The 120389-nt window shown below is 55.9% G+C and overlaps 30 protein-coding genes and 1 non-coding gene across 31 annotated transcripts; 18 read left to right on the top strand and 13 right to left on the bottom strand.

The window, feature by feature from the left end:
* Window positions 1-7631: 7631 nt before the first annotated feature.
* Window positions 7632-8177, top strand: DCS_03312 (uncharacterized protein; the record flags this gene model as incomplete). Its single annotated transcript, XM_040800633.1, has 1 exon — window positions 7632-8177. One exon carries the CDS (start codon window positions 7632-7634, stop codon window positions 8175-8177), a length of 546 nt encoding a protein of 181 aa, XP_040655666.1.
* A 4101-nt stretch (window positions 8178-12278) lies between these two features.
* On the top strand, window positions 12279-14534 carry DCS_03313 (uncharacterized protein; the record flags this gene model as incomplete). The annotated part of the gene is made up of 1 exon (XM_040800634.1): window positions 12279-14534. The coding sequence occupies one exon, from the start codon at window positions 12279-12281 to the stop codon at window positions 14532-14534; it is 2256 nt and encodes a 751-aa protein (XP_040655667.1).
* Window positions 14535-14606: 72 nt separating this feature from the next.
* Window positions 14607-15278, top strand: DCS_03314 (uncharacterized protein; the record flags this gene model as incomplete). The annotated part of the gene is made up of 1 exon (XM_040800635.1): window positions 14607-15278. One exon carries the CDS (start codon window positions 14607-14609, stop codon window positions 15276-15278), a length of 672 nt encoding a protein of 223 aa, XP_040655668.1.
* A 1675-nt stretch (window positions 15279-16953) lies between these two features.
* On the top strand, window positions 16954-17301 carry DCS_03315 (uncharacterized protein; the record flags this gene model as incomplete). The annotated part of the gene is made up of 1 exon (XM_040800636.1): window positions 16954-17301. One exon carries the CDS (start codon window positions 16954-16956, stop codon window positions 17299-17301), a length of 348 nt encoding a protein of 115 aa, XP_040655669.1.
* A 2622-nt stretch (window positions 17302-19923) lies between these two features.
* DCS_03316 (uncharacterized protein) lies at window positions 19924-20151 on the bottom strand (the record flags this gene model as incomplete). The annotated part of the gene is made up of 1 exon (XM_040800637.1): window positions 19924-20151. One exon carries the CDS (start codon window positions 20149-20151, stop codon window positions 19924-19926), a length of 228 nt encoding a protein of 75 aa, XP_040655670.1.
* A 929-nt stretch (window positions 20152-21080) lies between these two features.
* DCS_03317 (subtilisin-like serine protease PR1C) lies at window positions 21081-23852 on the top strand (the record flags this gene model as incomplete). Its single annotated transcript, XM_040800638.1, has 3 exons — window positions 21081-21197; window positions 21268-21633; window positions 21696-23852. The coding sequence occupies 3 exons, from the start codon at window positions 21081-21083 to the stop codon at window positions 23850-23852; spliced, it is 2640 nt and encodes an 879-aa protein (XP_040655671.1).
* A 167-nt stretch (window positions 23853-24019) lies between these two features.
* Window positions 24020-24511, bottom strand: DCS_03318 (uncharacterized protein; the record flags this gene model as incomplete). The annotated part of the gene is made up of 1 exon (XM_040800639.1): window positions 24020-24511. The coding sequence occupies one exon, from the start codon at window positions 24509-24511 to the stop codon at window positions 24020-24022; it is 492 nt and encodes a 163-aa protein (XP_040655672.1).
* A 3878-nt stretch (window positions 24512-28389) lies between these two features.
* On the top strand, window positions 28390-31815 carry DCS_03319 (uncharacterized protein; the record flags this gene model as incomplete). Its single annotated transcript, XM_040800640.1, has 1 exon — window positions 28390-31815. One exon carries the CDS (start codon window positions 28390-28392, stop codon window positions 31813-31815), a length of 3426 nt encoding a protein of 1141 aa, XP_040655673.1.
* A 934-nt stretch (window positions 31816-32749) lies between these two features.
* On the bottom strand, window positions 32750-33410 carry DCS_03320 (Coiled-coil domain-containing protein 25; the record flags this gene model as incomplete). The annotated part of the gene is made up of 4 exons (XM_040800641.1): window positions 32750-32896; window positions 32951-33100; window positions 33181-33272; window positions 33326-33410. The coding sequence occupies 4 exons, from the start codon at window positions 33408-33410 to the stop codon at window positions 32750-32752; spliced, it is 474 nt and encodes a 157-aa protein (XP_040655674.1).
* A 177-nt stretch (window positions 33411-33587) lies between these two features.
* Window positions 33588-34530, bottom strand: DCS_03321 (uncharacterized protein; the record flags this gene model as incomplete). The annotated part of the gene is made up of 3 exons (XM_040800642.1): window positions 33588-33599; window positions 33673-34356; window positions 34450-34530. 3 exons carry the CDS (start codon window positions 34528-34530, stop codon window positions 33588-33590), a joined length of 777 nt encoding a protein of 258 aa, XP_040655675.1.
* Window positions 34531-37700: 3170 nt separating this feature from the next.
* On the bottom strand, window positions 37701-38726 carry DCS_03322 (uncharacterized protein; the record flags this gene model as incomplete). Its single annotated transcript, XM_040800643.1, has 1 exon — window positions 37701-38726. One exon carries the CDS (start codon window positions 38724-38726, stop codon window positions 37701-37703), a length of 1026 nt encoding a protein of 341 aa, XP_040655676.1.
* A 3728-nt stretch (window positions 38727-42454) lies between these two features.
* Window positions 42455-44067, top strand: DCS_03323 (putative Xaa-Pro aminopeptidase pepP; the record flags this gene model as incomplete). The annotated part of the gene is made up of 3 exons (XM_040800644.1): window positions 42455-42627; window positions 42705-43344; window positions 43429-44067. 3 exons carry the CDS (start codon window positions 42455-42457, stop codon window positions 44065-44067), a joined length of 1452 nt encoding a protein of 483 aa, XP_040655677.1.
* A 1069-nt stretch (window positions 44068-45136) lies between these two features.
* On the top strand, window positions 45137-47196 carry DCS_03324 (uncharacterized protein; the record flags this gene model as incomplete). The annotated part of the gene is made up of 2 exons (XM_040800645.1): window positions 45137-45321; window positions 45396-47196. 2 exons carry the CDS (start codon window positions 45137-45139, stop codon window positions 47194-47196), a joined length of 1986 nt encoding a protein of 661 aa, XP_040655678.1.
* Window positions 47197-47576: 380 nt separating this feature from the next.
* Window positions 47577-47840, top strand: DCS_03325 (uncharacterized protein; the record flags this gene model as incomplete). Its single annotated transcript, XM_040800646.1, has 1 exon — window positions 47577-47840. One exon carries the CDS (start codon window positions 47577-47579, stop codon window positions 47838-47840), a length of 264 nt encoding a protein of 87 aa, XP_040655679.1.
* Window positions 47841-47907: 67 nt separating this feature from the next.
* Window positions 47908-50166, bottom strand: DCS_03326 (heterokaryon incompatibility protein; the record flags this gene model as incomplete). The annotated part of the gene is made up of 1 exon (XM_040800647.1): window positions 47908-50166. One exon carries the CDS (start codon window positions 50164-50166, stop codon window positions 47908-47910), a length of 2259 nt encoding a protein of 752 aa, XP_040655680.1.
* Window positions 50167-52963: 2797 nt separating this feature from the next.
* Window positions 52964-55302, bottom strand: DCS_03327 (protein phosphatase regulatory subunit Gac1; the record flags this gene model as incomplete). The annotated part of the gene is made up of 2 exons (XM_040800648.1): window positions 52964-53398; window positions 53539-55302. The coding sequence occupies 2 exons, from the start codon at window positions 55300-55302 to the stop codon at window positions 52964-52966; spliced, it is 2199 nt and encodes a 732-aa protein (XP_040655681.1).
* Window positions 55303-57608: 2306 nt separating this feature from the next.
* DCS_03328 (uncharacterized protein) lies at window positions 57609-58349 on the top strand (the record flags this gene model as incomplete). Its single annotated transcript, XM_040800649.1, has 1 exon — window positions 57609-58349. The coding sequence occupies one exon, from the start codon at window positions 57609-57611 to the stop codon at window positions 58347-58349; it is 741 nt and encodes a 246-aa protein (XP_040655682.1).
* A 2570-nt stretch (window positions 58350-60919) lies between these two features.
* Window positions 60920-61318, top strand: DCS_03329 (uncharacterized protein; the record flags this gene model as incomplete). Its single annotated transcript, XM_040800650.1, has 1 exon — window positions 60920-61318. The coding sequence occupies one exon, from the start codon at window positions 60920-60922 to the stop codon at window positions 61316-61318; it is 399 nt and encodes a 132-aa protein (XP_040655683.1).
* A 2955-nt stretch (window positions 61319-64273) lies between these two features.
* On the top strand, window positions 64274-64501 carry DCS_03330 (uncharacterized protein; the record flags this gene model as incomplete). Its single annotated transcript, XM_040800651.1, has 1 exon — window positions 64274-64501. The coding sequence occupies one exon, from the start codon at window positions 64274-64276 to the stop codon at window positions 64499-64501; it is 228 nt and encodes a 75-aa protein (XP_040655684.1).
* A 2521-nt stretch (window positions 64502-67022) lies between these two features.
* DCS_03331 (amino acid permease) lies at window positions 67023-68854 on the bottom strand (the record flags this gene model as incomplete). Its single annotated transcript, XM_040800652.1, has 4 exons — window positions 67023-67201; window positions 67284-68061; window positions 68118-68398; window positions 68503-68854. The coding sequence occupies 4 exons, from the start codon at window positions 68852-68854 to the stop codon at window positions 67023-67025; spliced, it is 1590 nt and encodes a 529-aa protein (XP_040655685.1).
* A 3842-nt stretch (window positions 68855-72696) lies between these two features.
* DCS_t41 lies at window positions 72697-72808 on the top strand. Its single transcript has one exon. It is a non-coding gene; the product is annotated as a tRNA-Leu (tRNA).
* Window positions 72809-74297: 1489 nt separating this feature from the next.
* On the bottom strand, window positions 74298-74732 carry DCS_03332 (uncharacterized protein; the record flags this gene model as incomplete). Its single annotated transcript, XM_040800653.1, has 1 exon — window positions 74298-74732. One exon carries the CDS (start codon window positions 74730-74732, stop codon window positions 74298-74300), a length of 435 nt encoding a protein of 144 aa, XP_040655686.1.
* Window positions 74733-75086: 354 nt separating this feature from the next.
* On the bottom strand, window positions 75087-75374 carry DCS_03333 (uncharacterized protein; the record flags this gene model as incomplete). The annotated part of the gene is made up of 1 exon (XM_040800654.1): window positions 75087-75374. One exon carries the CDS (start codon window positions 75372-75374, stop codon window positions 75087-75089), a length of 288 nt encoding a protein of 95 aa, XP_040655687.1.
* A 391-nt stretch (window positions 75375-75765) lies between these two features.
* DCS_03334 (uncharacterized protein) lies at window positions 75766-81646 on the bottom strand (the record flags this gene model as incomplete). Its single annotated transcript, XM_040800655.1, has 6 exons — window positions 75766-76244; window positions 76292-76516; window positions 76639-76863; window positions 76921-78682; window positions 78750-78961; window positions 79105-81646. The coding sequence occupies 6 exons, from the start codon at window positions 81644-81646 to the stop codon at window positions 75766-75768; spliced, it is 5445 nt and encodes a 1814-aa protein (XP_040655688.1).
* Window positions 81647-88352: 6706 nt separating this feature from the next.
* On the top strand, window positions 88353-90533 carry DCS_03335 (uncharacterized protein; the record flags this gene model as incomplete). Its single annotated transcript, XM_040800656.1, has 4 exons — window positions 88353-89193; window positions 89255-89642; window positions 89703-89842; window positions 89926-90533. 4 exons carry the CDS (start codon window positions 88353-88355, stop codon window positions 90531-90533), a joined length of 1977 nt encoding a protein of 658 aa, XP_040655689.1.
* Window positions 90534-91889: 1356 nt separating this feature from the next.
* DCS_03336 (uncharacterized protein) lies at window positions 91890-92355 on the top strand (the record flags this gene model as incomplete). The annotated part of the gene is made up of 2 exons (XM_040800657.1): window positions 91890-92141; window positions 92197-92355. The coding sequence occupies 2 exons, from the start codon at window positions 91890-91892 to the stop codon at window positions 92353-92355; spliced, it is 411 nt and encodes a 136-aa protein (XP_040655690.1).
* Window positions 92356-92425: 70 nt separating this feature from the next.
* DCS_03337 (uncharacterized protein) lies at window positions 92426-93305 on the top strand (the record flags this gene model as incomplete). The annotated part of the gene is made up of 2 exons (XM_040800658.1): window positions 92426-92739; window positions 92801-93305. 2 exons carry the CDS (start codon window positions 92426-92428, stop codon window positions 93303-93305), a joined length of 819 nt encoding a protein of 272 aa, XP_040655691.1.
* Window positions 93306-95157: 1852 nt separating this feature from the next.
* On the top strand, window positions 95158-96068 carry DCS_03338 (uncharacterized protein; the record flags this gene model as incomplete). The annotated part of the gene is made up of 2 exons (XM_040800659.1): window positions 95158-95292; window positions 95343-96068. The coding sequence occupies 2 exons, from the start codon at window positions 95158-95160 to the stop codon at window positions 96066-96068; spliced, it is 861 nt and encodes a 286-aa protein (XP_040655692.1).
* Window positions 96069-96489: 421 nt separating this feature from the next.
* Window positions 96490-98007, bottom strand: DCS_03339 (serine carboxypeptidase; the record flags this gene model as incomplete). The annotated part of the gene is made up of 1 exon (XM_040800660.1): window positions 96490-98007. The coding sequence occupies one exon, from the start codon at window positions 98005-98007 to the stop codon at window positions 96490-96492; it is 1518 nt and encodes a 505-aa protein (XP_040655693.1).
* A 1255-nt stretch (window positions 98008-99262) lies between these two features.
* DCS_03340 (uncharacterized protein) lies at window positions 99263-99883 on the bottom strand (the record flags this gene model as incomplete). The annotated part of the gene is made up of 1 exon (XM_040800661.1): window positions 99263-99883. One exon carries the CDS (start codon window positions 99881-99883, stop codon window positions 99263-99265), a length of 621 nt encoding a protein of 206 aa, XP_040655694.1.
* A 16778-nt stretch (window positions 99884-116661) lies between these two features.
* On the top strand, window positions 116662-119644 carry DCS_03341 (uncharacterized protein; the record flags this gene model as incomplete). The annotated part of the gene is made up of 3 exons (XM_040800662.1): window positions 116662-117251; window positions 117459-117913; window positions 117969-119644. 3 exons carry the CDS (start codon window positions 116662-116664, stop codon window positions 119642-119644), a joined length of 2721 nt encoding a protein of 906 aa, XP_040655695.1.
* Window positions 119645-120389: the final 745 nt, after the last annotated feature.

Consider the following 120389-nt stretch of genomic DNA (forward strand, 5'->3'; position numbering starts at 1 on the left):
GTTTTCTGTGCACCCAGGAGGCGGTAGGATTGTCGATGTTCCTGCTATCGGGCCAGTAGTTGTAATTGTTGTTCCTCCTGCAGTTGCTGTTATAACAATAGTTTTAATACAATTCGTTATGCAACCAAGCGGTGGAGGAATCGTTGATGTACCAGGCGACGGCCCTAATGTTGTTATTGTTGTCTCTCCTACTTCTATTGTAACGATAATTGTCGTAAAGCAGTTACTTGTGCATCCGGGAGGCGGCAGGATTGTAGATGTCCCTGCAGTTGGGCCTGTAGTTACTATTGTTGTACCTCCAATAGTGTTTGTAATAATAATTGTAGTAATACAGTCAGTTGTACATCCGGGGGGTGGGGGGATTGTTGATGTGCCTGCAGTGGGACCTGTTGTTACTATAGTTTTTCTACCTCCAGTAGCCGTAACTACTATAGTAGTTATGCAGTTCGATGTACATCCGAGCAATGGTAGGATTGTTGATGTTCCTGGGTTTGGGCCCAAGGTTATTACCGTAGTAATACCACTGCTCCAAGACATACTTGGAGTTTGGACTATAACTGTGCCCGGATTGGTACCGGATGGTGGAATCGTCGTTGTTCTTAGTAGAGTACCGGTTCCTAGAGTAGTTGTAGATATATATCCCGTAGGGGTTTCAATAATAATAGTACCCAAAATCGTACCACTTGGAGGTATAGTTATTGTTGTTAAAACTATACCAGTCCAACCACTCGTTGATGTTACATACCCTGTTGGTGTCTGAACGATTACTGTACCAGGAATAGTTCCAACAGGTGGTATGCTTTCCGTTGTTATAAAGGTTCCAGTCCACGGCCTTGTTAAGGTTATAATACCCAATGCGGTAGTAGTTGGTGTACGGATAATAATACTTCCCTGGCTTGTCCCGCTAATTGGAATAGTCGATACTGTAGTAAATGATCCAGTCCACGCTATGGTTGTTGTTATATAGCCGATTGGTGTCTGGACGAGAATAACACCTGGAATTGTACCACTTGGTTCACTTGTCCTCGTTATAGTAAACATCTCGGTCCACCCCTCGGTTCTCCTGCTATATTCAATAGGGGTTTGAACAATGAATTTACCAGGAGTGGTTCCGGTAGGGAGAATAGTTATTGTTGTTGTAAACGACCCGGTCCACCCCTCTGTTGTCGTAGGATATCCCGTAGGTGTTCGAATAATAAGAATGCCTGATTTTGTTCCAGTAGGAGAAATTTTTGCTGTTGTTGTAAATGTACCGGTCCACCCCTCTGTAGTTCTAGAGTAACTGTAGATTGTAGAGTCGATAGGTATCTGAATAATTATACTACCCTGGTTCGTTCCACTAGGTGCAACAGTCTTTGTCGATGTAACTTTACCGGTCCACTCCTCCGTAATTGTAACGTACTCGATAGGGGTTTGTATTATTACATTTCCTGAATTTGTTCCACTAGGAAGCACTGTCTTAGTTATTGTGTACGTTCCGGTCCATCCTTCAGTTGTTGTTTGGTACCCGATAGGAGTCTGTATTATTATACTACCCGGATTCGTTCCACTAGGAAGCACAGTCTTAGTTGTTGTATACGTTCCGGTCCATCCTTCAGTTATTGTTTGATACTCGATAGGAGTCTGTATTATTATACTACCCGGATTCGTTCCACTAGGAAGCACTGTCTTAGTTGTTGTGTACGTTCCGATCCATCCTTCAGTTGTTGTTTGGTACCCGATAGGAGTCTGTATCATTATACTACCCGGGTTCGTTCCACTAGGAAGTACAGTCTTGGTTGTTGTATACGTTCCGGTCCATCCTTCAGTTATTGTTTGATACCCGATAGGAGTCTGTATTATTATACTACCCGGATTCGTTCCACTAGGAAGTATGGTTTTGGTTGTTGTGTACGTTCCGGTCCAACCTTCCGTCTTTGTTTGATATCCAGTTGGTATTTGAATAACAATCTTCCCCGGGTTTGTTCCGCGAGGTGGAATAGTTCTTGTTGCCGTAACCGTACCGGTCCATTCAACAGTCGTTGTAAGATAATCGGTAAGAGGCTGCTCAGTGCAACCTGTATATGTCCTGAGGGCCCTTGTTAGTATCTCGATCTTATTGTGGAAATAGTTAAAGCTAACAATATCTTACCGGGTATGTGTACTGTACAACGTATTTCCTGAACATATATATTGAACTGGTAAGAACTCGACTAAAGCATTACAATGTTTGCTGTCAACATATAAACTAGAACCAATGCTACAGAGGTAGCATATCAAAGCTATGTATTGCATAATATAAAGCATTATTTTATATAAACAATATGGCCGAGCCGCTTCGTTTAGATAATTATTCTGCCATGAAAGTAGGGCTCGACCGAAGGACTATTAGGTTTCTATTATAGTTTTGTTGGTTCGGATCTAGGGGAAACTGGTAACAAGAGTTCTCGTTCGATGAATCAATTTGACACGAAGGGTGGAAAGGGAGGATCCGGTAACGCAAACTACTTATACCCTATTTAGACCTCGTGCGATTACGTAATCCTAATCTGGGTCACTTTGCCTACGCAGTGATATGCCTTGGTCACTATATACATACAGGTTTTGAGTATTCCCTTAAGTAAATAAGAAGATGAAAACGGCAACTTGGCATTAACCTTGTCGTATTGAAGGTTTGGGTCAGGGCATATTTATGTACTTGGCGTCATGGTTTACGAAGTTGTTTTGGGGCTATAATATTTAGTGTTTGACCAAGCGGCCAATATCTTGCTCGTTCCCCCACTCTGTCTAGGATTGCTTACCTTCCCGTAGGAGAAAGCTATGAAACTACTTCTTTCTCTCTAGATATACTAGAACATAAATTTTTCACGCCTTGCGAGCTGTAGGTTTGCTACACGACTTTACCGCACCATCAATTACTATTTTTACCGCCAGTATCTAGATGGCTCGCCGTTGAATCGGCAATATTCCAGGGCGCTCATTTTACAAGAGCTGGATTGAGCGCGCCGATTGCGACTACCCATCCACTCTGTTACGACGACAATACTTTCCCCTGGCGATAGTGCTTCCGGTCGGCTACTGCCCTGCCTACGTCGCAATGCCTTTTGCCTCCCGCTGCCTCGTCCAGGGGGTTCGTAAAGGACAACTCCCGACGGCAGCCTACGCATACCAGGGTCAAGCATAGTGGTCCATTACGGCGAGGCTACTGCTGTGGCTCGCCGGGATGCGCATCAGGCCGCGGACTTAGGTTCGATGCGACGGCCGCGGAATTTGGGGTTCGATGCGACGGCAGCAAGGGTCCAGGCGTCCGTGGCCCCCACACTGGTAGGCGTAAATATAAACACCATTTCCGACCGACTACCCGGTCTTGCATCGTATGTCTTCCTAAGGTGCAGGGCGAGGGACGAGTACCAGTAGTACGGCTCCTACCAAGGCCGGCTCTATCGGCATCCTCGGGATGCTCGCCCTTGGCGCCTGGGCCATTAAAGCAGCGTCGACGATGTAGGGTGGAGGGACCGAGTGAACGTCCAGGAGGGGCGAGTCGTAAGGCGAGGTCGGAACGGTAGCTTCCTTAACCGGGCGGCTTGGCGATGGAGAGTCTGCAGCCTTTGGAATAAGTCATACTCACCAAGGTAATGCTAGGAAGGGTGCACTCGCACTTGTCAGAAGCTTAGCCGTTCTATTGAGTGAATTCACTCTAGTTACGGAGTATACTTTGGTAGTATTGCACTAAAAGTAGTGTGGTGGATAATACATAACCAGTCACATCGATTAACCTACCTTGCCCCGACCTAACGTTAGGAGGAACAAGGAAAGTCAGAGGCAATAAACCAAGATTCAACGTTAGGAGGAACAAGGGAAGGCAGAGGCAATACCCCGTAGTAGGTGCACTAGTCGGCACGTACGGAGTAGTCCTAGTGCATTGTTATAGTGCATTGTACGGAGCTCATCTACAGAGTACTTGCACACCTACGGAGTACAGTACAAGTACTTAGGCGTGGGTGAAATGTACATGTACTTACATGTACATGGAAAGACGCGAACATACCGAGGACCTTCCCGGTCCAGGCAAGTAGCTACCAAGTACCTCCATTCCCATATTACATCATCGACGGGCCCAGTGCCGACTCAGAACGGTGGAAGCTGCCAGGTTTACCAAGATTCAACGTTAGGAGGAACAAAGGCAGAGGCAATAAACCAAGATTCAACCTATGCATTCTACTCCTTTTTATCTCCCATCTGTTCGACAGTCCCGGAAGAAGTATTGGTGTCATTTACACTAACTGCACCATACTATTACTATACTTCTGACATTTCCGGCTCCAATACAGAGTATTTGACCAAACGGCCAATACTTTGCACGCTCCCCCACCCTCTCAACTGCTAGTAATAGCTTGCAGGATCTCGATTAACGGTCCGATTAATGGACTCGTGTGGCCGACTGAGTACTACCTTGCGCAAGTCGTACGATAGCAGTATATTGGCTGACAGCAGTACTGCCGCCCGTCGTCCAAGCCATGGCACAAAGAAATTGCATTAGAAGTGCAATTTGTCCACTCGATATTATACCACTTGTACTAGCAGCACAGTAGTGGCATATTGGCCGGCAGTATTGTTGCGGCCAGATACTGTAGGTAGCAGCACACGTAGGATCATTTCCTATTTTGGGTAGTCTTACTACTAGGATAGATGCTAGTATTTCAATAGCATCCCCTATATATACTTCCAACTAGTTGCCGGAAGGTAGGCTATTTAACTTTGTTTTGTAGGTACGGTTGTATAAGGTGGATCAAATCCTCTCTTGATCGGTTGAACCTACATTGGTAGCTCGAGTATGGCTGCAACCTTATCCAAGTACTTGCCTTGCGTTACTTCCATCCAACACTAGAAATAGCGTACGGTGACGCACTCGTGCAGTACTGTGGTATTGATCTTGCTATTTTACTCGGTGAGTAATACCTACTAGCTGTAGTAGCGCCGTATTCGCCAAGAGCTGCGGCACATGCTTGCTGTTGCATTGTTGCTTGCGAGTTACCCCAGTACATTTTCTCCTCCTTTGTTTTTGGCGATGAATATTCATTATAGTATAAATTACAATGAGAGGAGCAGCCACAATACTACAAATTACAATGAGAAGAGCAGCGTTTTGGGAGAAATGAGCGATTGTGCAGAAAAAAGGCTTACAGACCAAATTAATAAATGATGTAAACTTGTACAGGGTACGGAGTAATTACGAACTAGGAATATTCTTAGTTTGTGCACTATTATTATGGCCAATCGTTAGCCTTGCACTACCCGTACTGCACAGCACGGTACCATTAAAGTTCATTGCCAAAATGTGGACAATACGCTAGATCTGTCTCTTGTAACGCCGGCAAGGTCTAATTTCCCCTACTCCGTACAAACGGCGGTATTATTCCCATTGCAGTTCGGCTTGTAGTACAGTATGTATATCCATACAGGCCAGCGAGACAAAGTTCAAGTTAGTGGCGTGCAGAATTGTAAAGAGTATATTGCATCTCGGATATTTGGGAATATACCTACTAATGCGGCTACCTCATCTCTTATTAACAGTGGATGCCCCTGCATTTAATATTCCACGACCTGCAATATGTAAACTGTACTAGCTTTCGCAGTACGAGAAACCGTAATGCATTCATTTACACATCATGCATTAACCGTCATGATCCCACCACGCCAGCGCGCCCGAGTTAAATTTTAGGTCGGGATTTTTGAGAACCTGCCATAAAGGGACCCGAAACATTGTCAAGCGTTAAACGTGATCGCCCCGGTGCTGTGATTGAGCTGCAGAGGCGTCGGCCCCGGCTTACGAGCGCATGCTGTGCCCTAATCGTCTCCCGATCGTTAGATTCATAGCCGCCGGATGCGCCACAAAAGCTGATGCCAATTGCTGATGCCAATTGCTGATGCCAATTGCTGATGCCAATTGCTAATGCCGATTGCTGTTGCTTAGCTACCTACGTACTTAAGTACCTACTTGTACTTTAGCCTTTTTTGTATTGCATTAAACCAAGGCAATTGAAGTAATCCAATTGACCCAAGTACGTATAGATTGATTGAGTACTACTGTACTTACTCTACAGTAGTCTACTCCGTACTATTGGTCTGGCCTAAGCTACCTTAATGGATATGTTGTTTTTGAGCCCCACCCCCAAACCTACCAATACATACAACAAACCTACCAATACATATACCGCTACCCCCCCGCACCCCCCCTACCCACCCAACCATTGTTGTACCAAAATTCCCGACAAGAAAAGTTTTACTGTTGGGGATTATTTACCCGCGCTCTAGGCACCTCTACGGCCAATGCAATGTCATATTCGTCAAACGATTTTTTCGCCCGTACGCTTGTATTTTTCCCAACCCGCCCGACCGCATATTGGTGGATCTTTTTCCCTGCACCTTTTGACTCGACGATCCCGACTACAAGTGCCTTTTCGCGCGCGCACCCCGCCAAATGGTACCCGCCCCGCTCCGCCCGCACTAACACGCCTAGAGTTTCCTTCTTGACTCAAAAAGCCGCGCTACATGAAATTGTGGCGCTCCTATTCCCCTAAAAGCGTACTATATTACCGATTTTGCCTAACGACTTGCTACTCCTTAACATTATATGGCCGTATTCCTTGGTAGTTAACTCCTTTTGTTAAAGGCCAATTGGCAGGATCTGCTAGTACGATATACCATGGGCAGGTGAAGCTGTAAGTTTGGACTAGTTATGTAGATCATTACGCTAAAAATTTTGTACCGGCAAAATTGCCCTTCGGACAAAATCCGAAGGCTTTTTTGGCCGCCCTAGTACTGCGGCTTCCTAGCAATCTGTCCTTCGTTGGCTACGGTGGCCAGCCGGATGCTTCGGAGCTTGTAGGCCGCTCTAGTCCATTTGTGTTTTGGCGACTGACGTAACTCGGGATGCCCGGGGCTTTTGCTCCGAAAGCTTGGATCAAGGACTAAAACTTAGTTGCGCGGGCCTGATGGATGCGGGGGGTTGGTTAGTAGGATTAGCGCTTTGATCTGCAAACTGTTACGGGGCGGCGCTGCTACAACAGGGGCCGCACGTATTTGTGATATTCAACGATCCATGTCTCCTCCATTAACATACAAATACCGACTGTGTTCTTATACTCTTGTGCGACCTGGCGCACGTGACTTAGCGGCATCGCACGTGACTTGGCGGCATCGCACGTGACTTGGCGATATCGCACGTGATGGTGCCTCCTTGCTCCCATAGGGGGTCGCCTGTATTATCGCTGCGAGCCGTTGCTTGGGCAGCGCCCAAGTGAGCATACGGGGTGTAACCCCTAACACAAACTACCCTAACAGATTATGGAAACCTATAAACTCCTTCTACTCGGTGGGATTTTGCAGGACAATTGAATAGGTGATTCCTTCCACCGGATTTGAATCCTTTAAAACCCGATTTTCCGACGGTGACTTGGGGCTTTTGCTCTGAAAGCTTGGATCAAGTACTAAAACTTAGTTGCGCGGGAAATGCGGACGGAAATGGATTTGGTCGTTGTGTTGGGCGAGAAATAAATGGAAGAGTACTCATAATTATACGAACGTTTCCTTTATTCATACGATTTTTTGCCTAGCGCCCCACAACGCTCCGCTATCAAATTTTAGTGCCCATGCAGTACAACAAGATACATACGAGTTACAGCACTAGCAGTCACAGCAGCGGCCCGGCTGGTCACAGCTCTGGCAGTCACAGCAGTCCCGGCAGTTACAGCAGTGGCCCGGCTGGTCACAACGGCCCCGGCAGTCACAGCGGTCCCGGCAGTCACAGCAGTGGCCCGGCTGGTCACAACGGTCCCAACAGTCACAGCGGTCCCGGCAGTCACAGCAGTCCTAGCAGTCACAACAGCGACCCGGCTAGTCACAGCGGTCCCGACAGTCACAGCGGCGGCCCGGCCGCACAACTGCCCCCGGCAGTCACAGCAGTCCCGGCAGTCACAGCAGCGGCTCGGCTAGTCACAACGGCCGCGGCAGTCACAGCGGTCCCGGCAGTCACAGCAGCGGCCCTGCCAGTCACAACGGTCCCGGCAGATAAAACAGCGGCCCGGCTAGTCACAACGGCCCCGGCAGTTACAGCAGCGGCCCGGCTAGGGGATCTTAATCTTACAGTATCATATATTAAAGATGTTTTTCTTTGCGGATGGATCATTTGCCAATAATAAAGACCTGACCTCCCAGATTGGCTATATTATTGTACTAGCTAACGAAACGGAACATACAGACGAGCAGTTCAAAATACAGGGTAACATTATTCATTGGTTATCTACTAAGTGTAAGCGAGTTACCAGAAGTGTACTTGCTTCCGAGATATACGGTATGTATCTGCATTGGATTAAGGCTATGTATTAACCCAAACAGTCAATACAATTGCCAGCCGACTACAGATAACCAATATCCCCCTTATTATGTGTACGGATTCGTATTCGCTATACGAATGCCTAGTTAAACTAGGATCAACAACCGAGAAGCGATTAATGATTGACATTATGGCGATACGATAGAGTTATGGGCGACGAGAAATATCTAAATCCGTTGGATAAAAGGAGGTAATAACCCAGCCGATGCAATGACAAAGGTCCAGCCCAATAAGGTACTGGAACGGCTAGTATCTACGAATTAGATTGATATACGCATCGAAGGTTGGGTTTACAGGGAGTAAAGGATTAAGTAGGATTTTTATCGGCAATTTAAAGAGCTGCCTGTGTGTGTTCTATGTATATAGTAACCAAGAGTAGACTAGGATAACGTAATCGTGCTCCATACGATTACGGAGAGGATAAAAGTAGCCGCTCAGGGGCAGCCTCTTTTCCCTCCTTTCGTACCAAATTGAATCCATTGAAAGAGATCTCTTGTTACCAGTTTCCCCACAACCGAACCAACAATACTATTGGAATATTTTGTGGATGCATGGGTACCCGTACAGACCTTGCATGCGCAGGTACCCGTGCGCCTATTGGATCCCATTGCGACTAACAGGGAGGGATAAGTGGGATGCATTAGCGCAACGTCTTTTCTCCTCCCTTCATACTAAATTTGAATCATTCAAGGAGATCTCTTATTACCAGTTTCCCCCAGATCCGAACCAACAATACCCTTCGCATACTGAATCAACTACAAAGGAGCGGATAAGCGCGGCCAGTAAAATCATCAGGCGTAGAGGCACTAGGTATAATGACAGGTTGGCCAGGTAGTGAAACGGTAAACCAGTTACCAAACGGTCCGCCCCACCCCACTAACCGTAAACAAAGTGGAAGGGGTAGGCAAATCCGGCCGCCAAGTAATACTTAGAAATACATTTATTCGGGTCGAAAGCGTAAGCTGATATAAGTGGTATCGAAGCCGAATTAACAACACCTGTATTACAACCGAACGCATTCCCATCGCCAAGGAAGAAGAAACCCCCGTTATCAGCCTGACTACAGAACGTATATATCCCGGTCGTCGGTGGTACATACTAGCCTTGATTAACTAATGAAAAGTTATTGGTATTTACTGCAGGATTAAATGATAGTGCTACCATATGAAACGATAACCTGTAAGTAAGCTGTTCTGCTATTGGAGTTTGATAAAGATAGTTATTAGGACCGCGTCCAGTAATCGAACCAAGACCAGAAGAATTAGGTTCATTTGGATAGTAGTATGACTTAAATCCAGATGGTAAGCTAGGTGCACAAGAAGGCTGTAAGGTAGCAAGTACACACGCCCCCGTAGGAAATTCCGTAACGATAACACTAGTGGTACAGGGGTGAGTGCAGCCTATTGGTGGTGTAACTGTTTGTATGCCGACTATGCTTCCAGGTACTGTTGTTGTAACTATCTTATTGGGAATACAGAGGAGCGGATAAGCACGGCCAGTAAAATCATCAGGGTTAGAGGCACTAGGTAAAATAACAGGTTGGCCTGGTAGTGAAACGGTAAACCAATTGGCAAACGGTCCTCCCCATTGGCCGTAAACGAAGCAAAACGGGTAGGCAAAACCGGCCTCCAAGTATTTGGAAACAAATTTATTCGGGTCGAAAGCGTAAGCTGCTATAAGTAGTATCGAAACCGAATCGATAAAACCTGTATTACAATCGAACGCGTTTCCATCGCCAAGGAAAAAGAATCCCCCGTTATCAGCCTGATTACAGAACGTATATGTTCCAGTTATTGGTGGTACATAATAGCCTTGATTAACTAATAAAAAGTTATTTGTATTTACTGCAGGATTAAATGATGGTGCCACTATATAAAACGACATCCTGTTAGTAAGCTGTTCTGCTATTAGAGTTTGATTAAGATAGCTATTAGGGCCGCGTCCAGTAATCGAACCGAGACCAGAAGAATTAGGTTCATTTGGATAGTTGTATGACTTAATTCCAGATAGTGAGCTAGGTGCACAAGAAGGCTGCAAGGTAGCAAGCACACAAGCCCCGGTAGGAACACTAAGAGTAAATGATGGAATAACGATAATAACAGTGCCGGTAGAGGCAGTTCCGCTAGGTGGTAGAGTCCTAATTGAAGTTTGGGTTCCTGTACCGATACTGGTCAATATAGTGTATGGTCCAGTAAATATGGATAATGGAATAACGATAATGATAGTACCAGTAGAGTTAGTAACGCTCGGTGATAGGGTGGTAATTGACGTCTGGGTTCCTGTACCGGTACTTGTAGTGGTAGTATATGGTCCAGTAAATGTGGATGATAGAACAACGATAATGACAGTACCAGTAGAGTCAGTACCACTCGGTGACAGTGTTGTGATTGACGTCTGTGTTCCTGTGCCAGTACTTGTAGTGGTAGTATATGGTCCAGTGAATGTAGAAGATAGAACAACGATAATGACAGTACCAGTAGAGTCAGTACCACTCGGTAACAGTATCGTGATTAACGCCTGGGTTCCTGTGCCGGTACTTGTAGTGGTAGTATATAGTCCAGTAAATGTAGATGATGGAATAACGATAATGACAGTACCAGTAGAGTCGGTACCACTCGGTAGTAGGGTCGTGATTGACGTTTGGGTTCCTGTACCGGTACTTGTAGTGGTAGTATACGGTCCAGTAAATGTGGATGATGGAACAACGATAATAACAGTACCAGTAGAGTCAGTGCTACTTGGTAGCAGGGTCGTAGTTAACGTCTGGGTACCTGTCCCGGTACTGGTCATTGTAATATACGGTCCAGGAAATGTGGATGTAGGGCCAACGGTAACAATAATTCTTGTAGGGCAGTTACCAATACATCCAGTGGATGGTAAAATAGTACTAATTCCCGATTTCGGTCCCGTAGTAGATTCTGTAATAACACCTGTTGTACTAATAGTTATAATAAGCCTCGTAGGACAGTTTCCAATACATCCAGCTGAGGGCGGTACCGTACTTGTGCCAGCTGTTGTCCGTAGGTAGTTTCAAGAATAAGACTACTAGTACCGACGGTTACAATCATTCTTGTAGGGCAGTTGCCGATACATCCAGAAGATGGCGGAATTGTACTACTCCCGGGCGTTAGTCCATAAGTAGATTCTGTAATCGCATCTGTAGTACTGACGGAAAATAGTACCCTAGTAGGACAATGTCCAATGCATCCTAGAGAAGGGAGTATTGTGTGTTGTATGTACATAGTGGCCAATAGTAGACTAGGATCACGTGATCGTGTGGGGCACGATTACAGAGAGGATAAAAGTGGCCGCTTAGGGGCAGCCTCTTTTCCCTCCTTTCGTACCAAATTGAATCCATTGAAAGAGATCTCTTGTTACCAGTTTCCCCCAGAACCGAACCAACAAGTATTGTACTAGTCCCAGCCGTCGGTCCATAGGTTGATTCGGAGAGGCTACCCCTAAGCGGCTACTTTTATCCTCTGCATAATCCGTATGGAGCACGATTACATAATCCTAGTCTACTCTTGGTCACTATATACATAGAACACACAGGTACAACCGGTGCAGGCACAACAGCTTTGGACACAACAACTGCAGACATAACGACTATAAATTTATCTGGCTCAAGCACGACAGGGATGAGCACGACAGAGTTCGGTACAACAGATTCAGGCACAAAAAGTTCAGACACAACAGCTGAAGTCACTACAGGTTCAAGTACATCGGTCCCAAGCACGACGGGGTTCAGCACAACGGGGTTCAGCACAACAGGCCTAAGCACATCAGTTTCAGATACAACAGGTACGGGAACAACTGCTACAGGAACAACAGGTACGGCAACAACAGCTATACATCTACTATAGGCACAACAGATACATACACAACAGCTACGGACACAACAGCCATGGACACAGCAGCCACGGACACAGCGGGTACGGGTACAACCGCTACAGGCACGACAGGTACAAACACACCAGGGCTAAGCACAACGGGTACAGGCACAACAGTTTCAGGTACGACAGCTATAAGTTCAACTACAGTAGGAACAACAAGTGCGGGCACAACAGATACAGGCACAACAATTTCAGGTACAACAGAAACAGGCCCAACTTCTATGGACACAACAGAAATGAGTACAACAGGTACAGCAACCGGTGCAGTGTCAACAGATACTGTCTCGACTACTGCAGGAACAACAGTAACAGCAACAACAGTTACCGGGACAGCTGTATCAGGGACAACGGCAACAGAAGCTACGGAAACAACAGCTACAGCTTCGGGAACAACGGGAACAGGCTCAACCTCCGCAAGCTCCACAGGTACAACCACAGCGGTAACCGCCACAGGGACTACAGCAACGGGCACTGCATCAACAAGCACACCAGGAGCGATTACCACAGCTTCTAGCACAACAGCTACAGGAACAACAGCAACAGGCTCAACAGGCACGGGCACTACAGCTACAGAGTCAACCACGGGAGCAGCAACGACAGGCTCAGAGACGACAGGTACAGTGCCAACAGGTTCAACAACAGCAGTGGCAACAGGCACAGGCACAGCAAGTTCAGGGACGACGGCCACAGACTCCACTGCTGCAGGCATAACAAGTACGGCCACGACAGGTACCAGCTCACCAGTTTCAGTCACAACAGACACAGGGACGACAGGTTCAAGCACGTCAGGTTCGGTAACTTCAGGCTCAGGGACAATGCCTACTGCAACAACAACTGCCTCCAGAAGCACGCAAAGCACGGGGACGACTGGTTCGGGTACATCAAGCTCGGCAACTACAGTTGCATCAGTTTCAGGGACAGTATCAACTACAACAACAGCTGCACCTACAGGCACACAAAGCATAGGGACGACAGGAACGGGCACGACTGGCTCAACAACTTCTTCAGCAGCAACAGCTACAGGCACAACAGGTACTAGCAGCGACATGACGAGCACGGGCGCCGGTGCAGGTACAAACACGGCGAGCACCACCACCATGGTCGCTACGGCTACAGATGTTACGACTATAGACTCTTCCTATACCACAGCAACTGCTACGAGAGCTACAACTGCGGGTGCCACGACCGTGGCCACGTCCACCGATACCACAGCTGTCACTTCTGTTGATACATCAGCGTCATTGTCGGTCCCTATAACCACAGCCACAACCGCAACAACAGTAGCCGTTACGAAGTCTACAAGTTTGCCAGCCACGGTTACAAGCATCAGCACCGCAGCCACAGGCACGACCGCTGCCGACACAACAAGTGCCGCTGGAACGACCAAAGACACAGCAACGACATCGATGGGCACCACAGCCACGGCCATCACCACGGTTGTAGACACGACAGCCACCACGGCCACGGGTAGTGGCGTCTTGACCACAGCTACTGTAGACACGTCCACGTCCATCCAGACATCTGGGGTTACGACAGGAACCGGTTCCACTACAGGCTCGACGGTTACCGGAACGACGTTGCCAACTACCTCTCTCACACACACGACGACTACAACCTCGGCGACAGATAGCGGAACGCTGCTTACAGACACCACCACGAGCGGCGCCGATGCATCTACCAATACGGCAGTCACAAGCACGACGGCCGTTGGCAGCACCACTTTGGACTCTACGACGAGCACGGATACTGCTCAATCGACGGCTGACGGTACAGGACAATCGCGTACCACCACCAGCACGGCAACGGCAGACTCGACTGTTGCCACGACGGCGGACGGCACAGGGAGCTCGCTCACCATAACCGGCACCACGACTGCAGAATCGACAGGTGCCACGACGGCAGACGGCGCAGGGAGCTCGCTCACCATAATCGGCACGACGACTGCAGAATCGACAGGTGCCACGACGGCAGACGGCACAGGGAGCTCGTGCACCACCACCAGCACGACGACCGCAGACTCGACAGGTGCCACGACGGCGGACGGTACAGGGAGATCACGCACCATCACCGGCACCACGGCTGCAACTTCGGGAACCAGCACAGGGGCATCACATACCGGAACAACTCTTCCATCGACGGCTACGGACACGGGGGCCACCGGCATCACAACTCAATCGACCGAAGCAAGTGTCGCCGCGTCGACTACAAGCACGGAATTGGATGCAACTACCACTTTCGCCACGACGGAAACGGGAACAGGAGACTGAACAGGAAGAAGCAGAACCTCGATTGGACGCACCACATCGACTGCAGGCACGGAAAGGGATACCACTACGACCATGGCAACGATCGAAACTGGAACGGGAGACGGAACAGGACGAAGCAGAACTTTCATCAGACGTACCACATCAACTGCAGGCATGTACAGGGATACCACTACGACTTTTGCAACGACCGAAACCGAAACAGGAGACGGAACAGGAAGAAGTCGAATGGTTACAAGCACGAGCAAGGCAATGACGAGCATTGTGGTCAGCACGTTCACAGCTACGACATGCCCAGAAGTCACTACGAGTGATGCTGCAGGCAACGTAACGACGACAATTACCACAACCTTTACCATAACGTGCCCCGTGGCCCCGACGGTTATCACGTCGTGTGGGCAAGAATTTACCATTGATTCTCCGGGCACAAAAGTCTTGGTGGCTACCTTGACGAAGATTGTCTGCAAGGACTGCGTCCGAGAAACGGCAGGGCAGAGGCCGCAGGGGAAGGGTACCGCCAGCAGACCACCATGCCCGACCTGCACCCCCCGGAGGGCACACGAGCCATATGGGCAAGAGGACGAGTCCGACGAGGTGGCGGCAGGTTTTGGGGCGGCGTCTACGTCGGGACGCGTGGGCCATCAGGGCGCCGACGAGGTGGTGACGGCTGCGGCGGTCACGACTCGGCGATGCCCGTGGGTCCTTGCCACCGTCGCGATGCTTCTGTTTTCCGTCCGCTTGTTCTAAAGTCGACCGAATGAGTGTTCAGCAGGTTGGAATGGGGACATGTGGAAGGGTGTTTTTCTCATGGATACATTTGCTACCAGCCTTCCTCGACGGGGAAATCTTCCATGGAGGGACACATGCACATAGCGGCACATAGAAGGCTCACAGTTGCAACGTACAAACCAGAAATGTAAACAATTCAAGCCACTTCACCTTGCACGAGGCTACGATTGCGACGATTAACCCTATCCCTAGGCTATGTCTCGAGAATACATCCGCCGTCTAATGCGCCTGTTTGCAGTCAAGAAGGGCACTCAAGGTAGGCGTTGGAAGACTGTGAGCGGACATATTGGACAAGAGATGCCTTGGAAGTTGTAGAATATGATTTTGGGGTATGATTCGACTGATAAGGCGCGGGCATCCCACAGTCTGCGGTCGGAGCAAATAAGCACAACGCGGACAGGGGCAGCCCCCCCCCCCCCCCGAACCCCCCCTCGCGACTCTCCAACGGGTTCATGCACGAATATTCTGTTAGTCCAAACTGGGAAAAAGCAGTCCATACGTAGCCGGGGTCGTGCCTGAATGACGGCTCGTGGAGGAGCGGTGGCGGAGGCTGGGAGACTTGAGGCGGCCGCCCGGCGCCAGCTCGTCAGGCACGACGGCTCACGATGTGTTATCGAACGAGGATGCGGGGAAAGACCCTTACCATCTAGACGCATTGCAGAGGAGGGGAGGAGGACAGGAAGGCGTCGGAGACTTATGTTGATGGATGCCCAGAGCGGACACGTGCCTGTTGCCGCGGCCGATGATGGGATGCAACGCCAGCACGTTGAGTGATGCTGCTGCGTTCACCGTCCCATTCACGGTCCACGTTGCTTCTTCTTCTTCTCAAGGTGTATCGAGGCGCAAAAGACGGCGTAGGCCTCTTGGACAACTCAATTACTCAGCAGCAAGATCCTAGCCGATGTGGACACGGACGACGGCCAGATGGAAGTCTTTGCCGCCGCGGCTGTGCTCCTGTCCGACATGGGCCACGATAGTTGGGCGTGTCGACAGAGCCTAGCATTATTTCATGCAGATACACTGATGGAAGCGGAGATGGATGGGATGGATTGCCATGCATGTCCATCTACGCATCCTGCCTGCCTGTAGATGTCGGTCAGTCGGTTGCTGGCCGGCGAGGTGGCACCGGTCTCGGTCTCGGTCTTTGATCTCGTCCACGACGACTCGTACGAGTGCAAAGCGCACCGAAAGCAATGACCGAGGTCATCGCTTGACGATACGAAGAAGCGGCGCAACTGTCGACACTTGGCAGCAGCGGCAGCACCGAGGACAAAAGGGGGCTGCTACCTGCTGCTTCTGGCGTCTGCCGCCAACGCCGCGGACGAATGGATGACTGTCTAGACTCGAGTCCGATCGGAGCAAGAGGCCATGCTCCTTGGGCGCACATGGGAATCGTTCATTCGGTCACAGCGCACGCACGATCCCTTGTCGTAGCTGGATACATGGTCGCCGGCCGCGGAGCCGCCCGGGACGCCACCACCTTCCCAATCGAGGCATGGAGCCGGCATCGGCATAAGTGGGTCCCTGGTCCGCACGGAGTGGGGCCACGGATTTGGTACGTACCGTGCCGTCGGCACCGCACTTACACCAACATTCACTCCTACTCCTACGCTTCCACGGCACCGGACCGAGGATGGACGGCGGCGCGTGCTGCGTTGCGTTGGCCCAGGCCAAGAGGCGGACGGACGAAGCGCCAGGGGTCGCGGCGCGGTCGCAGGCACGCGCAGCACGCACCAAGCACACGCGCCGACGCGGCCAAGGGACCGGGGCGCTGTCACATCTCGCCTACCACCGCCACACCGCCCTCACCGGACCACACGATCTCGTGTCGGACTCGGGCGAGTCTTTGTCTCTCTCCGATGCCGGAGCCCTCGCTCTGTGCTCGCGTGGGAAGCGCGACGACGTCAAGGGAGCTCGGCTGCCGGTTCCCAGATGCGACGGTCCCGCGGGCGGACGGGCGACGGAGCAAGCATGCGGATGAGGGAAAGGGGCGACGGCGAGAGCAAAAGGAGAGGCGTCGCATGCTGGGCGAGATTTCTGGGCGAGATGGGCCAGCCCGTCGATGACGTCCCTCACCGCCGGCGGCTCGTGGCGGACGACGGAAGACGCAGATTCCCCAAGGGACGGGCTCGTCGCCTCACGGCACCATTCCTCGCCTCGTACCGTCATGTCTAGCCGCCCCCCCTTCCCCCCTCGACGTTGCCGGCGACGAGGATGATGACGGACGAGACAGGCCAAGGCGGCGTGGCCGGGGTCCGGAACCGGCCGCGAATGCCCAAGGGGACGAATGGAGGCAGGGGAATCGAAGGGAATTTATGGAGACTTTCTCAATGGAGAAGCTGCTGGCCTCACGTAATCGCCGGGCTCCGTTTACGGGCGCATCTACATCAACATGTGGGAATAAGCAATACGCACCCACACTGTCATCGATCCGGGACGGATGCTACGTCGTACTCGGGCGAGCACATGTACAGGGCACCACCAGGCATGGACTTGGAGCACGGTGTCTGCATTTCTCGAGTGCAAATATTGGAGAACAGTTGCGAGGAGCGGCGTTGCTTGAAGTGCAGTCGTTTGGAGAATAGGGGCTTGGAGCGCTCCCATACAGGTACCAGTACTTGTTACTTGCATAGGGGGTGCAATTGCTTGTACCAGTACGGAGCACAAGGAGTAAAGTTACAAGCATGAACTTGTACTCCGTGTGTGTACTTTGTGCTTGTACTCCGTGTGTGTACTTTGTGCTTGTACTCCGTACTTGTTGTACCACGTGCTTGTAATCCATGCTTGTATTCCGTGCTTGTACTCTGTGCTCGTACTCTGTGCTCGTACTCCGTGCTTGTACTCCGTGCTTGTACTCCGTGCCTGTACTCTGTGCTCGCACTCCGTGCTTGTACTCCGTACTTGGAGTTCAGGAATAGCATCACCTAGGTACTTGGTGATTATAGTGGATTGGTGGAGCGCTGGACGCTGGAACCGCCGATGCCACAGCGCTCCCGTCGATCATCTGGTCCCTTTACCCCGCACGCGCTCCCCGGACGGTCACTGTAACGGATTCGTACAGGTACTTGCTTGCACCGTACACGGACACCTCCCAAGGGTAATGCTGTGGCCTGTCCTTGTGCGCTGTGCGCCATACATGTACATGTACTTGATTGTGAGGTATACTTACCTGCATGGCCAGGTACACCTACTTGCATGGACAGGTACACCTGTTGTACAGAATCCGCCGTCTGCATGTACATGTACTCGGAACTTGCACACCGACAGCAGCCACACCTACTTGCATGCGCATGAACACCTACGGTCTGGCATCAATAGTACAAGTGCACGTAAAAGTGCATGTAAAAGGACAACTATCGTATCAAAGTGCATGTACAAGGACACCTATCGTATCAAAGTGCATGTGCAGAGACCGCCTATCGTATCCAAACGCATGTTCCTGTACAGTGCCTTAGGCATCTACTTGGGGTGCACAGGTACCCAATACAAGTAAGCACAGTGCACCCGCAGAATCTACAGGTGCCTTTGCCGCCATAAAACGTGCATGTACTCAGTACGGCACAGTACATACCAGTACTTGTGCATGTCACCGTGGCCTATTTTGAGGTACAAGAAATACTCCTGCAAGATGTACATGTACAGTACACGGCACTAACCAGCATCTGCAGACACACATAGGGTACCTCCATGTACCAGGTACACCTCCGTGTCTACATGCGCCTGTACCTTCAATTGCCCCAGCTGCAGCACCGAGTACATCTACAGTACTTGCATCTACTTGCGCGCGAGCATTCGGTACATCTACCACGTCTATATGTACATGTGGCCGCGCGTACAGATGCACTCACGACGCATGTACATCTACCTGCATCTCCATGTACACGCGTATACTGCTTGGTACATCTACCACGGCTACATGTACATGCGCCCTCACGCACAGATGAACACGGCAATGTATAATCTACTTGCATCTACGGAGTACATGTACACCCGAAACTTGGTACTTACGTCCGCGTCTACAACTGAGTACAAGTGCCAGATGCCCTCACTGCACATGTACATCTACTTGCATCTACATGTACACGCGAATACATGGTACATCTACCACGTCTACATGTACACGCGCATACTTGGTACATCGACCACGTCTACATATACATGTGCCTTCACGCACAGATGCACTCACGGCGCAAGTACATCTACTTGCATCTACATGTACACGCGCATACTTGGTACCTCCACCTCGTCAACAACTACATGTGCCAGAGCACATGTACATCTACTTGCCTCTACATGTACACGCGCATACTTGGTACATCTACCACCTCCACAAGTACCTGTGCCAGATGCCCTCGTGGCGCATGTACATCTGCTTGCATCAACATGTACACCATACTTGGAACGTCCACCACATCAACAACTACCTGCGCCAGAGCACATGTACATCTACTTGCCTCTACATCTACCCTGGCCTATGGCGCATTGCGGGTCCTCCCCGGCCGACCCCACATGCCTACCCGGCGGCCGGGCGGGCCATGGCGGCCGGTTTCCCGAACGGGTAGGTGACCATGTCGACCTGCTATCGTGCGCTTGTCCGCCTGAATCATCTGCGAGCCCTTGCCGGTGATTCTGCATTGGCATTGCGACCGTCATCATGTGCAGCCCATGTGCCCGTCGTCGCATCGTCGTCCATGGCATCCGTACCGCGAGCTCCGAGGCATCGGCGCGAGCTGCCCCGGAGGAAAGATTCCGCGGCTCGCGACCCAAGTCCGGACCGCTCGTCCTCCGATTGCGTCCTTTTGTCTGTCGTGGGAGGGCCCGTGGCCGTCATGCGAGGAACCAGGAAAAGGCATCGAGCACCCGTGGTAATCTTCCGTCTTCGCCTGCTCGTGTAACCTGTCCGATGCCGGCAACGTGGGGCCCCGACATCCTATCTATCCTCACGACCTCGTGGGGACGGAGCAGAGGAAGGAATAGGCAACGGATAACATCGTTCCGTTCGCATCTGCCGCGGTGGCCCGGAGTGCGTGTCGAGCGTGATAACGGCCGCCCATCGGCGGTGGCCCCGGTGCCGTCGATGCCATCCACGCCGCGCCGGTGACTGCTCGCTTCCACCGTCGGCGGCGGTGGATTCTGAGAGGAGGCAGAGGCCAGGATAGGTAGCAGTCGTGCCCATTTCATCTGGTCCGGCCACCCAGTCGGGAAGCTGGCGAGCGATGAGCCAAGCCGGCCCCTGCAATCACGTCGACTCCTCCCCCTCCTCGTCCCGTCCGGACCATCAGCCGTAGCGGTAACCCGCAGATGGCGGTGCATGGATCCTTGTGGTACGAGTAGCTGCGAGTAGATGCGAGTTGGTGCGAGCGGGTGCAGTTCGGTGCTGGTCCTGTGCAGCGAGGGCGGCTCATCTGCAATCTTGGGGTCCGCTTCGTGCGATGTGACCCTCGCCCCTCGCCGTGGCTTCGACAGGGGTTGGCCCGGCCTCCTCGATCCCTCCCACGCACTCTCTCTCTCCACACACTCTCTCTCCCCACACACTCTCTCTCCGTACACACTCTCTCTCTCCATACACACACTCTCTCTCCACTCACTCTCCCTCTCCACACACTCTCTCTGCTTCCTTCAGCGGCAGAGGGCCGGTGCGGACAAGCCATGTCTTCGTCCGTCTCCTCCGCAACGGGTATATAGAGTCGTCAGCGCCGCCCGACGACTGCCTCTCCTCTCCGGTCCCCAGCCGTCGCCATCTTGCACTCGTCGACAGTCATGGTCCGCACATCGCTTCTCCTGTCGCTCGCCGCGGCCGCCTCGACGGCGCTCGCGAGCAAGGCCGCCGTCAACGTCGTGCCCGGCGCCTACATCTTCGAGCTCGAGGATGGCTATGTGAGTCGCCGCCGCCGCCGCCGCCGCCGACGACGACGGCCGATCACGCCCGCATGCTGACCGTCGCCAGGACCCCAGCGCCCTCGACAAGGCCGTCGGCAAGGAGGGCAAGACGCGCATGAAGCTCGACTACAGCCTCTTCAAGGGCGTCTCCGTCCAGCTCAACGACGTCAACAAGGCCGAGGAGAAGGCGGCCAAGATCGCCGCCGACCCTGCCGTCAAGGCCTTCTTCCCCGTTCGCCTCTACGACATGCCCAACCCCAAGGTTGAGTGGATCGGGACGAACCCCAAGGCGCACTTTGCCGACGTCAAGAAGCGCTCGCCCGCGAACCAGACCGAGGACACCTTTTCCCCCCACGTCATGACCCAGGTCGACAAGCTCCGCGCCGAGGGCTTCACCGGCAAGGGCATCAAGATTGCCGTCATCGACACCGGTGTAAGTCCCTGGTCCCCCCCCTCGAGCTGACCGACGGCCGAGTCTGACGAGCATCGCCGCAGATCGACTACAAGCACCCGGCCCTCGGCGGCTGCTTCGGCAAGGGCTGCCTCGTCTCCTTCGGCACCGACTTCGTCGGCGATGCCTACACCGGCAGCAACACGCCCGTCCCCGACGACGACCCCATGGACTGCGGCGGCCACGGCACCCACGTCGCCGGCACCGTCGCCGCCCAGCCGAACAAGTTTGGCTTCACCGGCGCCGTCCCTGACGCTTCCCTCGGCGCCTACCGCGTCTTCGGCTGCAAGGGCCAGGTCGGCAACGACATCCTCATCGCCGCCTACAACAGGGCCTACGAGGACGGCGCCAACATCATCACTGCCTCCATCGGCGGGCCCAGCGGCTGGTCCGAGGATCCTTGGGCCGTCGCCGTCCAGCGCATCGTCGAAAAGGGCGTCCCCTGCACCGTCTCCGCCGGCAACGAGGGAAATCAGGGCCTCTTCTACGCCAGCGGTGCCGCCGACGGCAAGGGCGTCACCTCCATCGCCTCCTTCGACAACACCCTGACGCCGACGCTCCTCTACCTCGTCAAGTACAGCATCGACGACGCCAACGACGTCGACTTCGGCTACGTCCCCGCCCAGCCCGGCGCCTGGGACGGCGTGACGCTCGAGGTCTACGCCACGAGCACCGACGTCACCATCAAGGACGACGCCTGCACCGCCCTGCCGGCCAACACGCCTGACCTCGGCAACAAGATCGTCCTCATCCGTCGCGGCAGCTGCAACTTCTCGACAAAGGCCGCCAACGCCGCCGCCAAGGGGGCCAAGTACATCATGATCTACAACAACGTCGCCGGCGCCATGTCCATCGACCTCTCGGCCGTCCCCGGCGTCCTCGCCGGCGGCATGACGACCAAGGAGGTCGGTGAGGGCTGGATCAAGGCCATCAAGGACGGCAAGAAGGTGACGCTCAAGATGGCGAGCCGCGAGAAGACGGACGTCTCCATGGTCGCGAGCCCCAACAACGCGACCGGCGGCGCCCTCAGCACCTTCACCTCGTGGGGACCTACCTGGGAGATGGACCTCAAGCCCCAGGTCGGAACGCCCGGCGGCAACATCCTCTCGACCTACCCGACGGCCCTCGGCGGCTACGCCGTCCTCTCCGGAACCTCCATGGCCTGCCCCATCGCCGCCGGCATCGTCGCCCTCATCGCCGAGGTCCGCGGCACCTTTGACCCTACCCTCATCGACAACCTGCTCTCGTCGACGGCCAACCCGCAGCTCCTCAACGACGGCACCAAGTTCTACCCTGCCTTTGCCCCGACGGCCCAGCAGGGAGGTGGTCTCGTCCAGGCCTACGACGCGGCCTACACGACGACGCTGCTCGAGCCGTCAGCGTTGTCCTTCAACGACACCGAGCACTTTGCCAAGTCGTTGAAGCTCACCATCAGCAACAAGGGCAGCAAGGAGATCACCTACAAGCTGTCCAACGTGCCCGCCATCACCATGTTCACCCTCGACGCCGGGACCATCAACCCGGGCACGTTCCCCAACGACGCCTCCCTCGCGGCCGCGACGCTCAAGTTCAGCCAGGATTCCGTCACCATCGGCGCCGGAAGTTCCGCGTCCGTCGAGGTGCAGCCGACGCCGCCCTCCGGCCTCGACGCGAAGCGCCTGCCTCTCTGGTCCGGCTGGGTCGCCATCAACGGCACCGACGGCTCTTCCCTGTCCATCCCCTACCAGGGTCTCGCCGGCTCGCTCCGCTCGGCGACCGTCATGGCCTCGGACAGCGCTTGGGTCGCCAGCTCGACCGACAAGGACCTCACCGCCGTCAAGGCCAACATCACCTTTACCGTGCCGTCGCCCGGCAGCAAGAACGGCACCAAGGCGACCCTGCCGGCCGTCGTCGCCAACCTCGCCCTCGGCTCGTCCCTCTTGACGGCTCACATCGTCCCCATGACGACCTGCCCTCCCAAGAACCTGACGACCGAGTACTTTGGCCACAACTCCATCGGCCAGCCGTACGGCTTCCCCAACAAGTACCTCACCCGCGGCGCCGGATCGTACCCGTGGGATGGTCGCCTCGACTCGGGCAAGTACGCGCCGCCGGGCAAGTACAAGTTCATCGTCCGCGCCCTGAGGATCTTTGGCGACGCGAGCAAGAAGTCGGACTGGGACGTCAGCGAGACGGGATCCTTCTACATCAAGTACGAGTGAGAAGGCTCGGGCATCGGGGACGCGGACCGAGGGGTGCCGGGAAACGAGACGAATGAATGACTGAAGAGCATGGATATCCCTTTTTTCTGCATGTATATATTGGTTGCAAAGGGCTGGGTCGGTGGACGACTGCCGGGTTGGTAGACGACTGCCAGCTTGAATTTGTCCTATTTTCGTTGCTCGCTGCTTCTTGATGTCCCATTGTGTCGTGCGTCGACTTCTTCTACAGAAAGAAGCCACTCCCAGATGCGCTTTTCTTTGGCCGAAGCCGGGACTTTGGCCGAAGCCAGGAGCATAGTCGAGGGAGGGAGAGTAGAACGATCGAGAGCATCGGCAAGGCAAAAGACGGCCGCCCAGATATCGCTGTCGGGTGATTTTGCGACGACAGCGTCCACAAGTGGCCGAAAACATTCTGGCTTGATTGCGCGTTGATGGACATGATTTTTGAGACGGAGCAGCTTTTCTGCAATATTATCGCTTGTATCCGGTACGGGTAGGTAGTAGGCAGCTGAAGACAGGATAAGTATTCCTAAAAGGCTTGCCACCACTGCAACTTGCAGCTTATCAGCGCAACCGCGCAGCTTGATGCGAATATCGTTCAATGACTCATCAAGCGGATGCTCTGCAATGATCTTGATTTGTTCCTTGCTTAGGGCCATGATCGAGAAGGTCGTGCTGTGCCGGTTTGGGGGAGTAAAGGTGGAAACGTGAAGAATAGAAGGGCCAGAATAGAAGTTGCACGAGGCAATCGCGGAATCACGTGATTGTAATGGTAATTCTTCTCACTCGTTACGCAGTAGAACAGGCAAGTCGGCTTCGCCACCAAGTCGAGTTGTTGGAATACGTGAATAATGTCTCGTGAAATGCTCGTAGGGGTAGACTTTTGTACGGCCAGAATACAAGTGCACTCATGAGATGGCAACGCGGCAGCCTTCAGCAGCATCACGATACATGGCGTGCCTACTGGTTCTAGATTAAGGCGTGCATCGGAGCACCGTCCTCTATTGGCTCTCAGCAATCGGTGCCTCTCGCCAGGCAGCAGTATGCATGAGGCTAAATGTACTCGTAAATTTCACCACCCATCATGTGGTCCGGGTAGGCTGCTGTCTGTATAAGAAAAGGCAAGGCAAGACAACTCTTTCCCGCTTCCCCATCGCCCTCGGCCCAAACAAAAATATCAACGTCGTTCCCCTCCCGTCTTCCCTTCCCTCCCTAGCCCTCGGCGCTGTCATGCTTCTTCTCGCCGGCTCAGTTGGTAGGCGTATCGTCGAGCAGCTCGCCCTCGTTATTCTCACACGCTCGCTTCGTTGCTCTCTGAAAGACGGAAGAGCATGAATATCCCATTTTTCTGCATTGTATACTTGGTTGGAAAGGACAGCGGCTGCCTGGTTGGTAGACGACTACTGGCATGAATTTGTCCTCTCTTTTCGTTGCTCGCTGCTTGATGTTCTATTTCGGTCCATCTGATGCATGAAGCCTACACAAAGTCGGTGCTAGTCTCATGGTATTCTCGCTGCTTGATGTTCTGCTCCGGTCCATCTGATGCATGAAGCCTACACAAAGTCAGTGCTAGTCTCATGGTATTCTCGCTGCTTGACGTTCTGTTCCGGTCCATCTGATATATGAAGCCTACACAAAGTCAGTGCTATTCTCATAATATTGGTCGGCAAAATGCAAAGTTTCGTGGGTGCATGAGACGTAGGCATTTGTCGCCCGGAGCCATGCCGACGCCAGACGTTGCTTTCACGCAGCTGCCGATGACGCAGGTTCAACGGGGAAGAACGCTTGTCTTTGACATCTCGGTGAGTTGCAACATCATGAGGCACGTGGGGCAGCACAGGCGGAGTTACCAGTCTGCAACGCACATGGTCCCCAATGACGGATGAGCCCTACCCCTGCAGTATCCTGGGGCCATCGCCGTCCAGCACCTCGTCGAGGAGGGCGTCCCCTGCACTGTCACCGCCGGCAATGAGGGTAACCAGGGTCTCCTCGGGGCATCACGCTCAGGAAGGAAGGAGACTTGCCAGCACCCGGGAGCCGGCCAATATATTTTTTCATTCAGTTTTCTGCTTCTCCTGGAGAAGAGCGGCCTTTATCAAGGGTCGGGCTGTAAACCGCGTAGGGCAAGTCTCATCGCACGGGCGATGTCCGAAGCTGACCAGGACTAAGGTTGTTGGAATCAACTTGGCGTGTAGTTCTGGCCCGAGGGATGAGAATCCTGCCAAAGTCACTGAATTTCTTGGAAACGTCGTAGAGGCTTACGCGACAACCTCTCATGGGGCAAGCCTTTGCTTCCGGCTGCAACGCCAGCACAATGTGACTCCACCTCGGCGTGAATGTCATTGATGGCGGACAAGATGCTGCCGACAAGATGCTGCCGACGACAGTCCTGGTGCCATCTTTCGTTGGGGGGGGCAGCGAGCGTGCGAGGGCGACGAGGGGCGAGCTGCTCGACGGCGTACAGCCGCCAACTCAGCCGGCGAGAAGAAGCATGGACAAGAAGAGGGCCAAGGACTGATGAGAAGACGGAATGATGTTGAGGCCTTTGGTTGGGGTGATGGGGGCCTGGAAGCGGGAAAGACTTGGCTTTGCATGTACGGAGTACCAGCTGGAGGCTGACGAGCTTGTCCGCGTCTCGAATCGCCAAATAATTCCGGTATTGATGGTACGCCGTAGTTACCAGTACAGCACGCCTTCGAGTACGATCTGACTGTGCAAGTACAAGCAGGCACCTCTTATCAGGCCACGTGATGGACGATATACCGCACTCGGAGTACCTGTACTTGCCGCGACGAGCATCATTCACCGCCGCTTCCTTGTACTGTAGCGGCACTTGCGGTACATGTACATGGATGGATTGGACTCGAGCCACGTGCAGCTGAATGCTGGCCTGAGGCTCCAGCTCTGGCAGGCAAGGCCTCTTGATTGCCACGGCAGTATGGAATCAATAGCAAGCCGCACTGTACAAGTTCTTTCACTTGCCAACGTGTCCTCAGGCACTTGCTACACTGTATTTCTTCGTACGGCACTCTGCACAGCACGACGACAACAACCAGTAGCACTTCCATCGGATAAGCGAAAGCCAACAGGTATATCATCGAAAGCTACGAGGAAAGGGGCGTCAAAGGGATGGCTCGAATGGTGGCGTCTCGTCGGATCGCTGCCGTTGCAGAGACGCGGGAGGGACAGCAATTTCCAAAGACTCATCGATTCCGGTAAAATATATTATGTATTATCTGCCATCGGCCACGACAACCACCAGCTCGTACGCCTACAAATGCCAGTCGTTGTCGGATGGATCGAATGGTGGCGCCTTGTCGGATCACTGCCGTTGCAGAGACGCGGGAGGGACAGCAATTTCCAAAGACTCGTCGATTCCGGTAAAATATATTATATATCATCGGCCATCGGCCACGACAACCACCAGCTCGCATGCCTACAAATGCCAGTCGTTGTCGGATGGATCGAATGGTGGCGCCTTGTCGGATCACTGCCGTCGCAGAGACGCGGGAGGGACAGCAATTTCCAAAGACTCATCGATTCCGGTAAAATATGATATATATAATTCTGCCATCGGCTACGACAACCACCAGCTTGCACGCCTACAAATGCCAATCGTTGTCCGACATGACTTCCGACAACGGGCAGCCGCCATCCCAGACGGATGTCGAAGCAGTTTCATATCTGAATCAACGAACCATCGATTGCTGGCGAGTCCAAGCCGAGCCTGTATGCGCCTGCGCCTCTGGAGCCTGTGGGATATTCACCAAGACACTGTAGGGTTACGGCAGCCCTCCGTACGCAAGAGAGCAAGTGCCCGTACTGTGCAGCTTTGCAAGTGCCTTCTACATGTGCATGCACCACGTCCAAGTGCGTCCCGCAAGTACAAGTACATGTACACCACACCTACAGGACGTTGGCCTTGGGGGAGCCGGCCCCGCAATGGCCGCTGTGGCATCCGTCCTTCATTGGCTCTTCCGCAGCTCCCAACGCCTCCACCATTCGCCAGAGCGTCAGCCTCAGGCCAGGCAGCAGCATTCGGCTGAATGTGGCTCGAGGCCATTTCATGCAAGTACTGCTACATGGAAGCGGCGGCGGATGATGCTCATCGCTCCGTACTGCTACGTACTCGCACGAGAGGCTCGCAATCCATCATCCATCACGTGGCCTGGGTAGCCTGCTGCCTGCACTTCAAGGCAACTCTTTCCCGCTTCCACATCGCCCCAACCAAACCTCCATCAACATCGTTCCGTCGTCCCTTTCCTCCCTCAACGTCGTTTCGTCGTCCCTTTCCTCCCTCAACGTCGTTCCGTCGTCCCTTTCCTTCCTGGCCCTCGGCGCTGCCATGCTTCTTCTCGCCGGCTGAGTAGGTGGGCCTACGCCGTCGAGCAGCTCGCCCTCGTCACATCCACACGCTCGCTGCCTTTTCCGCCGAAAGAGGGCATCATTGGCTTGCATCATTGGCTTGCATCATAGGCTTGCCTCGTCGTCAACCGAGCGGTCCATTTCCCCCCTCTCAGGCCTGCACTTTTTCGCCATGGCGTCCTTTGCACCCCTTGCCGGCTTTCAGCTGCCGTTGCGGCCCCGTCTGAGTGCCCTCTACGACGTCACCAAGAAATCCGCCGACTTTGTCGGCATTCCCCTCCTGGGCCAGGACCACAACCCCGACGTAAAAGACTTGCAACGCAAGCTGCGCATCCAGAGGGACCGCTTCTCCAGCTGGGGCCTCGAGTGGTCCGATTCGAACCAGGCGTCGGAGATGGAGGAATCCCTCTCCAGGGCCGGCCTGAGCGAGGTCGTCGGCAGCATCCTGTCCACCATCAAGGACATCCACGCCGAGGTGGAGCCCATGTGGCTGAGGCTCAAGGCCGCGAGCGAAGGCTCGCCCCGCGAGAAGTCGTCGCTCGTGAGCTGGGATAAGGCTCGCTTCGAGGATCTCGTTCGTGACCTCACCTCGTGCATCGACACCCTCTTCGACCTCTCGCGCGCCCGGTCCGGCGTCGTGCCGCGACGCACGTGCAAGACGGCCTACGTGACGCCCGAGCATGAGCTTCGTCCCTTCGAGTCGACCCGCATGCAGGCGCCCCAGCAGATTGACCCCAAAACCCTCACTCACCTGCCGCCTGCGATGGAGGGGACCCCGCCTGCGATGGAGAGGACCGTCGCCTTCATGAGCAGGACGGCCTACGCGGAGCTCAACCCAGAGGCCACCAACGGACCCATCGCCCCGCTTCTCCTCGAGTATGCCGCCTTTGACCCCATCTTCGCGACGACGGGCATCATGCCTCCCATGGCCCTCTTCGAGAAGCTCTTCGCCGGCCTCCTTCAGGACTCGCAGCGTCCCCCGGCCGCTTGGACCGGCCTGCCCCGTCTGCTCGGTTACTTTGAGGATCTGGAAAACGCAAGGCTCGGCCTCGTCTATCGATTCCCCACGTCGTTTGATCCCGTCTCGGTCGACGAAGCGACGCAGAAGCCCGCGTTCAACCTGCCGACGCTGCGTCAACTCCTCTCCGCCGGCGGCCCCGAGCCTCCGTTGGAAGCCAAGTTTCGCCTTGCCCACAACCTGGCCAACACGGTATTCGACATGCACGCCAGATGCATCACCCACGGCAACTTGACGGATGCGAGCATATGCTTCGCCAAGGCCACGCGTGGCTTCGCTTCTTCGCCGCGCGCCGTCGACATCAGACGGCCTCTGGTGTCCTCCTTTGACCTCTTCACCCCACCCGTCGTGCCGCTCGACTTGTCCTCTTGGCATCATCCGTTGGATCCGCAAGAGGCAAAGCCATTCCCCGTACCGGCTTTGACGGATCGGCGCGTCCTGGAGTTGCATGCCTTGGCCGTGCTCCTGTTGTCCATTGGTCTGTGGACGAAGCACGATGTCATCGCCGCCCAGATGGCATCGGCACCACCCTCAGAGTCGCTGCTGGACGAGCTTGCCGTCCGATGCGGCAGCTTGTACAGGAAGGCCGTGGAAGTCTGCTGGCGGGGAGCGGACGAAGAAGCGTCCGGGAACATCACCGGCGTTTCACTTCTTTCCTCGGTCCAAGATCGCGTAACCCGCTACCTCGAGACGTGCTGCATTCTCGACGGCGTCATCGGGCAGGAGGAGCGGCTCGCCCCCAAGCTCCAGCCCCATGACAGCCAGCAGCTTGGCTCGAAGGTGCCAGAGGGAGGCTTGAGCGATGCGAAGACGTCGACGCCGGAGCGCGACGCGAGCGATGCAAAGGCGTCGACGCCCGAGTCGCGCCGCAAAAAAGAGGCCACGAGGGAGGCGGAGGCCATGGGTAAGGCGGCCGCCGCCGTGGGTACGATCGACCCGCTCGCCCCCGTCGTGTGCACGATGCGCGCTAACGCACTGGCAGACACGACGACGGCGGCGGTGCCCAAGATGAGACTCTATCCTCACGTTCCGCTCGCACCCGACGACGTCGAAAAGTGGAACAAGATCCTGATGCCCCAGATTAACCAGGCACTTCGCCACTTCTATCGCAAGCACGCCGAATCCGTCGAGATTTCCCTCGAGTCCGTGGGCACGAGCCCAAGCAGGACGCGGCCGACGGTCCTGGTCGTCTGCGCCTCGGTCGGCAAGGTCCGTGCCATTTTGAAGAAGCAGCTCGGCTGCCTGTTCGACGGCACCACCGGATTCGCGCTCAAGGTGTGCAGGGGGTGCGTTGTTCGATCGCGCAAGCAGTCGGCCACGGCAACGGCGGACGCCGAGGGCGACGACAACGCGGTGGAAGCCGCCAACACGGACAGGCAGCGGCGCGTGCACAACGGAGCGAGCATCGGCGCCTGGACCGGCAAGCGTCATCTTCCTCCCGTCAGCTACGGCGGTCTGATACTCGTCGACGGAGTCCAGTTCGGCATGACGGTGCACCATATGCTCGACGACCCAGAGCTCGACGACGACGAGCAACAGGCCATCCGCAGCATGAAGGCCGACGCGCACGCACAGGGCAAGGGGGCCGAGGACGATGAATATTGCCTGTCCGACACCGAGTCGGAGGCTAGCTTCGCGGAATCCGACGACGTGGCAAGCGACGACGGCGACGAGGACGACGCGAGATACTTTGCCGCCGGCGACATTCCGGGGCTCGATCCCGGTCTGCTTGACGAGCCCTACGTCGTCACGCAGCCTGCCCTGGACGACGTGAGGGAGAACTTTTACCCCGTCGAGGAGGATAAGGATGACGAGCACCTCTGCTCCATGGGTCTCGGGGAGGTGTACGCCTCGAGCGGCATCCGCCGCCGGTTGGCCCACGGCCTCGTCCACGAGGTGGATTGGGCCTTATTTGAATTCACGGATTCGCGGCCGCCGGGCGACAACGAGATGCCCCGAGCGTGCGGAAGCGGCGACGGACGTTTGAAGCCGGCCGACGGCAAGGCGGACGCGCCCGTTCTACGACCGACCAGCGTCGTCCCTTCGTCCTCCCTTCCCGGCATGGCCGTGCAGTGCATGGCGCGGACGAGCGGGCTTCGGACGGGCCAGATCCTGCCGGCGTTGACGAGCGTCAAGATTTACGGGCGCCAGACGCCGAGCCACACGTACCAAGTCACGAGCCAAGCGTCGGGAACGGAGCGGAGCGACGGCGAGGGTGGCGCGCCCATCGGCACGCCCGGCGACAGCGGCGCATGGATCGTCAATCGCCACGACGGACGGCTGTGCGGCCACGTGCTGGCATGGAGCCAGAGGAAGCGAGTGGCCTACATCTGCCCCATGGACGTCCTCCTGCTCGACGTTGCCGAGACGGTCAAGGCAAAGGAGATTCGGCTGCCGGGCGGCGCTCCGGTCCCCTGCTGCGGCGACGAGCCGGTGGGCCGGACGGCGGCGGCGGACGATGAGGCGGCACCGTCGACGAACGTGGACGAGGCAGCGTGGTACGGAGAGGTTTCGCCCTTTGTCTTTGGTCGGCTCGAGGACTCTAGCTTTGGCAGGAGCTGTAGGATCGGCCTCCACTGAGCGAAGGAAGGACGACAAGGAAGCATGCATTGCCGGCCAGTGTAGCTGGCGTCGGTGGAATTGGATCTGGCGGCATTGGCCAAGAGCGCCGTCTGACGTTGTCACGGCCATGTTGGGTCGTCCCTCGGGCCGAGGATGCGTCCCTCGGGACAGGCTGATGCGTCTCTCGGGCCAGGGAGGTTGAGACACGGCATGTGTATTGTTTTGATAGCAGCAATCACATAAAAGTCATCTTCCCAATTTTCGTCACGCTCCTGGCGGCTATATTGGCTCATTCCTCGGGCCAAGGAGGATGCGTCCCTCGGACGAGGGAGGTTGAGATACGGCGTGTGTATTGTTTTGATAGCAGCAATCACATAAAGTCATCTTTCCAATTTTCGACGCGCTCCTGGTTGCATATGGCGGCCATGTTGGCTCGTCCCGAGGGATGCATCCCGAGGGCCAGGCGGATGCGTCCCGAGGGCCAAGGAGGATGCGTCCCGAGGGCCAAGGAGGATGCGTCCCAAGGGCCAGGCAGATGCGTCCCTGTGGCCAAGGAGAATGTGTCCCTCGGGCCAGGCGGATGCGTCCCTCGAACCAAAGCGGATGCGTCCCTCGGACCAAGGCGGATGCGTCCCTCGGACCAAGGAGGTTGGCACACGGCGAGTGTATTGTTTTGATAGCAGCAATCACATAAAGTCGTCTTCCCAATTTTCGTCGCGCTCCTGGCGGCTATACTGGCTCGTTCCTCGGGCCAAGGAGGATGCGACCCTCGGGCCAGGCGGATGCGTCCCTCGGGCCAGGCGGATGCGTCCCTCGGGCCAGGCAGATGCATTCCTGTGGCCAAGGAGAATGCGTCCCTCGGGCCAAGGCGGATGCGTCCCTCGAACCAAAGCGGATGCGTCCCTCGGACCAAGGAGGTTGGCACAAGGCGAGTGTATTGTTTTGATAGCAATCACATAAAGTCGTCTTCCCAATTTTCGTCGCGCTCCTGGTTGCTCATGGCGGCCATGTTTTCTTCGGTAAAGAGTTTGTCGTAGGCGTGATCCTTTTGCCACTTCTTTTCCTTCCACTCCTGCGCCTGCTTGGCCTCTTCCTTCCTCTGCGTCAAGCACGTTAGGGGGCGGTTCACGGCGGCGACGGCGACGGCACTGACCCGTTGCTGCTGGGCGTCCTGCTCCCGCCGGCGGAGCATCTTGAGGCGTTCGTCGCGCTCGAGCTTCAGGTCCGGCTTCTTCTCGACCTTGGTCTTGTTGAGCCGGTTGACGATGGGGTTCTCGCGCTGGGCGACGAGGACACGCTTGACCTGCCGGTCGTCAGCCGGGGCGGTCGGGGCCGGGAGAGGGGTTCGTTCGGCATCACCTTGCGGGGGTCCTTGAAGCTCACTTGGCCGACATCCATGGAGCCATCCTTTTTGAGGTTCGACCAGGGCGTGTAGATGACGGTGATGTTGTCCTTTTTGTTGCCTTGGAGGACGGCTTCAGCACGAGACGCGACGGGTTCGGGCGTTTGGATCACGGGGGCACGGAACCTTCGATGGAGTTGGCCTTTGTGAGCTGAGCGAGGTCGGCGACGAGATCGGCCGGGAGGGCATCCCAGGATTGGCCCTCTTGCATGCGGAGGTAGATGTGGGCGCTCGAGAGCTTATCCACGTGGAACTGGCACGGCGTGTGAGCTGGCGAGAGGAGGCGAGGCGAGACGGGTGCATTCGTACCCTGCGACGATGAGCACGACGGACGGCACGACGGACGGAGGGAAGGCTTGCCAGATGTCCTCCTCCCACCCGTACTCTATCAAGTCCTCATCTGGCATGCCGAGTAAGACGTGCTGGTTCGGCAAAGGGCACGAGGGGGACGAATGCTGCTCGGGAGCACTGACTCTCAAACTTGTCCTTGCCGACGTAGATGAAGGCCGAGGGCTCGACGACGGTGGAGGTGTAGTAGTAGACCATTTCCGGTCTCGAGCAGATGGCAAGCGACAATGGGGGGGGGGGGGGGGGGGGCAGCGACTCGCGTGCCGTCTGTCGCCACTTGTCCTGCTGATGCTGCTGATGATGATGCTGATGATGATGATGATGATGCTGCTGTTGTTGCTGCTGGTCGTTTGGCTTCTTTGCCACCGAGGCGGAGAGGAGGAGAGGTTGTGCAGGCAAGCACGATCCGAGGTGGTGGAGAAAGTGTACATGGCCGCTAACGGACGATAGGGGCGCAGGCGCGGGGCACGCAGGTCGAAGGTGTCGACGGCGATGGCCTCCAAGTACCGAGCACGCACGTGATTATCAGGCGGTGATTGATTTTCACGGCCAGGACCGACGGATGTTCCGGCGTCGACGAGCAACAAGGCCCAGCTCGACAACGGATAACAATGCACGACGGCATCGCCGATGATGAGATGCTTTTGGCGCATGGGATGCTTTTTTTCCGATGGTGCGAAACGACGCATCAAAACGACGCATACTCGCCGTTCCATGCCAGCAACCTGTGCCAATGGTGAGCGTCGGCCCAGGCTCCCGGGTAGGCAGGCCATGGGCCTGTAGGTGGCCTGGACTTGGGGGAGCAAGCGCTGTAGGGATCATTAAGTGCACATGTACGGAGTACGGAGCTATTATAGGTACTTGATGCAAGTATGTGCTGTAGGACTGTATTCAGTCACTACCTGGTACTTGAGCACTGTAGATGCCACTATAAGTACAGTAGCTGTACGGTGTACATGTGCTTGCATGTATTTCTCGTCCATGTTGGTGCACTTGTACCCCGTAATGCTCCGTACCGACGTGCATGTAGACGCAAGTACTCGCATGTACATTCGTATCAACAAGGTCAAGGCCATCTTGGGCACAGCACGGAATACAGGGCGGTGGAAACGGAGACGGGCGCCGGGTGATGACAAGTACCTGGAACTACATGGCATCCGCCGTAGAGTACTCGGCAACGATGCGCAGGTACAAGCAGCTACAGCAATGCACGCTCATGCAACGAAGCACATCCTCACCAGGTGAAGGGTCTCCGTGAAGGGCCTCCATGGGATGCGGTGTAGCGCGACGGGAACGGAGACAACGGCGCACGAGGTGCAATGAACTGCTCGGCACAGGCGTGCATGTACGTGCAAGCAATCAATCTACCCTCATCGACCAGGCAAAGGGCATCCTCGGGGTACAGCGCCGTGCGACGGGAACGAGACGAGCGTGGTGCAGACAAGTAGTTGTACAGGCCCTCGGAACTGCGTGCACGAGTGACGGTCCGTACGGGCAAGTATTACTTGTACATATTTGCAGCATTCATGTACTGTAATACTGGGAACTGCGTGCGCGAGTGATGGCCCGAACTGTCCCGGTACTTGTACTTGTACTTGTTTCTCGCAGTATTCATGGAAGTAAGCACAGTACTTGTACTTGCTTGCAGTATTCATGTACTGTAATACTGGGAACTGCGTGCGCGAGTGATGGCCCGTACTCGCCCCGTACTCGTACTTGTCCTTGCTTGCAGTATTTACTTAATATTACAGTACTTGGAATTGCGTGCACCAGTGATAGTCCGTACTCGCCCCGTACTCGTACTCGAACTTGCTTGCAGTATTCAGGTAATACTGTACGGAGTAATATTACTCGGAACTGCGTGCACCAGTGATGGCCCGTACTCGCCCCGCACTTGTACTTGTACTTGCTTGTGTTGGTATTCAGAGATGGTCCGCACAGTACTCGCCTCGTACTTACAAGTCCTTGTATTCGCTTGCGCGCGAGTGATGGCCCGTACTCGCCCCGTACAAGTACTTTTACTTGCAGTATTCATGTGCTGCAATACTGGGAACTGCGTGCGCGAGTGATGGCCCGTACAAGTCCTTGTACTTGCAGCATTACTTATCCCAAGCACAGATGAGCTTGTCCAAGTACGGAGCACCGAGGCGCTTGACAAAAGTAACGATTCAGCTTTGGTGGCGCTACTCCTATAAATTGCATCGACATTTTTGCCACCCCACCATAGCACCTGGTACGGGGCACCAAGTACACTGTCATGCTCGGTGGAGGCAAATACAGGCACATGTACTGTACATGCACCGCACATGCACCGTAGTGGTACGGAGCGCATCGACTGCCACTGGTACAATGTCCCATGCCGTGCAGGCAAGCAAGCAAGGAATAAGTGGTTGTACAAGTACATCCACTCGTACAGTGGGGTGGCAGAAATGTCGATTCAATTCGTAGCAGTAGCGCTGCCAAAGCTGCATCGTCACTTTTGTCAAGTGACTGTACGCCCGCATGAGCAGCCGTGAACGCGCATGCACGAGGACTGCATAATTCGTGCTGCAAGGGTATGGCGCCGGCCTCGCCGTGGACCCGAGTCTCGACGTCGCGCCGATTGTTCGGCGGATGGAGATGGTCGTTGGAGGGTCCAGGTCGATCTCGAGGCTAGATCTAGAACGCAGGCATACGTAAGAGCACCTCGCCGCGGCCGCTTCTCGGGCTCTGCAGGCACTGGTCGCCGGGAGGTTTGGCGGCCGAGAGGCGCTGAAGGGAAAAAAGGTTGGCGGCCGCGGCGGTCGCCAAGGCGAAGGCATCGGACCCTGGCCGACGGCGCCTGGTCTGGAGCTGAAGGCCAGCGCTAGGCTCGGGGGCCCCCCCCAGCTGTCGTGGGTGCGCTAGGCCGCTGGGACTCGGGAGTCGGGACGGCTGCTAGGGAGGCACCAAGGCGAGGTGCAAGTACCCGCATGTACAGGCGCGCCGCAGGGTACGCCGACGAGAGGCTGTCGGTGGCGCGGGCGTTTGTGGCCCTCGTACCGGCACGGCCACGGCGCACCCACGAGGAACCTGGACGCTAACAGCTGCGCCGGCTCGCCCCCAACAGTCGCGGTGCGGGCGATGCTTGCGGTACATGGCGGTACATGGCGGTACACGACGCTACCTCCTAGTCCCCGTCGTCGACCACGACGGCGCAGTGCGCTCGCTCGCCGCAGACGTCCCGGAGGACTCTCCCGCCGCGCCCGCTCCGACCTCGGCGGCGGCGACGGACTCGATTCGGAGGGAGTCATCTGCCCTCGCATCGGTTGCGCGGCCGAAGAATCATGCCCCTGGCCGGCACGACACCGTCCGGTACGCACGCATGGGGGGGGGGCCGCGCATGGGTCGCGCATGGGGTGCCAGGGTCGTCCCTGTGAAACGGCGAGGGAGACGGCGGGCCCAAGCCACTGCACGGAGTATTCCGCGCGGTTCCACCAGATCGAGGGACCCCCAACCCGCGCGTCCGGATCGGGGACCAAACTGGAACCGTAGGCGCTCCGAAATCCATCGGCGAGGCCATCGTCGCCACGTCGACGCCGCCGGACGCCTCCTCCAGGAGAGGCGAAGGATGCCGAGAGGGCTGGACGAGGCGGCGTGGGCTGCTGAGCATGGCGTGCGGAGGGGCAAACAGTACTGTAGGTGCGCAGGCATGGAGCAGGTGGATGCACACCAGCGACGGCACCCAAGTATCGTTACTTGCAAACACGTGCATGTGCCGTGCGGCATGCGGTACAGGTACAAGCACCTGCCGTGCTGTACAGTACGTGCACGGCACTGGACGGTGTAAGTACAGCACTGGAAGGTACGAGTACAGCACTGGAAGGTGTGCAGCACTGGAGGGTGTACTTGCATCACTGGAAGGTGCAAGTACAGCACTGGAAGGTGTTTGGATCAGGTGTATGTACAGTACGTGCACAGCACTGGAAGGTGTACATCACTGGAAGATGCAAGTACAGCACTGGAAGGTGTTTGGAGCAGGTGTACTCCGTACATGTACACGCACGAGCACAAGCATTACGGTCCGGTTCGTGTATCCACCGTGTATCTGTACTCCGTACACGTACAGCGGGGTGTCAAAATTGTCGATGCAATTTGTAGGAGTAGCGCTACCAAGACTACATGGTCACTTTTGTCAAGTGACTGTACGCAAGTATCGCTGTGCTTTGTTGCAGGTGCCGTGACCAATGCTTTGCTGCGGCGGCGAAAACGTCTTGTACATGTACGCCGTGCCGTACCCCGTGCTGCGCTGCACACGCGTACAAGTACTTGTGTGCTTCAAGCGTCGGCGGGTCAAGTGACTCGATTCAGCTTCGTCGGCCTCGCCATCGCCCCTTCTCTGCCCATCGACGGAACACCTGTCCTCACCTCTCGCCTCTCGATGGCCAGCTCGCCATGGATCCGGCCGACGGCCGACGCTCCCGTCCTGCCGACCCCCCGGATGCCTCCTGTCGAGCGGATGCTCTTCGTCGAGCGGATGCTCTTCGTCGAGCGGATGCCTCCCGTCGAGCGGACGCCCTAGGCGGCGAGGGCCCGACGCCGTCACGGGCCAGGCGGCGGGGGAAATCCTGCTCGACCAAGGCTCCTCATGAGGGCCTGCTCGTCCGACGCTGAGCGGGCGGCCTGTCAGTCCGACGTTCACGAGAAGGGACGAGGTGTGCGACGACCTACATGGACTCTCGGCTGCCGTCTCGGCCGCCGACGCGCGGATCGGTCGCGTCTGGACCTGGCCGACGAGCACGGCGCCGGCGGCGCCGGCGGGGGCGACGTGGTAGACGTCGACGCGGATGACAAAGGTGCCCTCGCGGGCGATGCGCAGGTCGGCAAAGGCAAAGACGAGCGTCGAGGGGCCCGCCTCGCCGCTGCCGCCCAGCTCGAGTCGGCTCGCGGCCTTGGTGCCGTCGAGGTCGGCGTCGACGACGGCGCCCTCCTCGTCGACGAGGACGACGGTGGCGAAGTGGTGGCCGGCGTCGGCGTCCGAGACCGAGTGCCGCACGACGACGGGCGGGTACAGCCGTCGGCCGGTCTGCACCCGGCTCGGCGGTTGGACGCTGACGTCGAGGTCTGCCATGAGGGCGAATCCGAATCCGGGCTGTCTTGGTTGCTGCCGATGCCGTCGCTGGCGAATCTTGGTGGCCGGCAGCAGGATGGCTATCGGCATCGTCCCCCTTTATAGCGCACGTCGACAGGCAGGGCCGGATGGTCGTGCCCGCCGCCGATGGTCGTGGATGCCGTCGACGTGGCTCGCAATCGCAGACGGCAGGGTCAGGCGGACATGTTCGTCACGTCGTGTCGTGATGCGGAAGCAGCCGTCGAGCGCGCGTGTCCAGAAGGCCGATATTCGTCGCCGCGGGACGACCACGGTCGACGGGTCGACGGACAGGGTGGGCTGCCTCGCGCGTCCGGGCGAATGGGGATCCGAAGGTGAGGCTGCCTGCGGTGAAACTTTGCACCTCGTTCGAGGCAAGAGTCGTTCTCTCGCCGCGTCGATCGAGGGGAGACGGGAGCCGGTTGGACGATCGAGGATGGATGGGCTGTGCGACGAGCATCTCGCCTCGACCGGCGGCGAGGCGAACTCGGCCTTTTTACGTGCACCCGATCGACGGGCGTGCCGCCGACCCTGGCGATCTAGTCCCCTTTGCTCGCACCGTGGGAGCGCGAGGAGGCATCCGCCACCGGCGAGCTGGGCGAGGCTACGAGGCGACGCCAGGGGGGGGGCCGGGGCGGTCCAATGGCGAGCCGTACCCGGCGAGGAGGCTGCCGCTGCTGCGAGGTACCCTGTACGGCACGCCGTCGCCTGCGGGGGGGCGGCGACGAAGGTATACTGTACTTGCTTGCATGGGGACGGTGGGCGGAACGGGGAGAGCGAGATAATAGATCCCAACCCAGCGCAGCGGATCGGGAGATCCCGAGCGCCGCGGTGAATGGGGGGGGGGGGGAGCGAGCAATCAAACAGGACCCCGCCGGCCGAAAATTTAGCCGGCGCCTTCTCTGCACGCTGTTGCCGCTCGCCGACGCCGCCAATGCGGTACCGGTACGTACCGCGCAGCACGGAGTGCCAGCCTCGCGGGCGTACCTGTACATGCCGGTACTTGGGTTGTGCCATATGATGGACATGTGCGAATGGCACTTGGCGTTTGACACAGAGTACAGTAAGTATGTGCTGCAAGTACGTACTGTACTCGGTCGAGTACTCGGGTGGACAGTGCGTGCAAGACCCCTACAGCAATCCTGTACTTGCCAGTACAAGCAGACCACACCCAAGTACAGGTGCTCCTTGCCATGTGCGAGTGTTGCAGCGTGCAAGTGCCGTACATGTACTGTACGGAGCACAGTACTCCGTACAAGTATACGCAAGTACTCCGTACTGGTAGTTGCAATTATCACAGTACCAGTAAGTACTTACAGTGCAATGCACAGGTGCATGCGCCGCAGAAAGTACAAGTTGGTAATTATTACGTACTGTACGCAACAAGTGCCGAACCAGGCAACCGTCACTGTTGCAGTACTTGCATCATGTACAGTACTGCACTTGCTCTGCACAAAAGGTGTACTTGTCATGAGTACTGCACTTGTAGTAATGAATAACCACTCCGTATTCCGTACTCTACAACTGCTGCACATGCAATAAGCACTTCAATAGTTGGACTTGCCGGTGGGTGTCCTGGCATGTGATGGAGTCTCTGCTCTGCTTGTACCGGTACCTGTCGTGGCTTCTTTGCCGCACTCAGCACTCAGCACCCAGCACTATTCTGCACACCTACAGGCTACCACTGCATGTACCGTACATGTACTTGCTCGCATCAGTGCACGGTGGCTCGACAAAATTGACGATTCAGCTTTGGCGGTGCTGCTCGTACAAATTGCATCGACATTTTTGCCACCCCGCTGTCGGTGCTGCTCGCATCTACGCTTGTACCGTACATGCAGGATGATGCGTACGAGGTACCAATGCCGCTCGTCGTACTGGATGACAAGTACTTTTACATTATTCCTGCGTCACGGAGCTTCCGCATGGATGTCTTGGAATGTACAGTAAATGCAAGTATTGCAACTAATAGAGCCTAATAGGGCCTCTGGCCTGCTTGTACCGTGGCGGTTTCTCAGCACCAAGTGCCCTGCTCACCTGTACATGCACTTGCTCGCATCAGTGTACCGTACAGTGCATGTATGTACTAAGGCGCTTGCTCGCATCCACTGTACTTGGGCTCGTGCTGCACGTGTAGGTGCTTCGGGTGCTTCAGGTGCTTCAGGCGTACAGGTACATGCAAATGCTTGTGCAAACGGTGCATCCTCCGCACGAACCGTGGCACCAGACGGCGATGCTGCCACGGCCGTGCCCATCGCCAGCCCCCCGACGGCTCGCAGCTGGGCAGCTGAATATTTCTTGGCGAGGCGATCGCGTACTCCGTGCCGGTGATCTGGACTTGACCGGCGGCAGGGAATGAGTGGCCTGCGCCTGAGCATGTGACGTCTTGGTGCGGGGGTGCCAGGGTCGCCGTGACGGGAGCAATCTGGCCGCCGAGCGTCGGATGCGCCGTCGGCTGCGCATCAAGATGGCCCAACGAGGGCATTTCGGAGCATCGGAACGGAGTGCTGGACGAGCAAGTAAGCACTGTACATGTACATGTACTTGCTGTACAGTCGTTTGACAAAAGTGACAATTCATTTGGTTGTGCTATAGAACCTAGTGGCGGGATGGCAAAAGTGTCGATTTTGCAGTGCAAGCAACACTCTGTAGCGCTGCCAAAATCGAGTCGTCACTTTTGCCTACAGGCAGTGACAGTACCAGTACGGAGCAAGTATGGAGTACAGCGCAGGGGAATCGACACTTTGCCACCCCACTATACGTACAAGCAAGTACATGCACAGCGAACGGACGAATACTGACATGTAGTGTAGGTGTATACTGACATGTAGTGTAGGTGTATACTGACATGTGGTGTAGGTGTATACTGACATGTAGTGTAGGTGTATGGTACTGACATGTATGTGTGTATGCATGCTTGTACCGTCACTGGTCCGCCAGTACAGCACTTGTACAGTGTGCTGGCAGCATGCTGCCTGTCGCCTACGGAGTACTTGTACAGCGTGCTCCGATCACATACTTACGGCCTACTTGTACCGTGCGCTGAGAACTAGTGTCGTGGGGATACACTGTACGTCGCCTGCTCCGTACACCTACCTGTACAGCAACTCGGTGCTGGCAGTATGCTGTGTGTCACCTACGGAGTACTTGTACAGTGTGCTCTGAGAACTAGTGTCGTTGGGCACTGTACCTCACCTACTCCGTACACCCACAGGCACTGCCAGCACTCCTAGCTCGGCACTCCGTACAGTACGGTGCCCAGTACTAGTACTGTACGCTCCGACGAACCTACAACGACGGTGCTCCGTACTCCTCTGCGCACCCGCTCCGTACACATGCGTGTAGGCATCATGACCTTTGCTTGCAGTGCCTGCTTGCCACGACGGATGGCAGAGAGCCGCATGGCCCGCAGCTTCGTCACCCTCCACGAGCACCTGCGCCTGTGCCGTCGTGCCCTTAGCCCTCGGCTGACGTCACGTGGTCTGCTCGTCGCCCGCCCCTCGACATCGACATCGACCCCGCCTCGGCCTCGTCTGCCTCGTCGCCCCCTCTCGACAGCACATCGCCTCCCTCTCCCGACGGCACATCGTCTCCCTCTCTCGACGGCACATCGTCTCCCTCTCTCGACGGCACATCGCCTCCCTCTCCCGACGGCACATCGTCTCCCTCTCTCGACGGCACATCGCCTCCCTCTCCCGACGGCACATCGCCTCCCTCTCCCGACGGCACATCGCCTCCCTCTCCCGACGGCACATCGCCTCCCTCTCTCGACGGCACATCGGCCGCACGCACCCGCCGCCATGGTCGCCCAAGATTTCGAGGCCGTCCTGCGGGCCAAGTATCCGGCCAAGGCCCATGCGAGACGCGTCGTCGACATCCTCCGACGCACCGTCCCCGACCTCGCTGGCGTCATCTACCTCGAGGGACGCCAGACGAAGCTGCAGGAGGACAACGACTCGCCCGAGCACTTCCGGTACGCCACGCCGCGCCGGAAGCCGACCGCCTTGGCGAGCCGTGGCCTCGAGCCGCCGACGCTGACGACCTGCGTAGCCAGCGGCGCCACTTCTACTACATGACCGGCTGCAACCTCGCCGACTGCCGCTACGCCTACGACATCCGCTCCGACCGGTCGACGCTCTTCATCCCCCCCGTCGACGCCGACGACGTCATCTGGTCTGGCCTGCCGCTGAGCGTCGACGAGGCCCTGGCACGCTACGACGTCGACGAGGTCAAGCACACCACCGACGTCGGCCCGACCCTCGCCCACCTCGCGGGCCGCGCGACCGACGCGACCGTCTTCGCCATGGCGGGCCACGTCTCCGACGCCGACGCCCTTTCCCCCTTTGGCCGCAGCGACCTCGACGCGCTCCGGCGCGCCGTCGAGACGGCCCGCGTCGTCAAGGACGAGTTCGAGGTCGCCCTGATCCGCAAGGCCAACCACGTATCCGCACTCGCTCACGAGGCCGTCCTCCGCCGAGCCGCGACGGCCAGCAACGAACGCGAGCTCGACGCCGTCTTCCTCGAGCGCTGCGTCGCCCACGGCGCCAAGGAGATGGCCTACCACCCCATCCTCGCCGCCGGCAAGGCCGCCGCGACGCTCCACTACGTCGCCAACGACGCGCCGCTCGACGGCAAGCAGAACCTCCTCATCGACGCCGGCGCCGAGTGGAAAAACTACGCATCCGACATTGTCAGTCCGCCGGCCCCCGGGCCGTCCTCCTCCCCCCTCCACCTCCACCCCCTCCCGGCCCTCCGGGTCTGATCGTTCCCCTAGACCCGCACCTTTCCCTTGTGCGGCAAGTTCAGCAAGGAATCGCGTGACATCTACGACGTCGTCCACAAGATGCAGCGGGACTGCATTGAGCTCATCAAGGCCGACGTGCGCTGGGACGACATCCACCTGCACGCCCACAGGGTGGCCATTGCCGGCCTGCTGGCCCTCGGCGTTCTCAGGGGCGACGCCGACGAGATCCTCGCCGCCCGCACGAGCGCCGCCTTCTTCCCGCACGGCCTCGGCCACTACCTCGGCCTCGACACCCACGACGTCGGCGGGAACCCGAACCCCAAGGACGAGAACGTCCTGTTTCGCTACCTGCGCCTGCGCGGCACCATCCCCGCCGGCAGCGTCGTCACCGTCGAGCCGGGCATTTACTTTTGCCGCTTCATCATCGAGCCCTACCTCGAGGATCCCGTCCACGCCAAGTTCATCGACGCCGCCGTCCTCGATCGCTACTGGGACGTCGGCGGCGTGCGGTACGTTTGCCCCCTCCGCCCGCCGTCCTCACCCGCCGCTGACCTCGACAGCATCGAGGACAACATCCTCGTCACCGAGACGGGCTACGAAAATCTGACGACGGCCGTCAAGGAGCCCGCCGAGATGGAAGCCGTCGCCTCCGCGGCGAGGTCGGCGTGACGAAGCGGCCTCCGCGACGCCCCGAGACCATTGACGGTCGTCTTCACCGACGAAACGGCGACGGCTCGTTTCCCGCTCGATGGCACGGCACGGGCCGCCGCCGCCTGACGGTTGCCGCTCCGGCAAAGGAGAGAAACGGCGGTGGACGCGTCGACGGTGACGAGAGCGACAGGCCATCCTGGGCGGGCACTGGCCGCGTGAAGGGGCCCTCCGAGTTCACTGCAAGTACAGCATAGTGCTGTGAGTTTACCGCAAGCACAACGCAGTGATATTGTGAGTTACCGCGAGTACAGCACAGTGCTGTGACAAGTGCCGAGAGTTTACCGCAGATACAGCGCAGTACTGTTCGTTTGCCGCAAGTACAGCATAGCCTGTGACAAGTACTGAGAGTTTGCCGCAAGTACAGCACTGTGGCAAGTACTGAGAGTTTACCGCAAGTACACGCAGTACCGTGAGTTTGCCGCAAGTACAGCGCAGTACCGTAGTTTGCCGCAAGTACAGCATAGCACTGTGGCAAACACTGAGAGGTTCCCGCAAGTACAGCGCAGTACTGTGAGTTTGCCGCAAATGCAAGTACAGCACAGCTGTTCGTTCAAGTGCAGCACAGTACTGAGTTTGCCGCAAGTACAGCATAGCACTGTTCGTCTGCCGCAAGTACGAGTGCAGCACGGTACTGTTCGTTCAAGTACAGCGCAGTACTGAGAGTTTGCCGCAAGTGCAGCGCAGTACTGTGAGGTTGCCGCAAGTACAGCCCAGTACTGTTCGTTCGCCGCAAGTACAGCACAAGCACAGCACAGCACTGTGCGTTCATCACCAGGCACAAGTACAGCAAAGTATTGCGAGTTTGCCGCAAGTACAACGTAGCACTGTGAGTGTACTAAAGTACATCACAGTACGTGCACCGCTCTCAATGCTACCTGGCACGGCGCTGTACCCTGTACATGTCGTTGCGTGCAAGTGGCATGCGGTGCGCATGTACCGGTACATGCAACCGCCACCCCTTTTGGCAGCTACAGGCTACGGTGCTTGCCCTGGCTGGCAGGGGAGGAGGCACCAGAACGTTCCTGCCATGAAGACGCCATGTCTCGATCACGTCTTGCTCATTCCCAGCCCGTCACTGGTGCGGCGGTGGTGCCGGAGAAAAGTCCATTTGTCCTTTTCCAACCTCACCTCGCCACGGCCACTCGCCTCGGATGCAGCAACATCCATCCGCTCCAGAATGCAGAATGACCATGGACGTGGATTCAAGGTAGCGTACGAAGCCGGAGCACCCGTGTGCTGGCCCTCGCCCGACCTCGCTCGTCCGCTGACCGCCCGCTCACCGCCAGGCCCGAGGCGAGGTCCAGGGCAAACGTGGCCCTTGCCGTTCCTCACCCTCCGCTTCGACCGACCAGGTCGGCGACCCAGCTGCGGCCCGTGTCGCGAGACGAACCGATGTTTCAGCGGCCCCTCCGGATGCCCGAAGGCTGCTCGACCGTGAGGCGGAAACCGCACCCCGTCGACGTGGCCGTCGATGAGCTCCCTCCTCCCCCTCCCGCCGACCCGCTCCCAACCTCTCCAAGCCGGGACATTCGACGCGTCAAGAGCTCCTCGGCCCTGACCCTCTCCGCCGCCGACGCGTCGTCGGCCGTCAGCTCCAAGGCAAGGGAGACGTCGAGGTGGAAGGCGGCCCTCGGCGAGGCCCAGTACTTCGCCGGCGGCCTCGTCAGCCGGCCCGCCGAGTCGACCAAGCACCACAGCATCATCCGCCACTCCAACGCCCTCGTCTGGTACAAGGGGCCGACGACGTCCGTCTCCATCTCCATCCTCTCGGACGAACCGCTACCCGAGGCGAGGAAGCTCTGGCTGCAGGAAAAGGGCTTCACCGGTGGCGTCGGCATGTCCCTCAAGGCCTGCGTCGGCTCGACGGCTGGCTGGCTCGACGTCACGCCCGCGAGGCAGGCCCAGGTGGAGCATCTCGACGAGGGGGATGAGCGGGCCATCCAGCGAGACCTCAAGCGCTTCGCCAAGAAGGCGTCGGCACGCCTCGCCAAGCACGTCGCGCGGGAGACGCACGTCGTCCGCATCCCCGCCGTCGCCGCCGACGGCTACTTCCGACTCGTCCTCGGCGCCGGCAAGGACGGCAAAAAGGTTCTCTGCGGCAGCCCCGTCTTCCGCATCGCGAGCACCTCGACCGACGTCGCCGTCGTCCGCGGCGCGAGCCTGAGCACCATGCCGCTCGAGGTCGGCGTCAAGTTCGCGAGCACCATCGGCCAGCAGATGGCCAAGAAGTACGCCGGCCTCGCCGGCGCCGTCGTGCAGAACAGGGCGACCAAGGTGGCCCGCTACGCCACGGCCAAGAAGGTCGGGCACACGGCCTACCAGGGGTACCAAAAGGTTGGCCTGGCCGACACCGTCTCGAGCAGCTGGGAGCAGAGCAGGCAGAAGACCTACGATCCGCTCGTCCGCGGGCAGCCGTCGGAGCCTCTCATCGCCACCGTTGGCCCGGAGGCGGGCCCGGAAACGCCGTTTCCTCTCAAGTTCCAGGGCCGCGTCGCGAGGGCCAGCGGCCGCTCCTCCGACGAGCTCGGCTTTCCCACGGCGAATCTCGCCGAGGTGCCGGAGCCCATCCGGGTGCGCCTGGGCGGCGTCTTTGCCGCCTGGGCCATGGTGCTGCCGGGAAAGGGCTTGGAGGATGTGTGCCACGACTGGCTGGAAGCCGTCGTCACCGTCGCTCCTCCTCGCGGCGCGCCGCCGAGCGTCGCCATGCACAACGGCGTCACTGTTCACATCGCCTACGACTTTGACGGAGCCACGTTCTTTGATGCCAAGGTCAAGATACTTCTCATGGGCTACCTGCACCCGGCCTCCGCCACGGATGACCCTGCCGAGCTGGCTGGCGAGCATGCCCAGGACGTCATGACGACCCTGGCCAGCCTCGGACGCGACGCCTGGAGGCCCGACGAGACCGTCGCGCAGATGAAGACGGTCAAGAGCGAGAGAAGCTTCGGTGACAGGGTGAACGATGCGACGGGCAAGATGGTACAGCACGTCGACAGGATTCCGCTGCACAAGGCTGGCGTGAGATCCAAATCAGCCACGAGGAGGGACCAATTGCTCGGCATAGGAGGACTCTGGATTGCGAGGTGAGTCGGCCACGAAGAGGGACCACTTGTTCGGCATAGGAGGACTCTGGATGGCGAGGAGGACTCTGGATTCCGAGGTGAATCGGCCACGAGGAGGGACCACTTGCTCGGCATAGGAGGACTCTGGATGGCGAGGAGAATCAGCCACGAGGAGGGGCCAATTGCTCGGCATAGGAAGACTCTGGAGGGCGAGGCGACGAGCACCATGCGGAGTGCGTGCCGCCACCCATCCGATACAATACACCGTGGTGGAAAACCCCGACACGCTGGATTTGCGTCACAAACCCTCTTGACGAATATCAAATCAAGGTACGAGACCCGAGGGCCTCCAGCCAGCAGTTCACCCCGGGGGAATACCGAGGGGAATACCGAGCCGCGCAGGGCATGCCAAGGGCCAACAAAGGTATGAGGCCCGAGAGCCTCGAGCCAGAAGCTCACCCCAGCGGAATACCGAGCCGCGCAGGACATGTCGAGGGCCAACAAAGGTATGAGGCCCGAGAGCCTCGAGCCAGAAGCTCAGGGGAATACCGAGCCGCGCAGGACATGTCAAGTGCCATCCAAAATTTTGAGGCCCGAGAGCCGAGAGCCAGAAGCTCACCCAAGGGGAATGCTGAGCCGCGCAGGACAATTCAAGGGATCTTGCTCTAGTTTCAAACGACTTCTTTTCCAGTGGGCAACGTGCGTCTTCTATTCTCAGCACCGCTGTCGTCTATTCTCAGCACCGCAATGCAGCTGTCCTTGTTAAACCAGCGTATAGCTCGTCTCGATGCCGTTTTCCCATCGCCTCACCGTCCATGATTCCGTCGCAATACGCCTCGCCGACGTACTGCCATAGACCGCCCACATCCCGAAGCACATGAGGCATTGTGCCGCCGTGGAAGACCACGACCAAATCTCCCCGCCGCATGTGCGCCGGCCCCATGCCCAAGAGGCCCCTTCGGGTCCGATACAGTCTCCGTCCGGCATTCTTCAACAGGTTCGTCGTGAACACGCTCATGTCCTGGCCCATGGCCACGTGCGGGTCGAGCCCTACTCTTGCCAAGACGTCATGATCCGGCTTCAACGTCACCTTTCCGTAGCGGCGACGCAGCTTCACGTACCACGACGCCCACGCGATTCTCGTCGAGGCGACGCACATGCCGACCATGTCCTCGACAAAGTCCTCGAGAGCCTCCCATGCGACCTTGGAAGCGGAGATGGGCCCCTGCGCGCAGATGCGGAGGGTGTCCATCTCGGGCGGAGGAATCCAGTACCAGGGGGTGATGCCCAAGGTTCGGTATATGCGCGTGATGCGATGCGCCGCGACGGTGGCATCCGAGCGGAGGAGCCGTCGCCCCAGAAGTGAGATGGCATCATGCAATGCCCCGAGCCTTTCGCACCCGGCGGATGCCCCGAGCTTGTCCGAGAAGTGGCGGTACGACAAACCCGAGTCGCAGAGACGAAGCGAGATGGTACGCGCCGTTCGCCCTCCGTCGTCGTCCGATGCGGCGGCTTCCTCGACAAAGTCCGACACCTCGTCAAAGACCATGCTCGCCCGGCCGTAGTCGATTTGCTGCATGATCTGCACATCGGGCTGCGCGCGACATGTCCGCTCCCCGACGGCCGTGATCTCGTCGACCGTGCAAGCGCGGATCGTTAGCCGGCGCGACGCCTCGTCGAACCGGATGCGGGTCTCCGTCGAGGGCCCTCCCGCAGAGTACACTGGCGTTTTGCGCTCCGAGTAGCCCACGGGCACCGCGAGGTTCATGGCCCAGTCCGGGGCCCAGGAAGGCAGGCCCGGCGTCGTCTTCGGGAACTGGTTGTACAGCAGCGCGTCCACATATCTCTCCAGAAGCAGCGCCGCCACCTCGGAGTATATCTGCACGGCATCCTCGCCGTATCGGACCCGAACCCGCCGTCGAAGTTGATCGTCTTCGGCCGCGAGCCCCAGCAGGCCAAAGATTCGGTCTTCCGGTAGGCTTGAGCCAATCTTTTTCTGATCGCCGTTGACGCTGTACTTGAGCACGAGATCGTACAGCTCCTGGCGCGTGCCGCTCTGGTGGATCGTCTTGCGCTCCTGGAAGATGCGACCGAGGCTGGCCTTCTTTTCGAACAGGGCATTGCGACGAGTCAGCTCATGCTTGGACGTTGCCCCTGTCCGTTGTCGGATCCATTTGGTGTTGTGAAGATTGTAGAACAACGCACCGGCGCGGAAGCAGTCGAAGCACAGTGCTTGCGATCCGCAGACGAAGACGACCGAGGGTGCCAGGCAGGCCTCCTGGATGATCCACAGACGACCAAACCAATCTCGGTCAAGCACGTCGGCGAAGCCATCGAGCGGGAATCGGTCGCCGAATCGTTGCAGCATGCCCAGTATATCGTCCCTGTCCTCGCGCTCCGCATCGTTGATGTCCAGTGAGGAGTCCATGACGGCGTCGAAGACGTGCATGAACTGGGCGACGTTTGGGTTCATGACGCGACTCAGAACTCCCTCGGCCGTAATCTCCTGGACGTAGGAAAAGTACTCTGCCGAGTTCGTCGTCGACGGGCCCAGCCACACGACGGTGCGAACGCAGTTGCTGTAAATATCTCGCATGCACCGCACCTGATGACTCTTTTCCGGCCCGTTGTTTTGGTCGATGCAGATCTGGTCGATGAAGATCGGCCGACTCGTCGTGTCGTTGGCACCGAGATGGAGCAGCGCGAGCTCCAGGGGGCGGTATATGCGAAGAGTCCAAGATCCATCCTCTGTCTCTACAATTATGCGTCGATTTGGCTCGCGCAGGCGAGGGGGAACGTTCCACGCGTAGGAGAGGGCATCGTACGGCACTCTGGAGTCGGCATGATGCTCGATGAGTTCCACTCGCACCGTGCCCCAGGTGGCAGGAATCAGCGATGGCCTCGGAGGAAGAAGCTTGACGAGACGAAAGACTCTTGTTTCGGCGTCGAGGGGCGCATATCTATACTCGCGAAGGCTCGCACCGAAGGGCGACATGGCTCCGGCATCGCACGGCGTGGTGGTGTGACTATGACGGCCTTGAACACGCACACGAGGTAGAGATGCGAGCGTGCGCGAGCCCTTTTTCTATCCACGAATGAATCAAAGGACGGGAGAGCATGGCTTATAGGTCAGATGCTGGCACGTCTGGTGCGCGTCAGCCGCAATATTGACTTGTGTAACTTGCTATGCTGACCAGCGGGCGACAACAGATGGATTCATGGCTGATTTCATGAACGGGGTATAATTTTTCGATGCGCTGCTTTTTCTGGCGACTGAAAACTCAAAACCAGCAACTTTTGGTGATGCTCACGTATCCGGTCATCATGAAGGCATTCCAGCTCCGTTGGATAGTCCTCGTAGCTGACTGCGTGAACCGTGTATAATTTTTTTCGATGCGTTGCTTTCTCTGGCGACCGAAAACTCAAAACCAGCAACTTTTGGTGATGCTCATGTATCCGGTCATCAGGAATTCTTGCTCTGTTGGAAAGGCCCCCCAACTGACTGCATGAACGGGTATAAACTTCGATGCGTTCCTTTCTCCGGCGAACCAACAACTCGAAAAACATTTGGTGATGCTCGTGTATTTGGTCATCGGGAAGCCATTCCTGCTCCGTCCTCCTACCTTTCTATTCTACCACGAAACAGCTGGAGCATTGTGCGGCCAACGACAAGTTGCGTCCGACGGGACAATTATCTTTCAATTAAATCCAGCACGCCTGCTTCAACCGTGATGCCCATGTCCAACTCTGGGCAGCGGTGGCTTGTCAGGATACAGCAGTCGCAATTTGCTTGGTGCCGTCCTCCAGTTTGAAAGATTCCGCGTAGGACGACGGCAACGCGTGCAGTGCCCCCCATCACTACTGCACTTCACAGCGGAGGGCGAATTGCGTCTGGCGTCGAGGGCAGAGGGCACCGAGGCATCATGAGTAGGCGGCCTAGATGAATGCCGTGCTGTTATTTGGTACCCCTTTTCGCTAGACCGTTCCATTGGAATGGAGAAATCGCAACCTCGGCAACCGATTCGTATCGCCGCGGCTCGGTCGCCGTGCCAGGGATGATCCCGGCCCTCGTCCGGGCCCCACTTCGGCGTCAAGACCGGGCCGGGGCGTCGAGCGGCCGGTTTTCGGCCGAGCCCACGGTGCAACCCTTGCCGTCGGCTTCGGGCCTCGGACGGAGGGTTTTCCAGAAAACGATGCTCGCATGCTTTCGTACGCTCACGGCGATGCCACGCCGCTGCTCGACCCCGAAGCCGAGGTCCACGGCCGTCGGGAAGGGGATGGCAAAGATACGAGTAGGCGCGGTTGCGTCGCAGATTGACTCTCGAGCAAGACGCCTCGCCTCCGCCACCAAAGTGTCCTGTCCCGGCGGGTGGCCCACCCGAGAGCGGCGTGGAGGGTCTCCGGTCGAGGGCATTGTCTCACATCCCTGCTCGACGCCACTGCGTTCTCGGCTGCGTCACCGCCTCGTGTCGACACCGTGTCGTCTCTCCCGGCAACGAGCTCGTCGGTTTGCAGCGACCACAGCTCACCGCCGTCGAAAGCGAACGAAGACAGGCATCCACGGCACCCTGGCCCTCTACGACGCGTCGGAACGGCGTTCGGCGTGATCCGGAAGGGCCTCGAGTCTCCATCATGCCACTCGACGACGCCTGGATCAGCACACACGCCCGCCCCGCTCTGATCGAGACAATGTACCGTATTACCTGTAGTTGCCCTCGGCCTCGTCCCCTCCCCGTGATCGGACGCCGATGCGGGTCGAGAGACGAACAAAGGAGGGGGGGGGGGGGGCGTCAAGGGTTACTGGTGCGATGCGGGGAAGAAGATTGTGTGGATGGAGACGTAAAAAGGCGTTGGCGTCTTCGAGGCCGTTGCTATTTGCAAGCCACCAGATCGTGTTTCAGACCGTCGTCGGGTGAGACAGCATGCTGCATGCGCCTACATGAACTGACACATCGTCGTCGTCCGCACCGAGGGCATGGCGCCGATTCCGGCCTACCGAGCCGTGGGTGAGACAGCAGCTCGACAGCTCGACAAGTACTCGTACGCATGCGCACATGACACCGCTCGCAGGCCTTGGAGACCTCGAGGGATTCGGAGAAAAAGTAGATTCATCTTTCTTGTCTCATCCTATGTCGTGTAATCCTCATACCATGAATTATTGAACGCTCAAGTGAACATGTGCGGGGAACGCATCCATCGTCCCGGATCGGGCGCACGCCGACGGCAGCCCCTTTCCAACAAAACAGGTCCCCAGCTTTCCTCCCCTCGAGCATTCGACGTCGTCATCGCTGCGGCCGTTATGAACAGGAGAAGAAAAAAAAAGACAATGTACAAAGAGGTACGGCAAGCCAAATCGACACCGGCTTTTACACACCTATATCCCATGCCGTGTTCCAATCCCAAGTCCCAAAAAGGCCATCCAAAACTCCAAACAAAAAATGGCAGATCCAAGCAGGAACGACGCTGTTGTCCGATAAAACGTCATCTCCATTCTCTCAAGGTGGTGCAGCGTAGTGTAGAGCACTCTGTGTGGTGTAGACTAGGGTGGTGTAGAGTAATGTGGTGTAGCGTAATGTGGTGTAGCGTAGTGTTGTAGCATAGTGGTGTTGCGTAGCTGTGCAGTGTAGTGTAGTTGGTGATGCAGCGTAGTGCAGCTTCTGATGGTGTGGTGTGGTGTGGTCGGCCCACTGAACTGTAGTGTAGCATACCGCGGTGTAGAGTACTGCAGTGCAGCGTACCGCAATGCAGCGTAGACAGTGTAGCGTCCTGCTGCAGCCGTCGTCGTTTGACGTCTACCCTCGAATCGCCGTGGCAGGCTGCGAGTCTGCTGTCCAGGGGAACCTGTCCGACATGGGACCGAGGAACGGCACCTCGCCCGGAGCCGACCCGGCACCAGACGCCAGGGCGGGCGGCGTCGACCTCGGGCGGCTCGAGGGGGCTTCGGTGCCCGACGCGAGCGCGGGCGACGTCGATCGAGGGCGCCTCGGGATCGTCAGTTGGTCCCGCTCGTTGCCGGGGGTGCTCTGCGCCGTCGACGCCGGCGAGGCCGCCAACGTGTAGCCGCTGGGCTCGTGGATGCGGATCGAATGATGGACCGCCGTGGTGCGCGTCTCGCTCGACAGCTTCTCCTCGTCGTCCTCGGCGGCGGCGGCGGCCTTGGCCTTGTCGCCGGCGACGCCGTTCAACGACGCCTCCTTGACCGTGGGGCTCGATTGCTTCGATCCAAACTGCAGCAGGCAAAGACGGTTAGTCAAGCTCAGGCGGCGTCGCTGGCCCGCCTCCGTCGCGCCCGCCAACGTGCTCACGGACCGGACGAAGCCGTGGCGGGGGGCTTGCGGATGTGGAACGCGGACCCGGGGGTACGTACAAAGCAATACTTGTCGACGAGCTCCTCGTACGAGGCGCTCGGGAGCCCCAGGCTCGAGGGTGAGCAGGAGTCGGTCGAGGACGAGTGGGCGGGCGAGGCGGGCGAGTCGGCCGGGCGGGTGCCGAGGCCGCGCACGTTCCTCTTCATGTAGAGGGCGTCCTTGTCCTTGGCCATCGAGTCCTTGGCCACCTGCATGGCGGCGCTCAGCGAGGCGCCAAAGTCGTAGCGGTTCGAGAAGGCGACGCCGCTCGGCAGCTTGAGCGTCTGCGAGACCAAGTCGCTCGCGAGGTTCCTCGACGACTTGGTCTTGAGGCGCAGCATGGGCCCCTCGAGGCCCAGCTTGTCGGGCTCGCCGCAGAGCGCGTCGAGCGAGGCCGGCACCGACGTCGGACGCAAGGCGCTCCGGCCGGGCGACGGCCTGCGGCTGCTCCGGGGCAGGCTGAGGGGCGGTTGCGAGGCGGCGCCCTGGAAGTGGTTCCGGCCATTCTGGGGCAGGTGCTTCTTCCTGAAGTCGACCTGGAAGTTGATGGATCCGTTGTTGTCCCAAAACTCGCGGCCGCCGACGCAGTACCGGACGCAGAAGAAGAGCGTCTTGGACTCGAGGTTGGCCATGTCGGAGAGCTTGATGGCAAAGGTGAAGCGGTCGCTCGACGAGTCGGCGGCGCGGGCACGTATGTCGTGGCTGAACTCGGCCGCCACCTCGGAGACGGTCTTCCAGTAGTCGAGCGTGAAGCGGCAGGCGACGTGCTTCTGGAAGGCGAGGTTGGCGACGGCGACGGAGCCGAGCAGCTGCTTCTGGTCGGGCGAGAGCCAGACGCGCTCGAGGCGGACGGGCATGCCCTCGCGGGCGCGCGCGTCGTGGGGGAAGTTGGACGTCACGAGCTCCCACTCAAAGGGCGGCGAGCGGACCTCGAGCTTGCCGTCGGCGGGGAAGGGGTACTCGCCGTCGCTGTCGTGGCTCTCGACGGGCGACGAGCCGGCGCTGACGGCGAGGGGCCGGTCGACCTGGAGGAAGTGGCGGACGTGCTCGAGGTGGGAGTCGAAGTGGACGGCCTTGGAGAAGACGGGGGTGCCGGGCATGCTCGCGGGCCGTCGACGCGAGGCGCGGAGGGCGGGGCGGACGAGCTCGCCCGACTTCTTGCGCACCATCTGGGGCTCGTACTTGAGGTCGTCGTCCATGTCGTCGTCGGAGCACGAGACCGAGTTGCCGGCCGACTTGGGCGCCGTGATGGCCGAGTCGGTGGCCGACCGGACGTGGCCCTGCTTCCGCCGCCTCGACGAGATGAGGGGCAAGGAATCGGGGGCGAAGCGCGGGCGGAGGCCCGGAGGCCGCACGGCTGACGGGCTCCGCAAGCCGTCGACGGACTCGTCCGTGAGCGGCAGGGGCATCAGCGTCACGACGGCGCGCAGGTCCTTGACCTTGACGGCCTCGGGGCCCTCGACGGCGGGTGGCGCCTCGTCATCGCTGCCGGACGTGGCCGACTCGGGCGGCGAGACGATGGCGCCCTTGGGGATGAGCTGCCCGTTGTCCAGGGGCAGCGGCGGTGACTGCCTCACGCTGCGGCCGAGGGCGACGTGGGCGTGCGTGACGGCCGCCTCGTCGACGGGCGTCACCGACGGCGTGCGGCGGTGCTTGCTGAGGTACGAGGCCGACCGGGGGAGCGACGGGCGCTCGGCCGTCTGGAAGGAGGAGCGGCGGCTCGCATCGGGCGAGGTAGGGGCTGAGGAGGCGGGCGATCGGTGCGAAGGCGGCGTGTAAGGCATTCCCAACGACACGTCCCGGGGACGAATCGTCGATGGGGCGGGGGCTTCGAGAAAAAGCTGGGCGAGGAGGGGGGATTGGCAGGGGGGGCCGTGATCCAGGGCCCTTTTCGACCGTGTAGAGATTAAATCATGTGTCGTCGGATCGTGGTCGAGGTCTGTTGGCGAAGACCGGATGGCAAAGACCAGATGGCGGAGACCGGTGGCTGTTACGACGCGAGAGGGTCGACGGGGTCAGCCGGTGATTGCTGTCTGAGGCGAGGATGAGATGTCAGCGACGGCAAGGGCAGACATTGTCGAGAGAAAAAGAGCAGAAGAGGCAAAGGGGGATGAGGAGGAAGGGGATGGCAAAATATAGGAAACAGGATCATGGTGTTGTTCCGAACGCAGAGCAGGAAGGAACAAAAAAAAAACTCGAGTCGCGATTGCCAAAATCAAAATTGTAGTGCATGCAGCAATCGGCACCTACAGGGGCGGCAGGAGGCGGACGGAAATGTCCGGATGCGGCGACGAAAGGGGGTGCCTGCCAACGGCGCAAGCGGGCAGGAGCGGCCGACGGGATGCGGACCGAAAAAATTAAGATAAAAAAAAAGGACCAACTCGGCGCGCTCAAGGCGAGGACGGCCAAATGCAAGAATAAAATGCCAGTCGGCCGATGGGTCGTCGGTCCGTGGGAGGGAATATTACGAGGCGATGCGGCGAGGCAACGGGCTCGAAAAAATTCGGGCGCCGACCGTGGGCGTGGGCGTCGCTGGCGCTGGAATGGCCGTCGACGTCACGGGCGAGACAGGGGGTCGCTCGCCGCTCGAGAGGCTCTGCGGTCTCGGCAGGGGTCGAATCGGTCGTCGGCACCTCGAGAGCGGTCTCGCGATGACTGCTCGGCCTGAGGGAGGATGAAGCGGGAGAGGAGAGGTCGTCGACCGACGGATGGGGCGGGGACGTCGTGGTTTTGCACTCGGCACGACGGGCTTTCAGGCGAGGCGACGGGCCCGGCGTCGAGCGCGACGGCGAAAAAACCAAGGCACCACCGCTCCGTACGGTGCACTAGATTGACCGCTAACGCCAGCGGACGGGGGGGCCATGGTCGATGGTACCGGCACTGGTGGCTGCGCGGGTGTCATGGATGGATGATGGATGGATGCATGGTTGGCCGGAAGGGTGGATGCGGTTAGCGCGTGGGTCGAGGATGGGATGGGTGGGATGGGTGGATGGACGGATTATGGTTTTGGACCGGAGATGCATCACGATCATGGGGGGTCCGGGCCCGGGTCCACGGCCGGCTGCGCCCTCGGACGGTCAGTGGGCAGGCTGCCAGCGTCGAGGCACCGTCGAGCATGCTTGGCCACGCACCGTCGTGGGCGCAGGCACGAGCACGTCGAGCAACGAGTGCGCCGTCGTGTATTTTTCGTTTTCGTTTTGTTGCATTTTTGCTCCTCATGCTCTCTTGGCGTTCGTCTGGTGGTTTGCGTTGATGCTCGCACCGCACGGATGCCACGCACGCACCGAGCATCGACAGGGACCACGCTGCCACGGCGGCGCTGCACCGACGCGGCACGGTGCCTTTCCAAACGAGCGGGCGCCCGAGCTGCTCCCAGGCGTCGGCGGATTCGGCGCGTCGAGGGAGGGACCGATGGGCGGCGACGAAGACGCGCCTCGACGAAGACCCGACGACGACCCGACGACGGCCGACGGGCAGGGAAACGACGGCATCGAGGGGCATCAAACGAGGGCGACGGAGAGCGACGGCGAGAATCCATCACACCACCGGGCCCGACGAATCCGTCATCGTCGTCGGCGTCGCTCTGCCGCGCCGCCACGCACGCCGAGGCGCTGGGGGAAGCTCGTCCTAGGGGGTCTTGGCCCCTGGGGAAGGGGGGGGGTGGCTCGCAATGGCGGTGGGGGAGCAGGCTAGCGCTTGCAGCGCGAGGCTTGGCGCTAACAGGCAATCCGTCGATCGGAGAGAAGCGGGGGGGGGGGGGGGGAGAGGAGGCGAGGGGGAAAAAGGTAAGGGTTGCCCTGCGACGGGGGTTCACAGTCGACGGCTTATCAAGGGAGGATACGGCTCGGTGGCCTGTTGGGACGTGGCGGGTGGCTCGATGGCGTCGGCGGTGCATGCGTGCTCGTCGAGTACCTCTACGGACAGGCCCTCCGTTTCCGCGTACCCGCCCGCCCGCGTCGGGCTGCGCAGTACGGCGCACGGCGTACCGGTACATGGGGCTCGGCGCGCTCATGGAGAGAAGCATCCAGCACCTACGAGAAGGTTCCATCAGCGGCGGCCACGAAACGGCGGCAGCAGCTGCACGCGCGAAATGGTGGCAGCAGCCGTACGCACGAAGTTTTGGCAGCAACCGCACGTACGAAATGGTGGCAGCAGCAGCACGTACGAAATGGTTCCGGCAGCAGCAGCAGCAGCTACCAAATGGTTCCAGCAGCGGTCGCTACGAAACAGATGCAGCAGCTGCTCCTACGAAACGGCTCCGGCAGCGGCACGTACGGGATGGTCCCAGCAGCGGCACCTACGACACGGCCAGCAGCTCGTACGAAATGGCTTCGGCAATGGCACCTACGGAATGGTTCCAGCGGTAGCAGCTACGGAATGGGTCCAGCAGCACCTCCCACGAAATGGCTCCAGCAGCGTCAGCTACGAAATGGCCACCAGCGTCAGCTACGAAATGGCCAGCAGCTCCAACGAAATGGCTCTTGCAGCGGCAGCTTCGAAATGGCTCCGGCAATGGCACCTACGGAATGGTTCCAGCGGTAGCAGCTACGGAATGGGTCCAGCAGCACCTCCCACGAAATGGCTCCAGCAGCAGCTCCCACGAAACGGGGTCGGCAGCGGCACCTACGACATGGCCAGCAGCTCCTACGAAATGGCTCCGGCAGCGGCACCTACGAAATGGCCAGCAGCTCCTACGAAATGGCTCTGGCAGCGGCAGCTACGGAATAATTCCCGTTCAGCAGCTACGAAAAAAAATGGCACCGGCAGCGGCACCTACGAAATGGCCAGCAGCTCCTACGAAATGGCTCTGGCAGCTGCAGCTACGGAATAATTCCCGTTCAGCAGCTACGAAAAAAAATGGCTCCAGCAGCGGCACCTACAAAATGGCACCGGTCCCGCTGCTGCTGCTACGTAATGGCTCCAGCTGCGACACCTACGAAATGGCTCCAGCAGCAACCGCTACTAGACGGCTCCAACGGCGGCACCTAATTTCGGCTCCGGCATCGGCACCTACGAAATGGTTCCAGCAGCGGCACCGCCGGCACGCCCAGCACGGTTGCCACATAGGGACCTGCAAACGACGACGACGGGCAAGGCCTTCCTCGCCGGTCGACGTGGCCATTCATGCTGCTCCTGGTGCCGGTGCTTTGCTGCACCTGGTTTGGTACGTTCGTGCTCGTACCATGCCCCGCGAATGCCACTGTCATCATAGGCGTGCACCTGAGGTACGTACACGTATCCGCACCTACAGTACAGTGCTGGCTGTCTACTGCACGGCGCGAAGTCAACTAATCACAACTACTGTAGCTGTACGTGACGGAGCGAGGTGCCGTGCCGTGCCATTCGACGCGATGCAACGCGACGCAATGCGATGCAACATGACGCATCGTGGGAGGCGCCGATGATACCGGCCGATGGACGGACATTGCCGTGGCCGTCCTTGGCCATGATCGCCTGGCACATCAAGTGCCCTCGACGTTTGCTCCCCTGGCCGTCCTTGGCCATGATCGCCTGGCACATCATGCGCCCTCGACGTTTGCTCCCCCGGGTGCAGTGCCGGTCCACCATGGCGACGGTCGAATTCCGCGCACAGAGGCACCTCCGCGGCGCTCGCGTGGCAGCTCATGCTCGGCATGCCCATGTCGAAGCACGCAAACGACGGAGCACCTCGTCTCGTCCACCCGAGGCGCCCGACACCGCCGTCACGGTATCGGTCTGGCCACGGACGCCGTTCCGAAGCCGAGCACGCACCGTACGCGAGCAACCCACCACGGCTGCGCGGGACCCCGTGGCACACGCCTACCGGCGACGACGGTGGCCGCGAATCGTGCTGCGTGCTGCGTGCTGCGCGCGTACGCCTTGGGAGCTGGACCGGCCGTGACGCCCTTGCTCGGTCGACACATTCGCTTCCGGGTGGAGGGACGAAAAATTGCGGCCGGCGGTGTGTCGACGATGTCTTGGTCGCATGCATGCATCTCGCAGCGCAATCCCTGCAATGCAATATACTTGCATGCACTTGTACGGCGTGCCGCGCGGTAGGCATTGGCTGCTTGGGTAGGTACCTACAAGCATTATTTCTCATTATTACTGTCCAGTCGTCTGCGGAGCGGCAGTTCAAGTGATCACGACTTGCACGATACGCATGTGCTGACATAGCACAGGGCGTTGACGATGAAGCATTTGCACTCCGCTCACCTACGCAGCGCGGGCTTGCACGGCCATGCACAGCACAGCTGCTTGACAAAAGTGACGATTCAGTTTTGGCAGCGCTTCTCCTACAAATTGAATCGACCTTTTTGCCACCCACCATACAACTACTTGCACTTGCACTTGTGCAAGCACACCTACTCCCGCACATGTCGAGCGCAGTGGTTGGTATATATTCGCATCGTCGACGACCTTGCCGACAACGCGTCTCCCTGCACTGCCGTTTAAGCCGGCGCCCATGTCCACGCCGGTGGCATGCTTTTCACGGACGAACTACCATGCGGAGCATATTCCAGGTAGTATTCCTGCTCATGAACGGCGTGCCACGCACCTGTAAGTACAGTGCTGCGCCTAACGTACCCTCCACAGCACTGCACCCACGTTACCTACTAGGTATGCAGTACAAATACCACACCTACAGTACCTCTGCGGCAGTACGTTCATACGGTACTGTGATCTCGCGTCAACCAAATTATTCACACAGCAAGACCGCAATCACTAGACAAAAGTGACGATTCAATTCCGGTCGCGCTACTACTACAAATTGAATCGACATTTTTGCCAACCCAATGTACTTGCTGTACGTGGGTATATTGTTTGCAAGTGTGCCAATTAGTGTTCACTGTACGGAGTACACTTAAGCACCGACACCTAAGCACCGACACCTAAGCACTGACACCTAAGCACTGACAATTAAGCACTGACACCGAAGCACAGTACACCTAAGCACTGTACACCTAAGCACCTACACCAAAGCACCCACACATAAGCACCTACGCCTAAGCACCTACACCTAAGCACCCATACATAAGCACCTACGCCTAAGCACCTACACCACTTGTGCTCCGTACTTGGTCGCACACTGATGCCATTCGAGGTACGGAGTATTAACAGAGTAACTTTACTTGTGAATACAGTACCTGTACGGAGTACAATGTACGGTGTATTGGTGCGTATGCAGTCACTACACACCCATCACTCTACGCCCATCACTCTACGCCCATCACTCTATACGAACAGGGCATTCTGCACATTGCAGGTCCTTGTCAAGGTGCCTTCGCCGACAGAAGGCGCTCGTCGCAAGTACAGTGCACCTGCTGGGTACATGCCCGTTGCCCGCCGGCGTCCCCCCTCGGCGGCCATGTGGGTTTCGCGGCGCGGGCTCCGCCATGCCGACTCCGAGCTCCGGCCGTGATGCCGGATCCCGAACCCACGCCGTCCTCGCACACGGGCATCGACACCTGCCGTGCGCCCATCACTCGTGCCCGCTCGTCACGTCTGGTTCGCGATGCCTTTGTGCTCGCGCTCGTGGACCTGCGCGCGCGTGCCCTTTTTCGTCAACGTGCGCCGAAGCCCACGCCGGAGCCGTCGCGGCCGTTTCTCCCGCCCCCGCGCCTCGACCCTCGCACGATACGATGGGAGCAAACGGCAGACGCAACAGCGCACATGCTTGCTGAAAGTGTCCATGGACCGTACGGCGAGCATGGCGAGTGGCTGCCCTCGTATCTCCTCGTCGACGGATGCACTCGTATCAACTCGGAGGGTGAACACGTGCAACTACAACCACGCCTTTGTGCATCCTACGGCCGATGAGCATGACGAGACAAGGGCCGGCACTCGGCCCTGCCTGCTCGAGCATACGGCGCTGCGCGGGACGCTCTCTCGCCCGATGGCGCCGTCGTGACGTCGGCTCCGTGCCCCTATTCGCACGCCCGTGACGTGCCGTGCTTGCGCGCCTCTGTCCGCACCGATTGCCTCCCATTCTTGGCCTCGTCGCATCCAGCCGTTCACCGTACGGTATGGGCGCCTGCAAACTCGCCACGCCGGCGACGGCCCAACGGCTGAAAATCGTGGGGGAGGAGACGCCCGAGGCGGCCCCAGAAACTCGAGCGCCACTTGCACCATGGCTTCGACAACGACACCAACTCGCCGATGCGGAGTTTGATCCGCCGCGCAGCCGAACAAGCCAGAATCCACCGTCCGAGTCGTCGAGTCTGCCGCCGGCACGTCGTGTCCATCCATCGGCTGCTGTTCCGTCAAGTATGCCCCTGTCCTGCGTGCGCTCGCGTACCGTGCATCCATCGCTCCGTGCTTGCTTTGCTTCGTATCTGCACGGTACGGGTAGGTAGGCCTGCAGGCATACTTATGGAATTTACTCATCAGCAGCAGCAAGGCTTGCAGTTGTACGCGTGCTGCGTACAATAACTGTACCGTAATAGCTGTACACCTAAAAGTACGACTAGCAATGTTGCAACATGGAGCAGAAATTTTGCCATCTCGTCCCACTGCGGCTGGGCCACCACGACTCCGCACCGGACCGGGGTCTGTCCAGCAAAGTCAAAAAGATAAGGATTGGTCAGGCTTCTTCATGGCACACCCGGCGGGGGGCCACAAGCCTCCTGGCCCTCGCACAAGTGCCGGCCTGCCTTTTTTTTTTCCTCGTTGGCTGGACGAGCCATGAATCATCACGACCTCGACACGAGTCTCCTCCAGGGGGCCTCCGTGTGGACGACGGATGGATGCCGCGTGTTAAGGAGAACGAGTGCTTCCCGAGCAAGACGTGTGTCTTGATGCCCCGGCTTCACCGGTTCCACGTGTACGTGTAGGTGCAGGTAAGTGGCATCGAATCGTCGCATCGTCCTCCCGGCCTTCGGTCCGTCTATCGACGGGTGGCGGAACGCCCGTGTTGGACCGACACAAATTCTTCATCCTAACACGAGTACTTGCTGTGGTTGTTCACAAGTCCGTACTTGGCACACCACAAATACTTACACACACACCCAACTATTACTTGTACTGTGGGAGAGCACGCACTTTACACCCATTCATCTGCTGGTCCTTGTCCTTGCGCCGCCCCCCTTTTCCTCCTCGTCGTTGGTCGACGGACGGAAGCAGGGGTCGGTTCTGTTGGGGCAACAATCGCCGCACTCTCACCCCCATGCAACCTCGTGGTATTACGCCCATCGTTCCTCGGGCATGTAGGTGCCATGGCGAACTGTACTTTTTCTTCTACATAAATTTGCGCGTGCAGCAATACCTGTGCTTGCATGGGCATGGACAGAGTACCCCTATGCCCGGCGTACTTACATCAAGCAGGTCTGCGGCACCTACGTCGACTTGTACGCTGGGTGTGTTTACGCGTTTCTCGTTCGTGCCGAGGCCGGATCCCAAACCCAACGCTACTCTTCACCCTTGTCCAGCCTCGTGCATGTTGGCTACCTGCTCGTAGCCAGCCGTACGCGTGGTTTGGCATCATGCACCACCATGGTCCTACCATGTGCCGCCATGATGTTCATGCACAACCCGGCTTCGCTCTGGACGCTCTGGACGGTCGGCAGTCCACTGTCACGAGCCCCTCGACCCTGTTGCTCGGGAGGACGCAAACGAATGTAGCTGTACGGTTGTGGTTACACCCTTCACCCTGCTCCCGTGTCGCATGCCTCCGCCTGCACGTCATCGAGTCATTTTTGCCATCGCCCTCTTATCCTCCGAACCACGCGGTGGGGGAAGCTCTGGTGGAGCGGCGGCACATTTCGACCCTGGTCGCCCGTGGGAAGCGCCAGGGGGTTCTCGGATGGACCAGGGTTGCTCGCGCCGTGCGGAAACGTTGCTGGGGCGGCATGACTCCGTACGCCTACATGTGCAGGCAGGCGTATCGGTGCGGTGCTCGATGGTTGCTTGTCCATCTGCTTCCGTCTCGCCGACGCGCGGGTGATGCGGCAACTCGTGCTTGTCGATGCACCTACGACGTGATTCGGCTTCGACGGCACCATATCGTGCGGAAGCCTCCCTCGACGTTTCATCCCCTTGCCATCTTCTCCACAAGTACGAGCTCTCGCAAGCGTGCCCATGCACCGTTACATGTCCATTCACCGCAATTACAGCGCGATTGCGCCGATGCTGCTGCTCGCGTTGCAGTGACGGCGAGAATTCGACCCAACACCGTGGCCAAGGTCGCATCGTCGTGATAACAGCCGTCGCCGCCGGCGATTCGTCTGCCCACCCACTCACGATCAAGCTCCCCGTCGCCCACTGTACCGCTAGCAGGGTCGCGGTGGCAAGGACCAGCATGGGAACAGGCAAGCGGGCCGGCCGACATGGATGTTGCGCTCCTACAGCACAGCACTGCACGCGCAGCAGAGATACTTACATGTGCAGATAAGAGCATGAGCGCAAGCAGGTAAGAGACTTCGTATCGGTCCATGCCAATGTTAATACGCATGGTTCACGCATTCTTGTACCGTTTGCCAAAGGCACGCCGTCACAAAGTCGGATGATCTCGACCTCCTGAAGGAGCGTACCTCGGAGATGTTGGAAGGAATTAATTTCGTGGAGCAAGTATACGGTTACGCCAAGTTGAGTTTTACTCATACGAGATGGTACTTGCACGTACAACTAAACCACAACTACGGTACTGTCGTTAACGGCCAACGGTGATGTAAAGAGAAGAGGTGCTGCATAACCAACCCCGTCGTCATTATGCTGCGCTCCCATGTCGACTGCACGTCGCCTCTCGTGTGCTGGCACCCTTAGGTTGGCTAACGGAAGATGGCGAAGCTTTCAACGTCTGCCTCTCACGGAGACGCCAGCGTCGGTTTCGCGCATGGCAACACCATTCGCCGTCGCCGTCGTATATCAACTGTTGTAGTCTTCCGCCACAGTCTGCGGCAAAGAGTCATGGTCGTCTTCGAACCCTTGCCGGCGCAAGACGGTCCCGCGTCCGGACTCGTGCATGCCGATCATCGAGCGCCGTCTCCCCAACATGGCGCGACGTAGACGCGATGCAACCACATGGCCACCTCGCCACAAATACCTGGTTTTTTTTAATACAATGTGCTGCCTGCTTCTACGACGTAGGTCCTAGCTTGCCGGGAACCTTTGTGCTTCGAGCCCCGGCGGGACACCACCACGAACCCCGGAATGCGAGGAGGCCGATAGTGGCAAACTAGCTCAAGCAGCGCTGAACTGGCCTCGGGGAAGTTGGTGTGCTCTAAAACTGACGGTGCCGTCGGTCTAGCCCGAGTGAGAAAGGATGTGTTGGCAAAATATGACATGACACTAGTTTCCATTCTTCCCCAACGTTTGCCCGTGGAAAGCGTGGGACCGGCCGTCGCCATCTTCGGTTGCCGGCTTCGATAACCTGTCGATGGCGTCGAGGCTGCAATGTGGCCGAGATGATGTGCATGGCGGTAGCACTGGTGTGTGTTGCGGATGTAACAAACGAGGGAAACCTTTGCCAAGCCTGCGGCAGTCCCAACGAAGCGGTCTGTCGGTGTGATGCTGCCATCCCAAACGACCTTGATCGTAGCGCGGCAGGGATGGCATCCAGTTGTGTCTGCTCAACGTTTACTGCAACTCGACGTCAGTTCATATCAGAGTTGTCCGTTGCTAGTCCACGACGACGGAACCATGAGACGGAGAGAACAGGAGACGAAGAAAACAGGAGACGGAGAAAACAAGAGACGAAGAAAACAGGAGATGGGGAAAAGGGACAGATCAGGTGGAGGGTACTGGGCACAACCATCATCGACCGGCATCATGCTAGTGTCATGATCCCCCTCAGCCTCCTGCAGCCAGGGCAGTACTAGGCTCGACGTCGGCCGTGCTTCCCCTGGATTTGTTTGCATTATCCTGTCCAGTCGGTGAGTTCTTGTACCAAGAGCTTGGCACGAGCAGCGCTCTGTCGACCGGAGAATGCTTTCCGCCAACGTACCGGAAGGGGAGGTGATGAGTCGTTCATTCGTTTGGTGCCATGGAAGCATACTGTGAAAGCACGACCTGGGACGTCGAATACCCCCATCACCTCGCACAGAGTTACCACGCACAAGTTCATCAAGACGCATGCCGCGCAACGTCCCAGGCCTTGGATCGGCAGTCAGCCACGGTTGGGCGCATGCGGTCCTCCCCCATCCTGATGCTCGAGTGTGATTTTGTGTCACATGCGACCTCCTCAATCCTGATGCTCGAGTGAGATTTCATGTTAACGGGCACCAGGGATGACGCCCCTATCCGGTTCGACAAGGCTCGCCATCAAGGGACGCTGCTCTGGTGGACGTGTCAAGTCATCCCATCCCCGCAGGACCGCCCCTCTGCCGATAGTACCATGCACACCAAAACCCTTGAGTGCATGCCCTGCCTTTCTGCACATGCCTCTTGATTCGAGCAGGTCGTCCGACGAGATAGACTAGTGCTGACGCGGCGTTTCGTCCCGAGCCTCAACGTCTTGCTGCATGTCAGTCGATTGTCGCCCGTGATGCCGGTACTCTGATTGTGCGTCGTCTCTCCTCTCTCGTTGCCTCGTTCAGACATGCACGCCAAGGCGGTCGTGCTCCTCGAGGCATGCGAGAGGAGGAAACACGGCGCGGCTGTGCTCCCTTTGTGGCCTCCATTTGCGATGCTAAACAACCCCCTATGCTCGTACTTTTTGGCTCACGTTGGCGATGCTATTGGAAATTGATTTACAAATGAATAGATAATTATATTCACCATATCCAAATACATCTAGCGCAGAAACGGGTAGGCCATGACCAACGAGACGGCCGTTTCTGGAGCATCATCACGCAAAATCCTGACAACGACGTAGCACTGACAGCACCGAGCGTGTGGTCGTGACCAAAACACCATACGGATTACGGGAGAATGGTTCACGACGCCCAACAGTTGACATTTTCCGCGTTGTAGCGCGGTGATGGATTCAATGTGTGAAATAAATTTCGGCTGGGCCAGATTCCATGCGGCGCATGTACGAGGTATAGGGTAGGCGGACAGGAAAGACGTATAGGGTAGGTGTATAGGGTAGGTGTATAGGGTAGGTGTATAGGGTAAGTGTATAGGGTAGGTGTATAGGGTAGGTGTATTGGGCAAGTGTATAGGGTAGGTGTATTGGGTAAGTGTATAGGGTAGGTATGCAGGGTAGGTATACAGGGTAGGACTATAGGGTAGGCGTATAGAGTTGGCAAACATAAAGCCGTATAGGGTAGGCTCCACAAGCCAGTCCGGGATGCGACGTCACAAACGCAATGGATCCGGCACGGCGCCAACGAGCATCTGAGCATCAAGCACATCATGGGTCATTTGCAAGAATTGCTGCCATATAGATACATGTACACGACTGCTTGCGCCAAGTGCATGGCCACCCTGTCCAGACGGTAGCGGGCCGGTATCGAACCAAGATTTACAAACAAAAGACACCTAGCATGCTCGCCTCGACGCCGAGGATACGGCATGCGAGCGTGGGACAACCACAAACGGCGCACTGGGATATCCAAAAACGGCGCAACTGCGCATCGGTGCGCGCTCAATGGTGCTCGCCCTGCACCGGCGGGCCGGCGTAGTTCTTGTGTCCCCAGGCCCAGTACCACAGGCCCGAGATGAGCATGGCGGCGACGAAGACGGCGGGCGCGTAGTTGACGGTCGCGGGCGTCACGGTCGGGCTCGTGGGCATGCAAAAGAGCGGCAGCGCCAGCAGAGACCAGCCTGCTCCGGTCAGCATCGCCACCAGGAACCCGTCAAGAACGGGTGACACGACGGGGCATCGGGGGGGGAAGGGGGCGCGTACCGATGGCGACAATGTTGCAAAAGACGCCGATGGGGCCGAGGTAAAACTGGCCGGTCCGGACCTGCTTGCGACCGCTCACGAGGCTGATGGCGATGGGGACGGCGTAGGCGGCGGTGAGGCAGATGACGCCGACGCCGGAAAAGGCGTTGAAGGCGGCCGTCGAGCCAAAGTAGATGAGGCCGAGGATGACCTCGACGACGGCGCAGAGGAGCATCGCGTTGAGCGGCACGTCGAGCTTGTGGTTGACCTTCATCCACCACTTGGAGCCGGGGATGGCGCCGTCGCGGGCAAAGGCCCAGGTGCAGCGCGACGAGGCCGTCGTGCAGCCGATGCCGCAGAGGAGGGCGAGGACCATGAGGGGCACGAGCAGGCCAAAGGCGCCACCGGCGCTGCCGACGGCGTCGACGATGATGGCGGGCACGGGCTGGCCCGAGGCGAGGCCGATGAGGTACTGGATGTTGGGCAGGACGAAGACGAGGGGGATGAGGAAGAGCAGGCCGGCAAAGGTGTTGATGACGACGGTGGCGACCATGGCCTTGGGCACCTGCGTCGACGGCTTCTGCACCTCCTCGCACATGCTGATGATCATGCCCGTCGACGAGGTCGCGTAGCCGGCGTGCAGGAGGCCGACGAAGAAGGACCAGCCGTCGGGCCAGCCGGAGCTGTTCTCAAAGGTCGTGAAGACGTACTTTGCGTCGTGGCGGCCGTTCTTGGCGATGGCGAGGACCGAGATGGTGATGGCGATGACGCCGGCAAAGGTCCAGAAGATGGCGGCCGTCTGGGAGGCGCGCGTTAGCGGGGCGGCGGGCGGGCTCGCGGCGAGGAATGACTCACGTCGAGGTAGGGCAGCCATCGGTTGCCGAGGGCCGAGACGGCGTTGCAGAGGATGGTGATGGCGAGGAAGATGAGGAAGACCTGGTAGGTGCTGCCCTCGAGGACGCCGACGCCGGGCTCCTTTTCGAAGACGTTGATGCAGGCGACGAAGAAGAGGGTGGTGCCAAAGTTGACGGCGAGGGTGATTGTGATGTTGCCGACGACGTAGAGCCAGCCGCAGATCCAGCTCGCGACGCGGCGCCACTTGGCGGGCGAGAGCATGAAGGCCTGGTAATAGACGCCTGCGCCGACGCACCGTCAGCGGCGGGAACTCGACACGAGGGGGGGGGGGGAGGGGGCGAGGAAGCCGACACGAGGGGGACGAGGAGAGGGGAGGGGCGCATACCTCCGGCCGTGGGATAGACGCTCGTAATCTCGCCGAGGGAGGCGGCGACGCAGATGATGATGGCCGAGACAAAGACCCAGCCCCAGATGATGTCGACGGGCCCGCCGTTGATGAGCGGGTAGTTGAGCGTCGTGGCGAGGCCGTAGGGGATCGAGGCGAGGACAAAGGACATAAAGGCCACCTGCCACGTCGAACGGGTGCGGGCGAGCTCGGGCTTGTAGCCGAGGTTCTCGAGGAGCTGGTCGGCCGTCTCGGCCTCGCCCGACGACAGGCGCGGCGGTTGCTGGTCAAACTTGTGGTCCATCTTGGACTCGCCGAGGCCGGCGTCGTGCTTGTAGTCTGCCGTCTCCATGACGGGTGGATCGACGAGGGACGAGGAGTGACGACGGGTGATGACGGCTGACGACCCGGAAAGATGACGGCGGGACGAAAGGGCGAAGAGATCCAGTCACCGGAGACGGATGGACGGAGGCGAGGTGAGACGAGAAGAGAGACGAGAGGATGGTGGAGGAACAGGTCAGACGAAAAGGCCGGTGAGACAGGGACGTCTCGGTGATGGCGTAGCACGGATGCCGTCGTCGACGGGACCAACAGGCGAAAGATGCGCCACCCTAGCGTCGAGGTCGAGCCGCGCCGACGAACTGCTGCTCACGGACGAGCCGGGTCACTGTCGGTTCGGTTGGCCGTCGCCTTTTCGTCTTGTCTCGTTGCTTGTCGTCGTCCGTCGTGCATGGGAGACTAGCGATGGTGAGCGATGGCGGGCAAACGGAGCGACGAATGACGGACGAGTCTGGGATTTGCCTGACACGAACCGATCGGGACCATGCAGAGGAGGGAGAGAGGAGGCCTCTGAGGAGGCTAGAGCATGGTGCTTATTACGGCCGAACCGAATCCGTGGCCATGGCTGCTCGAGATGGTAGGGGGTTAAAAGTCTGCCCCGGCTGACGACGGCCAGGAGGGGGGCGGCGACTCGCTCGAGAAGGCACGCCCACGCATGGCGGGAGGGGGTGGAGCGAGGACAGCCAATGCATTGACGGTGGGTCGGTCAGCCTCGGGCTGGTCACGAAGACGGGGGCGTTGGACCGATCGAGCGGCTTAGCCCGGCGCAGGTACCGGTACCTGGGCTCGAGGGGACGCGCCGCCAGAGGGGCAGTCGAGGGCCGGCGGGAACAAAGGTCCTCCGGGCTCCGTGGGTACCGGTACCTCGACGCACGGCGGACGATTCGCGCCGCCGTTGGTCGCCACGACGAGGCTGCGGGCATGGAGGGCCGTCATTGGTGGGGGCTCGACAAAGGGTCCCGACGCAGAGACGGGTTCGCGACGCTTCCAGGGTGCAGCGCCAGGCGTTTGCCCGAGAGTTGGGTGCAGCTGATGCAAAGGTGTGCACGTAGTTGTGTGCATGTAGTTGTGTGCATGTACTGTGTGCATGCAGTTGTGTGCATGTACTGTAGTTGTGGTTGCATGTACTTGTGGTTGAATGTGCCTGCTAGGTGGTTGTATTCGTTGTCGATGTTCCGCGAGCACGACATTGCATATACATGTACTTGTGCTTGCATGTACTTGTGCTTGCATGTACTTGTGTTTGCATGTACTTGCTGGGTGGTTGTATTCGCTCTGGTTGTAGATGTACCGCGAGCACGACGTTGCATGTACTTGCTTGGTGGTTGTATTCGTTCTAGTTGTAGATGTACCGCGTGCACCACTTTGCATGTACATGTACTTGGGCACTTTCTTTCAGGACACTGCAGGTACGGAGCACAAGCGAGCAAGTGCTGTACTTGTACTTAGATTGATTCCTTTGCCCTCGCCGTCATTCGCATATTGGCATGTACTGTACGGAGTACGGAGTGCTGGCATAACTACTAGGTGCTAGGTACCTAGTACGCAGCGCACTGCACACTGCCTGCAGCGTACTCGCCCATGTGCTCGTCATTCACATGTCGTTGCAGGGTCAGTCCCGCATACAGGTACCTGGATGTGCATGTAATACTCCGTACTCCGTACCTACTGTAGTATTCCGAACAAGTACATGCAGCATGCAGGTGTAATTGCTGCATGGAATCCATTCCTCCATTCCTTGCAGGGCATTATAGGTGCAGATACTGAAGTACGGAGCACCGCGGGTGTAACAGCACACCTACAAGTCAGTGGTTGTACATGTACCTGTACGCACGCATGCTGGTACTGTGCATGCTAGATCCCAGTACACGTCACTGGAGCGAGGACAAGCGCTCTCCGCAACACCTGTACTGTACTTCTAGCCACCAATAAGTACAGTGGACAAGGTGAGGATTCGATTTTCAAGTTGGCAGCGCTACACCGGAGTGCTGAGCACTGTCAAGCGAATCGACACCTTTGCCAGCCCGCCATACATGCTGTACGGGCCGGTACACTGTGCGGCACAGAGGGGTACGGGTACAGGTGTTACGCCTGCAGTAGTTTGGTTCCGTCAACATTGGCGAGCGTTTACATGTACTTGCATGTACTTCGACACTCCGTACAAGTGCGTACAAGTGCAAGTGGGAGTACGCATGCATACATGTACTGTCCATGTACTGTCCATGTACATGAAAGCTATTCCATGCCGTGGTACGAGGCATCCATGGTGTGGTACGAGGCACCCAAGGCACGTACATGCCGTGCAGCACCCCGAAACCGCTCGCCGGAGCGCGGCAAGTTGAAATGAATACAGGTCCTTGCTTCACGGGGTTCCCAGACCGCGTGCACATGTACCCAAACATGCATGACGCGGGTGCCGGCCAGGAGGAGCGTGTGCCCGTGAGCGCACAATGCATGGAACAAGCGTGGGTCGGCCGTTAATAATATGTACAGGTACATCTGGGCAGAATGTGAACCCGTCCCGTCCGCCCTCCGCGGCGGCGCTGCCAACGCCCGCACCAGTCACGTCGTGCCGTTGGTCAGCGTGCATGTACTGTACTTGACAGCCGCTGGACAAAGTGACGATTCAATTTTGGCAGCGCCAACACGACAACGTGAATCGACACGCTTGCCACCCCACCATACGGAGTGCCTGTACAGTAATTACCGTGTGGTTGCAATCAAGTAATTGCAGTACTTGCTTGTACATTGAGGTGCTCGTGGACGACGGTTCGGGCGCAGAGTTCTTGGTGCGATGGACCGAACCCTGTGAGTGGGTAGTACCGAACTGCCCATGCTCTGGTACGACAGTGCAGACACAACTACGGAGTACTTACCTAGTACTTACTCGCAGTGCTTGCACCCTACTCCGTACGGGACATGCATGTAGTACAGAATGGGGTACAACTACCTGTGAACGACCTTGGCGTGATGGATGACGCCACAAGTGGTACTTTCCGCTCCCTACACATGTGCAGCAATACTCTCGTACCCATCATGTGCGCCTCTATCCCTGCACATGTACCTGCGCGTATACGGTACGCCCAAGTTCCTGTCAGGTCCCTCGTGTGCTTGCATGGATGCGTAAGTGCTGTCCATGTCCACATGTAAGTACTCCGTACGGTGATTGCCTGTACGGGGTACTTCCATAAACTACCATCCTGGCTGGTAATACTCGCTGAAACCGCATTGTGCCCATCGTCAACACCACGCAAATAACCCACCCATGCATCCAACCAACGAGCCGGCCAACCATCTCTCCCATGTCAGCATCTGCTGTCCCGCCGTTCCCACCCTCCGTGCGCCGGGACGACTGACCGTATTCGTGCGAGCTGGTGCCACCTCCATGCCGCGCACGCATTGCAACGTGGGTCGGACATGGCGGGCAAACGTCGACCACGTACTGTATCATGTATCGTCGATGATCCATGCGGCAATGCGAGACAAGGCGGGCCCTGCGGCGAGGGAATGCGTTCCGAGACTTGCGGGGCGACACGAAGGCCGCAACGTCGGCCGTCCATGGGAAGGGGCACGTCAGGCGCAGAAAGGCGAGGTGCATGCGCTGTCGGAAGACGGGTTGTCGTGGCCAAAACACGACGTCGACGACGAGCGAGGCGGGCGACGATGATGGCAGACGATGGAGGCAGACGGACGAACTGGGCGGGACAATGTGGCAAGCGATGGTGGCACACGAACTGGGCGGGAGACAATGTGGCAGACGATGGTGGTAGGCGAGCTGGGCGGGAGACAATGTGTCAAACGAAATAGGCGATGCAAATATACATACCGATAGCGACTGGAATTATCGATAGCAAAGGCAGAATGGCCGAGTGGTCTATGGCGACGGTCTCAAGAGCAACGCTCCTAAACTGCGAAAAGCGGTTTTCCGTTCACGAAAGTGGCCGGGGTTCGAATCCCCGTTCTGTCAATTCTTTTTGTCCGCCATCGACGATTTCAGTGCTGCATGGCCATGGCAAGCAAGCGTTCCTTCCTTTTTGTACATTTCCATCAATTTTTGACGACACTACCTACCATCATGTTCCGTGCTGCTGATTTCGAGTACACACATTTGCAGCGTGGGACGGCAACGGAAAGCGTCATCATTGAGGTCCATGGTTTGCCGCCTGTAATCGTTTGCTGCATCTCCATGGCCTCTGCATGGCTTGCTGCATCATGGCTTGCTGCATAATGGCTTGCTGCAGCTTGGTTTGCTGCATCTTGGTTTGCTGCATCTTGGTTTGCTGCATCTTGGCTTGCTGCATATCCGCTATGTGGTGCAACTTATGGCTTGCTGCATTATTATGGTTTGTTGCATGTCCGTGCTTTGCTGCCTCTCCATGGCTACTGCCTCGCCATGCTTTTCTGCCTCTCTGCCTCTCCATGGCTGCTGCCTCGCCATGCTTTGCTGCCTTTCCATGCTTTTCTGCCTCTCCATGCTTTGCTGCCTCTCCATGCTTTGCTGTTTGCCGCCTCATCATTTGCACCATATTGCAACGACACGATTCACTGCATACATGGCAAATCATTCCCGTATAATGCGAGGACATTCAGCCGTCGCGCTCTTCCAGATGCCTGTGGACCTGGGTTGCCGGCTTGGCCGAGTGGCCTATTGCTCGGAAGATTCAACGGTGCTGCCATCGATGCTTTGCTTGATGCCTTCGAATCTCCCGTGCAAAAACTAGCTTGGCCGTGTTGCCTGTGCTCGAAAGACTCGTCGGTACTGCTATCGATGCGTTGCTGTTTTGACACTATCGAATCGCCCGTTCAAGGACCAGCTTGGCCGTGTTGCCTGTTGCTCAGAAGATTCGACGTACTGTTATCGACGGTGCTGTTATCGACGGTACTGCTATCGACGGTGCTGATTTGACACTATCGAACCGCTCGTGCAAGGACCAGCTTGGCCGTGTTGCCTGTTGCTCAGAAGATTCGAAGTACTGCTATCGACGGTGCTGCTATCGATGCGTTGCTGATTTGACACTATCCAACCGCTCGTGCAAGGACCAGCTTGGCCGTGTTGCCTGTTGCTCAGAAGATTCGACGTACTGCCATCGACAGTACTGCCATCGACGGTGCTGTTATCGAGGCTTTGCTGATTTGACACATCGAATCGCCCGTGCAAGGACCAGCTTGGCCGTGTTGCCCATTGCTCGAAAGACTCGACGACGGTATTGCTGTCGATGCTTTGCTGGTTTGACACTATCGAAGCGCCCGTGCAAGGACCAGCTTCCAAGAACCAGCTTGGCCGTGTTGCCTGTTGCTCGAAAGACTCGACGACGGTATTGCCATCGATGCTCAGCTGGTTTGATATTATCGAATCGCCCAAGCAAAGGACCAGCCTAGCCGTGTTGCCTGTTGCTCCGAAGATTCGACGGTACTGCTATCGACGGTGCCGTTATCGATGCTTTGCTGGTTTGATACTATCGAATCGCCCGTGCAAGGACTGGCTTGGCCATGTTACCTATTGCTCGGAAGACTCGACGGTATTGCCATCGATTGCGGGTTGGATACCTTCGAGTCGCCCATGCAAGGACCAGCTTCCAAGGACCAGCCTGGCCGTGTTGCCTATTGCTCGAAAGACTCGACGGTATTGCCATCAATGCATTGCGGGCCTGATGCCTTCGAATCGCCCGTGCAAGGATTAGCTTGGCCATGGTGCCTATGGCGGAAGATTTGAGCTGCCATCGATGCTGCGGGATTGATACCTTCGAATCGCCCATGCAAGGACCAGCTTCCAAGGACCAGCTTGGCTGTGTTGCCTCTTGCTCGGAAGATTCGACGGCGCTGCCATCGCTGCCATCGATGCTGCGGGTTTGATGCCCTCGAATCGCCCGTGCAAGGACCAGCTTGGCCATGGTGCCTATGGCGGAAGATTCGAGCTGCCATCGATGCTGCGGGTTTGATACCTTCGAATCGCCTATCCAAGGACCAGCTTGGCCATGTTGCCTATTGCTCGGAAGATTCAACGGTACTGCCATCGCTGCCATCGCTGCCATCGCTGCTGCCGGTTTGATACCTTCTAATCACCCATCCAAGGACCAGCGTCCAAGGACCAGCTTGGCCATGTTGCGTATTGCTCGGAAGATTCAAAGGTGCTGCCATCGCTGCCATCGAAAGTACTGCCATCGCTGCCATCGCTGCTGCCGGTTTGATACCTTTGAATCGCCCATCCATTGACCAGCTTCCAAGGACCAGCCTGGCCGTGTTTCCTATTGCTCGGAAGACTCGACGGTATTGCCATGGATGCATTGCGGGTTTGATGCCTTAGCATCGTCCATGAAGGACTTGCCTGGCCGTGTGGCCTGTTGCTCCGAAGATTCGACGGTGCTGCCATCGATGCTGCAGCCATCGATCTTTGCAGGTTTGATGCGAATCGCCCATCCAAGGACGCCTCTTGCGTCGGCCAAGGCTCCGTCTGCCCGATAAGGGGACCAAAGACGACATGCCGGCTGCAACACGACACGAGCAGCATGGCAAACACGTGGACGACGCAGCATGTACGTGACGAGCAAAGCAGCTGCCGAGCATGCCGCATTCCGTCTTGCAAGACACATCCTCGGAGCCCGGTCGCCAAGAGGCCACTCTTGTGGCGGTTGGCCGTCGAGCACAGAGGGGCGAAGCATCAACGACACATCACCTGCATCCCGGCGACGCGCTCGGAAACCTTTCCTCTCGTGGCACTTGTCATTTGTCGTTCGTGGCCGAGTACGTGTACAGCTGCCCATGCTTCCTGCGTCGTTGCCTATTCGTCCCGCGACGCCCAAAGGATCCCCGGCGACATGTCCACTCCGGCCTCTCGTCCCGTGACGCCCAAAGGATCCCCGACATGTCCACGCCAGCCTCGGACAGGCCAATCTCGAGCTTCTCAGGTCTTCGGTCCGCCCCCGACTACCCCCGCCCCCCGTTGTAGTCGGCGCCGCCGACGCTTCGCAGCCGCGCGACGACGCCCTTCTCGCTCAGCTCCGACCGGTCGCTGGCGGTGATGGCGATGCTGTGGTGGCCCAGGACGCGCTTGACGTCGCCGCTCTCGACGCTGACGCGCGCCTTGCGCATCACCTTGGTGCGCTCGCCGATCCAGACGACGAGCACAAACTTGACGCGCTTGCTCTCGGCGTCGTTGGCGTACTCGACCCGCACGTACCCGTACTGCACCTGCGAGTCGTCAAGCGCCGCAGCGAGCGCCGCGAGCCCCCCCGTGCCCGTCTGGCTTAGCGTGAGCTCGTTGCCCGTCGCCGCGGCGTACGAGATGAGCAGCCAGTCGGTCGTCTCGTCCTTGTCGTTCCGCACCGCGTCGTAGGCCGCCGCGATGGCGGGCGCGTCGAGGCCGCTCATGGTTGCGACGCGGCCGAGGAGTCGGCCGAGCACGTCTCGGCGGATCGAAGCTGTCGTGAAGCTCCCCGCCGGCGAATGTCACCGGCAACGGCGGGCGTCTGCGTCGTGGCCGCGGCGCTGCGGCAGGTTCGGCGTGTCGGTGGAGGTGAGCACTCCGTCGGAGCGTGAGACGAGGTGCCGGCGGATGCAAAGAGGGCGGCGCCGTCGAGAACGAGGTACGGACGGAGGTGCTTTGGTGGAGATGGAGGAGCGGCGATGAGGCCACGAGCCTCGACGACTTCACGACGTGGGTGTCCGAGAGCGAGGACTTGGACGGAAACGGAGCACCCGGTACGCATATGGCCGGTACAACCAAACTAGGTACCGTGCGGTAGCGCTCAGGGCGCCTATACTTGCGCCGCCATGGTACCGACCTCGCAAAGTACGTACCTGACCACCCCACCGCTAGCAGATGGTACATGGAGAACGGTACTTGTTCATGACGGGGCGGTTGCCGCCTCGCGGCGAGCTCGATATTCCTCCCATCACCCACCGGGCGATGTTGTCTCGACGGCGTCTGCTCCTCCCATAACCCACGACTTTGCCTCGAGGGCGCCTGGACCATAATCACCGTCGGGAAGCCGTCCACACGACCGGCAGCTCCCCGCGACGTCCCTGACCGTGATCCTTCATCAAGGCCCAGCACTTGCGCATGCCCGCGGCGTCACGGACCGTGATCTTTCACCAAGGCCCAGCACTTGCGCATCCCCGTGCCCATCGACTCGTCGTCGACGCCGTCGCTCCATCGAACCGGCCGACCCGTCTCCTCCCTCGCGACGTCGACGGATGCGTCGTCCTCGTCCTCGGCGTCGAGGAGAAGCAGGTGGACGTGCATGGTGAGCCTGAGGTGGGAAAACAGCCAGGGAACGCTGCCGAGGGCGCCGACGTGCTCGACCTTCGCCGGCAGCAGACGCGACGCGTGCTCCTTGGCCAACTCGACCCTCCGCTCCGCCGTCGCCTCGGCGGCGTCATCGAGGACGCGGCTGGGAAACTCCCACAGATTCGCCAGCAGACCCTTCTCCGGTCGGCGCTGGATCAGGTAGCGTCCGTCGGGACGCCTGATGACGCACACGACCGTCTCCTCCGACCGGACCGCCTTCTTCGTCGCCTTGACGGGAAACCTTTGCGCGTGGCGCGCGGCGACTTCGTGCGCGGCATCGTCGGCCGCCTCCGGTCGGGGGGCCCGTGGTGCGCGGCTCGGCAGCTTGTAGGCAAAGTCTGCGAGCGTCGTCTGCCGCGAGGAAGCTCGCGTCCTCGCCGTCGCCGGCTTGGAGGATGGCGGCGGCGCACGGGCGATGCCGACGTCTTCGGCGCCGTCGGCTTCCTCGAATGGCTCGCAGAGAGCGCAGAGGTCCTCGATGTCGACGGTCGTCCGGCCCTGCTCGTTCGCCGACGCCAAGCCCTCGGCGTGGGCGCGGCAGGTCGCCGTGACGGGACAGGCGGAGCAGTTCGGCCTCGGCGTGCACACGGTGCTGCCGAGCTCCATCAGAGCCTGGCCCCAGCGTCCCGGCCTGTCGTTGGGCGGCTCGAGTTCGTCGTCGGCGGCGGCGGCCTTGACCAGGGCGTCGGCGGCGGCCCAGATGGCGTCGACGACCTTCTTGTCCGTCTTGATGTTGCCATGGATGCCGAGCTGCCTACTCAGCACCCTCAGCACATTGCCGTCGACCATGGGCTCCGGTCTGCCGAAGACGATGGACGAGATGGCGCCTCCCGTGTAGCGGCCGACGCCCGGCACGCGTGCCTCGAGCGCCGCGGCGGTGCTCGGCAGCAGACCTCGCAGCTCGTCGTCGTCCACGACGAGCCTGGCCGCCTCGTGGATGCGAGTGGCCCTGCTGTAGTAGCCCAGCCCGCGCCACGTGGCCAGCACGTCGTCGGCGTCGGCGCGGGCGAGGTCTCGGATCGTCGGCCACCTCGCCATCCAGCGATTCCAGTAGTCGATGACGACGGCGACGCGCGTCTGCTGCAGCATGATTTCGCTGATCCAAACCTCGTACGCCCGCTTCTCGAGCGTCCGCCGCAGCAGGTCCGCGTCGGCGTAGAGGCTCGGGTTGACCCACGGCTTCCGCCAGGGCATCGCTCGCGTCGAGCTGACCGAGTCGAACCACGACAGCAGCGAACGGCGACCTTGAAACCCTTGGTGCTTGCTCAGTAGGAGAGGTCGGTGGTAGTCGATCGAGTGCCGACGGAGGGGGGGCACGCAGGCGTCGCGTCGTGTCTCCGTCTCTTGTCCATGCTCATCCGACAACCACGGGTGGTGGTCGCGGGCCTGATTCTTTGCGCTCGATTTCGCCGCTTTGCGTCTCTTCGTCGGTCGGGGACTCGCCGCCGGTTCAAAGTCACGATCCCTTTCCTCGGCAGCGTGCATCTCGTCGTCGTCGTCACCGTTGCGTCGACGCGCCTCGTCGACCTGGACCGTTTGCGTCCTTGCCGTCGTCTGCCGCGCGGAGCTTCGCGTCATCCGTCGCAGGGTCATCGATGCGGCGGGGATCCGTGATGCCTACTCGTGCCATGGCACGGCCATTTCGTTGGATGCCGACGACAAGGTGTGTTGTGTTGTGTTGTGTTGTGTAGTGTTGTGTTGGTGTCGAGTTCATCCTTGGCTGCTTCGTTTCGTCACGCTCAACCGTGGACTGACGGTGAGCCGGACCCACCCGCCGGAACAACCAACTCCGGCACGCCGCGTGCCGTCTGACGACCATGCTCGTAGCTCCAACTATTTAATACATCTGAATCTACGCACCCAAGTGTCCAGACATGGCATGGCAGCTTTGGGCCTCGGACCGACGCGATGCACGGCGGGCGTGAGGGAGATTCATGGTCACGCTCGTCAATATCGCTCGATTACCCACTCCCGACGCGTCCAGTAGTCCATCGGCTGCATCAGCGCAATCTCGGCCCTCTTGATCGCCACGTACCTCTCGACAATCTCCTCGCCGAGGAGACTGCACAGCATCGTATCCATCTGCAGCGAGGCAAGAGCCTCCTCCAGGCTCGACGGGAGCGTCGTCGTTATCCCGAGCCGCGCCCTCTCGCCGTCGCCGAGCAAGCTCGGCTCCTCGGTGCAGTCCCGCCACGTCATGTCCATGCGGCTCTTGACGCCGTCCAGGCCGGCGGCGATGACGGCGGAGACGGCGAGGTAAGGATTCGCCAGGCCATCCATGCACTTCAGCTCCCAGTGACCACCCTTGATCTTTCGCAGGGGCGTCTCGCGGTTCTGCGTCCCCCACGCGACCCAGGTTCCGCCGGCCCAGGAGCGATCGCGGATTCGTTCGTAGCTCGTGAGGTTGCTGCAGGTGAAGGCCATGACGGCCCTCAGGTGGTGGAGCACGCCGGCGTAGAACGACTCGTAGAGCGACGCGGGACAACCGTCGGGAGACGCCATGGACATGTGAAGGTGGCTCGCGCTTCCGCAACCGTCAGGAAAGGGCTTCGGGTGCAGCGTCGCCCGGTACCCTCGGGCCGTCGCGCAGCAGGAGATGACGTTGCGGGCGAGAAGGAGGTTGTCGACGGCTTCCAGCGGCGGCGCCTTGGGCAGGACGACCTCGTACTGCCCAGTGGCGGCCTCGGGGTGCACCATCTCGACGTGGATGCCGGCGGCCTCGAGCTGCTCGACGGCACTCTCGACGACGGCGACGGCGACGTCGTGATCCATGGCCCGCGAGGCCGAGTAGGCATGGCCGTGGCCGTGGAGGGCTTCGTACCCCCGATCGGTGCGACGGAGGATGACCACCTCGATCTCGAAGCCGACGGTGAAGGAAAGCTTGGCGGCGTCGGCCAAGGCTAGCGTGTTGCGGAGCAGCGTCCGGGGGCACAGGAGAACGGGCGAGCCGTCCTCCTCGCGAAAGTCGGCCATGACGGTGGCGTGGTTCGCCCTCGGTCCCTCGCGAAGGCTGCCAAAGTCTGGATGAAGTCGCCACTCGCCGACGGCGTCGACGCCGGGCACGCGGCCGTCGTTTTGAATCATGCCCAGGACGCCCCTCGTCACGCCAAAGGAGAGCTCCTCGTCGCTCTCCAGCATGGATATGACGCGCCGCACGGGGATGGACCGCATGCGCGTCGTCGCCGTCAGGTCGTTCCAGCAGACGCGCAGAAAGCGCACGGAGCGCTGCAGGCGCCGCATCTCGCAGAGGATCGAGGTCTCGCGTCCGACGGGCACGGCAAGGCCCGTCGGTCTCGGTTGAAGCCGCAAGCCGTACAGGCGATTCGCGTTGTGGAAGAGAAGGTCCTCGACGAGCCGCACGGCCTGCCGGCCGCTCAGGTCGCCAGCGCGAAGATGCTCCGTCAGGACGGCGGCCAGCACCTCGCGCATCTGGACGACGGCGAGGTAGTAGGTCTCGGGGAACCAGTGGCCGTCGGTGCTCCACAGCATCTTCGTCGAGGGGCACAGCTCGAGCATCTGCCTCACGACGCCCCGCTGGCCGTCGCGGCTCAGGAAGGGGAAGACCTCGCCGATGTCGGCGTAGACGTTTTCGTACATGGTCGCTAGGTATCCCGTCTCGCGCACGAAGGGGTAGCCGGAGTGCAAGAGGACCACGGGCACGGTGGGGTACCGGCGGATGAAGGGTTGCAGGTGGGAGGGCGACGAGGACGACAGGGTGATGTCGTTGTCGCCGAGGCCCGTGTGAAACTGGATCGGCTTCTTCACGTCGGCGGCGGCCACGACGGCGGCCAGACGGTGGACGAGATACTCGTTGAGGCCGGCGTGGTCGACCCTCGCAAAGGGCTCCGCGTCGGGGGCGTGCCGTCGGCGAAAGATTTCCCGAAAGGCCTCCGAGGCCAGGTCGGCATCCGGCGTCGGCGGAATGGCCAGGCCGGTTCGGTAGCAGATGACGGACTTGAAGCCGACGACGACGGGATCGGCGAGGGCGTCGGCGAGGGCCGAGTCGAAGCGGCGCGCAAAGGTCCGAAAGGCCTCGTCGGCGTCCCCGTCGGCGGGGCAGGAGGTGCAGGCGGACTCGACGAGGGCGACGGCGAGCTGCTCGATGCGCACGATCCTCCTCGCGGGACAGGGCGTGAAGCGGTCGAAATGGTGGTACGGCTCGGCGTCGCCGTCGTCGAGGCCGTCGTCGACCAGGACGCACTGGATGCCGGCGAGGCAGGTTCGCAGCCAGGCGTCGTGCTGGCCCTCGCGCTTCCCGGCGACGGCGGCGGCGACGGCCTCCCACGTGGCCTCGCAGCCGAGAACGTCCGCGAGCTGCCTCACGGCCCGAAAGTGGGCGAGGCCAGTCCTGCTCGCGTCGAGAGCCTCGCCGTGGGCCTCGGTGGCGACGGAGAGCAGGGGGCGCCGGCCCATGGCGTCTCGCCTCAGGAGGGGATGAGCATGGTTGTCGATGATGGGCGTGCACTGGACGGCACGACGAAGGGCCTCTTCGTCCCGCTCACTGGCCGATGCCACCATGACAACGGCGACGGCGTGGTGGACGGTGGACGGCGGACGACGGGCAGGGAGACGGCGGACGACGGGCAGGAAGACGGTGGACGATGGGCAGCAAGACGGTGGACGATGGGCAGCAAGACGGTGGACGATGGGCAGCAAGACGGTGGACGATGGGCAGCAAGACGGTAGACGATGGGCAGCAAGAAGGTGGACGATGGGCAGGGAGATGGTGGACGACGGGTAGGGAGACGGTGGACGATGGGCAGGGAAACGGTGGTTCGTGGCCGGCGGTTCGTAATGGTCGGTGGTTCGAGATGGTTGGTGGTTCGAGATTGTTGGTGGTTCGTGCTGGCTCGTGGTTCGTGATGGTCGGTGGCTAGTGATGGATGGTGGCTAGTAATGGCTCGTGGCTCATGGCGGTCGCTGGTCGCCGGTCGCTGGCATATAGCCAGAGCGGTCAGTGTCGGTGGCCAGTCCTAGCGGTCACTCCCTTTAAATGATTAGCTGCAAGATGGACCCGCCGTTCAACGGCCCCGCGTGCCGTGCCAGCAGGTGGTGCAAGTAAGTACTCACTGTACAGGTACTTGGGTGCATGTACCGTGTACCGACGGCACACGTTTGGGCATGAATGCCACGGCATCAGAGTCGCACCGCAGGCACCAAGTATGAATATTACCTGCACCATCCTTGGATCAGCATGGGTTGCGAGGCGTCGAACCGAATCATCCCGTCGTACTCGGTACTCGGGTCATCGGTGTAATTACCGTACTTTTCACCGTCGTGGTGGGAAAGCCTCTGGTAATTCCGGGCATTCCTCGAGGGTGTAGCTATGATGACTGTTATTAACAATGCCTGTAATTACTCAGTCATAGTCTGCACACGTACAGTAGCTGCACGGTTGATCAAGCTCGGGGCTAGAGCTCGCAGCCGAGCCGGTGCCCTTTGAGGCCCTCGTGCTCCGTGCATGGGTCGGCATGCTTGCTTGGATGCACCACTACCGTGCGGTGCGGTGCGGTGCCTGCGTGCCGTAGGTTGCTTGCCGTGGTGAGAAAGCAGGAGTGTCCATCGACGAGAGGATGACGGATTCGTCGTCGTATTGCCGCATGAAACGTGAAGGACGCGGCATCGTGGACGATGCACGGCCAGGCAAGGATCAAGATCCGCCATCTCCGAATGGCCATCTCGAATGCCGCCTCTCACCAGAGTAGCATCAAACGCATGGCGCCGGCACGAAGACGGCACTCTCGGGCAGGCACCTCGACCCAAGCGGCCACTCCGCCGCGGCGAGCGGAGCATGGGCAGCCGCTCTCGGGGGACGTGCTCGCCTCTTCGTCATGGACTGCGAGGAGCACGCGTGAGTGCGAGGACGAGGACGACGGCACGCCACGTACCGGTACAGACGCAAGCAGTTCATGCCGCGGCCGAGAGCCTCTGCTCCGGCATGCAGGCGTGCGTCGTGGGTGGCGAGCTCGTCCTCGGCGGAGGGCCAGGTCGCCGGCGGAGCGCGTCGGATGCCGCGGCGGGCACCGGCTGTCGTACGATGCAACGAGCAGGGTGCATCGACGGTCGTAGCTCGTCGTGTGGTGCTCGCCCATCTGCCGTGTCGTAGGGACGGACGTCCACATTCACGCTCTGCTGGTTCACGCGTGGAGACGTCGGCAGGTTTGGATACGTTGCCTTTGCAGGGCAGGGGAACGGAGCATCAAAACCCCGCATCGGCACACTCTTTGTGCCATGAGGTGCTGCGCACTCGGAATGTCGTCATCTGCAGCATTGGCAGGTGGCACGAAGAATAGAGGCACAGACGGCAAGTGCAGAGTGCAGCAAGTAAATGCCGATGCGAATAGATGTAGATGCAAGTATTATTACTCGCACGGACAGCAAGTAATTACACCCAAGTACAAGCAAGTACAAGTTCGTTGCACCGGTACTGTTGTACAGTATGAGGAGCTTGGTGCAAAGGGAGTAATTACATAATATAAGTAGAGCACTGCAAGTACATTTACCAGTACCTATAGTACGGATGGTCGTAAGTACTCTTTCGTGCAGCACCGGTAGGAGCAAGTGCAGCACGTACAGTACCGTGAGTATTAATTTACATGTCCGGAGTACTGTAGTTTCATTTCGTACAAGAGCATGGCGAGTAGTGTGCCTCAGTCTTCAGTACTTGGGGATGGAATTCTCGTACAGCTTCGAGGCCAAGCGTACCTGTTGGGTTCAGCCCGTACAGCGCAGTAATTGCTGCGCGCGCACGGAGTATTCCCTACAGTACAGCACTCCGTCTTCTTACGTAAGTAGGTACTTGCCTGGCGTCGCCTCCTTGCACGGGGCACCTGGCCTGCACGTTCAAGTACTGTACTTACGCCTGCATTTTGCAGTATGGAATGGCATCACCAATATACTGCACTGCAGCTGTACGGAGTACTCTGCACGCTTCCCCGGTACGTCCCAAAGCAGGCTCAGGAACTGGATAAAAGGCCAACGGAGACGAGGCCCTGCGAGCCAATGGAGTGCGGGCGGCGAACCGATGGACCGTTGGTGAACGGCTCGATACGCAAGTACTTGCGAGCAAGAACAAGCACGGTACGCGGGCAAGTATTACTGTACAAGCACGGGAACGCGGGCAAGTAAGTATTGCTGTGCAAGCACGGCACGCGGGCGAGGCGGGCGTGCTGACGACGGCCACCCACCCACAACCACGGTACGCTCGGCAGCAAATGATGATGCGAGTAAGCACTTGCGCCGACGATGCACCCCGACGCAAGTAATCGTCGCACGTGCAAGCGCGAGCACGCGGGGTTGAATGCGACATCTGTACGGAGCGTTGTGGGCGACGTCTCTGGCGGTCGTATGCCGCTTCACACGGCCGTGCTGGCGCTGGCTTCCAGAAGGTTCGGGAGGGGAGAATCCTTCTGGCCCAATCTGCCAAGCACTCGCGACGAAGAGCACGCCTGCGCCCGCTCGCTCGTACCGGTACGGAGGGGCGAGCAGGTTGCGCGTCTGCTCCGCGGCCGCGATCAATTGCGTGCGTGTGGCGGCACAGGCACTCGCACGACCGATCAGGCATGTCACCTTGCGCCGGACATGCAGCGGCAAATGCACGCGTACGCGATGCGCCGTGATGTACGATGCACTGCGACGTGGGCGATGCACTGCGACGTGGGCGCTGCGCTGCGACGTGGGTGATGCACTGCTACGCAGGCACTTGGCCGTGGGCGGACAAGTGAGCAAGTCAGTACTTGTACTGTAGGTGCTGTAGGTGTGAGCAGGTGTACTGCACGAAGCAGGGAGTACGGAGAACAAGCATGTGTACGGAGGACAGCAAGTAAGTACTCCGGAATAACAGCACCCAAGTACTCCGTACAGTGCTTGCAGAACTTGGTTGCCCCTGCAAGTAGGCGTACATGTGGGCGAACGTACTGTACTGTGCGGTAATATTGATACTGTACTTGTCCGTACTTACTCCGTACTGGCGCCACTGCTCGTTTGGTCTTGCCCTGCCCGGCACGGCTTCCCCACCTAGGCCGGCCAACAATCTGCCTTTGCCACTTGTTCGGCAAAGAAAGTTGGCCGACACGAGCCGTGGTTGGCGTTGCGTCGAGGTTGCCCACCTCCCCAATGGAGGGATGCCGACGCACCCACCGCCGCGTGCCTACCCGTCGGCCAACTTTTACCGGGTGGGCGATGCTACGCTACCCGCTGCACATGTAGGGGAGGGAAGATGATGCTGGCCATTAATACACGGCATCGCCCCGTATTCCCGCGTGTACCTGCGGCGGCAAGTGTGCACGTACTGGTACTTGTTCTCCGCACGTGCATGTGCAGCATACGGGGTACTTGTACTGAGCAGGGAAGCAGGTGCAGGTATTCCAAGCAAGCACTTGCATGTGCTGCTTGCATGCAACCAAATACAGTACCGTAAGTACTTACAGTACAATAATACTTAGGTACTTACATGCAAGTACTTACTAGGGGTGTTTTCCGTACTGAGAGTGGTGTGCTCGGTGCATGTCCGCACGCACTCAAGTACTGTCCTTGCAACTACTTGAGTACTCGGTACTTGCAGTACGGAGTACAGCAGATGCAACTGCAAGTCATTGCTACGCACAAGTACAGTACCTGCACTTCCCTCCCTGCAAGTGCAACTGCAAGTGCTCTGTGCCGCCGACGCATTTCCTCCATGCCGCGACGGCCGTGATCCGTACCGGCGATGCGATTCCATCGTGCAGCGGCTTTGCCTGCGCCGCTGGCCTTTGCTTCTTCCACGTGCATCGTGCCATCCAACGCCGACCGAGATGGGTCGGCTCGAAGCGCTCGTGCCTCGGGCGACGGTCGACGACACCCTCCTGCTTGCCGAGACGTCATCCCCCGCTGGGCGACCGCCCAAGGGGACAGGCGCGGCATGTGCAGCGCCTGCGCATGTGAGCGCTGTAATTAGCTGATGCGCATGTCCAGCGCGCATGTACTGTACTCTGCAAACCATTACATGCACGCCTACACCTACAAGCACTTGGGTGCACAGCAAGGGATAGGTACTTGCACTCGTGCTTGCAGCGCCAGCAGTACGGCACATGGTGGTGGGCGAAGCACTCCGTACAGCACAGCTACAGTACATGTACTCCGTACTTGCAGCCATGTACCTGTACAGCTACATAGTACTTGCAAGTATTATCAACCATCGCTTGCCTGCTTCACCAGCACACTTGCACCGACCTCTGGAACGACTTCATTCTACGGGGGAGGGGCCCTCGGAACCACGAACCACGAACCAGCACTTGTAGCGCAACTTGTCTCGTGTACGGTACTGTAGGTACGTCGTGCACTCCGTACGGAGTAGTAATAATGATGCCAAGTAAGGTGCAGGGTTTCCCGCCAAATGCAAAGCTCGTGGGTACTGCCATAGGCGCAGTGCTCCGCAAGTACAGGCAGCTGTGCACATGTACCTAGTACTCTGTGCCTGCACCCAATTACTCGCTTGCTGTAATTACATGTAAGTACAGTACTGGCAGCGCATGCGCGAGCGCTGCAAGCGCTGGAGTGGCATGGACCCACCTCGTTTTGGTCTGCCGGATGCTCGCGTGGAGAAATTAATAATAGGGAATATCTGTGACGCTGGTCTGTACAGAGTACGTGCCGATACAGCACATGCGGTCGTCCACATACGAGTACGCCGTACTCCGTACTCCATCCACGCACTCGTACGAGGAGGACTCGTACTTTGTAATGAACCCCGTACAGCATGCCTCCACATGCGCATTCACGTGCGAGCAAGGGTATCTAGTAATCGCTCCCCACAAGTTCACCGCAGGGGGTCCGATCGCCACAACCAACCCGGACTTGCCGTCGCGTCCGAGCACGACAAGCAAGTACATGCAAGTACACGAGGTACGGAGAACAAAGTACTTGTCGTGCTTGGAAGCGCACACCTAATACCATCTCGGTGCCTGCAGGGAATGGCGGGTACTGTATGTTGACAAGTCCTTGCACCGATACTTGTGCTGGTGCTGTACCTGTACCCACGCCTATAGTACTTTCACAAGCAAGTACTTACACTCTGTACAGCACCTCGTCCAGCACTCTGCACTGTACAGCACCCCATCCAGCACTCCGACCAGCACTCCGACCAGCACTCCGACCAGCACTCCGTCCAGCACTCCGTACATCACTCCGTCCCGCATTCCGTCCAGCACTCCGTCCAGCACTCCGTCAGTACTCCGTCCTGTAAAATCGACTTTGCCGTCGGGACTCCCCAAGTACTCCGTACACATGCAGGTAATGCAAGCCGCATCAACATCCAACTAGGTGCAAGTGTACATGCAAGTAAGTACAGCTACTGCAAGTCCACTGCAAGTCCTTGTCCTGCATGTACCTGCAGAGTCCCGCCGACGGTAAATACGGTGCGGAGTACTCCGTACATGTACTGTACTTACTCAAGTACTCTACTCCGTACTCCGTACAGCTACAACTACTCCGTACCGTACAGAGTACGTACCGTTTCTTTGAAGAAAAAAAAAGAAGGAGCGCGCGAGGCACACCGATCGAGAGAGAAGGAGAGAGTGAGGGAGAAAAGGCGAGAGAAGGCGAGAGAAGGCGGGAGAAGGCGGGAGAAGGCGGGAGAAGGCGGGAGAAAGAGTGAAAAGGGGCGACAAGGAGAGAGGAGGGGAGGCGACGAGAAAACCAGAGAGGCATGGGCACCTCGAGTCCTGCCGTCGACGTTTCATGCACGGCATCGCATCGATATGCTTCACGCCGGCTCCGTTGCATCCGCCGACGCGCCAAACTCGCTCGTCTCCTCTTAGTTTGACTTTCGCCTGAAGCTAGCACTGCACCTACGGCACATGGCGACAGGGTCCGCGGCGAATGAGGCCGTCGCCGAACTGGATTCAGCACGGCCGGAAGAGACCCCCCTCGACGACGGGTACCGCCCGTTGCGTATCCGCATCCTTTCGAGACCCATCCAGGTGCCTTCAATTTGCTTCGATGCAGCAGGCGGCGAGTGTAATTGCTGTACAGTAAGTACTTACTTACTTACCTGCTCGCGGGTGCCTGCGGCCGTGGCCTGTGTCCGTGGGCTCGCCTCCACAAGCTGCCGCCCGCAAGCAAGTCAAGCAAGTATGTGCACCTCTGGCCGCCGGCCTCGCGGGCGAGGCAGACCCATCGGCCGCTGCTGATCGCGTCATGTACTTTAGGGCGTGCGAAGCTTTCGTCGCGATCCAGTAGGCCGACGATGCCAAGGCACGCCGCCCAGCACCCGCACAATTGTGCACGGCTCGTATCGTCGCCTCCCCTCGCCTCCCCTCGCCTCCGACCACGCTCCCGCCGCGGCCATTTAGAAGCCGCCCTCCCCTCGGCTCGCCTCGCCTCGACGACGAGCAGCACTCGTCCATCCTCCGCATCGTCTATCCTCCGCATCGTCGATCCTCCGCATCGTCTATCCTCCGCATCGTCGATCCTCCGCATCGTCTATCCTCCGCATCGTCGATCCTCCGCATCGTCTATCCTCCGCATCGTCGATCCTCCGCATCGTCTATCCTCCGCATCGTCGATCCTCCGCATCGTCGGTCCTCCGCACCCTCGCCCGCCCGCCCTCGCCCGCCCGCCCACGCACGGCCCGATGACGACGCTCATCCTCCCCGCCGCCCTCGCCTCGCCGGCGCTGCGGAAGCGGAGGGCCTACTGCACCGTCCTCACCGACGTCGTCCGCGCCGCCGCCGACGCCCAGGATGCCCTCGACACCTTCGCCGGCCTGCTGCTCGAGGACCGCATGTCCCGCTTCACAAAGTTCGACGCCCACGTCGGCGAGGCCGGCTGCCACCTGCGCGCCACCATGCTCCGCGAGCTCTTCCTCTCCTGCAAGGCCGAGATGGCCGCCTCGCCCGCGCCGTCGTCGCTGCCGCCCTGGATGGCCGAGGCCAACGCCCGCCTCTCGACCCTCCGCCGCGCCGCCGAGGACATGTGCTCGAGGCTGTCCCGCCACCGCGCCGACCCGCGCGACCTCGGCCTCGGCCTCAAGCACGACACCACCGAGCACATGGTCCGCGTCCTCGCCGGCTCCGACCACCACGCCGGTACGTCGCCGCCCCCCGACCCGACGGCCTCGCCACCGCCGTGCTGACGCCCCCCGCCCAGCCTCGAAGCCGAGGCTCGACCAGAGACGCCCCTTCGCCTCGCCGCCCTCCTCCTCGCGCCTCGACGACTGCCCCAAGGTGGCCTGGAACCTCCGCAACCGCGGCGTCCTGCTCCGCTTCCTCGTCTACTGCCACGCCCTCTCCAAGTACAAGCAGTTCATCATGGGCCCCCTCGGCGGCGCCTGCCGCCTGCGTCCCGAGTGGGCCTCGGACGAGGGATACCGCCTCATCGAGCCGTACTGGGACATGAGCAACGACGCCTACCAGGCGGCCAAGTGCACGCGCATCCGCTCCGAGCTCATGTCCCTCCAGGTCTGGATGTCCAAGCTCAGCTGCGCCTGGCTTCACTCGCTGTCGAACCAGCTCTCGCCGAGCTCCGTCCCTTCGACGTGAGAACCCCCAAGGGAGCCGGCCGAGGGGGAGCCTTCGTTCCGCTGACGTCGAGGTAGCTTGGTTCGCTCGTCCATGGAAACCGCCGACCGAGGCATCGTCGCCGCCGCCTGCTACCCGGCCTTTGTCCTCCTGCGTCACCTATGGGCGACGACGCACAGCGACGTGCTGCTCGTCGACCGCCACTTCTGCTCCCGAGGTATGCCCCCTCGGCTTCCGCCGACGACGCCCCCCCCCCCCCCCCCCTCTGCCGAGCGACCCGACGGCTGACGGAGCCGCCAGGCTTCCACTACCACGTCATGAGGTGCCGTCTGCGTCTCGTCCCCGACGCCTCCTCGCCCGAGTCCGCCGCCCGCGTCCACTGGAGCCTCGACGAGACCGACGTCCAGGGCCTCGCCGACGACGACGACGACGTCTCGCCGCACATCGTCGTCATGGGAAACAGCATCCGCGGCCCCGCCACGGCCTTTGTCGATCGCGTCCTGGCCGCCCAAGGATGCGCCCCGCCCACCTCGAGGCCGCATCGCGACGACGCCTGCCCCGAGTACCGAGCCCACCAGTCGCAGATCCGACGCGCCGATCACGACCGCATCGCGAGGGCCTTCTTCGCCGCCCACAGGTCCTATTCGGTTCCCGTCGAGCCCTTCCTCGCGAGGCCCGAGGACGAGGTCATCGGGACGCTGCTGGCCCGGCTTCCGCCTCACCTCCACGCCCAGCCCTTTCACGACATGTGGAAGAAGAGCCGGTCGGAAATCGACGAGCTCGGCGGCGGCCGAGGCAACCTCGCCACCTTTGGCTGGCAGCACGTCTTTACCGAGACCAAGCACGGGCTGGCCCGGCTGCTCGAGAAGTGGATCGCCGACGAGAACATGATGCCGCTGCATGCGTAGCCTGATGATGACGAACCTCGCGCTTCCCGACGCGTCGCGACCGAGACGACCGGGAACCTGCGTGGAGACGATGAAAACTTGCACCGTGGACCGGGAGTGGACGCCGGATCCTAGCCATGGACCGTAGGAGGCCGGCCACGGGTGGTCGCCATGATGCATGCGAGGCCGATGACCTTGTCCGGAATGGCTTCCCATCATCGACAGCAGCCTACCCTGCGCCCCATTCCGAACTGTCCGCGAACCAGACCCGCATCGCCGGCCGCGTACCACGATGGACGAACGGCAAGGACGGTGTGGAATAACTCGACCCCAATCGGCGTGCGAGGAATAGATGGCCTGGGGTGGCAGCGTGTCGGGACAGCCAAGGTATCTCGGTTCGTTGCCGAGAACCGAACAGGCGAGTGAAGGCAACAATCGCGTCGGAAGATGCAGCAGGCAACGTTGTCATTTGCATATCGGCATGGTATGCTGTATATTGGATACGTCCGTCTTGATGAAGAGGGAATGGTTACGAACGTGATGAGGGAATTACGCTGCTTATTTTACGTCGCCCTCGAACAAGGTTGTGTCGTGGGTTTCACGCAGACGACCAAGCATCGACCGGCATAAGCAAGATGCCTCAAACGACAGCTGGCCGAAGCGTAAAACGAGCCAAAAGCATAGGAATGAATTCACAAAAATTTCCTCATCATTTCACCTTGTTCGACGACGCCTGCCAATGAGCTGAAGATTCGCCGCGATGGAGGGGTTTATCGACTCCTAATGTACTTGAAACACTCAACGCTCTGTAACCGTTTGTGGTCATCCATGGCATTGGTGCCCACCGGCTTAATCCGAGCTTGGGATACCCTCGCGAGAGCGCGACAACCACAAGCGCTCGGGATAGGAGACGTTGACAATCTGCGTAGAATCGAGAGTGAGCGTGCCGCTATAGCATCAGCTTCCACGAGGTGTAATGAAGGGGGGGGGGATGCAACGAGGACAGCATTGATGAACGCCGAGCCTCTTGGGAGAAAATGCATGCACTTTGACCGGGGATAGCCCACGGTCGGGTCGAGGAAAGATGCAGGCAGGCAGTTGGACCGAGGCTCCATCCATCGCCAAGGCTTGCATACACACGCCTCCGGCAATTTGGAATCGACAACTTCCACTATTCAGCTTCACGTTTCGACAAGCAGACTCCGTCAGACTCACCCGTGCCAGGTACGACGGCCGCCGAGCATGTCGCGTTCCTCATGCCTACAAAAGGTCGCCGTCGGTGCAGAGAAAGCAGAAATCTCCGTTCAGCCTGGGTGACAGTTTGGTTCGCAATTCTCTTCTTTCCTTTACCTTCTTTTCTTCGACCCAGCTCGCGCGATGCTGATGAAGCTCCTAGCTGTCGTCTGCGGGCTTGTGACGGCCATGGCGGCCTCCTTGGGCCCGAGGCAGGACCTCTTTCGTTGCGGCGCCTCTCCTCCGTCCGACGATTTCATGACGCTCTCCAAATCGCTGGTCGCGCGTGAAGCATCCATGAACGAGCGCAGACAGGTTGAGGCATCTACTGTCGAGGTTTCGACCTACATTCATGTCGTCTACAAGTCGGAAGATGTCGAGGGTGGTTACGTCAGTGTATGGTGCTGCCATTCCTCCGCCAAGGCACGGCAGCTGTACTGACGACCGGCAGGAGGATGTGATTCGCAAGGAGATTGAGAGGACAAATCAGCACTATTCTCAAACCGGATTCTCCTTCAAGATTGAAGACATCGACTATCAACAAAATGCGCTGTGGTCTACTCTCGGGGATGAGATGGGCATGAAGGGGCACCTGCGTCGGGGCGGCTAACGGAGATCTCAATCTTTACTACGTCGCTCACCTTTCCAGGGACGCTCTAGATGCTCCTGGTTCCATCAAAATGGGCTCAAGCACGATGCCACAATCAACGCCGGATGAAGTACTGTTCGTAAAGGACGGCTGCATCATCTTGACGAGCGTCCTGGACGACGAACATTCAGTCACGACCCATGAGATTGGCCACTGGAACGGCTTGATGCACACTTTTGAGAGGGGGGTATTTGGCCTTGATCCGTGCGACCCGAACGGGGGTGACTTTGTTTCCGACACGCCTCCGCAGAGGGAACCAACTGTTGGATGCCCGGTGCAACCTCGTCACTCATGCAGCCTGCAGTTTACCGATCCTATTCACAACTTCATGGACTATTCCAGCTTGTGAGTCCTTCCCACTTCTTGATCGCCTGCGTTGTCGAGACTGAAGCGATTCGGGGCCCAGCCCATGCCCGACGGAGTTTACGATTGGTCAAGTCAACCGCATGAAGAGCCATTGGACGACGTTCCGAGCCGGGAAGCAGGGTAGTGTCGACGGTGCTCGAGCCCCTGATGGCGTTGCAAGTGGCCCCAAAGGCAAACCCCGTCCGAATGATGGCCATCCTTCGGGCGGCATGCCCGGTCTTGACGGCAACCGTCCCGCTGGTGGGAGCCCCCCTCCTCCCGGTGAATCTCCAAAAGGTTGCCTGTGTCCATGCAGCTGTCCCACCATGCCCGGCTTCGATCCTCCCCCCTACGTCCCCGGCGCGGCCGGAATCCCAGGACTTGCCGCTGGGTTTCCGGGCAGTTTTGATGCGAGCTCGGGTGTGAATGGCCTCGATGGGGCACGCGGCCTTGCCGGCGGCCTTGGGCCCGGACAAATCTTGGCTCAAACACCTTCGTTTGATCCAAGCAGCCCAATCTCCGGCGGACCAGGTCCAGCTCCCCGGGACGAAGCATTGCCGGCGTGAGGATGCCTTTACAATGTCGGCGAGGGTCCATTGATGGAACGGGCGCGTCGAGCACGAGTGTGGCGGTTTTCTATCTGTACCGACAAAACAGTAGCAGGATTCTACTGTCTGTACCGACAGAGCAGTAGCAGGATTCTACTGAACGGTTGCACATCGTATCAATTCGTTTCATAGTAACCAATTCGGATATTGATGCTTGGATGTGCTGACAGCGTTGAAACATTGACCGTGTATTCGTGGTCAAGTCATGGAGCGTCCGTGAGTCGGTCTACAACGAATAGGGGAAATTCTTTTGCCGCCTCTGTCACATTGTACCAGCACGTCACGCTTGAATGACGCCCTAGAAATGGCTTGTGACGGAATCGACGGCTCTCAAGGTGCGTCGTGGTGGTAATTCCGTACCTTGAGCAGGTACTCGAGTAAACCGTGATGCCACATGGAGCAACTCCCAGGCAATGATATTTACAGTTCGCGAAGTGTGCTGCGGCTAGCCATGAAACCTATTTTTATCATCATGACTTGCTTACAGCGCGTGTTGGCCGTGATCGCAAGTCATCACTGTTTCTAGGTACTGGCATCTGGCAACTGACTCGGCGTTTGTGGGAGGTAAATGTAGTCCGCCGCACACGCATATACAACATCGTACGGACAGTGTCCAACACGGCCCAGCCAAAGAAAGCCATCCTTGGCCAGGCACGGTGCGGACTGATCGCTTCTTCAAAAGCCGGGTGAGGCTGTGATCCTTTGATCAACCGAGTGGGAAGCCAAAGAGAAGCCAGGAGCAGAGTATAACAGGCCAGACCCCAAAGCACACATGATTTTTTCCGTGCCTCGTCTGATGGCATGTTTTGTCCTGAATGTATCCTCTGATTACTATGATTGATCGCACGAGGACGAGGGAATGTGTCAAGGGAAAGCGATGATAACTCTCCAATTACGCTGTGACATGACATCCGCGCAGACATGATACTTGAATGTCGGTGTACAATTCAGGTCTTGCGAATAACGCCAAAGGTGTCCCTGGCGTCCAAAGCATACTTACTGCGGGCTCCGTATTATTCCTGAAGCTGTCGAGACCCGGGCTGTTGAGACCCGAGATGTAGGGCTTAGGATTGCCAGAGTGCTGAAATAGAGTAATACCATTGCTGGAGATTATACGGGTATTGCCGTTGATGCTGTCCAACAAGACTCGGTGGCCAAAAGATCCGCTTAAATAAGCGCAAATGCGTACACGGTTGCTTGATTCACTGCCATAGCTGACCCCCCGCCGTGGAAATCCTATTGATATGCCCTAGTTGCTTGGTGCGACATAGGCGCCACGATGTTAGCGGCGGAACGTTGTGGGAGACGACAATACCAACTAGGGTCGTACCATTATGGGCTCTCGATAATGATTCATGCAGGTAAATGCATACACAATTTACTCAGTTCTACGTAGAGGCTATTATTAGATCACCTACTTCATCTACCCTAACGTTGGTATTTTGTGCATGAATAGGGGCGTGAATCTGCGCAAGATCGTTCGTCGTCATGTTGCTGCAGATTTCTATACAACCATTGGACAGGGGCTATTAATAGTTCCATCCGATGAGAGGCTGTAGTAATGTCCTACCTGCACCGTGGGTTCATGAGCCAACTCGATTCCTTTACATGTATATATATATATCATATATGTAGCATATATATATATATTCATGCTACGTCCATACTACAGTACATTGCAAGGGAACCCAGAAACTAGCATAGGACGACGGCAAACATCAACAGGCCAGGAGCACATTATTTATGCCATATCGATACAAACATATACATTACAACTACACCCCCGTTGCCATTATTCACATTGTCCACCATGCGTTTCTCCGTCATCGTGGCTCCTGGACTCTTCGCCGTAAGCACTTCAGCCAGTCCAACCACCAAGGGCTTTAGCGCTTCCCGGCAAGCACACAAGTCGAACGAGCTGACAGTTCTTGTGACCGGCTTTGATGTACGTCGAATCCTTTGCTCAATTCGGGTTCTTCTGCTGACGTGACCTAGGGCTTGCCAAACAATACCGTCATCAACCCTTCCTGGGAGGTTGCAAAAAGCCTCCCCTCCCAGCTGCCCGTCGGCATCAACAGCTCGATCCCACGGGTCAAAATCCTTGTTCCCTCGGATGCGATTCCCGTGAGTTACGAGGCCGTAGACAACTTCGTGCCGACAATTTGGGACCCAAGCAAGGGGCCCGAGGTCGATATTGCTGTTCACCTGGGCATGTGGGCACCCAGGACGACGTATCGGCTCGAGAAAAATGCCGTTCGCAGCGGGTACAAACTTAGGGATGCGAATTGCAAATGTGTCAGCTCAGCCAACGGAGCCAATTCGAACAGCAATTGCGACTGGATGGAAGTGGGCAACGATTCTTGCCCTGATGGTCAATATCGGCAAGGCAATGCATGGAACCACGGCCAACAACCACCAGCCGAGCTCCAGACGGATTTAGACCTCGAGGATATATACCAGCGATTTTACGAAAGCGGTGAAACCGACAACCAATGGCCTGGTATAGACTTCAAGATCACTAGTTACAACAAAGAAATTTTTCTTTGCCAATACCTATACTACTCTAGCATGGCCTTCTTGCGCGGACAAAACAGACCAGGAAAGGTCGTCTTCCTTCATGTACCGTCCCTTACAACACCAGAAGCGATCCAAACGAGCAAGGATGTAACGATGAATCTTATTCGATCGATTGTTGAATCGGAAATGCAAAGGGGAATGTAGCTGTGTGTATAAGTATATTGACCAAGGCAAATTGGTCCGTAGGCAGTGTGACCAAGACTATTACGAAGAAGAGGGGATAAGTTGGTCGCGTTACTGCAACCTCCTTTTCCTCCCTTTGTGCCAATTTGATTCATTGAAAGAGATCTCTTGTTACCAGTTTCCCCCAGAACCGAACCAACAGTAGCCCATTTTTTGGCCATGACCAAACAATGGCAATGGAAATCATTGTGCCGTCAATCAGGAGTGCCATTGTATTGGTTCGGCTTGTATATACGCGCGGAACGTGGTAAGAAACTGCGGGTGAGCAATAGGATAGCCACGGATATCACAAAGGCCTGCGGTTTCACCATGAGGAATAAGAATGGTACGTGAGTAGATGATAGCACTGGATAATACATGGCGAAAACTCCGCTTTACGCTTCTAAAATAGAGGATAATGGCTGGAAAAGTCCTTGACGCGGCCTAGCATGACCTGGATGACACGGTATATTGCGCCGGCCGATCCCCCAGATAGCTTATGTCCAGCCAGCCGGATGCTGTAGAATGGTAACCCGCGCTCTTGGCTCCAGGAGCCTAAATTTCCGTAGGCGCCAGTGTCGGCACCGTGTTGAGGGACGAAGAAGGGAGTGGAGGGAAACCTCTGGAAGCCCTTGTCGCCACCCCAAGTCATGTTCTGCAGCGCGAAGAGAGTGCCGTTCGTGGGCAGGACGAGGTCGAGATCACCGGACCCAACGATGACGTTCTTTGTCTTGTGCACGACGTTGGCGAGCGTGCCGTCGAGAGTAGGATAGCTGCTTCGGTCGCGGCCGACGAAGACCTTGGGCGCGCATCCAGTCCAGTTGGCGTCTGGAGGGGCGTTGATGGCCTTCTTTACATCTTCGCGTTGAAAGTACGCTGGACCGCCCGAGGCCTTGTCTGCACCCGCACCGACGAGCTGGTTGTATGGGGTGGGACATTGATGGATGATGTTGTAGTCGTCGAAACACGGGTTCGCCGCGTACATGGCTCCGACGAGGATGTCCCGCGTCGACTTGTTGGGGGAGGGAGGTTGGGGCCACTCCTCTTTGGGAGGCGGAAAGGTAAAATACTTCTTCATGTAGCTGGTGAATCCCAACTCTTCCGCACGCTGCCGGCCCTTTTCCAACGTGGGCTCGTCGAGCCCTAGAACATTGGACCAGTACTCGGAAAATGGAAGAGCAGGCATCTCTATCTGCAAAGCGTTGTTGCCGATGCTGGGGTTGTTGATGGCGACGCCTTTGACGTTGAAGTATTTACTGTCATTCGATTCAAGAAAGCTGTTGGCGATGTGTGGCACGAACGTACCGCCGTACGACTCGCTGGCAAAGTACATCTTGCTGTCGTGAAGTTGGAAGATATCGACAAAGTTCTTCCAGAAGCCCTTGAACTGCTCGGCCAGCTCTTCCTGGTTGGTGATGCTGGGCTCGCCCTGGCTGAAGCCGGTGCCAACGGGCTGGTCGATCCAGACGAAATTCGTGAGTCGGTTTAAGGAGTACGGATTCTTCACCGGTGCCAAGGCGCCGGGAGGCCACAGGAAAGGCCCGTTTGCGGATAAGAGGGACTTCAAGCCGGAACAGCCCGGCCCACCACCCAGACAGACGCCGACTTCGTCCCTGGCCTCGGGCGCGGCCGATGGGAAGAACCAGAAAAACAGCTTGCGCGTCTCGCCCGCTCGGTCAGAGATGGGCAGCACGCCGGCATAAGATTCGCCAATGTCAAAATTCACCTCCGGAATCTCCTTTCCATTGACGGCGAACGCCTTGGAGTTGTCATTCAGGAATCGCGACGAAGGATTGGCCGCAGCTTGCCTCACTGCAAAGGTCTTCCTTGGCCCGGAGGAATGGTATCCAGGAAAGTTATCGGCCGAAATAAGCAGAGGCGCAATAGCAACCGCCAATGCGATCGACTTCAAGACATACATTCCGGAAATGAATTACGGAGAGATGCTGGAGAAAGTGCTGGGACAAGGCCGGAGTGGCGAAGTAGAACTGATACGCCGTCTGGCAGAGGACAACGAAAGTGCTCGTATTCTCTCGTCAGGCAGTCGCAGCAAATGAAGCAAATCACGGACGTGAGTACATCAACACATATCAGGGCCAACGCCGTTAAGCATCTCGCCCGTATTTATATTTCGCATAGCGGTTGCCGTTCTGCAACATCATACGCCTCAAGCTGCAATGCAAGCTCTACCTCGAGTGTCACCGCCAATATGCTAAGCCTGACCGGCCTAAGAAACATGACTATACTATGACGAAGCCTCCGTACCTTGATAATCCCGTCGCCACACTAAAGGTTGGAACAACTCAATACGAAGCTTACCCATTCATTGGCCTCGGTTAGAATATATGGGATAGATTAAGCCTGACCAATATACAGAGTACATGTGCAGCAATGGACAGCAGACTGTTGTAGCACCGGACAGGCTTGTCCAAAAACGTCCAAGTCAGTAATAAATGTAAGACACCGATTAACCAACTATAACCTCGTCGTAAACTCCAGTAGGCTGCAAGCCCCGCCGCTAATTTAGGTAATTTCCAGCGCTTTCGTCTATCCAACGCTGAAGTTTGGGTATTTGTGCTCCCATCCGAAGGAGGTTTGCATGAATAATTTTGTACTCGATCAATGTTTGGCTTGCGAGATATTGTAGATTACTCCCTCAAAGGTCAAGTGCCCATTGAAAAGCTCATATTAGTCCCACAAAGTCATGACGCAGTGAGACAAGCCAGATGTGGCATACCTTGGCACCTCCGTATCACAGTTGGTAAATTAATGGGACGTTACTGTGTCAGGGGGGAGGCAGTCGACGAGTTACGGCAGCGATATTCGCCGTCCCAATTTGCAGCCACGACGTCAGCAAAATGCCAGTCCGAGTACAATCCCACAGCAGATGCTACTATCATCCACGAGGTAATATCGGCCACGCAGCTTGCTACTGCCTGTATTTACGGAGCCGACGTTCGTGACGCTCGGCTGTCGATTTGGCTTCTTTCTTTATGTCCCATCTGAACCAGTTTCGTCGGTTTTCTCCTTGAAATTAACTGCATTCTTGGTAGGATTAGGAACTATGGTTCCCTAAGTAAATCCGCCCCGATGCCCAAGCATCAGCGCAGTTCTTTCCAACAAAAGAGCTTGAATACCAACAGTCCAAGAAACGAATGGAGTTTGGGCGGGGCCGGCTATGTAAGTGTTGGAATTATAGCATCCTTGCATTTTTCTTTTGAGAACTCCGTTTGTACCTTGGTCAGGATTTCAAGAATTGGCGTGTATTGCTGTGCAGCAGTGGGCAACCTATTCACTGGCCACAATCTCTGAGCAAGATCGAAAAATTCGTGCAAGTGGACGTAAATTTCTTTGAGGTAGCGCTCGAAATCACGACAAGCAGCAGCTTCGGATATATCCTGCCTTTTTTCAATAAGGGCTTTGGAAATCAAGGTAGTCATATCCTCGGTTTCCTTGAAAATTTCCGAAAGGTTCTTGGCGTTTGCTGTGGTTAGGTTTCCCGTAGTTAAAAGCTTGTCATAGCATGCGTCAGCAACTCCAATAATCTGTTGTGAGAGCTTTGCAGTATCGTTGCTCCCGAGTTCGTATCCTTTTATGTGCTTGTAGAAGTAATCCATGGAGAGCGGGAGCAGCCTTGCATCATCTTCAATAGCCGTGGAATGGTCCGCAGGATATGAAGGAGCAGCGAAGGCGAGAGCAGCGAAGAAAAGAACCGCAATGAACTTCATTTGAAGCAGTAGCGAAGAAAGAGGGAGGATGTAGTACTTGGACGTGTGGATGGCATTCCCGCAAAACATTGGAATCTCAGACGGATTTTATAGATTTCTTGCCACGAGTACACGGGCTAGACTATCCAGTAGCCTGCGAAATCGTAGTACTGAATTGTAAAATGCGCTCCAAGTTCAGTACTCTGAACAGCTCATTACTGTACATACAAAATTTGTAGCACTTGCAACTAAAAGTACTTACATGTACAAATACATTACGGTACACTTACATATACTTGAATACTTGTAGGTACTTACAGATTGAAAACGTACCTTAAGTACGCCGACGCCTTGACCTGAACTTCAGCAGGTGTACAGCCACGGATGCAACCCGTAATGTATTATTAAGTACAAGCTACCAAGTCGTCTATACCTACTTGTACTTACGTGCACATGTACTTACTCCGTAAGAATAGCAGTGTTTCCTTTTACGTATGGATTAGGTAAGAGAATACAACATGTTACTCTTTGCAAGCGAGAAGGTATATCTGGATTGGCATTTCGACCCAAAAGACCCCATTTATAATGTTAAGTGCAAAGCCTGGTAAATATAGTAGTTGTACAAGTATAAGTAAACACTGGGGCTGCTGTTAGTTCCTGGCTGACGTGTTATGACTATCCGGGCCGCTGCGACTACCTCAGATATCATTTCTCTCCAGGCCGTTGTGCCTTAGGACCGCCATGACTACCAAAGCATTTGGAATAAGCTGAGGTATCGGGAATTGTTGTACGGAGCTGTGGTTTTACTCATTCATCCATACAGTAAATACTCTGTACATGTGGGTACTTTTGTGTTTTGCACAGAAAGAAAATAGTAGCATATGAAAATCTAGGAGTGCACCTACTTACCTGAACGGAGTACTGTAGTTGTAGTTGTACAGTACCATAATACTCCGAATATGTACTGTAATCCATTACTTAGGTGTGCTTATGTTGGTTCGGTTCTGGGGGAAACTGGTAACAAGAGATCTCTTTTAATGGATTCAAATTGGTACGAAAGGAGGGAAAAGAGGCTGCACCCATGCGGCCACTTTTAGCCTCTCCGTAATCGTGCGCCATACGATTACGTGATCCTCGTCTACAATTGGTCACTATATAATAATTGCTTACACACAACACACAACTTAAGTACTTGAATGTACATAATTACACGTACTCCGTACGGAGTACCGTATGTAAGCTTACAGCAGTACATTAAAGTACTAGTTGTACTCCGTAGGTGCTTTTAAATCTCGGTGGAGTAAAATGCGAATAGTAGAAATTATGTCTAAGTACAAGTAATTACTTATCATGAATAATGGAGTACGCTGAGGGGCAATTGTTGAGACACCATGGGATGAGGGTGGCGGGTTTGTATGGGATGGGAAATTGCTTTTCGAAATAGTTACCTAATTCTACTGAAAAGTGTGCCTTTAATAATATACGTATGGAGCACTGTTGAAATAATTGCCCTGTAATATCAGGTACGCAGTACAATAAATCTTGACATGATTTGTGTTCTCATTGCTCTCCACAAGACCCTACTGGTCATCGTTGTTTCATGATGTATCATAAAGTATATTACTGTGGTCAGCGTCCTTCTTTGGACACAGCTTTCAGAACTATACATTCCTCCTAATTATTCCTCTCGCCCTTGGGATCCCAATAGGGGGAAATACTGACAGATCGATGCCCAAAACAACAATAGTATACCATTGTCCTGAAGGATACACGATTGTAAGTACTACGGGGAGACTTACAAAATCGAAATGGCAACAGCGTTGCGGATGAAAGAGTCCAATTTATAAATGTACCGATTTAATGAGGTAGGTTGTTATGGAACGATTTATTGACACGTTTGTTGAACTAGATGCTAAGTCGATCCTCTTTAGGGATTTCATTCTCAAAGGTGGACGCCAGATTGAACAGTCCGGCAGCCGGTTTCAAGGCTAGGAAAAAGCAGCATTTTGAGTATAGTAACAGAAAAAAAGTAAAAAGACAACTAGGCTATTGCCCCAGACAAGAAATTGCAGAGAGTGCGATAAAGGTATATTAAGAGGGAAGTAAACAGGCACGAAAGAGGAGTGAGGATGGGTGATTTTGTATTGTGAACGAAAGCGATGTCTGGTGCGATGGTTCATTTTGCGAGATGGAATGAAAACGACTGCAAAGCGAACTCCCTCGAGGGAGTATCTACTAGGAACCCTACAAGTAAGCTCTGGAGGAGACGGGAGTTAGGGTGGGTGCAATAAATGCAAACAAATAATGACAATGGCTTTCGGGCTGCAATTAGCAAATGGCAGTTGAACAGACCCAGACCGATGAGAAAACGTAACTCTACGCAAGCCTGATGCAAGTATTCCGTATAGTGAAAAGCATTTGTAGCATTCCTGACTACTCGTAAAATATATACACAAGCGTACATCACTTCTACCAAGTACAGTACGGAGCACGCCATACAGAGAACCAAGAAACTGATAAGTACACCTATAGCGTTGATATTACTCCGTGTTTCTAATTGCACTGCATTGTTTTGCACTTGCCAATAAATAAACCTATGCTGTATATGCACTTGTAGTCTTAAGCATACCCAGTGGCCGCGGGGAGGCAGTTCCGGATCGTATTGCCCAAAGTGCTGCTATTGAAGATACTCGGGCAATACCCAAGTGGAAGTGATAAGTCGGGTCCGAACTGTTGTACTGGGTTACTTGTGCTTACAAAGTACATGCCCCTGCAAATCCTACGAGTCGCTTTTTACCAACGCAAATGCTCTACAAGCAACAGGATCAACGTCATCGGTCAACGTTTCCACCTACACGGTCAACACTATCCGACCCGACTTTCCAAACTTTTGCACCATTTTGTCAGCAGCTGCGATTATCCTGCAGTAAAGTATGAGGCGAAATGCGGCAGGGAAACCGATGCATCGTGCGGTACTGCCGTGGCAAAACATGTCTTGCATTCGCTCCCCGATCATACAGTTACTGCACATGCACTCTGTGCTTAAGGTCCGGCAACTTCATTTTAGGAGCACCAAGGATCCCCCCCCCCCCTTTTTTTTTAGAAAGGTCAGTGCAGGCAGCGCAGACAGTGGAGGCAATTGCATCCTGTAGCGGGCTGAATAACTTGTATCCTGCAGAGTAACTAAAACCCCTAACGTTGCGGCCACCTAAATAGCTAAATAGTACTTCTAGTTGTAGACATTATTTCCAAACTATTGAGCAGTAGAATGGAGCTTTTAAAAGTAATTGAAGTAAGCTAATAGTAATAGCAAGTTGCAGGTGCATTTAGGGTTAGTAACAAATGTTTAAAACAGGCCAGATGGTTCGGTTCTGGGGGAAACTGGTAACAAGAGATCTCATTCAATGATTCAACTTGGTACGAAGGAAGGAAAGGGAGGTTGCGCTGACGCGTCCCACTTATCCTCCAGTTGGTCGCAAGGTTGCGCGACCCACAAGAAACTTTGCGCCTCTTGTGGGCCTGCTCGGACTAATCCTAATCCGAATCCTCATGTAAATAATCGCATGATTGGTGTGACATCTTATCTTGCTGTGGTAATTAAAATCTAGTTATCTAAATCCAAGTATCTGATACGTCAAAACGAACGGATACCTTCGAAATTAACCCTTTTAGTCGCGGTACTGCCAACTGGATCTCTGGTCGAAAACGGGTAGTAGTATCGTGATCCTCTTCTAGCCTTGCCAATCTACGCTGTTCTTTTCACACGGCACTGATTCAGTGTTGGTTCGGGTCTGGGGGAAACTGGTAACAAGAGATCTCGTTCAATGATTCAACTTGGGTACGAAGGGAGGAAAGGGAGGTTTCGATGACGCGTCCTACTTATCCTCCAGTTGGTCGCAAGGTTGCGCGACCCACAAGAAGCAATGCGCCTCTTGTGGGTCTGCTGGGACTAATCCTAATCCGAATCCTCATATAAATAATCGCATGATTGGTGTAACATATCTTGCTGTGGTAATTAAAATCTAGTTATCTAAATCCAAGTATCTGATACGTCAAAACGAACGGATACCTTCGAAATTGATCCTTTTAGTCGCGGTATTGCCAACTGGATCTCTGGTCGGAAACGGGTAGTAGTATCGTGATCCTCTTCTAGCCTTGCCAATCTACGCTGTTCTTTTCACACAGCACTGATTCAGTGTTGGTTCGGTTCTGGGGGAAACTGATAACAAGAGATATCATTCAATGATTCAATTTGGTTCGAAGGGAGGAAAAAGAGGTTGCAGTGACGCGACCTACTTATCCCCTACGTAATTCCGCGGGATGTGATTACGCAATCCTAGTCTAGGTCATTACGCCTACGCAGTGGCATAGCTTGGTCAATATATACTCACACTTCTGGTATTTTTTAGTCCTATCGCTTGCATGCTCTTGCATTTGGTACTTAGTATTTCTATCTGTGAGGGCGGCTGCGCTAACAAACCCTGGGTAAGGACCCAATTGCGTAGGTACCTTTCTTGATCCGTAGAGAGCCACTGCGATATTTCTCTTGTATGTTTAATTGGAAGGCTGCGTAATCGGCGTTGGAGCGTTTGACGCGGAACTCGATACTGACGGGCAGCTTGTAGCTGCAGTAACCCGTTGTAATAGCATAAAGAGCTATCTGGACTGTTTATTCGGTATAGGTAGGTAGCTTAGGCATAGGGGATACTGTAGGTATATTTTTAATCGATTATAGTTAAACTGTCCGAAAAACTGCGGTTGCGATGCATTAGGTTGATATGTATGAAGGAGCCAAATGGGGTGCCCGTCTTAGGGAGTGCCCGTCTTGGGGAGGGGGGCGGGGGGGCGCCGTCTTGGGGGGGTGTCCTTGGGGGGGCGCTGACTTATAGGGTTAGCTGATCAGGAAAGGATTTAATATTATATGATCGTACATATAGAATAAGGTTGGATAGCCTACATTCCAGCAATTAGTTAGAAGTATATACAGAGGATACGAGGAATTTAAAATCTTATATGATAGTGCGTATAAAATAAAGTTGGATAGCCTACATTCCAGCAATTAGTTAGAAGTATATACAGGGGATACGAGGAATTTAAAATCTTATATGATAGTGCGTATAAAATAAGGTTGGATAGCCTACATTCCAGCAATTAGTTTGAAGTATATACAGGGGCCACGAAGGATTTAAAAATCTTATATGGTCTTACGTGTAGAATAAGATTCGATAGCCTACATTCCAGCAATTAGTTAGTAGTATATACAGGGAATACGAGGAATTTAAAAATCTTATATGATCGTACGTACAAAATAAGGTTGGATAGCCTATATTCTAGCAATTAGTTTGAAGTATATACAGGGGATACGAAGGATTTATAAATCTTATATGGTCTTACGTGTAGAATAAGATTCGATAGCTTGCATTCCAGCAATTGGTTAGAAGTATATACAGGGGCCACGAAGGATTTAAAAATCCTATATGGTCTATATGGTCTTACGTATAGAATAAGATTTGATAGCCTACATTCCAGCAATTAGTTAGAAGCATATACAGTGGATACGATTTCTATCAATTTTAACAAGATAACGATTCAAACCAGTCTTATCTATGCTCTAGAAAGTAAATATCCCCCCCCCCCAGTTTTCTGGTTCTTGGATGACCTCGCACCACGAACTTACAAAAATGGGAGATGGTACAAGTGCTATTCCTCCCGAGGATTGTAAACATCCGTATACAACAAGTGCAATACTTAGTACAACGACTCGTCGGCTACCAGATACAGTGATAAATATCTACAATCACAGTGACAGGTTACAGACTGTCAACTATTACTCCACCCACTAGTAGCTTGTACGCATCCATTTGCGATAAGCGTAATTTTAACCAGCCACATCTCACGGCCAACTTCCGGATACTACTATTACATTAACAGTACTAGGCAGAACAATAGTAAAGCTTTACTCCTTACTAACTAGTTATATATACTTGGTTATTTAGTTTCAAATATACATCGAAAGAGGATATTCAGTAGGGGAACTTTAATTCAACTAGTAAAATACACTAAGAGCCATTAGAGAAAACTCTCCAGCCCCTGCTACTAAGCATACGAATACAGAGTACATAGTATTTCGAGGTCAACTTGAGGAAACTACTATTCTATTAACAGTACTAGGTAGAACAATAGTAAAACTTTTTCTCTTGCTAACTGGTCATTTATACTTTGTTATATGGTTTTGAAGCTACTTCCAAATATGATGTAAGGTATGGAACTTTAATTCTAACCCTAGGTCCAAATGACCAGTCACAAAGGAGCACAAGGTTTTCTATTGTTCTAAATAGTGATTTTAATATAATAATACAATTCGGAAGTTTGGCTTGCGTTATAATTACAAAAATAATTTTTTTGTACTCCAAGAGTAAGGCTCATTGTACTACTGCTTCTAGTTAATAATTTTATACCCAGTGGAGCTTTTCGTTGTCGTACTTATATTTCCATGCGTTCCATTATTATATTTAACCTTTATCGCATCGAACACGTCATCTTAGCTATTACAGATAGTTTGTTTTAGAACCTTAAAGATACTAGATAGCAATAAGTTAACGATTTAAACCAAAGAGTCTGCTCGTATACACTACAAATCAAGGCAGTTTAAAGTACAAGCAGTATGATATTATAAGTATCATATATATAAACCACGTACTAATATTCCGGGCAGCCCAACAAGTAGAGTATTAACCGCTTGGCCTATATATTTGGCGACATAGTACACCTCCTTCAACAATCTCATCTAGTTCTAATACTACACTCTCAACTCCCCATACAATCAAGTCAACACAGAATAAACCTATTTGGTTCTAAAGAACATACTATTGACTAACAGACTACTTTAATACCTTTAAGCAAACTTTACTAACCATATTAACAGCATATACATTCTAATAGAGATATTAAGTTGCATTCTTATACTTTAAGATGTTCTACCCTTTGCGATTACTAGCATTAACTCCTTACTTTTATACTACTGGCTCTAGTATTAGCCTTGCTAGTAGTACTTGTAATGCTATTGTTGAAATCTTACCAATTCAGTATATCTGTGCCAGAAGTACTTTGCAAAATGCAATCACTCAGTAAGATATTGCTAGCTTCAATTCCTTGCAGCAAGAAGTAAAGATAATAACTAGACCCATCAGAACGTACACAAGTTGTATTATACAGCCTCCTGAAGATTACTTTACAACAACAATTGCCTGGACAGGAACGGTTACAAAAACAAAAACCATTCCAGGTGACGGTACAAACCCGGGAATGATTATAGTTCACACTCCTACTGCATATCAAACAACAACGGAGGAGTGGACCGAAATATTTACTAAAACGAAGAATATTCCTACTGAGTACATTATAACAACTCGGGGATGGACCAGGTCGTTTACAGAAACAAAAACCATTCCTGCTACTGGAACAACACCTGGTATAATAGTTATCCTAACCCCCTTTGAGTATAGTAGTAGTACTAGTACAGTAATTCAGATACCAACAGGTTACGTTACTACATCCAGCGGTTGGACTGATAAAATTTTAACGACTAGGACAATACTATTAAGTAGTACTAATCAAGGTACAATCATAGTAGAAACACCTACAGCATATGTTTCTACAACTATTCCGGGAACCATAGCCGTACTAGCAACAATTACCATTCCAGCATCTGGTACTAATCCAGGTACAATAATAGTCCAGACTCCAATTGCATCTTGGAGTAGTAGTATTACCACAGTAACAACCTTAGGCCCAATCCCAGGAACGTCAACTGTTCCACCACTTGTCGGGTGTACATTAAACTGTATAACTACATTAGTAGTCACGGTTACTGAAGACAGAAAAACATCAAGAACAGGTCCCGATGGCGGTGCAACCACCGAATCAACCTATGGACCGACGGCTGGCACAAGTACAAGACTGCCACCGGCAGGATGCGTTGGCGATTGTCCTACGAAGGTGATAGTTACCGTAGGCACGACAAAAACAATTACTGAATCCACCTATGGACCAACGGCAGGGACCAGTACAATTCCACCATCATCTGGGTGTATCGGCAACTGCCCCACAAGGATTATTGTAACTATAGGTACCAGTAGCCTTATTATTGAATCCACTACAGGACCGACACCGGGGACTAGTACTATTTTACCTTTCGCTGGATGTATTGGAAACTGCCCTACCAGAATTATTGTTACCATAGGTCCTACTGGCGGTACAACTACCGAATCCACATACGGACCAACGGCCGGGACAAGTACAGTACTACCATCTACCGGATGCATTGGCAACTGTCCTACGAGGGTAATAGTTACCGTTGGTACTACAGATGCAATTACAGAATCCACATATGGACCAACGGCCGGCACAAGTACAGTACTACCTTCTGCCGGATGCATTGGCAACTGTCCTACGAGGGTAATAGTTACCGTTGGTACTACAGATGCAATTACAGAATCCACATATGGACCAACGGCCGGAACCAGTACAATTCCACCATTTTCTGGGTGTATTGGCAATTGTCTTACAAGGGTTATTGTAACCGTCGGTACTAGTGGCCTTATTATTGAATCCACTTACGGACCGACAGCTGGCACAAGTACGATACCGCCTTCAGCTGGATGTATAGGTAATTGTCCTACAAGGGTTATCATAACTGTCGGTACTACTGGTATTATCACAGAATCCACAACGGGACCCACACCTGGAACCAGTACTGTTTTACCGTCCTCTAGATGTATTGGAAATTGCCCTACCAAAATTGTTGTTACCGTAGGTCCTACTGGCGGTGCAACTACCGAATCAACTTATGGACCGACGGCCGGTACTAGTACAATTTCACCATCTTCGGGATGTATCGGCAACTGCCCTACGAGAGTAATAGTTACCGTTGGTACTACAAATGCAATTACAGAATCCACATATGGACCAACGGCCGGGACCAGTACAATTCCACCATTTTCTGGTTGTATCAGCAACTGCCCTACAAGGATTATTGTAACCGTCGGTACCAGTGGCCTTATTATTGAATCCACTTACGGACCGAAAGCTGGCACAAGTACGATTCCACCTCCACCTGAATGTACAGGTAATTGTCCTACAAGGGTTATCGTAACTGTCGGTACTACTGGTATTCTGACAGAATCCACAACGGGACCCACACCGGGAACCAGTACCGTTTTACCTTCCGCTGGATGTGTTGGAAACTGCCCTACCAGAATTATTATTACCGTAGGTCCTACTGGCAGTATAACAACCGAATCAACATATGGACCGACGGCCGGAACCAGTACAATTCCACCTTATGCCGGATGCATTGGCAACTGTCCTACGAGGGTTATAGTTACCGTCGGTACTACAGATGCGATTACAGAATCCACATATGGACCAACGGCCGGGACCAGTACAATTCCACCATTGCCCTGGTGTATCGGCAACTGCCCTACAAGGATTATTGTAACCGTCGGTACCAGTGGCCTTATTATTGAATCCACGTACGGACCGAAAGATGGCACAAGTACGATACCGCCTTCAGCTGGATGTATAGGTAATTGTCCTACAAGGGTTATCATTACTGTCGGTACTACTGGTATTCTGACAGAATCCACAACGGGACCTACACCGGGAACCAGTACCGTTTTACCTTCCGCTGGATGTATTGGAAACTGCCCTACCAGAATTATTATTACCGTAGGTCCTACTGGCAGTATAACAACCGAATCAACATATGGACCTACGGCCGGAACCAGTACAATTCCACCTTATGCCGGATGCATTGGCAACTGTCCTACGAGGGTTATAGTTACCGTCGGTACTACAGATGCGATTACAGAATCCACATATGGACCAACGGCCGGGACCAGTACAATTCCACCATTGCCCGGGTGTATCGGCAACTGCCCTACAAGGATTATTGTAACCGTTGGTACTAGTGGCCTTATTCTTGAATCCACGTATGGACCGACTGCTGGCACAAGTACGGTACCACCTTCAGCTGGATGTACAGGCAACTGTCCCACAAGGCTCATTATAACCATCAGCACAACAGGTGTTATCACAGATTCTACTACGGGACGCACACCGGGAACCAGCACTGTTTTACCTTCCTCTGGATGTATTGGAAACTGTCCTACGAGGGTAATAGTTACCCTAGGTCCTTCTGGCGGTATAATTACCGAATCCACATACGGACCAACTGCCGGGATCAGTACAGTGCTAGCTTCTGCCGGATGCATTGGCTACTGTCCTACGAGGGTAATCGTTACCGTTAGTACCACAAATGTAATTACAGAATCGAGATATGGACCAACGGCTGGGACAAGTACGATTCCACCATCTTCTGGATGTGTCGGCAACTGCCCTACAAGCATTATCATAATCGTCGGTACTAGTGGCATTATTCTTGATACTACGTATGGACCAACGGCAGGTACAAGTACGATACCGCCTTCATCTGGATGTACAGGTAACTGTCCTACAAGGGTTATCGTAACTGTCGGTACTACTGGTATTCAGACAGAATCCACAACGGGACCCACACCGGGAACTAGTACTGTTTTACCTTCCTCTGGATGTACTGGAAACTGCCCTACCAGAATTATTGTTACCGTAGGTCCTACGGGCGGTATTACAACCGAATCAATATACGGACCAACGGCCGGGACCAGTACAGTACCACCATCTTCTGGATGTGTCGGTAACTGCCCTACAAGGATTATTGTAACTGTAGGTACTGGTGGTCTCGTTCTTGAAACTACGTATGGACCGACTGCTGGCACAAGTACGGTATCGCCTTCAGCTGGATGTACAGGTAACTGTCCCACAAGGCTTATTATAACTATCAGCACAACAGATTTTATTACAGAATCTACTACGGGACCGATACCGGGAACTAGTACTATTTCACCATCCGCTGGATGTATTGGTAACTGCCCTACAAGAATTATTGTTACCGTTGGTCCTTCCGGTGGTATAACGACTGAATCGACCTATGGCCCGACGGCTGGGACTAGGACAATACTGCCTTCTTTAGAATGTATTGGCTATTGTCCTACGATGGTAATAATTTCCGTTAGAACTACAGATGCAATTACAGAATCCACATATGGACCATCAGCTGGGACTAGTACAATTCCACCATCTTCTGGATGTGTCGGCAACTGCCCTACAAGGATTATTGTAACCGTAGGTACTAGTGGTCTCATTCTTGAAACTACGTATGGACCGACTGCCGGCACAAGTACGGTACCACCTTCATCTGAATGTACAGGCAACTGTCCTACAAGGATTATTGTAACTATTAGTACAACAGGTGTTATTACAGAATCTACTGCGGGACCAATACCGGGAACCAGTACGATTTCACCTTCCGCTGGATGTATTGGTAACTGCCCTACGAGAATTATTGTTACCATTGGTCCTTCTGGTGGTGTAACTACTGAGTCAACCTATGGACCGACGGCTGGGACTAGTACAATACTGCCTTCTGTAGGATGCATTGGCTATTGTCCTACTAGGGTACTAGTTACCGTCAGTACAACAGATGCGATTACACAATCCACTTATGGACCATCAGCCGGGACTAGTACAATTCCACCATCTTCTGGATGTGCCGGTAACTGCCCTACAAGAATTATTGTAACCGTCGGTACTAGTGGCCTTGTCTTTGAATCCACTTACGGACCGACACATGGCACAAGTACGATACCGCCTTCACCTGGATGTATAGGCAATTGTCCTACAAGAGTAATCGTAACTATCGGTACTACTGGTATTCTGACAGAATCTACTATGGGACCCACACCGGGAACCAGTACTATTTCACCATCCGCTGGATGCATTGGCAACTGCCCTACAAGTATTATTATTACCGTAGGTCCTTCTGGTGGTATATCTACTCAATCAACCTATGGACCGACGGCTGGGACTAGTACAATACTGCCTTCTATAGGATGCATTGGCTATTGTCCTACTATGGTATTAGTTACTGTTGGTACAACAGATGCGATTACAGAGTCCACGTATGGACCATTAGCCGGGACTAGTACAATTCCACCATCTTCTGGATGTGTCGGCAACTGCCCTACAAGGATTATTATAACTGTAGGTACTAGTGGCCTCATACTTGAAACTTCATATGGACCGACTGCTGGTACAAGTACTGTACCACCTTCAGCTGGATGTACAGGCAACTGTCCTACAAGGATTATTGTAACTATTAGCACAACAGGTGTTATTACAGAATCTACTACGGGACCGATACCGGGAACCAGTATTATTTCACCTTCCGCTGGATGTATTGGTAACTGCCCTACAAGGATTATTGTTACCGTTGGTCCTTCTGGTGGTATTACTACTGAGTTTACCTATGGACCGACGGCTGGGACTAGTACAATACTGCCTTCTGTAGGATGCATTGGCTATTGTCCTACTACGGTACTAGTCACCGTCAGTACAACAGATGTAATTACAGAATCCACTTATGGACCATCAGCCGGGACTAGTACAATTCCACCATCTTCTGGATGTGTCGGTAACTGCCCTACAAGGATTATTGTAACCGTAGGTACTAGTGGCGTTATTCTTGAAACTACGTATGGACCGACTGCTGGCACAAGTACGGTACCGCCTTCAGCTGGATGTACAGGCAACTGTCCCACAAGGCTCATTATAACCATCAGGACAACAGGTGTTATTACAGAATCCACTACGGGACCCACACCGGGAACCAGCACTATTCTAGCATCCGCTGGATGTATTGGTAACTGCCCTACAAGGATTATTGTTACCGTTGGTCCTTCTGGTGGTGTAACTACTGAGTTAACCTATGGACCGACAGCTGGGACTAGTACAATACTGCCTTCTGTAGGATGCATTGGCTATTGTCCTACTAGGGTACTAGTCACTGTCAGTACAACAGATGCAATTACAGAATCCACATATGGACCATCAGCCGGGACTAGTACAATTCCACCATCTTCTGGATGTGTCGGTAACTGCCCTACAAGAATTATTGTAACTGTAGGTACTAGTGGTCTCATACTTGAAACTTCGTATGGACCGACTGCTGGTACAAGTACTGTATCACCTTTATCTGGATGTACAGGCAACTGCCCTACAAGGATCATTGTAACTATTAGTACAACAGGTTTTATTACAGAATCTACTATGGGACCGATACCGGGAACCAGTACTATTTCACCGTCCGCTGGATGTATTGGTAACTGCCCTACGAGAATTATTGTTACCGTTGGTCCTTCCAGTGGTATAACTACTGAAATAACCTACGGTCCTATAGCTGGGACTAGTACAATACTGCCTTCTATAGGATGCATTGGCTATTGTCCTACTCTGGTACTAGTCACTGTCAGTACAACAGATGCGATTACAGAATCCACATATGGACCATCAGCCGGGACTAGTACAATTCCACCATCTTCTGGATGTGCCGGCAACTGCCCTACAAGGATTATTGTAACCGTAGGTACTAGTGGCGTTATTCTTGAAACTACGTATGGACCGACTGCTGGCACAAGTACGATACCGCCTTCAGCTGGATGTACAGGCAACTGTCCCACAAGGCTCATTATAACTATCAGCACAACAGGTGTTATTACAGAATCTACTACGGGACCCACACCGGGAACCAGTACTATTTTAGCATCCGCTGGATGTATTGGTAACTGCCCTACAAGGATTATTGTTACCGTCGGTCCTTCTGGTGGTGTAACTACTGAGTTAACCTCTGGACCGACAGCTGGGACTAGTACAATACTGCCTTCTGTAGGATGTATTGGCTATTGTCCTACTAGGGTACTAGTCACCGTCAGTACAACAGATGCGATTACAGAATCCACTTATGGACCATCAGCCGGGACTAGTACAATTCCACCATCTTCTGGATGTACCGGCAACTGCCCTACAAGGATTATTGTAACCGTAGGTACTAGTGGCGTTATTCTTGAAACTACGTATGGACCGACTGCTGGTACAAGTACGGTACCACCTTTCGCTGGATGTACAGGCAACTGTCCTACAAGGATTATTATAACTATTAGCACAACAGGTGTTATTACAGAATCTACTACCGGACCGATACCGGGAACTAGTACGATTTCACCTTCCGCTGGATGTATTGGTAACTGCCCTACGAGAATTATTGTTACCGTTGGTCCTTCCGGTGGTATAACTACTGAGTTAACCTATGGTCCTATAGCTGGGACTAGTACAATACTGCCTTCTGTAGGATGCATTGGCTATTGTCCTACTACGGTACTAGTTACCGTCAGTACAACAGATGCAATTACAGAATCCACATATGGACCATCAGCCGGGACTAGTACAATTCCACCATCTTCTGGATGTACCGGCAACTGCCCTACAAGGATTATTGTAACCGTAGGTACCAGTGGCATTATTCTTGAAACTACATATGGACCGACTGCTGGCACAAGTACGGTACCGCCTTCATCTGGATGTATAGGCAATTGTCCCACAAGGCTCATTATAACCATCAGCACAACAGGTGTTATTACAGAATCTACTACGGGATCAACACCGGGAACTAGTACTATTTTACCATCCGCTGGATGTATTGGTAACTGCCCTACGAGAATTATTGTTACTGTTGGTCCTTCTGGTGATATAACTACGGAGTCAACCTATGGACCGACAGCTGGGACTAGTACAATACTGCCTTCTGTAGGATGCATTGGCTATTGTCCTACTAGGGTACTAGTCACTGTCAGTACAACAGATGCGATTACAGAATCCACTTATGGACCATCAGCCGGGACTAGTACAATTCCACCATCTTCTGGATGTGCCGGCAACTGCCCTACAAGGATTATTGTAACCGTAGGTACCAGTGGCATTATTCTTGAAACTACGTATGGACCGACTGCTGGCACAAGTACAGTACCGCCTTCAGCTGGATGTACAGGCAACTGTCCCACAAGGCTCATTATAACCATCAGCACAACAGGTGTTATTACAGAATCTACTACGGGACCCACACCGGGAACCAGTACTATTTCACCTTCCGCTGGATGTATTGGTAACTGCCCTACGAGAATTATTGTTACCGTTGGTCCTTCTGGTGGTGTAACTACTGAGTTAACCTATGGACCGACTGCTGGGACTAGTACAATACTGCCTTCTGTAGGATGCATTGGCTATTGTCCTACTACGGTACTAGTTACCGTCAGTACAACAGATGCGATTACAGAATCCACTTACGGACCATCAGCCGGGACTAGTACAATTCCACCATCTTCTGGATGTGTCGGTAACTGCCCTACAAGGATTATTGTAACCGTAGGTACTAGTGGCGTTATTCTTGAAACTACGTATGGACCGACTGCTGGTACAAGTACGGTACCGCCTTCAGCTGGATGTACAGGCAACTGTCCCACAAGGCTCATTATAACCATCAGCACAACAGGTGTTATTACAGAATCTACTACGGGACCCACACCGGGAACCAGTACTATTTCACCTTCCGCTGGATGTATTGGTAACTGCCCTACGAGAATTATTGTTACCGTTGGTCCTTCTGGTGGTAGAACTACTGAGTTAACCTATGGACCGACTGCTGGGACTAGTACAATACTGCCTTCTGTAGGATGCATTGGCTATTGTCCTACTACGGTACTAGTTACCGTCAGTACAACAGATGCGATTACAGAATCCACTTACGGACCATCAGCCGGGACTAGTACAATTCCACCATCTTCTGGATGTGTCGGTAACTGCCCTACAAGGATTATTGTAACCGTAGGTACTAGTGGCGTTATTCTTGAAACTACGTATGGACCGACTGCTGGTACAAGTACGGTACCGCCTTCAGCTGGATGTACAGGCAACTGTCCCACAAGGCTCATTATAACCATCAGGACAACAGGTGTTATTACAGAATCCACTACGGGACCCACACCGGGGACCAGTACTGTTATACCTTCCTCTGAATGTATTGGTAACTGCCCTACGAGAATTATTGTTACCGTTGGTCCTTCTGCGGGTATAACTACAGTTAAGACTACTAGTACTATAACTGGTATAGTACCCGGCACGATGACTATGTCTCCACCGATTAATTGCAACCCATGCACAATAACCATTTTTGAAACTGTAACTTCAAACCAGGGTCTGGATGTAGTAGTAACTATATTTACAACAGGGATAATACCAGGAACTGCAACTATCTTGCCTTCTGTAGATTGCACGCATCCATGTACTACAACAATAATTATTACGCAGCCTCCTGATATAGCTTTAACTACTACAGTTGCAGGAACGATTCCTGGCACCTCTACTATCTTGCCTCCTGTTGGTTGCACGCACCCATGCACTACGAGTGTTGTTATAACTGTAACCTCACTACAACCACCGGATACTGCTGTAACAACTACATTTACGACTGGCACCATACCGGGAACGTCAATAATTTTACCCCCTACAGATTGCACGCATCCCTGTACTACGAGTATTATTATTACACAGCCTCCTGATATAGCCGTAACAACTACCACTACAGGGACAGTGCCTGGCACGTCTACTGTAATACCCCCAGTTGATTGCACGCACCCGTGCACGACAACTGTAATTATAACAATAACTTCTAACCAGCCTCCTGATACAGCTATAACAACAACGATTACGACTGGCACTGTACCAGGAACCTCAACAATTTTGCCTCCTACCGATTGCACGCACCCGTGCACTACAAGAATTATTATAACCATACCTCCCGACACAATCGTAACAAAAACGGTACCTGGAACATTGCCTGTAACGTCGACTATCCAGCCACCGCCCGACTGCACTCATCCATGTACGACGAGCGTTATCGTTATTACGACGCCGAGCCAGGCCCCGGATACGGCCGAAACAACGACGGTTCCCGGTACTATCGCTACTACAAGCACTATTACGCCGCCGCCCGACTGCACCCATCCATGTACGACGAGCGTTATTGTTATTACGACGCCGAGCCAGGCCCCGGATACGGCCGAAACAACGACGGTTCCCGGTACTATCGCTACTACAAGCACTATTACGCCGCCGCCCGACTGCACCCATCCATGTACGACAAGCGTTATTGTAGTTACGACGCCCAACCAGCCCCCGGACACGGCCGTAACGACGACGGTCCCTGGTACTATCGCTACTACAAGCACTATTACGCCGCCGCCCGACTGCACCCATCCGTGTACGACAAGCGTTATTGTAGTTACGACGCCCAACCAGCCCCCGGACACGGCCGTAACGACGACGGTCCCCGGTACTATCGCTACTACAAGCACTATTACGCCGCCGCCCGACTGCACCCATCCGTGCACTACGAGCGTCGTCGTCTTTACGACCCCGATCCAGCCTCTAGACACGGCCATAACGACGACGGTTACCGGTTCGGTGCCCGGTACGACTACTGTTACGCCTCCAGCCGACTGCACACACCCTTGCACTACGAGCATTATTATTACACAGCCTCCTGATATTGCCGTGACAACTACTACTACAGGGACAGTGCCTGGCACGTCTACTGTAATACCCCCAGTTGATTGCACGCACCCGTGCACGACAACTGTAATTATAACAATAACTTCTAACCAGCCTCCTGATACAGCTATAACAACAACGATTACGACTGGCACTTTACCAGGAACCTTAACAATTTTGCCTCCTACCGATTGCACGCATCCGTGCACTACAAGAATTATTATAACCATACCTCCCGACACAATCGTAACAACAACAGTGCCTGGAACATTGCCTGTAACGTCGACTATCCCGCCACCGCCCGACTGCACTCATCCATGTACGACGAGCGTTATTGTTATTACGACGCCGAGCCAGGCCCCGGATACGGCCGAAACAACGACGGTTCCCGGTACTATCGCTACTACAAGCACTATTACGCCGCCGCCCGACTGCACCCACCCGTGTACGACGAGCGTCATCGTCGTTACGACGCCCAACGAGCCCCCGGACACGGCCGTAACTACTACGGTTTCCGGTTCGGTGCCCGGTACGACTACTATTTCGCCGCCAGCCGACTGTATACACCCATGCACTACAAGTGTTATTATTACGCAACCTAATGATGTTGCTATAACTGTAACTACATTTGGCACAGTTCCAGGCACCACAACTGTCACACCACTCCCTGATTGTACGCACCCGTGCACTACAAGCGTTATTATTACCGCTTCTCCTCTACCACTAAACTGTTCTGTATCGGGATTTCTCGCTCAGCAGGCTGGTAGTGCTATGGAATTATATGGTGTGGACCTAATAACTGGTGAAGCAAGTCTCATTAATGGGAATATGGATACTGCACCATGGGCAGGCGTTAATGCTATTGGATATAATGTTATGGATAACTATATTTACGGGGCGACCTATACTTCATCGCTTGGACCGGGCAACTTAATCCGTATCGGAGCTGGAGGTGAAACTCTGGTATTGCCAATATCGATGCCATTCTTTACAACTTGCGGCGACGTCGCTCCCGATGGCCAGTTTTATATTTTAGGCGCCGAAGGCACTGGTAGTACTCCTGCATGGGCCCAGATTGACCTGTCCGACTCAAGTTCTCCTAGTTATGGCAACGTAGTTGCTAGAGGAAATACCCGTATTACCCAAGCAGTTAGGGACTGGGCCTATGTCCCTGGAGCAGGAAATTTCTTATGGACTTATGCGGATACGGGAGCCTCGCCAAATGTCGTAGGCTTATTCCGTTGGGATTTGACGACTCATGCCTTTACTGGCGTTCGAAATTTATTCACAATTAGCTATACCTCCCATATTGGAGCGGTTTATGCATCGGCGGACGGATATCTCTACGGCAGCGATAATGTTTCTGGCAGAATTTATAGGGTTAACGTTACGAGTTCACAACCTTATCAGCTCGTTTCATCTGGTCCCCGAAGCGGAGGGAATGATGGTGCAAGATGCGTAAATGCGCTTGATCCAATCTCGACCACTACAGCTATTACACAACCTACTGATACCGCTTCTCCTCTACCACTAAACTGTTCTGTATCGGGATTTCTCGCTCAGCAGGCTGGTAGTGCTATGGAATTATATGGTGTGGACCTACTAACTGGTGAAGCAAGTCTCATTAATGGGAATATGGATACTGCACCATGGGCAGGTGTTAATGCTATTGGATATAATGTTATGGATAACTATATTTACGGGGCGACCTATACTTCATCGCTTGGACGGGGCAACTTGATCCGCATCGGAGCTGGAGGTAACACTTTGGTATTGCCAATACCGATCCCTTTCTTTACAACTTGCGGCGATGTTGCTCCCGATGGCCAGTTTTATATTTTAGGCGCCGAAGGCACTGGTAGTACTCCTGCATGGGCCCAGATTGACTTGTCCGACTCAAGTTCTCCTAGTTATGGCAATGTAGTTGATAGCGGAAACACCCGCATTACCCAAGCAGTTAGGGACTGGGCCTATGTCCCTGGAGCAGGAAATTTCTTATGGACTTATGCGGATACGGGAGCCTCGCCAAATGTCGTAGGCTTATTCCGTTGGGATTTGACGACTCATGCCTTTACTGGCGTTCGGAATTTATTTACAATTAGCTATACCTCCCATATTGGAGCGGTTTATGCATCGGCGGATGGTTATCTCTACGGCAGCGATAATGTTTCTGGCAGAATTTATAGGGTTAACGTTACGGGTTCAGAACCTTTTGAGCTCGTTTCAACTGGTCCCCAAAGCGGAGGGAATGATGGTGCAAGATGCGTAAATGCGCTTGCTCCAATCTCAAGCGGCAGTAGTACAGCCACTTGACAAAGTAACGATTTACTATAAGTAGTAGTACTAAAAATATTATATGTGTGAAATAAAAAAAAATATTATTATAATTAAAAAAAGTATTATTTCACTCTTCCAAATAATATTATTACTATTGTTATAGTTATTGTAATTAGTAGAAGCTGTAAGGGGTTGCACCCCGTATGTTCACTTGGGCGCTGCACGGCTCGCAGCGATGAAGGCGGCGCCCCACATGAGCAAGGGAGCATCATAACGTGCGAAGGCCGCTAAGTCACGTGCGCTGGCGCGCACAAAGGTAGAACGCCGATGGCAATTATACATTAGTGGAGGAGGCATGGAACGTTGAATATTTATCACAAATACGTGCGGCACCTGGTCCCACAGTGCCGCCCCGTAAAAGAAGCAAGGATATTATATTGTAGGGCTCTTATAAGGTATTAGGCATAGCTACCTCTTCTTAGAGGCTGATCGTTAAGGGAGCGACCGTGGGACGATCGCTATCCGTCCATATTACTAGTGGGTGCCCAAAGGAGGAAATAGCAACTTGGTTACAAATAGCGTCGAACCGCCTTTTTAGCAGTACATAGATTGGTGGTATGTCGCCTTGATGCTAAAAGCCGCCCCTTGTTGGTAACGAAGTTGACGTTTTAGATTCAAGAGTATTACACAGCTGCTGCTTCGGAAATGGGATTAGGTTAACCTATTTAGCAAACTTGTCTAATATGTACAGTACCGATACATAGCCAACAAAATCGGAGCG

The sequence above is a fragment of the Drechmeria coniospora genome, chromosome 02, assembly GCF_001625195.1.
Source record: "Drechmeria coniospora strain ARSEF 6962 chromosome 02, whole genome shotgun sequence".
Taxonomy (NCBI): domain Eukaryota; kingdom Fungi; phylum Ascomycota; class Sordariomycetes; order Hypocreales; family Ophiocordycipitaceae; genus Drechmeria; species Drechmeria coniospora.